This window comes from Monomorium pharaonis, chromosome 4 (genome assembly GCF_013373865.1).
Source record: "Monomorium pharaonis isolate MP-MQ-018 chromosome 4, ASM1337386v2, whole genome shotgun sequence".
NCBI lineage: Eukaryota > Metazoa > Arthropoda > Insecta > Hymenoptera > Formicidae > Monomorium > Monomorium pharaonis.
The window spans coordinates 2,598,058-2,742,236 of record NC_050470.1 but is presented as its reverse complement, the minus strand read 5'-3'; the positions used below and the strand labels follow the sequence as shown (position 1 = coordinate 2,742,236).

Sequence of the window (144,179 nt, the reverse complement as noted above, 5' to 3'; positions counted from 1 at the left end):
GTGCGTTTACCTCGTCTATCCAATGCGTTGCAGCAGCACACCAAACAACTGCTCGGTCAGTTCCGCGCGCGAGCTCCCGACTTCCTTCTTCCTGATATCGAAGCCGAATTATCCCCGCGAGTGGAAGCAAAGGCGATCCTCTGAACGATCCTCGGAACGATTTCAGGGCGATTCCCGAACGTTTTGTTTACCCTCCGCGCGAAAGAGAGAGAGAGAGAGAGAGAGAGAGGAGAGAAAGAGAGAAAGAAAGACTGCCGCGGCTCGCGTCGCTCCCGAGGAAGGACGAGTCAACGACATCCGCGAACGGCAACGTGGTTGCTGCTGCTGCCGTTGTTGTTGCTGCTGCAGCCTGGCTCGTAAAAGAATTTAGTGCCGGTTGTGGGACGAGGTCGTTCCGCGGTAGATGACGTACTAAAATTTACGGTGGGCGTGCGCAGCAGCCTTCTTCTGACCGGCATACCTCGATCGTACGGACGGGCGATCCACGAGCGATTTTTACCTCGGCTCGAAGTGGAAATGTCCTGAACGCGGCGCGCGTCTCTCTCTCGCTAGGAAACCGCTTTCGAGGAAGCAACAACAACGAACTCCCGTACCTGTACAAGCCAGTCCGTGCTAACTGCATGCGCTCGCGAATCGTTAAATCCAACAGCGGTACGAGAGTCAGACGAGAAAGAAATCCATGGAAATACACATCTTTGTAGACGCACACATTTTCAGTTAACAATTATTTCGACGCGGAGCGTTACGTTTCGCGCCTCGTAAAATAATGAAAAGGCCTCGCCGTAAGATAAAACTGGATTTATATTTCAGCAGACGATCGAGTCGAGCGATGTTTGGATGTTACAATTTGTCCGGCACAATCGAAAGAGCGAGTCGGAGGCGGGAGGCGCCATGTATCGAATTAAATTAATGCAATTCACGTGATTAGCAATGTCGCAATTTGTCGCCGAGGCCGATAACGGGTCTACCCCCTTCTCCCTCCCCCTGTTCCGTAGGAGAATGTCGCCGAACATTGTAATCTGTTGAAAGTGGCGCACAAGTCCGCGCGCGATCGGCGTCGATGGTGGCGCCGACCGGCAGTGCGACATTATGAACCGGCACAGACGCGGATTCCAATTAAACGGAACGCTCGTTAACTGCTTATTTCATCGGGCTATCGTAAAGTCCCTCTGTTCCCCTTCCCCATCCCGCCCCTTTCCCCCTTCGCGCGAGCGGTTAAACGGTAAAAGATACAGCGTGATATCAAAATTGGTTTTCATTACGTGTACGGTACGCATATGCGAACCATTAAAAATAAATGACTTTGCAACTGCAAGGCGGTGCGTATTCGCGCGGATTTCACGAAGAGGACAAAAATAATTAACGCAAAATCACTGCGAAAGACACAGGTCTTTTAATTCTAGTTAAAAATTTATTTATGAATGTGTTCTTTGATGAATAAAAGTTACATTTAATTAGTTAATATTGCCCGACGTTATAAATTGCAGGAAATAGCGAAGAAATGTTATGAAGTCTACGAAACGTAGGGTTTTTTTTTTCACAGCGGGGGAACGAAACAAGCGGATCGAAGCCTTTCAAAGGGACGTTTCCGTGAAAACTCGAGCGTCAGCGCGGAGAAACAACAAATCTTCGTCTAACTGAAGCCCGGTAACGGATCTCGGGGTAGGAGTACCACGATGGAATGGAATAAAGGGGCCTTAAAATAACCGCGGACCCGTACGTTTTCGTCCGATGACCTATCTGAGCTTTTATAAGAATAGGCGCCGTATATTTCATGCAAGCGACTCTGCGGAGACAAATGACACGTGGCACCGAGGAGAGAGTGCTACTCGCACGCGTTAATTTGTCAGTTTTCAAGAAATGCAATTTGGAAATTCCGTATTTAAAAAAAAAACCTCTGCCATATTTTTTCCTTAAACAAAATGCAGCTTTCGTCATCGGTTCATTTCAAGCGTGCATAATATATATTTCAAAGAAAATACGTAAAACAAAATAATATATTCTTTGAGATTAAAACAAAATGTATCAGATGGATGAAAAGAAAGAGTTTCGTTCAATTGTCTCATCGAGCTTATCGCACTCGAACTCTTGTCATTCTCTATTTTTCGTGCATACAAAGCCATTCCAAAAGTGAACGTTTGTTCACTTTTATCACCATTTGCTGGAGGGAACGATTGTCGCGACCTTTCGCCTCGTTCTTTTTTCTGTTTCAAAAGTTCACGCAGTCGCGTGTCTTTCTCTTTTGCGAAATAATGGCACGCCATTTCTCGCGATTACCGATATTTTCTCGCTGTTAGGCAACGACATTGTTATAAATTAGCAGTTTGTTTGTTACAACACGCACATCTGTTTCTTTTACGACTGTTATTTGTTAATGTATTTACGCGAACAACTTCTGCAAACGCGCAATAGATAATAGATATTAATATCAATTATTTAGCTCTGGAATTTGGAAAGAAATATTTTATTAAAGGAACAAGTAACATTTTCTCTTCTTTCGAAGAAAAGAGGGAGAGAGAGAGAGAGAGAGAGAGAGAATAAAAATACTGGTGAAGAAACGCGTTTACGAGGCCGATGCCCCCTCCGGACCCGGTTGCACAATCCTGCCGTAATCCTGTGCCACGTTGAACTGAATGAATCTCTCGATCCCTTCTTTCTCCTATTTGTAAACAGGAAGTACGGGAACGTTCTGCGCCTCCAAGTGCAAAGCCTAGCCGTGCGCGCGCGCGTCCTATCTCACGCACCGTATCGTCGTAATTTGCAATTTATATCACGGATTTACATATTAAGCTAATCGAACGCGATGTTCGGAGACGGGATTACCGTTACCCGTCTCCGATCGCCCGGGCTTTCCGCGCCACGGAATGCACCGTGTGTCGCTTAATCGCCGCCATCGCTCCCCATCCCCCGCTAATAAATTTTCATAGGTCGTTCGAGTGACTCTTTATCGCGGGGAAATTGCCTCCTCGTAAGGGACACGTCTCTCGCCGCGTCGTCAAGCTCGGGGATCGGGATCGACGTCGTTTATATATTGTAAATCGCGCGGGGAAACCATTAGAGGTCGGCTCGCGAGATGCGATCTCGTATACGCTGGAAGCAACACGCGGCGATCGCGTTATCCGCGCGAAAGATCTCGCGGACGAGATCTGCCCTTTCCACGGCTTTCTGCGGACTTGCCTCGATACCCACGAGCGTCCACGCGACGACGGTGTTGACCGCGGTATATGCGTGCGTACGTGTGGATGTGTGTATGTGTATGTGCGCGCATTTCCTTTAGAGATAATTACTTGTGTGCGTCGGATAGAATCAAGATGCTCGAAGACTTCGATCTTGAAAACTGGTTTCAAGATTCTTTCTCTTTTTAAAGTAGCTCGGAAATCAGGAAAGTTTGGAGAGAAAGAGAGATGTTAATCTGTGCCATTATTTCGGGAATAATTGCAGATTTTTTGGAATAAAGAATTTTTTTATTCTCCTTGGCCTTTATATAATAACTCGCGGACTTTTGGAAAGAAACTTTCTCTTCGTTAGGATAAGTCAGAATGAAAGATTGTCGGATGTACAGAAAAAAAATTGGTCTCAAATCTACAATCGTTGCTTATGTGAGCAAAAAGATAAAATCTTGAAAGAATTTGTTAACCGTAAACAAACAGGCATAACTTGTTCACATGAAGAAATTTTGTAAAGTTCCATCGAGAAAAAAGATCGGAGAGAATAACCATATCTTCAAATCAAGAATTAAAATTTTTTTAATACTATTATTAAATCGCATTGTGTTCTTTAGACTATAATATTGGAAATATATTTTGCCGAAATTTTAAGTAATCAGACAAATTTTATATTTTTATTCATTATAACGTATAACTAATTATATATGATTGTTGAATTGATTCGAATTTCTTTCTCCGGTGCAGTTTGCCCACCGGATGTGGTGGCAGGAAAAAACGCACACAGCGGAGATCTCATCATCTAGAGCCAGACGTTCGTCTTTGATACATCGGCCCGGGAATTAAATACCAGCATCTCCGCTATTAGCGCCTTGTCATCCTCGTAAATAGAGATCGACTGTATAGATTTCGCAAGAGACGTAACGAGTCACGTTCTCATCATCCACCCCTGCCGTTCGCGATATCGATGAACAATTGTAAAATGCGCCGAGTGACGAGGAAACAGGAAGAGCCTACTACGCCCCGTGCGAACGAACGAACGAACGAACGAAAGATGCAGCCGCAGCGGCCGCGCGACTGCAACCGGAATAAAAGAAGGCGGGTCCGCTGGAAAGCATCGAAGCCGCCGCCGGTACCCGGCGCTACGTACGTACGTACGTGTTCTCGTGGCAAGGGTAGAAAGTGAACGTAATCGTGGAGTGTATACGAGAGAGGAGTGGCGTTCCTCCATTCGAGAGGAAACGCAAGGACGTGGCACCGGCACGAGCGCGAATTCTTTCGTCCGCGCACGGTAATACACGCGTACCCAAGACACACACACACACACGCACGCACATCTACACACGTAGATCTTTTATCTACTAGCGCTAGGCGGTTACACCGGCTCTCTCCGCTCCGTGACGATTATGCCAAGTTATTTTATATCCCAGCATCCAGCTCGCCTCGAACTCCTCCTCCTCCTCCTCCTACCATATTACCTTTTATGATTTGCACTCTCGCGTGCTCGTACACGCGTATTCTCGTACTCGCGCGTATTTTAATTAATTCCCCTTGCCCGCGGTTTATTTATACGTTTTACACGGCGCTCTTATCGTAAGAGCGGCGGAGTTACGCGACATCGAGCTATCGCTGGTGGCTTGCCGCGCGCCGTCGATGAACCGCGCTTCGAGAGATCTTTATCATACACGCGGGACGCATCTTTCATCCTGTTGCTTCCGTCTTTGAAGTGAAACGAACCTCGGGAATCCAGAAGCTCGCAGAAAGAAGAGTTGATATATGAGAAAAGGAACAGTGTCGAGACACGACAAACGCTTGAGGCATTTCTTCCACTTGTCATCTTCAAAATGTCTGCATCTCTAGAAATTTAATTGTAGCTTCGAGATCATTCCGCGTACGATCGTGGCGACTTTTCCGCTCTCGCGATACCAGTCTTTTCACCCTCGGAATATCACGAAGGAAAGTAGCAATCAGCGCGTTTCGACATTTCAGAAATCGAGGCGGAAATTCAAGACGGATGGCCAAGGCATTCCTCCTGCTCCTCCCCTTTCTCGCGAAGTTGCCTATGTTTTACAGCCTTCCTTTCGCCGTTAAGATCAGAGGGACTCGCGATTTCCATCGGGCGGTTACACAACGACCTTGTGCCGGTAGCATATAGCCACGTTGTTACCCGGGGAACACAAGCGCCAACGTTCGTCGCGTTTTACTCGCGGCACATTACCGCAATGCTTCGCCGAGGAAATCGTTTTCCGCGAGATCGAATCGTGCTTAGCGCCGCCGTTTAAAGACTTAAGACGCACCATCCTACCTAGCAACGTGGGCGTGCGCCGATGGTGCCGTATTATTAGTATTTAATGGCAACATTGAAGACTGGAATTGCGGGGCGGCACGATCAATTTCACCGATAAGCGAGAACACACCATTAATTAATCCAATTCTAATTTTATGATCGTATAAAAAGACACCGTGCAATTAATATGTCGTATCGTTTGTAATCAAATGTAAATGGCATTGTTCGATTGATCAACTCACGATAAATCTATTGGCTAGTTTATAAATAAAAAATTCTCTTGACTAGCTCATTAATAAATTAATAAGTATCATTAATAAGTAAACAATTAAGTAATACGTTGAACAGGGTGTGTACTAAAGTTTTCTAAAGAAATTCTTCGAGAATTTGCGAGTCACGAGAATGCAAGTGATATATGAATGTATAATATATGAATATGTATTTGCCATATTTATTGCTAATCGATTGTCAACGTTTATAATATCAAAAAATGACAAAAAAAAAAACGATAAGTGAAATAATTTTGTCAAAAAGAGAGAGATAGAATTTTAATTTAATAGTAAAATTCTATGGATTTTCAAGGATAGAGAAGAAATTTCTTGAATATTTCAGGTTTTCCCGTAGTTTTTCCCGGTAATACATATCCTGTTTAAATGCATGTATTATTGCATGTACACGTTGATCAAATAATACGTTAACATGGCTATTTTAGTTATCGCACGAGCTTCAGAAGCTGGATATCAGAAACGGCTAAGCGAATGATAATAATCATAATTAAATTTTCAGTGACGCAAAGGGAAGAAGGGAGATCAATTTCACGCAGCTGTTGTACCCAGCAATATCTAGCACTATCCGCAATGTTGGGTATAACACTAATAAAACGAACTTTATTAGTGTTTATACCCAACGTAAACACGTAATACTTGGCTGCACGTGCGAACGCGTCTATCCGCCAAGAAGTCGTTTGCAGCAGCCTTCTCTGCCGTTTTATTTCCACGCTTGTGGTTTACGATTAATTTCATAACGTTGTCTTGCAGCATTGCAACTCTATGAAATATGTATGCACGCATATACAATATATGCCTACATATATACAGGGTGTCCCAAATCTGGTGTGCAATACTTCATGGAAAGATAGACGGGATCGAGATGAACATAAAAATCCAATATAATCTTGGTTAGGTCTATCAATAATCAAGATATAAATTTTTTAATTTATGCGAATGAGAGCGCGCCTTGCGCGCCGAAGGAAGGGCTCGAGCCGCTCGAGCCATAGCACGGCCTACTGTCTCAAGCATTGGCTGCCGGCGGCGGCGGGGGGAAGAAGGAGAAGCGTGGCGTCGTCGCCGTTCCCACGTCTCGCCGCACCGCGCCTAAGCTCGCGTCGATGGCTGCTACGCATACTCGCGATTACATGACAAGATTATAAATTATTAATAAAAATATGACAAATTTAAATCGTAATAAACTTCTGTAAATAAGAAAGTCAAAAGAGAGAAAGCGATGGAAACGTATGAATCCTGCAAATAATATAATATTTGCTGCATCAAATTCTCTTATCGTTTTTTATGGAATATTCAATTAACGAAGATTTATCACGATTGATTCTTTATACATTCTCCTTTCATAACCATCTTATTAGAAAATTACAAAATGCACGAAATACTATCCTTAATATACACTCTTTGTAAAATAACACGATAGAAAAATATTCACGTTTGATCTAAGGACTTCAGGATAAATTATTCGATGCGACTTCTACGGTAATTATAGGTAATCAGAGATCAATGTTATGTCAAGTATCGTTAGTATGGTTAACAACAAAGGATTTTCTCTTGTATATGATAGAGAACTTCGAGTTTCTTCTATCGTTAATACATTATAAGTCACTGAAAATCTGTCGTAATTAATAATGCAATTAAAGGTAGAAGAAACTGTAAGTTTTCTATGGTTATAAAAGAAAATCGTTCGTTGTATTAACAATACATGATATTAAACATTAATTTTTAAGCATAATTATCGTAGCATCGCGCCTAAGCTATCGTGAAATCGTTACATCAAGAGGGAATATTTTTCAGTGTTATTACAAAGAGTGTAACATACTATGGATAAGTATTTCGCGCATTTTAGTATGACACCTCTCTCTCTCTCTCTCTCTCTCTCTCTCTCTCTCTCTCTCTCTCTCTCCTCTCTCTCTGTCTCTCTCTTTCTCTCTCTTTCCCTCACAAGCACTACGTAGTACACAAATACAATAAATATTACCACGTTTAACAACATTAGTTTGTACTATTCTACTTTCATTATGTGTGTAAATTGAATAAAATTTTAACAATTATCATTTCTTTATATTTTTAGTATTACACACGATCGAAAAAAAAATTATCAAAAATTATCACTAAAACTGCGATAAATAATCAGCACGATACTTTCTTTCTGAGTGTCGTATCGTGTTTAATGTTAAAAATGTTAAAAAATAGTAATCTTGTTAAAAAAATTTTATATGACATTTAATGAAACTCTAATAATATTGATTGGAACTGTTGTTGAAAATGACATTTATCGTGTTTCTGTAAATACTTTAGAGGGAAAGATATTCTGCTAACTTCGCGAAATACATCTTTTTATCTTTGTCTTTTTAATATAAAAATTGTAGCAACGTTCTGCTTTATTTAATTACACATAATGAAAGTAGAATAGTACAAACTAATGTTGTTAAACGTGGTAATATTTATTGTATTTGTGTACTACGTAGTGCTTGAGAGGGAAAGAGGAAAAAAGAGGGAGAAAGAGAGAGAGAGAGAGAGAGAGAGAGAGAGAGAGAGAGAGAGAGAGAGAGAGGTGTCATACTAAAATGCGCGAAATACTTATCCATAGTATGTTACACTCTTTGTAATAACACTGAAAAATATTCCCTCTTGATGTAACGATTTCACGATAGCTTAGGCGCGATGCTACGATAATTATGCTTAAAAATTAATGTTTAATATCATGTATTGTTAATACAACGAACGATTTTCTTTTATAACCATAGAAAACTTACAGTTTCTTCTACCTTTAATTGCATTATTAATTACGACAGATTTTCAGTGACTTATAATGTATTAACGATAGAAGAAACTCGAAGTTCTCTATCATATACAAGAGAAAATCCTTTGTTGTTAACCATACTAACGATACTTGACATAACATTGATCTCTGATTACCTATAATTACCGTAGAAGTCGCATCGAATAATTTATCCTGAAGTCCTTAGATCAAACGTGAATATTTTTCTATCGTGTTATTTTACAAAGAGTGTATATTAAGGATAGTATTTCGTGCATTTTGTAATTTTCTAATAAGATGGTTATGAAAGGAGAATGTATAAAGAATCAATCGTGATAAATCTTCGTTAATTGAATATTCCATAAAAAACGATAAGAGAATTTGATGCAGCAAATATTATATTATTTGCAGGATTCATACGTTTCCATCGCTTTCTCTCTTTTGACTTTCTTATTTACAGAAGTTTATTACGATTTAAATTTGTCATATTTTTATTAATAATTTATAATCTTGTCATGTAATCGCGAGTATGCGTAGCAGCCATCGACGCGAGCTTAGGCGCGGTGCGGCGAGACGTGGGAACGGCGACGACGCCACGCTTCTCCTTCTTCCCCCCGCCGCCGCCGGCAGCCAATGCTTGAGACAGTAGGCCGTGCTATGGCTCGAGCGGCTCGAGCCCTTCCTTCGGCGCGCAAGGCGCGCTCTCATTCGCATAAATTAAAAAATTTATATCTTGATTATTGATAGACCTAACCAAGATTATATTGGATTTTTATGTTCATCTCGATCCCGTCTATCTTTCCATGAAATATTGCACACCAGATTTGGGACACCCTGTATATATATATATATATATATATATATATATATATATATATATATATATATATAATGTATGTATAATGCGCGCAAAAGTATTTTCTCAGTGATTATCGAGTAATTAATCCTGCTTTAGTACCGCACCTACTTCACAGTCACATAGATCACTATAGATTTCTCTGAACCACATTCATTTCTTTTTTTTTTAATGCTGCTGCTATAGTTGTAATCATTACCTGTCAATCAATAAATAGGTAGATTAAGTAACGCGTGCCTAATAAACGATATGCCTGTCAATAGGAAGTGAAGGTTTTAGTTGTAGTTTCCATATAATGGCGTTTTAGAAACTCGAGTTTTATACAAATCTAATTTTTATGGCAAAGTTACAAAAGTGGAAAATAAATTCACTTATTTTTATATAAAACAACTGCTTAAGAGATGCTTTCTTTGCTTTGCAAGACGTAGACAGAGATGTCTACTGGGTGTTGTTCCAAATGACAAATAAAAGTATCAAATGAAAACCTAGCAAAAGTATTCCAAACTGAAGATTAAAGTATTATAACAATATAATTGTGGGATAAGATCTTTGTATTACTACGTGGAAATAAAATACGCTGTTGCCCACCACGTCGCCATTTAAATCGCCACGTAAGAACCCGGAGCCAAAAATACCAATAATCTTAAGAATGTCTGGGTCGACGCCAATTGAATCCGCAAAGAATACCAGGCTATAATAATATGAAATTTTTTCCTTCACACCATGATGCATTCGATTTTATTTAAAGAGGAAAAAAAAAACAAAAAAAAAATGCACCGCCCGAGAAGAAACGTTGCAATTGTTGTGCAACAGTTTATGTAAGCTTCACACATCAATTGATTTTCCCTCATTTCCGATTAGAACCTGATCGAAGAACCTGATCAGTTATCGTGAGACGCATAATTACGTACCGCGGACCGTTTCCGATAATGCAACAAAAATAGCGTTTGACTCACCAGGCCCCGTCAGTTGGCCGACAGCTCGGACAAGAAAGAAGAAACAGAGCCCAGATAGATGAAAAGAAACGTTTTATTATGGATCCTCTTCCCTTTAATCCTCCCTTCTAAATATACACGGTATTCGGTAACGGGCGAATGCAAAGATAGCGGGGAAACCTCTAATGGATCTCTAAACTGTTTGGATGAACTTCGCAGGCGGTTACGCTTACGAAGCGACGGTGGTCTTTTCCCGGCAACTTAGCAAGAAGGCCGACTTGCGGCCGCCATCCTCTCCTTTCCCAGGTCGCCGGGAATTATTTCAGTAACATTCTGTATAAACGATGCGCGATGATAAATCTCTCCTGCTAGATTCCCGAGAAATAACGATGCGCGATTAGAGAGCATGCGAACCGAGCGAGACAGGGTTTCCCTTCTCGCTCGGCCGTCGGCAAACGGCGCTTGGATAACCGGCTACCGGTGGATTTTTGCCCGACATCGTCGGCATCGGATGCATCGCCGTCCTTCGGGGAATCATATGGAATCCATAGTTTACCGTATGCCCGCGCGCGTGTTCCATGACGACATGACGACGCGACGCGATGCGCGACACAGCCTACGGCGGAATGTTACCCTGGCCGGTGTCCAGTATCCAAGGTCCAGTTCTTCCTTGAGAGCGTCGGATAGCCTTTCCTTAAACCGCGCGCTTCTCGGAAGATCTACCTGGAAACCGTTACGATAATACGGGCAGCGCGGCCGATGCTGCTGCTCCTCCAGACGGACGCGAATCGTTTTGTGTCGAGTGGATCGTTTCGCGACCGTTTCACGGCCATTCCGTGACGATCGAGAGAAATTCTTCGGCGGGTCTCGTGACATCGAGAGAAACGTCTCGGGAATTTTTCCTAAAGAAACTCCATATCACCGAAAGATAAAACCGCCACTTCGAGTCAAGCGCGATCGTGTATCGATATAACAATTGGCGACGGACGATAAATAAGGCACAAGCTTATGTCTCGGCGAAGAATGTGGCGATAAAATAATAAAGATTTACGATACATTTGATTGATGTCGATATATGAAGAGAAATTCGTCTCTCAATTAATTTCTTCTGTTTTATGATTATAATCGTAATTGAGAAGTTTATTTCAAAAATCAAACAAGATTGAAAAGTCATAGCTCAGATTAAAAAGTAAATTTTTGTTTAACTTTTTTACATGTTTGCAGGAAAGAACCTTTACAACATCCCTAATAACTTCCGAGATGTCCGTTCGTTATATTTTTTCACGTCGGCATCAAAGTGCACAAGTCACTCCCGTCAGTCGAGTCTAAAAATTGACAAAATAGAGGACGGGGGACTTGAGTGTTAGCGGTGCAAGCGTCACGCGCGTTGCGTGCTGCACGATGCAGCTGTTGTCTAAATCCGCGACTAATCGTTCTCTTCCGTACAGGCTGCTCGACACAAAGCAAAATGCTCAGGTATCGCTATACTCGAAAACTTCAGGTGTCACCCAAACAAAACGAATCTTGTTAATGATACGCTTCTACGTACCTTTTTCTTATATATGTTCTGTTTGTGAGTTTAGTTTTCTACATTTAAGATCTACATGTGAAACGTCATTTATCTAAAACAAATTGTGTTGCATAAATCTGGTAGTAGAATAATCATTAAACTGTAGAAAAGGCATATTTGGATAGTATTTAAGTTTCTTATTTGTTTCTTTTAAATTAATATTAGAAAACCATGTCTTAAAATTATTTTGATATAATTATACGTGCAAAATAATGATAATGCATGTTTTGTTCTCTTCTGTAAGTATTAAAATAAATAAATAAATATTTACACGCAGAAATAATCTCCGGTACTATCAATATCAATAATGGTATCTTTTTTTAAAATTATGTCAGTGATCAAGTATATTTATACAGCTAACATAAATATATAAACAGATTTCTAAAAAAGGAAGAGAAGAGTGTAAGAAAAACGAGAGCGGAAAAAGACGAGGGATATAACAGTTACGAGCAAGTTTTGTTTGAGAACTGTGCAGATTTAATTACTACGAAAGACGGAAATCTATGTTAAAACTCGTCTTGTAGAGGATGTCCGGGATCTCGTTTCACGATTCTCGGGTGACGAAAAAGTCGGGTAATATCATATTTGTACGAGAATATCCATGAACAGAAATATTATACAGATTATTTGCACGTAGACACGTTTTATTCAAGAGCAAATGCAAATAAAAGTCCGTTTCTTAATGCTTTTTATTTTAAAATTAACTTCATTTTTAGTCTTTTTCTCAGTTTTCCGCGTGTACCTTTGCATTAAAGATCATTAGAGCGCAACTCGTGACATATTCTTCAAACGACGATGAAAGTTATAATATAAAAACAATTCAACAGCTTATTTAATAGCTAGACAAATAACAATTATAATTCTGTAATTAAAATGTATTGCGATGAAACATTTAACAGTTTTAATTAAATTGTTTTGTTAGTATTAACTTTTCATATAACGCAGCGTACATTAAAAGGTAGAAGACGTAAAAAGATATCTAAGACGCGTTGTAGCTCTCTAAAACAATTACTCTAACGAACGGAAGTGAGAATAAGCCGCCTACCGTAAGAGAGCAAGCGCGCGTGATTCTCGTTAATTAGGTCTTGTTAATTTACTCCTCACTCGTGCAAAAGATTAGGTCGTACAGTGGAAGGATTTGTTGATAGCAAACTTCCTTATCCAAGGAAAGTGGAGGAAACTTGGCTGTCTCTGGAACGTGTTCGTGTCGTCACCTTAATTAAAACTTAACAGCCACCACGACGAATCGTCCGCGGAGTTAAAGATTGTCATCCGGCGCGCCCTGAAACTCGCGGGGTTAATTAGGTAAATTGCCGTGGCGTGGTGACGACTAAGGAGCAGTCACACCGATTAGATCGCTGATCTTATTTTATAATAAGCGAAAGTTAACGCCATTCTCCCTCTCTCTTTTCGAGATCGAATTATTCTCGCCTTTGTGAGAACCTAATTTACCCGTGTGATTCTGTTTGATATTATACCGTATTGTTTTCTTAATACGAGGCGACGATGAGGAATTCCATTAATTCATAAATTGATATATTCATATTATCATTTGCGATGATGGTACTTGCGAGTTATCATTTTATAGTAACATTGCAGCACAAATATTTCCATTGTACGTGTAATTTTTTAAAAGATATCTTTTGCAAATAATGCGTTTGGCTTGGTGAAAAGAGCTCTGGACTCATGCTTTCGATTAAGCTTCTTAGGGGCAACATATTAGGCAATGACGAAATAGACTATTAAGTGTACTTATTTACATTCTCGTTCTCAATACTCAATACAACTTCTTGCAGATATACGCTCGTATATGATGGGCTGTAACTTCATCCGAGAATTTATTCCGAGGAAGAGAAATCTCGCAAAACGTAGGCGGTAAGGTGCATAGAAATAGAAATATCATAGGATATGGCCACTTTACGCATTGATACAATAACGGTTCTGAAATCAAATGCGGGATTACATTGTAATCTCGGCGTATACGTGTCGTAATCGATCTCGCGAAAACGGCACACGTACTCGTTGCGCGCATACGTGTATACGTCGTGCGAATCCGGGCGCGGGTAATCCCCCTTCCGTGGAACGAGGAAACGTTTCTCGAGGCGTGGCATCGTGGCCGTAACGTAATGTAGGCGCGCTTTCTGGCTGGCAGGTAAAGCGCGCGTTTACCTCACGTTATATTATACAACCAAACCGACGCGATACGTCCAACACACGCGCGGAATCAGAGGCCTCTTACCGCCGGCCTGTTACCTCGGATTGTACTTGAGGGGGTTACTTGGCCTATCGCTGATGTAACAGCTGTCGACGCCCGCAACACATTCCACTCCGCGGAAAAGACACGGCGCTCGTGGATCGTGCTCGCGAAATCCCGAGTCGCCATTCCCGTCGATACGCCGAGATTCCTTCTGACGTTAAGATTTTCTCCTCCATACCACGCGAGGTAAGATGATATGACACCGGGTGGTGGTGGAGGAAACGGATCTTGCCGTGTCGTCGGCTTGGTCGGAAGTCTAATACGAACGACAGGATCGGAGACTCGATGTTAAACGACGCGTGGACAATAGACGATTTTTATGCGCATTATCTCGTATATTCTCGTGCTCTAATGTCGAGCAGAACCGGAGCGGCGGCGGAACACAGGAGGGGAAGGCGCGCGCGAGCGCGATATCGATCGGTATGTATGTTAATTCGTTATTTAGGAGAGGTGATTTAACGCGCGACCAGGTCCTCGATGCGCCCCGATAGATAACCGCGTTATGTAAAATAGGGGAGATAAAATTCCTTAATATCTCTCCGCGCCGGGCAGCGAGGGATACCGGTATTACTCGATATATTATCCAAGTGCCGCAGCAGGAAGTAAATCCGATGTAAATCGAAACGGTCTATCGCGTTCGCGAACCGCTGCCTTCAGTTTTGTCAAATGGTCGCGGTGCAAAATGAGAAGAAAACAATAAAACGTAAATAAAATATGAGACAACTGTATACTGAATAAAACTAATGGAAAAGATGCAGTTCTACGTGAGTATGGACATCATCTTCGTACGCAACACGAACGATTCGATATACGTGGATGTTAATTGGAACAATCGCGAAAGAAGACAAAATACATGACGACAGATCCAAAAGTAGTAGACAATGAGAAATGATTACCAGGCGGACGCGTCGGGTTTCGAGTAACAAAGGCGAATTACAATCCAAATGCCAGTCGTCCTTGCTGCTGCTCGCGCGGCTCGAGCAGCAACAATTGCGGGGACGCGCGGCTTGCAATAATGCGAGGTGCACGCGCGTGGCACTCCCGGTCGGCGTTCTGCGTACTTCCCGCACGGTACGCACGACGTGTGTACGTACGTATACGTGTGCGCATAATGCAACGCACAAAGAAGAGAGAAAACAGACGTAAGAGAATATCCGCGGTATATCCCATTAACTCGAGCGAGATTAATTCCCGACGCTCGGGATCCCTTCTATCTGGCGTCGCGGGGCCGCGTGTCTCAAGAAGGAGAGAAAGGAAGCCCGGGTCTTTTTCGCCAGCCTTCACCTTAGACGACAACGACGACGGCGACGGCGACGGCGACCGTCGCGACCGAGGCGAGAACCTCGTTATACCGCGGCATTAAATCCCGAATGATTTATGCGTGCGCAAAATGATAGCGCGATCGTTCCACCTGTATGCACGTACGGAGATACATAATGCCCGCGCCGAGAATGAAAAGTATCGTCCTTGGTGAGGGAAAGGCAAGGGAGGCAATGTTCGATCGCGTTTCTGAAAACACGTCGGGTTACGACGCGTTTCTAGTGTCGGACACTTGTATCGGCCTATTTGGAGAGGGGGAGGGGGGGAAACGCAGTGATTTTTAATAAGAGAAAAATAATCGTGAGATCAACTGACATTTTTGTGCAAAGTTTTTTTTTTATCACTTAGAGCCGTTTTTTCATACTGCATGGCAATCAAAAGGGATTATAGGATAATTACAACTTAAAAATTAACTCTATTAGTACAAATTCTTTCATAAGCTTTCATGGTTAAATAAATTAAAGATTATGTAAAGTAGCCTTTAATTTATTTAATTATAAGCTTGCAAAAGTAAATGTAACAAGTAATTTTTAAGTTATATAATTAGAATATGTAATTAGCTTAACTCTTTTATTAACCATATATTATAAACATGGTCGTATAATAAAGTAGCAATTTTTAGTGTTGCAATATAATTATAATATCAACGCTAATGTTGGAAATATTACTAGTAATTGCTTCCGTGTGGAATAAATTTTTATTGACTTTATAAATTTATTGTCAACAAGTTTACAATTTTACTTTCTCCCTCTCTTTCTAGACTTTTTTTCTAATAATAGCGGAATTAATAGTAACACTTGAAAGAGTTAGTTTCGCGCTGGCACTCAGTCGGGGTCATTTAAAGCAGGAAGAATCGAAGACACGGACAGCACTTGGCAGCGGATACGATTGATTGCATATCCCATCGGTCGTTCTCTCCATTACAAATATAGATCAGGGGATACCAGGTAGATCACGTCACGCGGTCCCTTTTGGCGATATTCCACGTGGTTACACGTACCACTCGAAACTACTAATGAGGCGATTGGCCTCTCTTTCAAAATCGTACCATGATGACTTTATCTACGTTTCACATCGTTGTATTCTGAAATTCCTCGCTGCCAAATTAAATCTAGGGAAATTTGCCAGAGTAACGTAAATAACAATTCAATGATTGATGTAAAAAAAAAAAAATGGACGCGAAAGAGTGTATTGTGTAAATGTACAAGTAATTCGTGTACCTAACGATCAGTTCCTTTAACTCCGTAACAGAAATAATTGTTTTGGAAAAGAAAGAATAAGAACAATTAAATCGTCGATTCGAAAGAAAGTTCAAGTGACATCGGTGAAAACGGCTGATGGTGATATCGAAATTTCGTTTTCTCAGGAGTCTCGCGGGGACTTTGGATTTCCATTTCTGAGACGCTGTACGACAACACGCGGTTCAGCATGCAGCTCGTGGCTTCGACTCTCACGACCTCTCACTCTCGTCACGACCGACGACGCATCGGGCCGTACGTCACCGCGAAGCGGCGACCGGGTTCGACCCGGGCTCGCTTTTTCCCGTCGCTTTCCAAAGGAGCGAGCGTGTGCCATACGTGCGCGCACCTTGCGCGCATTGTGCATAGGATGCACGTAGGTAGCTGCAGCAGCGACGGCGGTGGCGGTGGCGGCCGATCTATACGCGCGGCCGCGCCGAAGGCGGTAAGCTAGGCGTAAAAGGTGCCGACGCGGATCGTGGGAATTGGGCCTTCGGGAAAGTTTTTCGCCGCGCCGCGCGTACAGCCGACACAAACGAGCCGCTGCGGCTGCCACCGCGAGAGGATTGCGGCGGGGGATCGTCCCGATCGTTCGGTTCCCTCGATCAACGGCCGTCGCGAATCGAACACAATACGCAGGACGCGGTCGCGGAACGATGCGCACTCTCGCCGCGGTGAAGAAGGTGCTGTCCGTGGGCATATTCGTCCTTGTCGCGCCGCACTCGTCACGTCCAAGAGGCCGGCCCGCGTTTCCCTTCGTTTAATCAAAGAGTAGTGGAGGCTGGGCGGCGCGACGGATGAGCGCGCGCGAGACGGTCGGGTGGTAGGTAATAAAGCTCGTTCAAACGCGGGAAATTGCGTACCGCCGAGCCGCGACGACGCGGTATCATTATCCGCCTTCGGACAGCGATCTCGCCCGATTAAGATACACACCGTATTATACGCGCTGCAATACGCCGGGACATTGCATTGCGCGCGCGGCCTTAACGATCGCGAGAGAGAAATTTTGAGCCTCTAATGCGCGACTGTCGAAACTCCTTCCTCTCGCCGATTCGTATCTACGAGTCTTCTTTTCGTTTCGTATCGCGGTAAGGAATATTTTTATCGTCGTCGTATCGATATTTCTTTTTTTTTACGTGCCGCAATGCCGCAAATTTCCAGATATTCGTATAAACGAGTTGTTTTCTGTAATCATGATTCATTATGTATAATTATAACTTTTGTCGCACTTATATTTTTGCCAATGGAAAAATTGTTCAATATATGTTGGTTTCTTTTCAAATATATTCTTGTATTGTTGTATTACAAAAAAAAAAAAAATTAATAAAATGTATATGGAAATTAATTTGTATGTATTTATTTCACACACATTTCAATATTACGAAATTATTGGAAGAATTAGAGAGTCAAAAGAGATTTGAAGAAAATCGAAAGGTCGCGCTGCATCCGTGTGCACAATCACAAATGCAGCGCAGAATTACATTTTATACTTAATGCCAAGTTGCATAAGTAACCTAAGATAAGAGAAATCTGATTTAATCATGCAGATCAGATGATTATAATCATTTTTTTCCAGATAATTTTATCTACCATCAAATATATACGGAGGATTTGCTTAACCAGAGCTAGCCTCGAGGAACGCTGGCAGGTCAGGCGACCCTAAGGTCGAGACGAGACCAATTCCTCGGCCCTTTCTGGACTGTCTTCCATTGTTAAGGGCCCTTTCCGGCCGGCTCTGTTGAATGATAATAATGCCGAGGAGGCACGGCGGGCGATCCTGCGCGTCCTTGAAGGGGCGAAGGTGCCGAGAAACTGCTTTCTACTCTTCACAACGATGACGATGATGCGCGATCGCCGGCCGAATCGAGAGCCATTTTTTTTTTCCATATGTATAATATATATACGTATGTAGGTACGCATCGGCGTTGCAACCGCGCGATATTTCGCCACGGCATCGACCACGCCGAGATGGAGAAGTATCGAATATCTGGAGCGAGATACTCAAGGGGGAGGGAGGGAGGAAACGACGGGGGCAGACGGGCAAAGGAAGGTTCCCCTCGTGAGTACGAGGAGAATGGCCGACTGCGCTAAACCGTCTCACAATGAGGCAGGTGCCTTGCTTTACGTAAGACACGCTCGCGTTCACCTCGTCATCGTCGTTTTTGCACCGATGAATTGTTTGCCTCGCTCTTTCTCTCTCTCTCTCTCTTTCTCTCTTTCTACGCCTCGAAAATACGGCACCTGGGTTATTCTGTTATTCCCGACGGGATTGCGATTTCTCGCGTCGTTCGGAGTTTACGCGTCCTCGTAAAACATGGACGTTCAAATTAAGCCGGGCTGCGTCTTAAGTGCGTCGAGTTGAAGCGTTGAAGAGGCGGGTGTGGCGTGGGAGAGGAAGCGCGAAGCGTTTCATCGGCATTCTCTCACTACACTAAGTTGCATTGAGTTTATGTACGACGATTAATTTTGTTGCCGACGTATTAAATTGCCGTGAGAATTTCGACATGTCGGATTGAGATAATATTTGTAACTTATATACTTGTAAAAATTTGTTACTATTAATTAATAAACGTATTACAGTTATTTAAGTAATATATTTATTGTCGGTTGAATTTTTTAATATTGCAATTTTAAGACAGCCGATAATCTGCTCACTGATCGCATCAGATGTAAAAATCTCGTGAAAATCCCTTTGATATTATTATTAATAATATATATGTTGTTATAATGAAAATTACCTAATAATTATATCTATATTGTATTAAAAAGTTAGCAATAATTAAAAAAGATTATTGACACTGGCCTATCACTTTGTTTTTGTGTAGATATTTCTTAAACAAGAGCTGAAATGAAACTTTGAAAACTTAAATGTAAACTAGAAAGTGTCTTCAATCAGACGGCAGCAACTACATATAAAGATTAGATAAGATTAGACTTAAGATTTATTTTTAATGGATTTTATACAGAAAAACATAAATGTATGAACTACAGGTTACTTTATTTCTTCAATTATCTAACAGATCATGTTTTTATCGGTATTAATACAGTGGAATAGTTTTGACATCTAAGAAATAAAGGACAGTCGCTTTAGAAGGCCTAAAATATTAGCGATCTTCCTCTAATAACTGTGATAATTACTGTATAATAATAACGCGTACAAAATATTTTTAACCGATTCGACGCCAAGTTTTCATTAATACGGCTTCATACAAGTTCGCGCGTGGTGTTACCGTACTCGTTACAACCGAATGAATTACAGAACGAAATTACGCGCGTGCATTTTCAAACGCATCAGTATCCAACGGAACAATGATGCACCTAGGGGCACTAGACTCGAGAATCCGAACTCGATCGAGGCTGATACTAAGAAGAATCGTCGAGTCGTGCGCGTTTTAAACTGCGGAAATGCCCCGTTATTCCTTTATTACTACTGACTGTTACAAACTTTCCGTTACGGCGCGTCGACTCGGCGAGAAAAAGCGGAGCTCCACGGTTCCACTGTGCCACGTCCTTTCCACGGTAAGAAAACGTATTTTCGCGTATTTTCATTCCACGCGAGTGCACGAGAAACGAGAGGAGAATTTAACTAGATTAAAGAAACACAACGCGAATTGACGGTTTCTCCGATGAATTGCGAAAATTTCGACTCCTCCACGCCACGATGGGAATCTAGAAGGCGAGTTGCCGCAAAAATCATGTCGTTACAATCGAACTAGAAATCTTATGTAACGTGCTTATCATCTCTGAAGGATCTAACTCGCTATTGCGTAACCGTGACTAACAGTAACGTTGCGCCAGTATGAACTTCAATCGTTCGGCTGACCCGTGCCATTTGATGAATTTTAAGTGTGCCGTATCGAGAAATTAGATCGAATTAACATGCCATGTTTTCAAGCTCTGAAAAATTAAGACTCGACTCCATATTCTTGCTCAATAATTTTAATAATAAAAAATAAATACATAACAATAACAGTCTACGTTAATTTAAAAAAAAAAAAACTTTTCATGCGTGTATAAGCGTACTCGTTATTTCACGTAACCTCGTTTTAAAATTAAAAAATTAGCAACTCGTAAATTGTTGCGCATTCAATGGGCATTAATAATTTTAATTAGTTTATTTTTATTGTAGCACAAATTCATTCACAGTTCGACACGTCAACAACTAACGGCAATGTAAACCCAACGTAGCACAGTCTAATAAGAAAACATGCAATTTCGACATACACCATGTAATGTGTTACATATGTATAATTAAAATAATAAAGAATATCGTATTTTATTCCTTAACTGTATCCAACTGTATCTAAAGTGTATAATTTGTAAGAAAAAAAAAGTACATCAGGTAGAGGATTAAAGACGACAAGTTTTAATTAATTTCTCCCGTTTTTCTCGTTGTACTAAGACTGTGACGTAATACAAAAATTCGCGTGAGAGTCTCAGCAGCATTTGTCGAGACAATGGACGCTTCTACAAAAGAAATTCGCGAGGGGGAAAAAAGAGAGGGGAGGGGGGGAATCTGTCAATCGCAAATGCGAAAACGCGATCCGTCAGTCGTCGCGCGAATATCGACGTTCCCGTTATATTAGCGTTCTTAACGGGTCGTCGTATTTATCGGCCGCGCGCTGCCGTCAGCTGCCGATGAAAGCGCGCGGACGACGAGCGATTAATCCGTTAATCGACCGGCCACATCCATTCCTCGCGGGAAGTGCCGCGTCTTCCGAACACAGCGCACAATTCCCGCGACAGCTGTTTACGCGCGCGAGCGTCCGGGCGTTTTCTTGCTTTATACGCTCGAGCGGAAATGCACCTCTCGGTAACGAGCCGCGCATATTACGCGCATGGGAAACCTCCGTTCGCCGGATCGACCGGGGGAGTGCGGCGGAATAATTGCTCTGTCGTTTGCCGTCGTTCGCTCGCTCGCAAGAAACGAGCCGTAATCGCGACAAGTTTGTCCGTAAACACTTCCGTGTTTTGAGGCACCGCTTTCGGACGTTAGGGACGACGGTAAAACGTGTTAATTAATGCCGATGACGTTGGACTCGCGGACCCTCTTATTTCCCGTAGTACGCGTTAACGTTATTGTGTAACTACGTTAAGTTATTAAAATATATTACGCGACTATCGCGTTATATTATCTCGAGCCGATAAATTTTCCGGGAGCAAAAGTATGCGCCACGCGCGCGTGCGAGTTCGAGCGGGTTAATTTCGGAGCGCAAAGTGTGCCGGAGCGGCACAAGCAAGTGGTTTAACGAACCGCTCGCCGCCTCGCGCGCCGCGCGAACCCCGACATATGTTCCGCCCTATATTACACCATAAGATCCCCGCGGATTAAGATTAAGTCCGAGACTATCTCGTCCTAAGGTGCTACCTGGCTTTGCGAAATAATTTTATGAGGTACCGTTATTCGCGCGCGCGTCAGCGCGGCGTTGACGTACGCCGAAAGCTGTATAATCGCAAATGAATAAGCGTGCGCGCGGCCGATGCTAAACGTTCCAAGCCTATCTGAAACGACGGTACGTATTTCAGCGAATTACCGGCTACTGTGTGTTGCGCGCCTTTGACGCAACTCTACGCATTTTTATGCGGCGCAACGGGAGTAGCGTGCGTGTATGCGTGCGAGACGAAAAGTCGGCGATCCTGCACGCAGCCGTGTCACTCCCTCTTTCTCCCTCCCTCTCTCTTTCTCTCTCTCTTTCGTGCGTACGTGCATGTGGGACGTACTCCGCGTGTATGTGCGTGACCGTTATGCAATTGCACGAGCGCCAACCGAAAGCATGAAAATAAAACGCGAGTACTCCTCTCCCTCCGAGGTGAAGGACGCGCTGGAATGCCGGACCGCGTTGCGTTGCGCTGCGCGCTGCCGATGGGACGGGACACGATGCAACGCCACGCAACGCAACGTGACAACAATAGAGCGGGGATCTGGTCTCTTCGTCACCTGGGCTTGCGAGGTTCAATAACAGTTTTATTTTATGACGCTGATTTTCAGTTGTTTTTTTTTCCCTAACAAATTGATTCGCATTTGATATTAACAAAACTCAAGCTTCTCGACCTACTTATATGGTAAAAATTTCAAACCCCGAGAGAGTTCAAAACAAATCTTAGATATTCCCAAAGTTTATTTAAACTTTTTAGTACGTAAAAAATATAATAAAATAGCTAGTCCTACATTCGTCAAAAGATATATATTCTTATTAATAAATTACACATTTAACAAAACATTTGTTGCAGAAGAGAAGGTGATATTATAGCTCTCGTAGATGTTATGTTCATATAACATCTCTGTTATTAGGTGAGGAATTCAAGTGACGGAATATATTTAGTCAGCTTGCAGTTATGCAGTGACGCCAATGAAAACTCGCGTGGGAGTTAACTCTTTTTATTAATTGCGATTCTCTGTTTCTCTCTCCTTCGTGGCAACGTTGCGGCATCGCCGGCCACGTAATTCACCCTGAGCCGAAGAGTGATGGACTAAAACGGCATCGTCACGATATCGGCGGTTTCCACGGTGTCCTCTCGCGCGGAACGCGGAGGCGAGGAAGAAGAAGAAGAAGAGCGCGCTCGCCGCCGCTTGCGTTGCATCGTCACTAGCGGCGGTGCGGAACAGGTGCATCTATGTCGGTGACTCGTGCCAACGGTATCTCGCGTGTGCGTTTTTGCGTCTTAAGGATCCTAAGGATGGGGTCAACGACATCCTCGCCGGTATACGCGCCAATGACAGACTGTCACTAGCGGCGCGCGGTGGACGGATACGCGGCAAAGAATGACAGCCGACGTCGCGAGGTGCACTTGAATTGGCATCACGTTGGCAAAGTGAACAATGTGTAGTCGGCATCAGCGCAATTCTGCCGCGGGATGAAGGCGCGAGAAACGGAAGCGGAATACGAATTCGAGACGCGCGCAGCTTTCAGGAAGAAATACGAATTTCCATGGAATATAAATAAATATATCTAATACATTCCATGCGTATATTTCTCAAGAAGGTGCAACAATAATGTTGAAATCCCGTCTTCTCGGCGCGAGAGCCCGTTGCGTCGAAAGGCCGATACATCGCGAAACGATAAAAATCGTGGACACCACCCATAAAGTCACGGATCTAATTCTGCGGTTTAGAAGTGTAATGGGTATTCCTGCCGTGTACGCCCATTAAGTTAATGAGAACATCGAAACGGAAGAAAGCGGAGTCGAGCGGAGTAAGTCGAGAGAGCACGCCTTCCTTGCCGTCTTTGGCCGCGAGCGAGCGTAACCGAGTCTCTCTCTCTCTCTCTCTCTCTCTCTCTCTTTCTTTCTCTGCGAGTTTACGAACGGCTATCGCCGATAATTGTTACGCGCGAGGAGAGGACCACGCTTACGCGCGCGCGATAGGCGCGCATCGTGTGCTGTTCCGCATCGCTCGTTTCAGCTGTCCTCGTTTGCGTCGGTTACTGGCTCATTTTCAACGTTTTCCGCGCGTTTCCGCGAAGCATCGGGAGGATTTATCGGTCTAGTATTAATTTTAAACAGGCGCGCGCATTTTTGCATGCTGCTTCCACCGCGCCTGCTCGCGCGTCTTCTCTCCCCTTGTAATATCGGCGGGGCTCGGCGATCCGGGTCGAGTGTATACGAGAGTATACGTTATTCAGATTTGGCACACACTTATCGCAACTTGTAAAAAGATCAGTTCTCTGTTTACCGCACCTCGCTTACGGCACTCCGTTGCTGTACTTGCAACGAAAGAAGTATACGCAATTACGCTTCGTGGAGAAAGAGAGAGACGGAAGAAAGAAAACTGGAGCCTAGAAAGTATAGCTTAAAAAAAAGAAATAGCGCAAGAGTTTTCCTCTTAACGTCAACAGTCCAATTATTACAATAGTAGGTCTTCCGAATATTTACTTCTTTCTACGAAAAAAGAGAAACGGTATTTGAATTAATTGACAGTATATGTAACTTTGACGTAACTGATGTCATTAAAGTTGAGGCAAACTTGATGCTCGAAAATCCATCACGGCTGGTATCTGTTTTTTGTTTGCAACGCGTCATTTTAAAGTAAATCAAATGTAAACATATGTTTGCGCGCTATACTTACGAGGAAGGAAAACGTACGCGATTAAGTAATGTTGACAGCATAATGATCACACAGTCCTGCGGTTTTCTCTCTACGCTGCTCGCATACTTTACAAACGCTGTGCTATTCTCGCGAAAACATATATTTTGAATGGGCAAAAAGGGGCCCTCTGTCTCTCTCTCTTTCTTTCTTTCTTTCCATAGACCTCGCGCATCTCGGGGCCTCGAACGAGCGAAAATACGCCTCGAGAGACCGCGCTCGTAGAACGAGAGAGACGCGTTCGACGAGCTAAAGCAGGTCGGTCGGAAATAAGCACAAAGCCGACCGACTGTCAGCTGCCAAAAGATTTAATCTTCCGTGGATTGTATTGTGCGACCCTGCCTAACTTCTAAAGATTCAAGAGTAGCACCGTGAAAACTCCCCGTTTGCCCCCGAGCGACACAATGTTTGACGACTTACGTTCTATTGTTAACCGCGCGATCTAATGAACGCCCCCGTGAAGAGGACTGTCTCGGTAAACATAATAATAATTCGGCTAAAATAATAACAAGAATCATTTCTACATGTGCATTGTTGACTCGATTATATTCGAATTTTATTTAAAGTGTTATTCTTCCAGCATCGATCCATAAATAAAAACTCTTGTAATGAAAAAAGTTTTTACGACGACCATGCAAACCACATATTTTACTTTTAGCCAGTCAATAAATGTAACGTTATATTAAGAGAACCTTCTCTGCGGGGACACGCGTCGGGCGATCTAACGAAGTGGATTCTGCAAAAGGATCCGCCGGTATCTCGGTATTTTAATAAGAATCGACTGACCGCCTCCCCTTCTCCTCCGGCGCGGTAGAAACGCGATCCGTAGATCGCACGGTGGCGAAGCATTACGCGTTTAAATCGAGCGAGCAGTTGGCGAGTACCCAATCGTTGATCCGATCGCCTAATGAGACTTTAATCGCCGGTAGATTAAATTTAAATTACGGCCTAGCCGTCCAAGTGTATTCCACCGTCGCGCTCTCCCGCGTCGCCTTTCGCGCCGGTCTCTCGCGCGCGGAATTTATTTTTTTCCCCGAGACAAAGGTTACGCCGGGCTATCCAACGTTGAATGCATCCGACGCACGCGGGAATGTGGTTCAATCTACCCGTGTTCCACCGGGTATACCAGGGCGATACGCGCGCGCGCGCGGTTTGATTTATGCACGGAGATACTTAGAGCAGCGGAGAGGAGCCTCGCGAACGTATGTCGCATGATTGCGAACGTATTATCGCGGCGGCATTCCGCTGAAAAGTTATCTCTGAGGTGCCCCGGCTTTCCTCCCTGCGATTAATTTTTCAAGCGGCCGCACGTAAAGCGTTATTAAAAGCGTACACGAGAAACCGGCGATGGAGATCCTGGCCACGATATTCCGCGGATGCTTCTTCGCCGTGCTTTCCGCCGCTCTTCCATAGCTCTCGAAGCACAGCGATCCTTAGATCTCCGCGCGTTAATCGCGCGGCTCTTTTCGCGCGGCCACACGCGCGTAAATTGCACGCATCACGCACGCGTGTGTTTTTCTCTGACAGCTGTGTACGCGGTTTCGCGAGAGAGTAAAGCCATCATTTTTGCCGTGATTTATTCCGGTCAGTAACGCGGAGTTCTTTTTGTTCCGAGTACGCTAAAGTAAAGTCTCTTTATCTCTTTCTCTGTCTCTCTCTCTCTCTCTCTCTCTCTCTCTCTCTCGTGACTGTACGGACCAGTTTGAGAACCGCTATTCTAAACTGACAAGGCACAATTCACACGCAGCGCGTACGCTGCGTATAAATAGCTAGGAGACGATGCTGTTATATTAATAGTGTACCATTTTTGCGAATTTACGGATAATATTAGCGATGAAAACCGCGGGAGAACGGCTAATTATATCCGGCATTGTGAGGCAATCCGACCGTCGGCTCATTTTTCAAAGCCGTTTTACGAAGTCAGATCTTTCCGACACGTCATACACAGAGAGAAAGATTTCTTTCGATTTAATAAACAGTTTTTCCGTCTCTTTTCTTTCTAATAAATTTTTATTGAATCTAAAGAAATGTGTATTAAAAATGGATTAAAAACAAAGAAAATAGAGCTTTGGAATACTCGAACAAAACTGTTTGTTAAATCGAAAGAAATCTTTCTCTCTGTGTACAAATTATCTACCGGTCTCTCTTTTTACAGGCAAGAAACGGAGGCAATTAAATCATAATTAATATTTAAATCGAGAAACTTTTCTTTCTCAACCGTTTTAGGATTAATTGCTGCGATACCGGGACGAAAGTTGTGTGGACGTTACCTTAGGAGATTCTCGCGCGCGGTTAATAAAACGGACGAGACCGACACGGTCGCGCAGCTGTCGTTCGGCGGCTACATTCCCGAAGTAGTACCCGGATTCCTACGTGCGTAATAACAGACGACAGGCCCGATGACTATAATTATCGTATCTACGCGTAACAGGTGTCGCACCTACTCGGCCATGCTTTTATCAACACGCTACGTGACCGGGACGCAGACACGAAACGAACTAGTAACGTGTTGCACTCGCGTGGCGCACATACATACGTGCGAAGTAATCGACGGTACCGTGGATAATCGCTTGTTTAATAACCCTGTGACAAATACGTCACGGCAAGTACGTAACGTAACTTTTGATACGGTAATTCACACGTCTACTTTGAACGAAAGTGAGTTATTTTCGTTACCACGTTAAAACTCCAATTTGTATATGTGTTTTATTAAATTTTTGTTACATATAGACGAGCCTGAAAAATAAGTAGGATTCTTCAGGATGTTTACGCGAATTTTGTAAAAGAATTTCCGAAGATTTCCCGGATTTTCCAGGGGTTTTAGTCAAAGCTTTAGATAGGATTAAAGAACTTTTTAACGTAGCTTGGAAATAAATTTATTTCATTGTATTTTTAATCACAAGCACAAAAAAGCCAATTAAGAAAATTTTAAATAATAAATTTAGAAAGGTACTAAGAGAAATAATAAAAACTAAATATAACATGAGTTTCTGAAAAGTTTCCCTGAGTAATTTTCCAATAAATAAAACTCTATCTGTAAAAATCCATGACATTCAAAGATAAAAAATTAATCCCTGAAAATTCCAAATTCTGGACAGCAAACATTCTCTGTTTTTATATTTTAATAATATATTTTAAATACCTTTGTTGTATCATAAAGTATCTAAATCAAAATAATTCTCACGTTAAAATAAAAAGCTAAAATAAAAGCATATAATATTCAGATAAGTTTTAGGAAAAAAATTCCAAGTTACATTACATTCTTCTATACCAGTTTCCTCTTGTTTTGCAATCAAATGAATTCCTACCAAGCTTTGCGTGACGACAGATCGAGAAGCCATACGTGAATAGGATATATTCATCGAATGAATGTAATTTCTGAATGTCTGTCCGTCTGTTTTTTGTCTGCGTGCATGTAACGCGCGTTAAACTGGTATACAGCCGATGCGAACAACGGATTTAACTATGTCTACACCCACGCCCGTATCATCTTTCCTGTTGAACGAAGTGCCGAAGGCGAAGGTTTCTCTACGTTCGATGCGGAAAAAATTATACGTCATGGACACGAGTGAAAAGTGAAAATAGACTTTTTATTTCTTCCCCGCAATCCATGCAAGTAATATAATTATATAAATACAAAGAATTTAAAAGTTATCAGAATTTTTTTTTTTAATATTGAATACTAAAGAGCTGTTCCTTTCTAAAATAATCATCGTACGTATACGCTTGTGGAATCAAAATCCCATGTTATAGAGGTCAGAAAGGGAGAGAAAATGTTAAACGCGCAAGAGGGAGACACGCGGACTGCGTCGTGTGAATATTTCTTTTATCTCATTGAGAATTTTTCCTCGCAGAGTGAACACAGTCACCTGTGAGAAGGGGGTCATTTTCACAAAAACGAGGGGAAAGCTCTTGAGCAATCGCGCATCGCGTACAAAGTTGGCTCCGCGCGGCAAGGATTCCCAAGTTTATCTCGGCTCCATTGTTCGCACGCGTGTTACCTCAAAAATAAACTTTCATGCGCGATTTCGTGTGAAGTCGTCCTAATCGCGACATTTGTCCCGCTGACAATTAACCTTCAAAAAAGAAGGGGGGAAAAAAAAAGAGAACCGTCTTACCGCGGAGAGACACAAGCAAACGATCGTACGGTTTCTCGACGCGAAAAGGTTTCTGGACGCGGCGCGATGTGGATCTCGAGATTTCACTCTTTCGTTCTGCCAAGATCCACGATTTATCATTGTGATGATTAGACTTGCGTGACCCGCGGAGAAGAAAACTCGCGGGGTAATGATACGTTGACGGTATAAGAAAGAGTGAAATTCCGTAAATCACGCGTTGCCAGAACGGACGTAATTTTCATTCAAGTTTCCGTTACACAGGCATAAGGACATTAGAATAATTTATACCTGCGGATTAGTCGTATATTACTCGCTCTAACGGACATACCAGTACTCGACAACTGGAAAAAAAAAGGGGAGAGGAGACAAAGACGACCTTAGCGTTTAATTTATTATCTAAATTATGCCTCGTGAAATTAAGATTAATCTCATTACTGGCTGATTCTTTCGCTCGTTGCATCGCTCTATTAAGTCTGCCGAAAACCCCTCGAGAACAAACGAACTGAACTTGAGATAGCAGAGGTCAATTGGATGAGTTACAACAATGATATTATCTCATTACCAATGAAGAAAATTAATGTGTGCACACGAAAATAACGATTTTACCGAAGTATCTCTAAAAATTTAGCTAGAAACAGAAAATATAATTTGTCGGATTATTAAAGTAATTATGTAAAACATTCAAGGTATTAGGAGTAAACAATTGTTTAGCAACCAACTTGAGCATCCTACGTAATCATTTTGATGATTCAACAGAAACTAATTTCAGGCTAAATTTTTAGATACTTTGGCAAAACTTCTTTTCATATTTATCTACAATCTCACTTATTTTGTTTCGTAATTTTCCGAAAGAATAAAGTTGTACCGTGCGTAATCGGGCCCTCGTTGACGTATTTCGCGCGTGACACTAAACGAGTCGTCGAGCAAAGAGCTACGCCGATTACGAAATAATTTCGCCGTAATCGCGTGGGCCTTGGATTCGCGTCGTTATTCAAGAATTAAAACAGCAGGCACAGGTGTGCTGGATGGAAGTACCACCTGGTATGGCGAACCACCGACGCAGAGAAAGTCAGTCGCGATCATCCTCCCTCATCATCCTACCTACGCGGAGTCCGCTCTCGTCGTCGTCGTCGTCGAAATCGGCGATAACAAGAAAGTAGACAAGCGCGCTGCTCGCCTGCGTATATATACTTACTTCGGCGAGACGATGAACCGGTTTTCTAAACCGGGAGAAAATGTCGAATGCAAATGCGCGAACGAGCGTAATTACGATGACGTTGTCGTCTGACACATGCCGATGTCAATCGATTAATTCGCGCTCCGGTCTCGATCTATATTTAGATATTTCGATCTCCTCGATTGTGCCTTGCGCGCTCTCTTTCTAATCGGTCTCCGATTATCGACCAACACACATCGGGTTTTAACCATCCATAATTCCGAATCCGCGCGCAAACAGGATGCGAAAAAGCGAATCGTTATTTATATAATGTTGAAGCGCGAGGACGTTTGCTCGTGATCGGCAATGCGACCGTATCGCGCGCGCGGATGTACGGGCCGCTGCGGGACCGTAAGCGGCATGAAGAAATAATTGCCAAGTGCGTTAGGGCTATTAGCGCTTTTGCCGTCCTCCATGCCAGGAACCGACGAGTCAGTCTACGTGGCGCCGCGCTTAATTAATCGTCCTTTTCAATACATTTTGCGAACGCGTGCCCCACCGGTCATTCTCGTGCATCGACCTCCCTGCTCTGCGACTTGTGTACTCAAAAAAAAAAAATCGGTCCGTAGAAATCGGTTCTCTAAATCTTAGAGGATTTTACTGTTACTTATACTTCGAAGGATTTCCCTTCCGAAATCAAGACAAGGTATTATAAACATAATATTCTTACAAATAGAGAAATCCACTGCTCGTTTTGCTTCTTTTTTTGTGCTGCACGTAAAAGGCCACTCTGCTTTAAATAAACATTCTTTTTTATGTAAGACTCTTTTTAATACAAGAGAAAAACAGAATAATGTAACCTAAATTTGCGACGAATGCTTTTTACCTTATTGATAGAGGAATGTTTGTTGTAAGACATGAAAAATATGAGATTATGGGAAAAATCACTTTGAAGGCAAGATACTTTTTCTTGGGTTTGATTAAATATTAGACGGATGCGTCTCGTTTCGTCCACAAGGCATCGACGAAAGTACAATGGTCGTGAAAGCGCGACAACCGGCAGCTTCCTCCGTGACTATCATCAAAAGCGGCTAAAGCGAATCATCGATTTCTACCGGCGGCGATCATCCTCTCCTCTCTTGTTTCTCTCTCTCTCTTTCTCTCTTTTTCCCCTACTTGCTGCTGCTGCTGCTGCTCGTACATTACGATTGTCGGGATTTCCGGCGGTCGGAACGTATAAAGAACGGGAAACGACGCGTTTCCTCCACCTGTGTTCCGCATGTGGAGCAAATCGCGGCGCGTCGTCCGATTACCGCGGTGCCGCGGGATAAAAAGGACGATTCGTTCTTAACGACGCGGAATTATTATGGTCGAGAGTGCAGCAGGAGCCGAGCAGGGTAGTTTTGCAAGAGAATAAGAAATTATATATTATACATATAATGCACGGAGTCGGCACTAATACGTTATATTGCGTACGCCGGTATTTAATTAAGGTACTAAAACACTTTATGCCGCTCGAGGAAAGCGAATGAGCTTTGACCGTAAACTTTAGAGGTGTGTCACACTTTAACGTTCTTCGTTACGTACATGCGAAAGACTTTCACATACGGTGTACCCATGGGATCCCTAAAATTTTGAAACAAAACAGCGAGGAAGAGCCATTTTATTTGCATTAAGACGCGAATGGCACAGGTGACTTTCTAAATTTGTATCAAACGCCGAGGAAGCGTCACTTTCACCGGTTGCCGATAAACTCCGCGCCACGACAACAACAGCTTGCAGGTAGACGCAAGAGGAGGAGGGATCTGCGGTCAAAATCATCATCCGCAGAGACCTCGAGAAAGAATCTCGAGGAAGACAAATCGGGAGGACAATCGCCCGATGTGGAAACCGAACCCCCCCCCCCCCCGACTCTCATCGGTGATCCTCGGCGTCACGCAAATGGGGATGTCGCAATAGCAGGAAATTTTTTCGGAGTGAGACTATACCCGGGGAAAGACTAATATTGATCGTCGTCACGTAAATATTAACCTGACCGATAGACACGCTGAGATATCTATCTCACGACAAGGTAGACAGGTTGTTAAATAATTCCGTGTGTCCTCAGGCTATTTCTTTCTATCATTGCAGCGGGAGAATGACGAATAATATTCAGTTGAAAACCACTCCTGTGCCAAATGAAGACATATGTAAACACAAAATTAATTATTAGAATTATTATTATCAGAAGATAGCCTTATCTTATCTGATTATCTGATTTTCAGGGTGTTTACTCAAATTTGATAAAATAATTCTCTAAAAAATTTCCCGGACTTTTATTCAAAATTCCTGGTGAGATTAGAAACTTTTTAGCGCTTTAAAACATATTTATTTATTTTTTTATAATGGAAACGATGATATTATCTATCTACTAGCTATGTAATTACTTGATTTATCATATCATTCAGATCGAACAAAAAATTCGAAAGATGTCTAGAATCTTAAAAGAAAATTAAAAATTTAATCCGCATTTCTCGGTATAAATTAATTCGATTTATCCTTATCGCTTTCTAATTCTTAGCTAGAAAGATAGTTTGAAAAACGAGATTGAAATTAATATTTTTACATCGACAGAAACGGAGCTCCTAAAACAAAACAAAAACGCTAAGCTGTCATCCCGAGCATCTGATTTAATAGCGCCGCGGGTTTTTCCGCGTGCACGGCGCGACGCTTTTCGCGACGAGAGAGAAAGAGAGAGAGAGAGAGAGAGAGAGAGAGAGAGAGAGAGAAAACATACACACATACACATCGCAGTGGAATATCGGCTCTCGCGTGTGTCGCGGTTTGCGGGATTATTTCGCAAACTGCGCGCCGTTATAAATCAACTCCGCTTTAATGGAGTCTATTATGTAACATGCCAAAATAACACGCGAAACACTCGAGCGGTGCGGCTGCCGGTTGGTGCTAATGGAAACACGTTCGCACACGCAAACCGAAGCCGCGCGGCGAGCGACGTCCAATCCGACCATCCGTCCAATCTGCATCGTTAATTATCAAGCCGCGTATAACAACATCTGCGCCGGTATATTTCATCGCTGCGCCGCGAACGCGTCGTCGTCGTCGTCGTCGTCGGCGTCCGAGTTAAAGAAAACACGCTCTCTCGTGCACAGCCGGATTAAATGTCCCCGCGCGTGTGCGTGCGTGTCAACTTGTTATACTTTGTCGGAGCCCGAGTTTTCACTCTTTTTTTTCCTCTCGCGGCCGATTTCGGCATCGATTACGCCGGCAACGGAAAGAAGAGGGATTGCGCGAATCGTGTGCCACCACGGGCTTGCCCAACTCGGTGGACGCAATCGGGGTTTATCGCCAACGGGAGTGAGGGAGAAAGAGAGAGAGAGAGACGATTTCGTCGTTGCGATTCCTAGGCCGAGAGAAAATCGAGCGCATGTATTCCCGAGTGTTAAAAAAAGAGAAAAAAGAAGAAATGTAATCGGTAAGACGGTCCCTTCCGTCGCGACCATTATTTCTCGACCGTCAGACACACTTGCCTGCATTCCTGTCCGTGACTCGACGGCGGCGTCGGGGAAAAAGCCCGACGAAGGAAGAGGAGACGAGCAGACAGGACGAGAACGCCGGCGGCGCCAGACACCCTCGGGCGCCACGGCGACAATCGGATTATTATACGTCACGTCACTAGACACTTCCTCATGGAGCAGTCGTGGAATTCGCGACGCGACGTCGGATTGAGAGTCGGATTTGGGTCAGACGCGGCTACTACGCGACGGTACGGTAGCCGCCGCCGACGCGAAGATCTCTCTCTCTCTCGCGTCTTACGATCTCTTCCCGGAACGGGGGGCGCAGGACGCACGCACACGGCGCCGTAGACGCCTTTCTAAACTCTCGCGTGCGATCAATCCGGCCGCGAATGTCACGAGCATGTATACATATATCTTGCACTTACCTTTCGCGAGAGAGGTTCCCTGCGTCGTCGAGTAATATCCACAGATGGAGACGACGATTCGACGATCCTCCTCTCCTGCGGAGAGACGGAGAGAGAGACAGAGGAAGACGCGGAGGGCGACGGGGAGCTGACTGGCTATGGCGGGCGGCTGGCTGGTTCGTTCACCGGGTCCGTGCGCTTGTCAAAACCAACTTTATCGATCGCACTTGAATCCGCGCTTGAATGTGCAGGGAAACGCGGCCGACGACGACGAGGCGCACGATCTCTCTCTTTCTCTCGCCGCACCGGGATGGAACCGTGGTGTATCACTGCCGCTGGCGGTTGTGTGTTGCGGAGTCCGGAATCCGAGGCGCGCGGGAGATCAAGAACGAACGCTGCTCCGCGAGCGTGAGCGCGCGGAAGAGAGAGAGCGAGGACGCGGTGAAAGATAGAAAGAGAGAGAGAGAAGAGGAGAGACGGCGGAGACGAATCGAGAGAACCGACCGAGCCGGTTTACCGTGAGGAACTGAGCGGACAGGGAGGGTTGTTTGGTCGTGGCCGCGACTTCGGCCGTTTACGCTGCCGCTCGGCGGGACTCGTGACTACTCAGCCCGACGCGACGGGCGAGCGTGGCCGGCGTTCGGACTACGTCGGCCGTCTTCGGGCCGCCTCGTACGCGGCAACCTCGACGAACTTTTGTGCGGGTCGAGGCCGAACGAGAGAAGGCGATGTCGGTGGCGCGGATGGCGGGGGAGGGAGGGAGGGAGAGTGGGAAGGTGAGGCTTCCCGCGGTGGCTTCCCGTTCTTACGGCGGCCGTTACATATCTCATTTTCGACCTATCTCGTTAACTCCGTGGCAATTCGTCACTTTCCGCTGCTCGCTTAATGAAGCTGAACGCGGCCGCGTCATCATTGTTCCTGTGACCGGGAAAGGCGACGGCGACGGCGGCGGCGGCGGCGGCGCGTCAATCTCGCGGAATTTCGAAGGCGCGCAGAATTTCTTTGTTAAGAATCCCGGGCACACACGGTAGCCCACGCGAAAATATATGCCACGATACCCTCGTTCACGCATGTACAATGTACGTTGGTACGCGAGAGCGGAACAAGAGTGATGGAACGAGGACGAGAGGATAATCTCGTGTTACGCTTGAGAGTCCCATGTAAGATCTGAATCGGCTGATAAACGCCGTATCCGTCATCTGTCGCCGCGACAGAATTGTATTAAAAAAAAAAAGAAGAAGAAACCGGCAGCCATACCCATATCCTTATGCTCCGCGATACCGATACGGCTTTGCTCCGCTGAAATTTTCATCGAAGTGGACGCGATAAATGCGTAGCAACAGTTACATCGTTCCTCTTTTCGATCGATGTTATCGTTAAAGATAGTAAAGCTCTTATGCAAATTAGGATGGTGTAAATTTCAAGATTGCGTCTACACAAATTTACGTTACGTTTATATAATTTTTTGTTATGTAGACACGAGCAATGTAAATTATTATAAATTGACTAATAGAGAAAAGTAATAAAATTGTTAATACGACTTTTCAGTATTGACAAAACAAAAATATGTAATTTTAAAAATAAAAAAATATACAATATAACTTTCACTTTTTGAACACCAATGAAATTTGCATCTTCTATGATTCACTGATTATTTACATACGTTAACGCATAAAACGAAGTTTACATATAATAGTTTACTTTACATACGCGCAGGATGTGTAGATTATTTATATTTCACGCGATAAACATCCATACCTGATATAAATAACATTAGTTAAATTGAATTGCAAATTTGAGATCGCGCATGCAAGATATTGCAATGTTAAATCAAGTGCAATCCCACTGCTTTTCCCCGTGATTCCCGGGGCACATTCCTGCAGTCGGAAATAAATAATTCCGAGGGCAATACGTCGTGTGTGTTTGCGAAACCGTACGATCGCCGAAATCTTACTCATGTCCCGGGCTCGCGCTTTAAATTACGACCAGGAAGATAGTCGCCGCGTTCATCTCCTCCTCGCACCGTTCTTTCTCTCTTCTCCTGCAGCTGGATCCTTTGTTTCAGATCCATCCCGGCTCTCGTCCTTCCCTAGACGCGCGACACGTGCGTCTCTCCCTCCCTTCGCCGGACTGGAAATGAGAAACGCCGAGGGCGAGGCTCGTTTCGCCGCCTTTGGACGAACAGAAAACGCGAGGATCGAAGGAATTCGGCCAGTTGAGATAGATTCTCTCGCAGGCTTTTCGAAAATACAAGGATACTCGAGAGCGAGAGACTCCAAACGTCGGCAATTTAATTCTTCCACTGTTCAAAAAGAAACTGCTCAATAACGAATCTCAAGCAAGCAGTTTTTATCGTCGTCTTGTACACACATACGTTTTGTCATATATTATATTTGTTATTTCCTAAGTGTGATAATTTTTTAAAATTCATAAAGTTCTTTAATCATTATTACGATGCAAGAAATTTTCTTGATGATCCAAAACATAAATAATGTGTTAATAAAATTACGTAGATGATAACAATTACATATCAAATCTGAAAATATTGTTAAAACGATTAAGCTATACGTGTTAAAAATAATAATCAATTTACCATACCTTAAATATGAGTAATTATTCGTTAAAATGACGACAGTGGATTAAGGAATAATATATAATGTAACAATACAGCTATTTAAAGTCACGATGAAAAAATGAAATCTATTTTAGTCCTCCGAATCATATTCGCGTTTTTGTTTATCGTTGAATTGGCAGTCGGTCTCAATACTTGTCAAATGTACTTGGCATTCCAAGCGCCTGTACTCGTCGCACCTTGCATTTTGATTTGAGGGGAAAATAGGGTCTGTAACGAGTACCGGTCGTCAATGGGCGGACTACGCCGTTCGCATAGCAATTCACGTTTTCGAAACGGAACTTTCTACCGCGTTTCGCGACGAAAGTCGCGTTCGCGTTCTCCGGACAGAGCCGCGAAAAGTTTCGCTAGATTCGCGGGCGAAAAGAGGAAGAGGTCAACGAAAGTGATCTCTTTCTCTCTCTCTTTCTCTCTTTCAACTTCCGTGGCGATCGCTTATTCCTATTCCCGTCGCGTTTGTGTCCGACGAAAGCGATACCGTAAACACATTCCCCGCTTCACGGCGAGCGGTCGGAATCTGCTTATTCACGAAGTTAACAGTCACGACGACGGAGCGGATGACCTTACCGCTTTTCACTAAAAAAACCCGTGATGTAACCCACCCGCGGCGCATAGAAAGTGCCGAAAAGTGTCTCGGGCGACAACGCGACGTATGCGACGCGACGCAGTTTTACGCCGTCTCCCCTTTGTAGTCTTTATGGCTTTGGTCTCCCGCGGAACATTTACTGCGTCGCGCCGCATCGCATCGATCACACGCAGGGAGAGAAAGAGAAGGATCGTCCAGCTTCGAGGGAGGACTCGAATCGCGCAAAAAACGCGAGTACCGTGCGTGCGGAGTGTAAAAGGATCGCGCGCGCGCCCGCTCGCGCACACATACGCATTTGCCGGCGTTTACGAGCACCGCAATGCCGTAATAATAACAACGAGCCGCGTCCGTGCGCTCCATCGCCTACTAATCCAAATCTCGAGACCCGCGTCACCCGCGGATGAGCGGTTCCACCTGCGTTGATGTACGCGCGCGGTGGATTAGTCACGCGCGGCCTCCGAGAGTGCGCGAGTCGAAATAGAACGCTTAGTCAGACGTCACCAGGAAACTGCACTCCTGGGGAGGGGGAGTCACGCCGCGGTCGCAGCCGCAGCCTTACTTTGTTACGCTTTACACGCCTGTGTTCGGCATCTCTGCTATCCGCGCGGATCTGCGCCGTGAGATCGCCCGAGATTGTATCGGGCAGGTTTGAAATGCTTCAAGCCTGAGGGAACGCCTCTCTAAATGTCGTGGAATGGAAAACCGTTCGAAAATCGCACGAGTTGAATTTTTCACTCGGAAGAGTTTCACTCTACGGGACGCAAAGGGAGAATGTAAATGTCTTTCGATAATAACAATGATCTGCGCAGGCGTGTTTATGAGATAGAATTGTGAGGAAAAAAAATTTAATTTTATAGAATATTTCCTGTTAATTTATTATCGTGATAAGGGAAATGACGTAATTCTTTTGCAAAATTATTGTATTCTAGTTTTTATATCAAATTCTTTGGATACACAGGGGTAAAAGGAAGTTAAAGAAATTACACTTATAAATTTTAAATTGGGGATGTTGCAGAAAACCATTCTTATATAAACTAAACACTTGATACGTTTTTTAAAAATTTACACGGTATATTTATTAAGTCTTTCATTAAACCTAAAATTTTGTTTTGTAGGAATAATTGTTATTTGTTTTTGTATATTTCTGTGTGCATATTTATTTGTCGAGTCACTGTTATTTAAAAAAAAAATTTTACAACAGTTCTTTTAATAGAAAATGATTGCCTTTCCGCGCGTGAGGTACGATTAAAAATTTGCAAAGATATAGTACAGACCTCATGTTAACGACGTGGTAGCGGCTGCCGCATGCCACGACGGCTGGCGTGTGTAGGAGCTAGTTTCAGATCCCAGATCTTAAAAGGGAAGCGCACCTGGATCGCTCGAGATGTTTATTTGTACCAGCTTCGATCGCCCAGCGCCGATCTCGGCGCTCGATGCACGCTTTAAGCTTCGACCGACTTTGCCTATAGAGACCTCCAATGCAAATCGCATCTTGGAATCCAGCGCCCGAAGACTTAAAGTATCAATTAGACGGCGTACAAAGCTATGCCCGATGCCTAGAGGTACTTAATCATACCAAACAATAAATCGATGATGTGACTGTATGAATAAATCAAAGGGAATTAAGTAAGAATACCTGTATAAACCAAATGAAGATTAATGACACGCAAGTCAATGTATTACATCATTTTTTTCAGCAAACGCGCTGAAATATAATTGCTTAAGCATAATTTACACGGAGCGGCTTTTATTCATTTCTTAACAAGCGTCTTAATTTGTTAGCAAATTTACTGATAAAACGCTGATTTTTTATTCGCTACAGCGTCTACAATTTTAAGGTCGCGGCGTCTATTAATCGCTGAACATCTTCAATTTTATCGCTCTTGTCAAACGAATGGTACCATTGTAAAAAATCGCTCCGCCACAACCAAACGATTTTTGACTTTATTGTTAATGTCTTTTATCGCCAGTTTTTGATTGACAAAATTCGCTCTGTGCTAAACTATTTACACGTTGTTGATAAGCAAATGAAGTCGCTAACATTTGTCATGGCGTCACAGAATAATATAACTCGAGCCGCTATTGTCGAGCGAAAAAATTTTAATTTTATACTAACTAGTCGTGAATTAGTCATTTTTTTATTTTGTAATTCTAATCTTAATGTTTCGTTCATTGAAAAAATGTGCTCATCAAAGGATTAATATAAAAAGACAAGAGCCTTAAAAAATGTTTTCTTTCACAAAAAATATTTCCAGGAATATGCGTATTATTGCATAGAAAAATAAAAATTATTATTACATTAAAGATTAAACTTATCTAAAAAAGCGACGAGCTGGCGATAAAAGACACCAGCGACAAGCGTTAAAAGTTGCTCTGTGTAAATAACGCTTTAAGATGCAATATAAATATATATATAATAATACACCTTGACAAACTATATTTTGCTTAGAGATATTAAAGTAAAACATTAAAGTAAGAAAGAGGTAAAAGTGCGGAAACTAATGTAAACCAAGTTTCTTCTTGGCAATGTAAAAAATGCTGAAATAATAAATTTCTATTTTACAATAACATCTTGGTTTTTCTTCCACAATATTCCACCCGTACAAATCAATTCGTTCCAATGATCTGTTTGCAACTAGAAAAAGACAGTTAAGTTAAATAGTTTATAAATAAGTTAAGCTACATCGGCGCAACCGAAGAGAGAGAGATATTAATTCCCTCAACCGCTATTATTGTTAAATAATAATGGTAATAGAAACAGACTGTGTTCAGCCAGCTTCAGCCAGTTGTTATTCACCGAGCGTTTCTGTCCACAACGCTTGAATACCATCTCTTGATTCAATATTCGAATCAGACGTAATCGACGAGTCCTTGAACAGCGCGTGGGTCGATAGATTATATTGACGAAGGGGAAGCGCGAGACGGCGCGTATAATACCTTCTCGTCGCGAACACACGTACCGTACATACATTCGCCTCGCTCGCACGTGCAAAAGCGCGCCTTTACGAGCCACTGTCGTCGCTCGCCCAGCACGCGGTGCAATCGCGCTGATACACCGCCTTCGAGAACTAGATGCGAGACGAGCGAGCGCCGTGAATTCACGCGTCCCGTAAGCCAGGCGCATTGTTGCGACGACGATTGCACGTGGCGTCCGTTCGCGTGTGACGCCGCCGGGGCCCTTGTTCGCTTTCTCTCTATTCTTGCCTCTTTTCATTTCTATCTACGTATGATTTATGCGACATCGCGTCGTGTCGTTTCGCGTACTTAAAAAAAGGCATATCCCCCTCCATGTGCGCGCGTGTAAGGGCAACGGACGATCCCGCGAGACGCGCGAGTAAAGTGCAGGAAAATGTCCAACTCAAAGTCGGTATCAAGCCAAATTGATTTAATCATTGCTTAACCAGATTGCAACCGGTTAATCGATAATTAACGGGAGAAAGTGCAGCCAAGAAATTCGTTTGCGTGGGCAATCGAAGTGAGCAGAAAATGCCAGTTACGTGAGCGCCCGTCGGCCGGCCGGCGGTTTCATCAACGTCGGTTTAACTTTAATTGTAAGTGTCCGCTCCTCGCCTACCGCTAATTCTAGTTCCGCGAAGAAGCGGAGGAGGATTCAGGCCTGAAATGAAGTTTACAGTTACGGCCAACACACCGGTGCAGGTATTAAGGAATGAGAGAAGGACGCCGGGCGGCCCTCGATCGGGACTCCACGACACCCACCGAATTTATGTCTGTGAACTCCGATGAACTCCTGAACCCTCGTCGTTTCGACTCCTCGGAGCGACAATGACGAAAGAATGGCATCCCCGGCCGTTCGCGCTCCGACGTGTCGCGCACACGTGTGTGTACGTATGTAATACACGTGTGGAACGATCGCTAACGATTACGGGGTTACGGGACTTTAGGACATCGGATATCGGTGTCGCTTAATTCTTTTCAGTTTCGAATTTCGGAGCCTGCGGACACGAGCGTTGGGTATTGCGCGATATGAAATATCTACGTGTCAAGCGAACACACACGAATTCTGAAATATCTAATAATAGCTCACGTCGAAAAATCCTACAAGATGTGAGATACACAAATGTGTATTCTTCTTTATACTTCCTATTAAGCTCAGTCTTGTATTAGTCACTTTGGGTTTATAGCGTTATTCGAATCCTCGGATGTCGAAATCTTTCGGTGTTACAAGCATCTTGAGGTAGAAGAAAAAAAAAAAAAGGCTAGCAGAGCGTGGTTTCGATCCACGGACCTCTGGGTTATGGGCCCAGCACGCTTCCACTGCGCCACTCTGCTTGTCGGTCACAGCCCTCTAAAGGGCGAACAAGTAGAAGGGTAGTTCCAGGGGGAGAGAGTTCCGGTTTCAAGCCTTGGCTGTAAAAACTTTTGCAATAAGTTCTTTACAGGTTTTCTCAGGTGCTTGTAGCATCAGTATTAATTTGACAATTCAATTTGTGACAATTATTTCTAACTTTAGTTTTACGATTGTGTTTCAAAGCCGACGGTATTCGGAGTGAAGTTTATAAAACTGATGTTATATTTGAGATAACACGTAAACAATAATATTAATGAAGCACCACGATTCAGCCTTAATTATAGTAATTTTTTATTTATTTATACGTTTACATTTAAGTGACCTAGTTCAAAATACGATTGAGTGTAGAGGGTAGTTTTAATCCGCTACTAACCAAACATTTTATTGGAATAAGTTAAATTTTATTTTATTAATTGCAACATTTGATACAATAATAATATTCATAATTACGATATCAAAAGCAATTAATTTTTTTAAATTTTTTAAAATATATTCTTTATGAGCGTTTTGTTATTACCTACTTTTTAGGAAGCTCTATACGATTAGCAGAGTGGCGCAGTGGAAGCGTGCTGGGCCCATAACCCAGAGGTCCGTGGATCGAAACCACGCTCTGCTAAATTTTTTTTTCTCTATGTTAAAATAGATATTTGCAAGGAAATTTAATGCACTGTTAAAAGAACAGCTCACCATTTAAAAAATAATAATTTCTACCGTTAGAAAACATTTTCTTTAATTCTGTGTTTTATAACCATAATTCCAAAGAGAGATTATCTGTAATCTCAAATATTCTTTATATTACAATATCTTTTATCATTATATTTACCACATATTGAAACTTTATAATCTTACATGTTTAATTTAATCACAATTACAATAATAATTCCAAAATCTTAATCATAAATTTGGTTTATACAAACACTTACATGTCAATAGTGAAATTATATATAAATTTTAGGATTAAAGATTAGTGAAATTATTTTTGTGATATATACGGGGACATTTTCTAATATTAGAGAAACATGAGTATACAAATCGGCGACGATGTTGAGACTAACCTCCTGCTGCAGAATTATGCGTGCGGATTTATACTCTCAATTCTGCGACTTTGAAGTCATTCGCCTGGCAAGGCGACTAAAAACATCGTTCTTTACCGGACATTTGAAACGAAACAAGGACGGTTTAGCGGGTGGTTGAAATTCATCTCGTAATGTTAAGTAGGACTCTTACTTATTAATATTCCATCGCCATCATCTTAAATGCCAAAAGAAATCGATAAACTATGCGCCGCTTTGATATTTAACGCTTTGGTGAAATGTTAAATAATATTTTGACATCTGAATTACCTGCTATTTACAAGAGTTATCAGAAAACACTCGTAACCCAAGCATAACAAAAAGATGACGTTTAAAGGCACGTTCTGAAGAACGTTTGAAAAGAATGGCATTCTTACCAGACGTTTACTTTGCGGGGTACGCTGTTCCTATCATAGCTTATTTGCACTTGTTTTTATTCCATCCAGTGAGATGAGTATTTTAAAACGCAGATTCTACAGCTTTTAGCTTCGCCTTTTTTTTGTTTCGTTTGTTTTCCTTTTTATATTAAAAATCAAACTCACGAGATTTATACTTAGCAGTATATTATACACATACAATATAATTTTATACAATATAAAATTGTTTTAATTCTTATGTTGATTGAAAAACTCGGGGAAAATTGATATAATTCATAAATACATAAAGAAAAAACACGCAGAACTTTTATGGAGACTGAATGTCTTTTCTTCTACCGAGCTGCTGTCTCGCTAGGAATTTGCCGTTATATTAAGTGCATTATAAAAATTATGTGCTTTTAACTACAGACACGCAAATCAAATTGATATAAGAATATTTTCATTCCGATATTAGGGGCATTATTTTATTTTAATACGTTACATGTAATGTGTCTTTCAAAAATTAAGATTCAAGGATAAAAAAGCAACAAGATTTTATTTCTTATTTAATTTAGAATAGATCGTGTTCGGATTTTATTTTGAAAAGCATTAACATATTATTTTATATTGAGGAAATATTAAAAGATGTTGAAAAGATGGCATTTGTGTGGTCGAATTTTCTCTTCACGGGTGATGATAAATTTCTTAAGGAATTTGCAACAATGTATACAGGTAACAAAGAAGAAGGTAGACGGCTTTTGATGTACACCGTGTATATTCTGTACCGACAATCACCCGCTATTTACTCGGGTCGTTTGCTGAAAGCTACACCCGCACGTGTTTCGTGGTTAGTAACGGCGACTTACGATACATCCGGAATGTGTGGTCGAGGACATTGTATTGCCGAGAAGGCTACTCACGGGCTTATTAACATTCCACGGCGCCGACATATCGGCAATTTTGTCGTTGCACGATCTTTCTACCGCGCTTATCGAGCGATCAAGTTATGTCAATTGACGTCTTCTCGCGTGATTTTCAGCAATTTTGCGGAAGGAGAAAAGATTACATATAAAAGTAAACTCAATAAATTGAAAATAGTAAATGTTTTACAACGTTTCGCTGTGTTCTTACATTTAGCGTTAAATCACATTACATCTGATTCTCTTAATGGAAAGGTAATAGATAAGTGATTTTTATGTGAAATAAATGATACTGATAATCTCGTGATGATCGTGTTTAAATATGTGACGTGTAAACTGGAATCTTTACAAGATCCTTATCTGATCTGTTGTTCCGTGTATGCTTATCAATGCGTAAAGTGCAAAATGCGGTCTCTGTATCGGTAAGATAACACCAGATGTTGACGTAAGAGTTGAAAATCGAGTGTCGGAGCCGCGCGGAGATTATCTCACGAGGAGGCAGTACGAACTAAAACTAATTTCCTGTCGCGGTATCGTGACGTGTCGCCGACTTGTGGCGGCCGTTATGTAAACTTTTCATAGTTACATAAGAACGTAACGCTGCATAATTTTTTTCTTTCAAGCCCGCCGTATAACTTTGATCGATTCGGCTAAACATACGGCATTTCGATTTAACCGAGCAGTTAGACGCGTGCCATAATCGTCTGCACGATGATGATTACATAAAGGTGGCAAGTAAAACGTTTTTCGCACGTGATATTTACCTTACGACCGCTCGATATTACGTGCAAGAGAGCAGAATCAAGTTTTAGTCGCGTGATACGATTATCGAACGTTTGGCTTGATTTGCTCATTAAGTTATCGTTACAACGATATATTATTACAGCATTCCTTAGAGGTCGGAAGCAAAATAAATAATGTAATTAATTATCGTTTAACTTTTTACTTAGCCGCTTAGTCATTACTTTAAACCATAATTTAAATGTTAAATTTATTAAATTATATTAAAGTAGGGCGTCAATTAATCTACCTCTTGTACGTGAAGACATAATATGCGATAAAAGAGATGAATAAACCAACATTCGAGGTTGACCATGGTAACTGAAGACGCACCGCAACGTCCGGGTTCCTACACTAAGGTTGTCTATAGTATCCAACGTCGTTCGTTCGCGATGATCTATTTTCTACAGCCCATCGATCGGAATTCATTTCATACCCGGAAGAACGGATTCTTGATTCTCCCGATATCGAACCGTTATAGATACATTTTAATAGCGGTTAACATATGTGGTAGCACAGTGAAAAATATTACTCATTGGATTTCTACGGGTTTACGTTACGGACTGACTATTTATTGGCTACTTATGCATTCCCATCAACCGTAAGATGAAAGACATTACGTGCAAAATATATACGCACAATTATAAAAATATATAATAGATCGAGAATATGTGAAATAAGTTTAGTGCAGCCCGAGTGAAATTTTTTCTCAGAATTCTTATACAAATTGGAACACTTTCAGAAACTGCAAAATCTTTTTTTTAATGTTTCATATAAATTGTGAAATATTCTAAAATTTTACGTTTCATAATTTTTAGAAAATATTTTAAACTTTTTCAGATTTTGCAAAATTTATCAAAAATTAATGAGAAATCTTTGAAATCTTAGAATATTTTAAAGTTTTTAGTAGTATTACTAAAAGTGTGTTTACAGATTTCAAAGAAAGATAAAACGCAACTATTTTTCTCTCTTAACATAATACCTTGGTATTACAAAATTAATATTTAAAGCTTAAACGCATGGATAAATTTCAACGAGACAAAAAAAATTCACTGCAACCGTGCATGCCTGTCGCAATTCTGAAAATTCGCGAGTCGAAGTAGTCACAATTGAAGGCGTAACTGTAATATCACGCGGTACGTAATTACACAATAATAAAAGAAAAAAACGATTGAAAATGATGATGATGATGATGATGATGACAGCACCGGCAGCAGCCACAACAACGTCGCGCTGATTGCTAAGGTCCTTCGCGTTGCCCGCGGGGCGGTGCACGCAAGCCCGACGAATTAGCCGATAGAGCGGGCAGCGGGCGTAATGATCGCCGGCACATAAATTTAGCAAGGAGACGAGGCGAGAGACGAAATGCCGGGCGAATAATCCAAACGTGATGAATGCTGGTCAGCTTTACTTTGGAACGGATCCACGCGAGCGCGAGCTCGGCGCTCCTCCGGCTCTCGCATCTCTCCGAGAGGAGGATCACGGCGAGCTTTTCGGATCTCTCTCTCGTAGGCAGCCCGACACGCACCGTCAAGCTCGCCGACGAAATTCTCTAACGCTTTTCGACGTTTGACATATTCGCCCACACGCACCTGCTGACTCTCCCTCAAATCTCTGAACCGCGCGCCTCGTTTCCGCTTCGTTGCGCGGCATCCGTCCCCGCCCGGTTTTTTTTAATTCCTCCCCGTTGACAAATGTTCACCCGCCTTACTTGAGATCGCCGGATAGAGCACACGGACTTTTTCAAATGACGCTTAATCGCTTGGTAATCGATGTTTTCATCGGCGTTTAATTTTCGATAAACGTCGTTCCGTCATTTTATCTCGATATTAAGGTATTTTAAAGATTTGTATGCACTGTAACCTTTTTTTTTTTGGGGTACGTTTATCGCTCGACGTCCCTTTGTCCGTTATCTTTACCGCCGATGCGAGATAATTGTGCTCGACGATGGACGACAGACAGAAGAGATCACGAGCGCAATCGAACGGCACAGGTAGGTATATTTTACCTTCCACGCGACGTGCCAGAGAGGCGTTTGGCTAATAAAATCATAACTTCGCAGCGTAGGACCCGCGTACAAAGGGGCTTTGAGCGCCATCAACTGATCGTCTGTGTGCAAATGCACCTTTAAGTATTTATAGCGCACGTGACGTGTGTATCTGACCGCGACGGAAGGATTTATCGCGCTGCCGAAAGCAGCGTCAACTATTCCGCGAGATAAACAGGCTCGTTGTTTCCCGCCGATCTTTTACAGTGAAAATACAAGCCGGAGGCTGGAACGGCGAACGCCAGCGGCATACGGGCCCGCTGGGAATTATTAGCTTGTCAAGAAATTAATGTTACTCCGCGAAATCGCCACGCACCGCTTTCACTTACGCGCCATACAGCACACGCCGGCTCTGGAATGCCGGGGATGAATAATTCCCTGTGATTTTCTGCGGGTAGCATTGTAATGCTAAAAGTAGGTGTTGCACCTGACAGCGGATCGGATCCATTTTTCCCTCCTCCTCTCTCCCCTCTCCCTCCCCAACCGGGTTTCATGATACAAGACGAATTACGCGTTTCTCCTTGACTTGAGTCAGCGGCCTCTATCAATTGCTAAATTGATACCGTAGGATTCGCTTCACCGCGAGTATAATTGGATCCTTCGTCTCTCTCTACCTCAACCAGAGATAATTTTCGCAGTTTAAAAGTACTAGTAGTATCTACTTATCCTACTTACTTTGAATTTTCAGGTAAAACAAAAGTTGATTCGGGGCTGCTTGGGTCACAATTGAACCGACCTACGTTTGGACTCGTGGATCTTCCTCGGATAATTTTATAATCTCAAGTATATAATTTTCACCGCCACGTGAATCGCCACGTCTTACGAGGGACAACGAGAAAGGTTTATTTGAAATTGCAAAGCGATGGAGAGGGACAGTTACACTTTACTAGAAACTTTGATAGAAGCTCAAGGAAGGTTAGCGTTGAGATTATTGGATTCTTTTACTACGGATGAATTTTTATGTGCACGCGTTTCATCAAGCGGACTCTTTGTTAATGTTCCACACAATTTTATGCGATTGCAAGGGGCGCATTCCCGACCGACTTGTTAGCCGCCGGTTTTACGCGCTACTTTCTGCAAGTCGCCCGTAATACGCCACATGGTAAAGAAATCAAATACCTTCGTACGCGTCGTTTCGTAAATATTAATAAAGGTTACTAGCAGGACTTTAACCGAGACTCGCCGAGTCTTTTTAGAACTGGAAAGAGGCGGGAGGTTGGTTAAGTCCCAGTTAGCTTTAACGAATCTTTATGGGAATGGCCCTACGGGATGATTGCGGGAGGGATGATAGCTGGCACTGGAGGCTAGCCCTGCGGAGATCGCGCGATAAATTCTTGCTCGCGGGCATCGTACGGAGAGGAGATGGGAGCAAGAGGGAGAGAAAAAAAAGAGAGAGGGAGGAGAAACCGGCACGCTAACTTACTCACTTCGCAGCCCGCATTTTCCGCGACATCGGATGGCGAGCCGGACAGAAACGGCCGTAAAATCTCTACCACTCTAGCGAACGAGGCTCTTTCTCTGTCACTCCCTGGGCATCCCGGAGATATTAGCGCTGTACCAGCGGCGATCATACCCGGCGAGGTACAAACCGCACCGTCGCTGCATCGCGACCATATTTCTTTCTCTCAACGAGCGGCGGCCGCGCGCGCGGGTGCCCGCTATTTGGAGTCGCTATTCGGAGGCGCCCAATATGTCGTACCGGCACGAGAATTGGTCGCCATTCGGCCGGTTATTTGGGGACAGAGAGAGGCACTATCACGAATATAAACATCCAACGACCGCGATCCTTATGGTGGTACGGAGTTAGCAGGCAACTCCGCCCGGTTGCCAAGAATCTCACGTCCCTACAGCATCCGCCTTGCCGCAGTGCCAAGAGAACGTATTCTGTTTCTTCGTCTTGCTCGCGCTTACCGTCTCTCTCTCACTCTCTCTCTCTCCCTCCCTCCCTCTCTCTCTTTCTCCGCCTCTTGCTCGATCCTCTTGCAGTCTTGAGTTTTGCTCGCCATCTCGCTCTCTTTCTCTTGGTAGAAGAGGTTCCATCTTGACCTGGACTAGGGCACGCTGGTAAGCATTTTTTCTCGGACACCCGTTGCTGCGCTCGATCGGTGATCCCTAGGCCAGAAAACATGGAACGAGGGATTAGTACAGCACGCAGCTGATACACCTTCTCTGTCTATCTACCTCTCTGCCGCGCCGCTCGCTCTCGCGTGGAAAATACGCGCGGTAGGATAGGGAGAGAGGTGCAACGACCAGCGACAACGTCGTCGACGCCGTGTCCATTCTCAATGATGGAATGGCGTGATGCATCAACATGATATTCGAAATTGTCGCAATTCGTATCGCCTAATGGCGCTCACCCGGTTATTTTCGTCAGCGTTTGAGTGATGAATTGATGTCGCCCGACATTGTGCTCCTAGCAGTGTTTCTCTTGTTAGTCATAATCATAATGAATTCTCCGTGTAGCCAAGAAAAGATATATATCTAATAAAAATACATAGCCTTCTACTTACGACTGAGTTATGTTTCGAGCCTTCGGTTGTAAATCGAATTGATCGTAAGTCGAATAGCATTTATATATTTTACATATAATAAGTTAAACATTTATGTAAAATAATTATTTTATTAGAAAGATCTTTATTTAGGAAATGATAAAATTAATTTTTTTAAATTCTAATATTTTTTAATGTAATATTTGACATTATAAAACTAATATTTAATATGAATCATTATGATATTGTTTCGTTATAATCTACTAGTTCATTTTTAGTCGATAGGATCCTGATCGTAAGTAAATGGATACCTATATATAAAGTAATTCTCAATAGGATCACTTAGTTTCGTTCCGTCAAAGACAAATACGAAAAGGATTAACGAAGAAAGGAAATTTATTATTATACAAGCTTCTAAGTTTAACAGCGCAAAGTTTTTTGGGCTCAAAATGATTCCAATTGACAGCATGAATTATCTTAATGATTTGATCATTTTGATGCGACACGATCGAACAGATCGATAAATGTCGAGCGTCGTATTGTTCGAAAGCATTCCGTTCACGCAATTTTGCCGCAAGGTCCGCGGTATCTCCTTGTAAATCTAGTTTAAGTGTCTACTTTACATAATTAGAGTTGTTTGTGAATGCCGCGCGATTTTCCTCTTACAATACACGCGCGATTCCATCGCGGATATTACAAACGTCGATTGGAGCCACTTTGAATGGTTTGATTTACGTGAGGAAAAGACCGGCCATTAAATTTATTATTGGCCGTCACGAATACACGTTGCGAAAACGGTGTAATAAAATCTACGTACGCTCGCAAAATATCTAAGCGAAGACAATGAAATTAAAAATTCATAAGCTACAGTACAGCTGTAACTATAAGCTTGCAAATCCATTTTCACGCTTGTAATTTACACTACACTTGTAACGAAATATACAACGGTGTCATTAAACAGAATGTTTATTTTATTTAATTAATTGCCAGTTTTTTGTTTAGGTCTCTTTTCCTCCAGCAAATTATATACTTTCAGGAGTTTCCCAAATTTATAGCATAATAAATACTATAGTAATTATATTATAGAATTTAATTATTATTGTTATCATGGAACATGACTCGTTTACACATTAAAGACAGTTAAATAATGCATTAAGTAAATGTTTCGACAGCACAGTGCTTTCGCTGATTTCATTCAGCACGTTTGCTACGAAGAGAACAAATGCAAATCACGCTTAAGTTTGTTCGATAGAGCTATTATATGATTTTTGCTTTTCCTGCAATAATTCGTATTTGATTAATAGCTAATAATTTACTGCATAGATGTGGTGATTCGCGCTGATTACGCATTCCTCGTAAGGGCATACGAGGCCACAAATGTGCGCTGTACTAGCTGACGCAATCGCATCGTAATTGAACCATTACGAGCGTCAGGGAAAATGTAAAACTTGAGTCGTGCCGCCTCTGCGAATCGGCGATCTATGCTTCGCGACCCGAATGATTTACGATTCGAATGTTCGACCCTATTTTGGCTGAAAAATTGCGCAATAATCCATGATTGACGCGCGATGGTGCATCTTTATATTATAAGATAGAGTGTTATTTTTATTCTTTTACAGAACAATAGATGGAATTAATTGGCGATTCCATGATGTACTTTCTGCATGATGTACTAACAAAAATACGTAGGCATACGTTGCGAAAGATGCTAAAAAGTCTGACATTAATTTACAATTCTGGAAGGTCAGAGCTATTTCGTGCGCAGATTTAACTGTCGCATTGATTTAAATCGTTTTAAATGCAGATTATTTTTATATCGAAATAAATTCGGAATTAAAATAAATTTCGGCAAGGACGGGAATCGTTAAAAACGACGTAATACCACGGATGTTTTATGGAGTGGCCACGGAAAGTTTTATTCGAGATGAAATTTTATCGTTCTTTTATCGTTCCGTCCCTCGCGGAAATTATCATTTTGATTGAAGAAGAGTATCACGGGTGGTTGTTTTTTTTCTTGCACGCGATTTAACAGAACGAGACCGCGATACGGCGCGCGAAGTAAAAGTATTTATAGGCTGAAGCTTCTTGAACGGAATCTGGAGCAGACTCGTTCGTCCGAGACGAACGATCGAATCGCCTGGTATTTATCATATTGTTTTATTCATTCATCGATTATCATCCTTGTTGTTTTGCAAGTATCACGCAGCAAGCGCTGCGTAAAACCACAGAGAGAAAAAAAGATTGAGGCGCGGATGTTTCCGAATGAGGCAAATCGACCTGTATAAATTGGTGAAACTACCAAGCGGAATTTATTCATCGAATATGCAGGATGAGTTACGTAAAAATACTGAAGAATATTATTGTGCGCTGTAGAAAAAACATTTCTTAAAATCGCCCTTTTAAATTTTTTCGTCGGCTTTTAATTGTATATAATTGTAAACTTTTGTACTTTTTACGTTATACTTTTAAAACAGTTTACAATGAGCTCTGAATGGTTCAAGATGAATTTGAAATCAAATCACAAAATGAATTGAGAATAAAAAAGCTTCTTGTATACACATCATCTATTTGAAGTAAAAAATCTTTAAAAACTTATACTTTTAAGTTTCTAGAACCAAGTCTTTTTACTTCTTTAATTCTTTACAAATTTACTTTGGAATTTTGAGAAACTTCCAAAAGTAGAAATTGATCGGACACTTCTCGAAATATTATAAATTTATTTATCGTTCTTATCATGTAATTAGTTTTGCACCGCATGATTAATATTGCACCCGATTGACAAACGAGGTCTATTACCAGTGTGCCAACTAGATCTGATCTCATCTATAATGATGACTACTGTGCTCATTCGTTGTTTCGCAATCGTTCTTCAATCGTCGACCGGTTCAGATGTTTGGGTAGAATGGATTATTGCCGATATAGACACAGACAATTTTGTAACCGAGTGGTGAAGTCGCGGACACACGTACGGGCGTTACAGCCCGTTACAAAGGCGTCTGTGCCTGAGAGCCCGAAATGCCACCAGACACAATCGCCGTCCTACGCGCCGTTCGTCGAGATCCTCCGCACGGATAGAGGCAGGAACTAGTTTTGCAGATTAGTCAAGGCCTAGATCACCGCCGTCGATGTCATGGCAATTCGTGTTTGTAGATTATCAATGACATCGACGTGAATGACCTCGGCCGTTAGCTCCAAGATCAATCTTGCGCAATCTTAGCATTACATTTTACATTAGGAATAAGAATAACATCCTGCATGGATAGGCACTTAACGAAGTAAGTATACAAAGTGTTTTTTATAACTCTATCATTTTGCAATCATCGGGATTTATTTTTTTTTTATGAGATATGGTATATTTTTATTAACGTAACACAGTTCATAAAAAGAATAAATTTAGTCATATAGGGTATGTTGATCTTTTTAATACATAAAGAGTAACGCAAAATATAAAATATATCATTTCCATTTAAAACAAATATTGAAATGCCATAAAATATGTTAAAAATTTGTAAAATAACATATATAAAAAAAATGTTGCTTGTCAAAATACTTGCTCCTTTGAAACGTACAACTTTCTTCTTTGATAGTTTTTCGTATATCATTAGATATACAGAGAAACAAGAGATATATTTTAAATTGAGTTACAGGAGACACTCTATTATAATAATGGACATGAAAAAGAATAGTTATTCATTTTTTAACTTTATTAATTGCAAAATTTTTATTATTTGCTAAAATTAGTAGTATTTTCTACTACAAGAAAAACATAATATTTCTGATTTACCATTATCTTCCATCGGAAAATTTATTCTTCACGAAACTTTGTTTTTCGAAATTTTTACAATAAAATGTCAAAGTTGAAATCTTCGCTTTGGGTTTGGTCGGAATTTCATAAAATACCTATGCTTTGCGCGTAGATTAATAGAATTCGATTAGGAGTTTTATTTCTTTTTGTATTCTTGCCTCTTTTCCAAGAGAATTTGATTAATATAACACTCATACAGTCGAGTAGTAGCCATTGATCCACGCGCGTATCTCATACGTTTTTCGTGACATTTAAGACACAACTTGAATCAAGTACTGGCTTGTTTTAGCGTATATATATTTCTTCAGCCGTAACAAAATCCCTATCAGATGGATTAAATTCTCGACAGGCAATGATGGATGTAAAACTGGAGCATCATCGCAGAGATCGTAGTTGTTCTTGTAATTAATTTATATATTAATGTGTCTTATAAATATTTTACGTCCACGTTATACTGGTATGTAATCTGTTACATGTGATAAATGAAATACTTTGTTAATTGGCACACATATTGTGATAAATAATATTAGTAATAAATTAATTAGAGTTTCATTAATAAGCGATCATTAACATCTGTGAATCAAAGGAAAATAGAATAGAATAAATAGGATCTTTAAAGTAATTAAAATAAAAATGTCATTCACAGCGGCATGTTACCCGAATCATATGAATCTTTGTGAAGTCAGTAATTAGATATAGTGTCAAGATTCCTGATTGATCATTAGGAAGGCAGCGGGCGGATGTGATAATTTCACGATAAATCGCATGGAACGCGACAGCATAATGCAACGTCGTCGTCTCGTGCGACCAACAAAAAAAAAAAAAAAAAAAAAAAAAAAAAAAAAAAAAAAAAAAAAAACTCAGGACGAGGTGGCTTTTGCGGGCTCGCCTTCACGGTAGATATTTTCGCATTAGATTGTCTGTATCGCGAGACGAGAAAAACTTGATCCGCACGTGGATAACCGTAGAGTACACCTACGTTCGGTAAGCTAACGGCTATATCGAGCGTATCGACGGTCTTGGCTGGTTTGGTTGGCCGGTCACCTACTTTCGGTATCTTAATCTCCGCGCGTGACGCGATTAGCTTTGATCGCGAGGAGCGAAGGTGCAGAGCGTTTTTGCTCGTCGCGGCGAGACGTCAATTTGACGGCCTCGTCACTCGTCGTTTTCTTACCGGGACAGCGCCAACAATATATCGGTTTCGTTTCTTTTACCGTCTTTGATTAAAGCCGGGACTGTACGCGCCGGTCCGTTCGATAACTGAAACGTAAGAGTCCGAGTAGAATGTGGAAACGCGACTCGTCGCGGATCGCGATTACGCGCGCGGCAGGATCGATCCGCGACGATTTAGCGACACTTATCGTCTAGGAATGCACGTATATATTTCAACGCGCGTTAGTTCCATATGAAATACCGTTGCGAATAAGCTGCAGCACCTATTTCGCGATGTTTGATATTTTTATCTACGTACGAGAAAAGATAATATTGCACACTTGATGCGCGTTTTCGCGCGATTCTAATTGGCTTCGAGATACACGTTGCGTTGCAGATCGAACATTTTATGGCGCATTCCGGTAATATGTGTGTACAAGTTTTCTAGAAAAAACAAAACAAAAAACACAAAAAAGGAAACGTCACGTCGTAGCGACTGAAAATTCAATCGTATCTCATATTTCTACCTTCTCCTGCGAGCCCCGGCGTCAATTTGATAAATAACGAGAATATTGGAGACTTTCCACCAGGTGCCAGGGGTTAAAGGAACAAAGATAGCACCGGGATGGAAGACGACGTCGTGTAGCACCATATAACGCGTACTCATTTAGATAGATCATGGGGCTATCATGAGATATCCAAACGGCGGGCCGCGAAAAAGCGATGCGCGCGCCGTGCAACATCGCTCGTAAATTCACGCGGACGAGCGGGACGGCGTTAACGCAAGGTTTACCGTCAACGGCATGAAATATTCCTGGTAACTCGCGGCATAATTTACGCCGGTAATTGCCGGGATAAGGCGAGTTCTGTGTGTGTGTGTATGTGTGTGTGTGTATGCATGTGCGTGCATGTGCGCCGCGAGGGATAACGTTTTACCGGGGCACCAGGTTTTTCCGTCCGGCGCGAAAACTTTAGCACGTTGTCGTTGTATACATATATCGCGGAAGTTTCCCCCGCGAGGAAAACGCAATTACGACGACATGCGGAGACCTCGAATTCAAAAGTGCGTTTAAAGATGTATGTGTCATAGTTTACAAAGTATTACACAAAATTTTACAGATCGTTTTATTGTTACGTTCGAATATCTCTGTAAAATTTGAAGGTAATTCTTTTATTGGTTTAAAAGATGTTAAATTTCTTGTTTGACTCTAAATTCTTATGTAAAATAGCGTTTTATTTGCTAAATTTGATGAGGTAGTAGCATTACAATTCAAATAAAATTTCTTGCATATACTAAAAAATCTCTAATTAATATTTGTCTAAAAATTCGTTTAAAAGTTATTCACCTAAAGCAAAATATTCATTCAGGGTCATTTTTGCTGCAACTATTACAAATTAAATTATTTGTTCCGTTCTTCTTTGCAGCTGGTTTCAGAGCCAAAATTTGTTTATTTAATACGAGCAAATTTGTTTGTCATAAATAATTGATTAGGAAAAAAAGAATAAATCTAAGAAAGCTGCAGATTTATAATTTCGATAACTTTTATCCAGTATTATTCAAAACGTTCTTAAGCGCGTTGGCGTAATATACTACGGGAAATTTCTCTCAGGATCACCGTAAAATTCCTGAATCTTGTTAAGTAATAACTTACCTAATCATGAATCGTAGAATCTTGTGTAAGAGAAATTATCATTTATAATCTGAGTTGCGAAAAAATCTAACGTATATGAATTATAAAATGCACCATTTTATCTTGCAGTTAATGTAGTCCGTATTGAATAATCGTCGTAATGGCAAAACAAACGAAGAGTTAATTATCCTTTTGGAATTTACTCACGTTTAATGATTAACGTTACGAGCGTGCCTGTATATTTTAATTTCCGCTTGTCTTTCATTCAATGGTAGAATACACTGTTACGTCAATTGGCGGAACAATGATTACATTAACTTTCACTTCTTCCGAAGTAGTTAAATGAGCAAATAGACCAGTAGCTTTTTTAGTGCTCCAAAGTTTACGCTTGCGATGACTTTTAGACGAAATTATATTCGCACCTTTTAAAATTTAACATTTTTTAATATCAAACGTATACAGATAAGAAATTTGAAACAAAAAAATTTTTGCAAAACTTAATTTTATAAGTTTTTTTTTCTTGTCATTATATTCTTATCATTATTATGCACTTTAAATTTAATTATTAAATTAAATACATATAATTATAAAACTGTTTTCAAAATTGCAAAAGTTACATACTCACTTTTCTAAATATCATAAATATTTTTCCTACAACAAGAGGTATTGTTTGAAACGAAAGCGAACATTACGCAGTCTATCTCGTTACCGTATCGCAATGACAATAATCGATCGAGCCGACAATGGGGAAAGTTACACGGATGAAGGAACCGAGTGTTGAGGCCAGCCATTGCTTACAATGAGAGAAATAACCAATTTGTGTTGGCTATTTTTTTTTTTAAGCATTCTCAAAATTATGGCGAACTATTACAGTAATAGCCGGTTTCACTAACATCCACTTTCGTCGGTTCACTTTAACCTTAGCTCGGTAAGGAGTTCAACTGACTCCTTATTTCCTTTTACAACTAGAAATTCGACAATAAACTTACGGATTGCGACACGTTGTAATTGACCTATTTCTTAGCTGAATTTACACACAAACTGCCATTTCTAGTGACGTTTCGTCCGTCGCTTTTGCCCTCGTTTCGCGCGCGCGTCAAAGAAACCACCAGGTAACGCAACTATGTACTCTTTAGCGGCGTGCATGTTAATTGGAGAAAAGTTTAGCCGCGTTACGACGACACTTACACTGCGTGATTCGAGGATATCAAGCGGATTACGACGTCCAATTCGGACGAATAAAAACGAAACAGCGGTGAAATCCGATGGGGAATTAGGCTTGCCTAGCTGGCAATCGGCGGGAGGTCGTCGACCGTTCGCAATATCGCATGATCACATTCTAACTAGAAACGCAATATATAGATATATCGCGTGCCGCACAATTGACAGAGTGGCATGGAAATCATAAAATAGCCAGCATCACTATATAATTACGCGTGTATGCGAAAATTGTTCGCGCAATTCCGACGCGATTCTAACGCAATTCTAACGCAAGTGCATTTTATTGCGACAATTTGAAAAATTAAAATGTATGACTCGCGGAATGTTATGAGGTACGCGAGATACAGATCTATAAATTCAGACTTATACAATGTAACGTGCGAGTTTTGTTATAATTACGCACAGGTACGTCAAACTGCTTTTCCTACTTTTTCTTTTTTTTTTTTTTTAAAGAAGTCTCTATTTTACATCCGCGTATTTTGTATGTTGTGCATTCGTGTATCATATAATAATGACAGAGTAAATACAGAATAAAGTTCTATATCTCAATAAAGATGTAGAGAAAACCGCACGACAATGATACTATTATGTGCCCTCTATATGCAGACGTGACTGCACATTGAGTCTCAAATTAGAAGAAAGTTAAGAAAGCTGATTGACTATTCGGTCGATATGAGGCTGTCGCTTCACTCTCGTTAGACAAACGCAACGTCTCATCGTCGCTTCCTGATTGTCCCAACTCGCGGATCGTCAACCATGACTATATTCGGCTGCGACGTTACAACCGGAAAGAACGGGTCGTTTCTCGATAATGACGTAATAATTGTTGCGTCATTCGTCGATTCGATTCATCACTGGCTGCGGCCGGTGGTTTGCACTCTGACACGATGAGGACGTACGGCCTAAGATACTCGCGCCTTGTAAATCATAAAAGGTACATGTATTTATAGAATGATTTATGGGGGGACGTGCGTGTCTTAGTTCTCTTCCTGGACTGATAATTTAACGTTAAAGAAGTTAAAGAACTTGCCGAGCGCTTTGCATTTGCATTCGGTTGCTGGTGCTGGGGGGACGCGTCGCGCGGCCTGGCGATAAATCGTGAATCCGCGCGCATTGCAAATTTGTCACTCGCGTATTACATTAAAACGTCAGCCGGAGCAGAGAGCTCGGGAGCTGGTTAGCCGCGAGATCGATTTTGGATAACGTCCTAACGTCCTGTGCGCCCAAGCTACGCGCGACGTAGCAATCGGCGCCGCGCGGCGCGGCGCGGCCACGGACGCGCCTGACATCCGGACGTTAATGGATTAACTTGGCAAAAGCGCGATTGCGCCCGCGAGATATAGAATCACCGCGGGACACTACCAGCTGCATTCAATGTTACATCCATCGCCATTCTGTTAGCCGCGGCCGCGGGAGAGACGGCCGCGTCGCGGATAGCCCATGTAGATTGATAAATGCGTAACGCGCGCGCATAAGATCACAAAGCGTCGATTTATGGTTCCGCGCCGTCGCCGTCCGCCGTCGCGACGATTCTATTTATAATTGCGCGGAAACCAAAAGTAATACCCTCCCCGCGAGACGCTGGACGATCTCCGGCTTTTGCTAGATGGACGATATCGTCTTTCGATTCGCGCGCGGAGGAAATCCGCGAACTCCTTGGCAATCGGGCGCACCTACAAATCCCCGGAATCTCTATTTATGTTGTAGAAAAACGGGAGCGACTGCGATATGTTTACGGATACAATTCAGAGGCTAGACGAGTCGTGAGATTTATTAGAACTTATATGATTTTGATTTCTATTACTCAAAAGTTACAACTATCAGTTGTGCCAGTAGAAAATAGAGTTGTATCGCTTTAAATCAGTTATAGTATGTTACCTATTATATAAAATTATCTAGATGATTCTGTCTACCGATGAAAAAATAATCTTATCTTACTGCTATGGAATTAATAGAATGTATATCATCTTCTTACTTTAGGTAAAAGAGATGTTTTATTTTTGCAATTATTTAAGTTAATGTGAACAACAAATATAAAACATTGAAGCAATTACATGTTCTTTTGCTTCACAAATTTTTAATTACTATTTATTCTAAAAGGACAATTTTTTGAGGTGAAAACAACATATTAAAAAAAAAAAATAGAAATTTATAAAAAAAATATGAACATATTTCTACATCGTAAATTATTTTGTTCAACAGTAAAATTATTATGACAAAATTATTTAAATAACTAAGTTGTTTAAGAGCAAAATTGTTTTTATTAGAGAGATTATCAGTAAAATGCCTAGATTTTTTCTTTTTATTAATTATGAAATATATAAACTGTTTATCACTACATGTTTACATAGTTGGAGGAAAAGAGATAGCAATAAGACAATTCTAACTTTATTACTTTGTAGACTATGTATTTTTAACATCAGAAATGACACTTTATATTTCGATTCCTAAATTAAAAAAAAAAAAGAGATTGACTCAAGAGCACTTATGTCTGCAACGATAAGTGCTTTGTTTTTGCAATTTCTCCCGCGAAAGCTAAGTATATCTATGATATTGACAAATAGATGTAAAAAATCAAACGTGCTACCGGGAAGGGTGGGAGGGGAAGAATAAACTGATGCTTTCTCTCAACGCGTACGAGTGCTTTACGATTTATCGCCGCGGTTTCTGTACTGGTAAATAGAGATAATAGCAAAATCGTTAAATTCAATGCACTTTTGATGGCCCGGTGCGGCATCGGGTTTCGCAGTAAAATTTAGAAGCTGTACGTATAACGGTGAATCGTAAATTTATAGAGGCATACCTTTTCGCTCTCGAAAACCATTCGCGGCGACCGACTGCGTCTCGGCTACTGGCACTCGTCAAGAGGAAAAGTCACGTTTTGCCAACCTTTTCATTCTTTCGCACGGACCATCTGGTTCTCGCGATTTCCTAATGCGGTTGATACAATTGATACAATGCGGCTGTACGGGATACAGCGGGACGTACTGGGAAACGACGGCGGGCGAGACAATGGGCCGTAAAGTACCCGGGATTTTATTCTTTAAGAGGTTACGCTCGTTTCTTTTACGCGCGGAATATCGCGTCGTTAAAAGTTACTTTGTGGGAGACGCGTTCGGGAAAACTGCAGAATTAAAATTTCCAGAAGACCCGGCCGTTTAGTCTCGCGCGACTCCCCATCTCCGATGCTTTATACTCGACGGAGATTATTATTATGCAAGAGTGCCCGATTAAAAGAACGCGCGGTTAAAATTAAAAGCACGTGTACGCGGACGCGTTTTATCAAACGCGGGGCATCGCGCGCGGCACATAAATCCTGCGAGGCGCGATCGTTATACTTCAGCAGGGCGCGGTCGGGACAAACTCGTTTTGCTCGTACGCGTCGCTTTTGACTCCTCCACGTCGTGCCGCTTCTCGTATTTCTGTCTCATATGGTCACGTCTAAGTGCCCCGGAGTCCGCTGGCACTTTGTATCAATGATCGCGTTCAGGAAACATAATGGTACATTCGCGAGATCGCCTGGCGGAGTCCGTGGCGATTGAGTATGATTGGTTGGCTCCATCAGTATGCATCAATCATCAAACTCAATTTGCTATCGTAGCTCTGTGCAACAGTTTAATTTCCCCGAACGGAAAACGCCAATTATGGAGATTGCCGAACCCAATTTGCTTTGAGATTGCCCTTAGATGGCTGTCTAATAAGGTTGATCCTCGTGTCAGCAATTCCGCTCTTCTCCCGTCGAGAAAAATGTACGACAGTAAAAAGCGGACAAGGCCGAGAAATAAGAAATTGCAAATGTATTTTAAGAGTAAACTTCGACTTGGTGCCAATGGCATCTCTCCCTCGCGTTAATGAAACGGAACGGCGACGGTCATCCGCTAAAACGTTCTTTTTCCTCGGTGCTTTATTATTTATGCCGAAATTTAATTACGGTGCGGTCCATTCTGAAATTCTACAGCGTAGAAGTGCGAAATTCTAGAGAAAGTAGGTGCTGTTTACCCGTAGAATCTAAAAACTAACTTCTTATTGCGGTCTTTTCGGAGCGACAGATAAGATTCCGCTCCGACGTTATATCTGGAGTTAGCCACTGGATATCGCATTTCATTTCGAATATGCCCACGGAATAATATATTAGGCTCTCTTTTCTTCCAATCAATCAGGGCAAAATTTTGCAACGCGCAGGCCCAGAAATTCCGAAAGGCAATAATTGCACGCGCAATCTTTCAATGTCCGCGTATTACTTTGCGAAATATGATCGCGTTTCTCGAAGCGGCAACGTCACTTCCGGGACTATCGCGTGCAAAGAGAGAGGGAGAGAGGGAGAGCGCCGACGATCAATCCTCCAATTCATCTCGGCGCAATTTTTTTCGTCGCGGGATCGTTAGAGCCCTATGAAATTCAATTCGCGCTCCGTCATTCCAGTGTATCATTTCTGGATCCGCGTTACGCAAGTGCCTTTCACTGGCACGCTATAGCTGTCACCGTCCCTCCGCGGCGAGCCACATTGTCCTACGCGGCTATGCGACTCGGCGCGATGCCGGCGCGGCGCGTCGCGACGCGACGCGACGCGACGCGCCGTACCATACGGCCGCGCGGCCGCGCGGCATGCGGACCGATGGTATTCTCGATGCGATGCGCGGCCCCTCTATTTTCGTCCGGCACTGGAATCCGCGTCGAATTCTATCATCCGCGTCCCCAAACGTCCCCCGTGAGCTCGCGCGAATATGAATATGTACGCGCGACGCGGTTATAAGAGAGAATCTACGGAGTCGAGCTCGAGGACACTACACGGTATTTTTCGTCTTCTCGATCGGGTAATCGCACTCACGGCGACTTTCGCGCCGGGTTACACAAGAAGGAAGCTCGAGAATTTTTTTCTCTATACGCAAATGTAGTAGGTAAGCAGAGGAAACAGAGAAAGGGACAACATATAATCGTGCACGTGAAATGTAATAACACAAATATTATTATGTTATAAGAAATTCAGCGGCCGATAAGAATAAATATTGACGAATGACGGAAAATGTTTTTCAACGCATTATTTCTGACGCTATTTAACACATCGAAAAATACACAAGTGTTTAATGCGACGTTACGCGCAAGAAGGAAATTGTAAAAGAAAAGAAATGATTATATACTATACGCTTAATGTAATATATACTTTAAAGCTTTTAGCGATTTGTATCTGGGTAAAAGTAAAAGCGGCGATAAGTGCTAGATGTATTCCACGAGATAACGAGATACGCGGTTGGTATACGAATATTACTGGAGTAACTTATGCCTTGAGGAAAGTAGAAGCGGGCCTCTGTCACCTCTATCTCTCCCCCTTTAATCCCACCCGCCCGACGATTCATATCCTTTCTCATCTTTATGCGCATATTGTGCTCCGTTGTGCATCTTCACGAGAGTGCTCAACTACTTCGACGTTACGCATCTCGCGCGATTGCATAATGCACCGGCGTACCGTTACTTCCCATAAACGCAGCTGGTAGCCGGCCAATCTCTTATAATAAATCACTTTTCCTTAACAACGCGATTAGCTTCGGCCGGATGAAGAAAAATGGATATCTCAAAGGCGACAGAAGGAAAGTAAGGGCCAACGCGCTTATGTTATCCAAAGAAATATCTCATTCCACGATTACAAGTTTCGTTGTTTAACGATAGTTTTTCGACGGTTTACCTCGTTAGGAGTCGTTAATCATTAGGTACAACAAGCTGCTAACGATTCGTAGGTGCGTTCGGAGGAGTGTACGAATTAATTTCGAATTAGTGAGAATTAATCTTGCATGGGAACCGAGACGGTAATAAATTAAAAGCTAGAATGGATTATCTCACTTCGGGCGAGACAAGTTATTATTAAGCGGTCCACGGGGATACGGATCGTTTGTAGTTCTACGCACTTATTTCGTTCCCGAAGACTCTCTTCCGCAAATCTATACCTACACGAGAAATAAAGCAGTGACGCGTTAAACTGTTGCCGATAATACGTTTATATCGCCAAGATGACAGGGATTAATACCGGCATTCGAGAAATATAATTTGACTTGGGAAAACTCGATCAATGTATCACAATTTTATTATGCAGGAAGCGGGGAAATAACTTACGACCGTTGTGCCGTATCTTCTGTGAACACCGACAGGTGACAGGTTTGCCAGAGAAGAAAGCCACGTTAGTATTCTTCGCGCGAAATTAACATCTCCGTTAATATTATACGAGCCGCGAAATTATGCGCGAACTTATACCGCAACTCCGCGAGACTGCGGCGCGCGATAGGGCAGTGATTTAATAATTGGACCGAATGAATTTTACCCGGCTCGCGCTATTTGATTGCGGCCGTAAAAAGTCGAATTTAAAGGCGGGATCATGTGTAACTGTCGCCGGCGACTAACAAATCGCCGTAACCGAATCGCACGGTGGATTAGGCGTGTGGCTATTATCGAGTAATTTAAACGCAGCGGTCGCAGAAACGCGCGACATACTACACTAAACGTCTCGCAACGCGTTGACACGTGCGCAACTCTATCATTTATTGTTCTATTTTAATATGTTTTATCCTCCCTTATTTCATCCGAAGCAAGGGAGTTCTCCAAAGATCCACGGACTGAACTTTGAAATTATTTTGTGGACTCGGACCGAATATCATTTAAGTTGATAAAGTTTTGAGCTAAAAAAATATTTTATAAAAATAATAATTATTTTTTAATAAAAGAAATCATATTGAGAGATTAAAAAATCAAATTATATTTAAAATAATACTTGTATAAAAATTAAAGAAGTGGTAATTATAAAAAATGCATGAAAAATACCTAATGAATAATGATGCAATGGATTTCTTCGGAGTTCAAATGAAGATAATTAAATAAATAAAGCGATTCATAATTCAACTGTGAGAGGCAAGAGATATCGGCGTGGCGCACTCTAATGGTAATCTAGCATTCCAAACTTACTCGCGCCAGATGGTGAAAGTACTACGGCAACCTTTAGCCACTTTGCCCGTCAGCGTTTCTTCCGTTTACGTACTTGAGAGGAGACCTGGGAACTCCGGTCACGAAGAAATGTGATTGACCCTTCTAGCCCTCTGAACCTCCAAGGGTCGTAATGGAATTACTCCGGGGCAATCTTTTTCTACCTCGCTGTAATTCTCTGCAAGAGTTTTTCCTTCGTGCATTATTCGATTTAAGACCGCATATTTTATGCGCATTTACATTTTAATTCGATTGATGATAATCAGACGACTTTTTTTTTTCGAGATTAAAATATCGCCCCGGGACGACGACGATCGCGAATCCATTTATACATCTCCTACGTTGCCTTCGTACCTTTCGTATATATTATTTTTCATTCTTATGTCTGGCATGCCGTAATAATATGAAAATTATTTTCGCGAGATTAAACGGTGGCGAAACTGCTTTGGAAGAATTTTCATCATCTCAGTACTCACTCGCTCTTGATGGTGTAAGGATACTGCGACTAGCGAGAGATTTACTCGAAACGAGTTTGACTGCGAAAGCACTGCCGCTGGAACAATGCCATGATCTGTTCTTTAGGAGGTACCGTTAAGTCACTAAGAGAGCCTCGTTCGCGTCTCGTTCGAGCTCGGTGTGAGACGAAAAGTGAGAAACTACACGAGCACACCGCGAATCCAGATGTGCGAAGATAGATCGCGATAGCTCAGAATTTAGCTGATAAGCGCATCTCAATGAAGGCTTTTGTGGCTAATTTGACGATACTGAATGAAGAAGAACAAAGCCAACATAAATCATCCGCGCGTGATTTAAGGTTCTGCAATTATCTAAATTTTCGAAACTTAAGGTAAACTATGAGAACGTAATTAAGGAAGGCTCTAATTAATTAGCTTCCTCTTTCTAATTACGAGTCTAAAGTTCATAATCAGATATGAAACAATCTTGAATGAATGATTCTATGTTTTACATTTATCCTTTTTTATGATATCACATCATGATATTAATAACTACAAAAGATGTAAAGAAGGAAATATTATTCAAAATATAAATAAATAATTTTCTCATTTTTTAATTACAAAATTTTACGAATTGTTCCCAACATGAATATCCTCTTAAGTTTCTTTCTGGTGTACATATAATAATTTTTGCAATTAAAGAGGAATTAATATATTGAGGAAGCAAAAAAAAAAATAAAAAACCTTGTTAATTCCTATCGGAATAAAATTGTTCATGATGCAACAATATTAAATAATTTAATTAAAAAAAAGTCTTGTCTGATTTCTCTTGATAGAAAAACCTTCATATATAACAATTTGTGCAAAACCTGTCAATCAAGAATTGTATAATTCTACAAAAAAAAATCTTTCTTTCTCCCATATTACGTCACGGTGAAAGAAAACCATGAATTTTAATCGTCTGCATTTTCATAGTTTTTCCCCGGAGAGTTTTCTCGATGACGCCAAGAGGGCCGTCGGTATATTTATAACGCCAGTCGCCCCGCGCCGGTCGTCGGGAGATTAATTCAGTGCGGGGCTTTTTTTTTTTTTTTACAAGGATGCAATTTACGTGGGCTTAAGTAAGTGGGTAAGTGAGAGCACAGAGAGAACGGAGCCGGCCGGCCGGTCGGCCGGCTGGGGATGATTAGGGCGGCGGGCGCCACGCAAAGTATACGCACTCACGCGCGCCCGTTGCATCGCCGCGACTGCATTCTGCGACGGCCACTGGCGAGTCCGAGTGTACGCATGCCATCGGGACTTACGTCGTCGGATGCAAATAATACATAAGTGTGCGCGCGTAGGGGGAGAGAGGGGGGGGGGAGGCCTCGTACGGTGGTACGAGCTAATGACCGAAAGAGTATGAGGCCGCGTCCTCGAGTTTCCACGACGTGAGAAAAGAGATCGTGCGCGACTCTTGCTCGCTCGCTTATGCCGCGGTTGCGTTCCTTCGTCCGCGTATCGGCTGGAACTTTACGGTTCACCTGCGGTTATTATTTCAGCATTATTTCGCCGCTGCCATTTGTGGCGCGCGCGCGCGGAATAAACGGCGGGGTTTATCCGAGTCTCCTTTATCCACGGATTATGAGACTCGGAGTCGATTTTTCCCCCGTTAAACGAAAGTTTATCCTTTGTCGCGGTTGTAATATTCCAGGCTAGCCGTTCCAACGATTATATCTTAAATTCCTGCGAGAGAAAATTAAACAAGATTCAGTTATCTGTTTATATCGTCGAGGATTTATCATCGCGAGAGCTCTTCAGTTTGAATGTTGAATGGCTTCATAATCCTCCAATACTTTTTGACTGAAGGCTCGAAAGCGAGAAGAATTCTAGAAGAACAAGATTTCTCCCGTCGTTCTACTCTAAGAAAAAAAAAGTTATTAATTCGATTAAATTTTTCAACTTGACTAAATCTCTTCAGTTCAAGTATTCATGCATTTAACTCGAATACATAAAATACTTGAATTTCAACTCAAGCATTTAACCGAAACAAAAAAGTAACTCAGACACAAATAAATTAACAAATTGTCTTTCTTAGTGTATATTTGGTTTCCTGGATGTAACGCGGGAAATTCGTAATGAACCAAACTCTCTCTCGACGCCGTTACTGCTCTCGAGTTGAATGCGGCGTTGAATCGATCGTTTATCTGAAACGCTTCCGCTGGAAAATCGAGATCTCCGCATTCGGCCGTTGCTTTTTTTCTTTCTCCCCCCCCCCCCCGTTTCAACCCCGCGCGCCAGCATCGGCGCCCGACTAATTATCCGCAATGGCAGATAGTTTCGCTGCATTTCGCACCGGCGCGGCGCATTAATTTCCGTCCGCTTGGTTGTTTATGCGAGTCTCCGCCTTCTGCATTCGTGTCGGTGACCGCGCGAATGCCGAAGCGCGAGTCGAGCGTTGCCGCGCTTTTAATTAATAGTCATAAGCCGCGTTGATAGGAGAACGTCGGTATCAAGGATACACCGACCCGCTCGTGCATTCCGCTCTGGAATGATGTGACACTGATTTCCTCCACTCGAGCTTATCGAGTTTACGCCACGTTGTTTTACAGTTATGCCTCGCGATCGAGATAAAAGTTTAGTGCGGAATAATTCATTTGGATAATTCAAAGCGAAATTGTATACCGCGCGGAGAATAAAATCGCGCGCTCGCTCGCGATTATTTTAAAATGCGATTGCGACGAAAAATTAATTTGCCGATTAAAAGCGCCTCGTTTCAACTGTTTTAACCCACTTATCTGCACCTTACTCACTTTACTATTTTACACTTTTGACGTATGACAAATATTTAGGTAAAGTACGCGAGCGCACGCGTTTTCGCATACCGCTGTTTGACCACGGGTGTGCGTGCACACCAGGTTTTTTGTAGCACGCGAGTCGATGACCGTGTCGCGACATGTTGCTCATCGCCGGGCAGCCGACCGCAGAAACGGTTTTGTAATTGACAGGTATGGCAATGTGACACCGTGACGCGATGCCACACGATACACTCGACTCGGACGCATCCCTCACGCATGACATTCCGGTGGCTCACGTCATCGCTCTTCGATCTCTTCTGGACCATCTTGGGTTCGGGCACGGCTCCGTGGTTTAATATTATTCTGCATTTTGTCACGGCGTACGAAGCGCGATGAGCCTCTCACGCGGTGATTGTTATGACAAGGCTCTGCCAGAAAATTTTGATCGAAATTCAAGCTCGAGTTTTCCCATTTGTTTATCGTCGTTCAACGAACATTATTAATTTTATTTTTATTAAGGCAATTCGATATGCCTGGCATTAAATAAGGCTTTTAAATTTACCACTTAAAAAGGGCGCTTAGAATATAGTTTAATATGTTTGAAAGATATTATAGAAAGTAGGAAGACAGAGAGAAATTAGAACTGGCAGCAACGCCATGGATAAACATTTTTATAAAAATCGCATTATATATACATTATATACACATTATTTTATCGTTTATTATCGTTTATATTATAATTTAACTTTCTCATAGAAAATAATAAATTTATTAGAATTAGAATATAATACGGCTTAATGTCAGAATTAAAAAAAATTTTTTGTTAACTCATAAATATATTCGATTTTTGTAAATGTTTAAAATACAGATTTTATTCCCAGTTTTATTTTAATATCCTCATAAAACTAGAGGTTTTAAGAAATCAAATAAAAATTAAATAAGCCTTATTTTGCTCAGGTATGGAACATTTCCATTGACATGTTCAGTACTGCAATTACGTTATATTGCAGAATTTAAAGAAGGGAAATTAAGATTTCGAAAAATACTGAACTTTCTTCGAAGAAAAGGAAAAAAAAAACACGTAGCGATTCGCTGGCTCTCGAGGAGGCTGCGTAAGGTTAATAATTTGCGAGCAACGATATGAAAGAAGTGCGAGGAGAGGAGAGCGAGGTATCGGTGCCGCGTATTCCGCAGCTGTCGTGTTATTTAATACGTCGGCGAGCGTGTCAAGCAATGCTTTTTCATCCTCTCCTCCCTTCTCTTTCTCTTTCTCTCTCTCCATCTTTTCTTTTGTCTTCCTACTTCAAACACCTTACGTTGTTCACTCACATGCATGCATTTGCACGCGACGCCAGAGTAAATCTTGGTTCCGATGGATTTCATTTCGCAAACACGCTGTCGAGTGTCTGGAATTTCCAGCTTTCTTTCGTATACATTTTGCAATATTGTATTTGTTTTCGCTGCGCTAATTGCTTTTTCACCTTTTATGTATACGAAAGCTCAACGAAAGTTAAAGCAGCTAATTTTTCGATATAAGAAAATTGATGCGTACACACATTTAAAAACAATTTGCTAATTTGACTAAATTTTTTTCAATTGAATTAAATTTATTTAATTCAAGTACTTATATATTTCAATCAATTATATAAATATTTGAATTAAAGTTTAAGTATTTCAGCTGATTGCGTAAATAGTTGAACTGAAGAAATTTAATTTAGTTGACAAAATTTTGTCAAGTTAACATTTTTTTCTCAGGGTAGGTAAAATGCAATAAATAACAATGCCGATGTAAAATCATTACGCTGCAGTTGCGCAAATGATTTACGACCGTGCCCTCCCAGGAGCATTATCGCGATCTAATTATTTGCGACTTATTATTATACGTTTACTGTACGTATGATTATTAGATATACATATTGGCGATCGATAATAGTATTATCATCTATTTCCCGTCAATCTCGCCTACCGTTCTTCGACTATCCCCGAGCGTAATGAACATAATTCATGTAATAGAATGTAATAGGCGAACACGCGCGTTGGTCTCATCACTGTTGCTGTGATCTCGAACGATTCTTTGTACGGTACCAAAGGTATATGTATATGATCGACAGGAGTATCGCGTCGATCGACGATCACCAGGGTTCATTAGAGCGCGCTTCCGGCACGTATTTATAAATCGACAGAATATTCTCCGAGAAATCGATGGATATTACGTACGAATGTATCTGAGGAATAGATGGATGACGCGTAATCTGTTATCGTAACGTTAGTTTCCTTTTTACGCGCTGTACGACCGCATTATCTCGCCGATAATGGAATTTCCAAGTCTTCGAAATTTGTCCGTATAATTGGAATCGCCACTTCAAGGAGAGAGGGAGGGAGGGGTTGAAAGCTTAATGGTAATATGCACGGCAATTGAATTACGTCGGTCGAGTTCGTACAGACTTAGAAAATCTTTCCTACAACGTACACGTATTGTAATGTACGTAAAGTATTTATGATATCGCGCGCGATGTTGGGCGTGCACATAACGTATTGCGCAATAATATAATCACGGTCTACGACGAAAAGAAAGACTCCTACATTCGGCTTTCACTATTGCCCAGCGTCACCCGACAATCGCGCTGGAACGTAAATACCACAGTTAACCGGGTATGCTCTCTGACATCTTAGTCGGAGCGCTATCTTTTGCATTCCCTTATCGCGGGAAACTGTATCCGAGGGGATCCTCCACGCTGTAAAAATCCGAACCGGCGCCAATTACCGTCTCGCACGTAAATCTTCCTTCCCGCGGACCGAGTGCAGCCTGCGCTCGCGTGACTGAAATCCGAAAGAATTTTTATACCCTATAATTGTGGAAAGGAAGATCCGTAGCGCGGGCGGCTCTTTCGCATCGATTTCGCGCCGGAGATTGTCTGATGGCCGTCTTTAACTCTTTGCGAATCGCGCCGGCCAATTTCGTAGATTGGCGAGCGATCTGTTCGAGACTTTATTAACGTTTTCAAGACCTCTCCATTGTTGGGGCCTATATACGAACAGGCATATGCGTTCGATCAAATTTAATCGTATTTCTTTCTCTCTCTCTCTCGGTTCCACTTGGAAATTAATGGGATTAAATAATTATTTGAAAAATATATTTACTGAATGTTTTCATAAGTCTTGATGCTTCCAGGTCTTAGAAGATCTCGTATAGAAATGTAACACTGGGCAGTAATTAATATTTATTTTAAGTATTAAAATCACTGTTGTTGGTATTTTTAATACTTAACAAGTAATAATTACTGGCTAATTTAATATTGTCCAGTATTACATTTATATAAAAAAAAATAGAATAAAAAATAGATTATATTTTATTGCATTCAAATTTCTTTTCGTCAAAATATCATTGGACTGATATTTATATGTTAAATATGTTGACTTTAAAAAGCTCCATGATATTTCAGTCTTTTTCATCTGCATTCTATGCTACTGACAGGTACTCACCCGGAGCGATTCTCGAGAAGGCCTTCGGAAGGTTACGATCTTGTTCGCTTTCGCTTTGTGTAGTATGCGTGCGTATGTGCGTGCGTGCAAAATATCCTTCTCTATCTTGCCAAGAGCTATAACAATTCTTGCTATGCGACACTATGTGTATACATTGTACGTTCTCTTTCTCATTGGAAATTCTCTTCTTTATGTTCCCTGCCTTCCGGTCGGTGCTTCGGCACTATTGTCGTATCTTAGAAAATTCTTTGTGTCATGTACATCAATTGGAATCGCGCTCGTTATAATTAATATACACAAGAGCTAATTTACGTTAAAAACATTAAAAGTATTAATATTGGAAATTTGTTAATTATTTCCATTATGGGAAATTAATGATGATTTCTCAACAATATTTATGTATCAATAAAAATCACATGGTTAATTAAATAAAATAAATAACGAATTATTATATATATTTAATATAAATACCTTTTGGGACGTTTTGCAAAAAGAGATGCATTTACAGTTATAGTACTAAATTGTCCGGATACAAAGGAACATTTTACTTTTCGCCTTTTTTTCGGACAAAAAAAGGCCCTCGCAAATATCGCAGTTTTTGTTTAGACCATGACTCGATAATTCAACGATATATTTGCACCAATACGTCATATTGGCTTGCCTACCTCACTTGCCTACATCACTGTGGCGAGATGTTTGACTTCTTTTTATTCCGAGACGATTTCGTGGACGATCGTATAACGCATATCCGCCCACGTCGTGGTGTAATTGTATTGTAGCCGAAGAAATCTTAGCAGCTTAAGGCGGAAGAAAAGTCAGTCCTAAAAGGCGGTCTGTCTCTCGGGCGAAGTATCGAGGCCCCTTAACGGGACCTTACCATTGGCCATCCGCCATAAATTACACATTATATCGCGTAAGAGCCAACCCACGTGCCGGTAGATCGTAGAGTGCTCGCGAGATGCATTTTTCTTGGTCGTTCGCATGATTTACGGCCGACTGTAACCCTCCGAAAGTTGGAAGTCGGATATCGTTGCATCTCTCGCTGTTTATATCTCCGCGCGTTTTAATGGATTACTGAGGAGTTCATTCGCAAGCGGATGTATGAATAAGCATGTTAGTCCATTTTATTTCTACTTTTCACCTTTCAACTTTTCTTTTTGCGAAAAGACTTCTTCAAGTTATATACATCGGGATGTCATTCTTTGTTTAATGCGAACTTTTAAACTTTTAAAGTATTTTCCTTCTGTATCATCGTTATAGACTTTCTTTCTTTTTTATAAAGAAAAAGGATGCTATGATTATGTCGTAAATGAATTTTATTATTTATTTGTGCAGAAATTCTCTACAAAACACTATCTCCATTCTTATATATTATTATTTCAGAAGAGTACTAACTCTCTTAATCATTTGACATTCTGCTTCTTCTTATAATTATGACAATTTAATAACTCAGTGTGCCGCACTTAAATTTAATGTGACAACAAAGGCGAAGAGAAACAACATCGCGTGTCCTCACGAAGGTGGCAATTAATTATCAGTAATTCCTTGCTTTCTTTATCATTTATCATCGCTTCGTAAGTCGTCTCAGGGGATGGCCGCGCCGACCGATGGTTTTACACCGACTAATCGAGTATATTTGAGTGATGTAGTGCCCGTTTTAGATCGTACAACGGTGGAGCCGTTAAAAAGTCACGCCCGTGTGCTCGAAGATAAATTTCTCATCTCGCAATAATAATACGGAACAAGTGGCGCTGACCCGGCATAACGGTGCCACATCGGCGGAGCATGATTTGCCGGTACATCAGAATCGATGTCGTAAATTTTTCGGGGCGCGTTTCGCGCGTTTCCGACTTCGTCGGAAAATAATTTATGTACGTTTTCGAGCACGATTTCTCTGCTCCGTGGGTGGATACTCCGTCGGGGGCCATCAGAGTTCGTACAATTGAAATATCCGCATGCCGGGATCACCCATGCGCGAAACAATACATTCAGAAACGCGGCGTATTCTGGGTACCTTTCTTACGGCTAATCTCTCGGGAAGCAAGAATAAGAGCTCGATATCTAAGCTAAAGCTTCTTGCCGAGTTGTTTCTAGCGAAATGGCATTAGCAGAGCCGAAGAGATACGAGAGCAGCGCATATTCATAAACAATAGCGCTATCTTATAAGAGAGAATAAAAAGAAACAGAAATATACCTTTTGCATCAGTGTGTTAAGGAGCAAATAATAATTTCTCGTAGCACGTTATGAGAAATTATTTTCATGACGTAATCTAAATTGAGTTTAGTTCAAATTATAATTTGTCAATTCATAAAAATTTTCTTTTTCAATATATGAATATCACACAGTGTCAGTAATTTATATATCGTATGATAAAAACCGCGATATAATTAATAAACAAAAATTTCAGTCTTACCTCTCAGATCGAGCATTTTCGTCATCACAATCAAGCAAGGGTGGTGTGCTCTTTCTATCTTCGTTATATTCTTTCCAGATTGGCTGTATTATGTTCCTATCGGTAATCGTGGTTTTATTGATAGTAGATGATGTCTGTGAATCTGTAATAAAAGTAACAAAAGATTTGTGAGTAGAGAGTTCAAGCAATTACAAAAAATTACTCACATCAGAACACAAACCTTGTCTGGAGTGTTTTCTCGACATGTAGTTGCGCACTTTTCCAACAAGCCAACCCTCGTTGAATCTTTCGCGAAATTTCGGCGTGGTAAATGTGTACAACAGCGGATTGACCGCGCTGTTGACCGGCAGAATAAAAATCACTATCCAAGCGTGAAGGTCAGCTATATATAAATTTTGCCAATTTATTAACATTAAATTATTTAAATTTAACTAAAAAATAAAGAAGTTAATATTTTATTCATTTTTTGGTGCACATTATGATAAAACCAGAGTATATTAAACGAATAAAGTATAAGATTTGTATCATATTTGCGTGCAAAGACTGTAACAGATACGATGCTGCAATGGAAACGAGTCGGTGGGAAGGCGAAAACTCGCATTAAGCGTTTCTGCTTACGTGGCACGGGGTATTTCATCATGGCGAGAATTTTCAACGCTATAATCGGTGCCCAGCATGCTGCGTCTGTCAACACGATTAGGAAGAATCTGAGGGCGAACTCGGAATCGCCGACCGACAACGGCGTGGCACGACGTGTTCTCCAGATGCTGGTGAACATGGCAACGTAAACGTAGCCGATAATCATCAATCTGCAAATGAACGCAATGATAGCCTTTCAAGGCTCTCTTCTTTCGATGTAACATTATGTGGCAATCACAAAATGAGAATCGATCGAGTCCGCGATATACCTACGTTGATTAAATTTTTTATAACAAATGTTTACACAATTTACTCGAAAATTCTGATATTTATGACTAGATGTAATTACGCAACGTGGGACTAACTCTAAAAATTATTTGGATTCAATCTTTCTAAATAAAGTTTACAAATTTTGTTGCATAATCGAAAAGTCAAAGAATATATAGTCGATAAATTAAAAGATGGTTTTAAAGGTAACACCTAATTTCATATCGCAAAATTCAATCTATGGTACAAGAAATTATTACAATTCTTGTAATAATGTGCCGTTTACCCGATAAGATTAAGTCCCAGAAAGATAAAAGCTGAATATTCCCAGCCTAAGAGATATGGATCGTCTATATGTAGAGGAAAGCACATTCCATTGACACCGTAGAATCTTGTGCTGCTTCTCCAATGGATGACTTTCAAATCCAGAGAAAATTATCGTAATAATTAAACAATTATGAAAAATTTTGTATTTTCTTACAAAAAGATCTTCAGGTTTATTAAATTAAATTAAAAAAGAATTAACAAAAAATTAAAAAAAAGTTAAGTTTTTTTCTTTCACGTAAACAAACCTGGCACGAGAGCGATGATGAGTCCAACTATCCAGATGACGATCATCGATGAGGACGCAGCTTGAGATGTCATAGCGCGATGACACTTCAAAGGTGCTGAGATCAGAATAAATCGTTCCACGGACATAAACGACAGGATGAGCACGGATACCTTGTTGAACAATTTACGATCATCTATTTTAATTTTCGACTTTTTTAAGTGTCCTCCAATTTTAATTTACGTTTAACTGTAATATTGCTATTCAAAGAAATTAAAATCGCATAAAGAGAGGAAGTTAAATCTACTGAACTCGTTTCAAGAAAACTGCGATATTTATTTGAGCAATAAAATCGCAAATGTCTTAATAATTAAATCGCGTAAGCTAAATGTACTATCGCTGATTGACACAATATCGGTGACATGTGTCGACTTTGTCACGGATTTCGCTGAATAGTAGCGTAAGCGGTCATTATAAATAGTACCGTTAAATAGCAATTGTACGTTGCGAATTGAAAATTGTGGGATTCAGCAAGGTGTTAATGTGCATACCTCGGATGATGTCATTGCTAACGCTCCGAGAAGTGTGCAGGGCCATGAGGACATCCACGTACTTGCTTCCTCTTTGTAGTTATCGCGGAACCGCGCGTCTGCTATGGCGATTACGAGGAGGTATATTCCCATCAACATGTCGGACACTATAAAAGGATTACGTGACTTTACCGCCCAGTGATTTATAGTGAGCTCAGCATTAATATGCTCGATCGATCATCGCGTTGCGCTTTGTTATGAACCGCAAACTATGATAACTCGCGTGCACTTCGTGATTCGGTACATCCCACGAATCATTTGAATAGGGATTATTTACGGTGTCGTTATATTGTGTCTATGTCTAACTATGTGATACTAAAACAGCAGTAAGCGGCTATTAAAATGTTAAAAAATTTAAAATGATAAAAAAAAATTGGTGTATTGTCAAAAGGACAAATAGCATTTAGACTATAAAATCAGAAAATTATTATCTTATTTCATCTCTCTCTATTTTGATATAATTATTTGTCCTATAATGTTTAAAAACTATTTCGTTACTTTAAATTTTCGAGATACTTAATTTCTTTTTTAATTCCAAATATCTCATTAAGATCATGTTTGCGTAATATTACCTGCAAGATTTTTGATAATAATACTTAGAACTTGATTTTCATCTCTGGCGGTGTATCTCCCCCACAGAACAAGGCTATTACTCAGACAAGTGACACAAGATACGCTCCAGACGGCAGCCCTTAACAGAGGCTTGTCCAACAAATGTGACATCGATGACACACCTTAAAAAAAAAAAAGAGAAAGAGAGAGAACATTGAGTCATCTTTCTTAGCATGCATCTTGTCGCGTTTATTTCAATATTGAATCAATCAGTCGTTCCTGCAATTTGAGCAGCAATTTTATCTAATCGCGACGTACGTCTTACCATCGCTAGTGGGTCTACATTTCTTCACCTTCGGCGCGTAAGTCATGCAGTAGTGAAATTTCTTGAAATATCTGAAACATTTGTTATCTCCTGTTATTATAATTTCAATTAAATTATTAAAACTTGAAATAAAAAAATTAATAAATTTAAAAATTATAAAGTGTATTTTTAATATTATTTTCTATTTCTCAAGTCTAAAGCTAATTGGTTCACGAGAAATATATATAATATGTTGAGATATTAAAATCTAAGATTTAGTAAAAAAAATTTGAATACATCTAAATTATTTGCTTTTTAACGATTTTAAATATTATAAGTTCTTATCTTTATTCAAAGAAAGTTACGATATACATTATAAATAATCAGAACAGAAACATACACAAAATCGAGTCTTGGAAACACATTGAATGCGTTTTTATCCATATTATCCATGTTCAGATCCTCAACATTTCTGAAATTTCATATGTTTATAATAAAAATTGGTTACTTATTCTATTACATTAATTTTATTCATTGGTGTAAATTGATAGAAGAAAGAATTGTGTTTATAAAATTAATAAAATTTCATGCAATAGTCTCCATTTTTATTAACATTATAATATCAATTTCCATATTAATATTATTATAAGTGGAAAACTTGTTGGATAGTTTTTAAAGGGAAAAATAATTCAGCTTACAGAGAGCGAAGATTACTCAATGGATTAAAAAGCGTCATTGATAACTCGACGACAGGATTGTAACCGATTAATCTGAAAGAAGGAGATTATATCACGAGCGCTGCCGGGAGTAATGGATCTTATTTTCAAACAGATTCCAGTTTACACGAACGCGAGCTTAAATTATAATTAAAACCGGTTGCGCGCTCGCGGGTACGTGACGTTTCCGTAGTTCACTTTCGCAAGCAGATCTTTAAGCGTTAAGTATCAACGAGAGAGAGAGACCTCAAGCACGTACGTAACTCAAACATATAGGAGTAAGGCTGATTATCGCGCGGATATTTGTACTTACAGCTTCGACAGATTATTCACGGGCTGGAACACATTTGACGGTATCGTGACTATCCTGTTGTATGCCAAGTTACTGAAACAGGACTGTATTTTAATTGTGTTCGATTGTTGATATCTGATTTATAGTCAAGCCATTAGATGCAGTAGATTTTATCATTAATAACGTTCAAGATAAAATGCAGTTTCCAACTTGTAACTGTATCTGCGTCATCGTCTGTTGCACGGTAATAAATCTTCAATACTTCAACGTTGAACAGATGCGAGTTATAATTGTGTAAAGAAATGGACACGGCGGTAAAAAGTTAAATACTGCGTTTAATTATATCTGTATCGCCCGATTAGAATGAAAACACAGGAAGTTACCTTAAAAGGAAACCGATCTCGCGCGACTTGACATAATAATATTGAATCGATAATCGGAACGACGCGAGGTATTTTATCCCGTGGTTACAATAACCGAACGCCGGTACCGTTAACTTGAAACCGAGTCACATTAACATTTATGCACTTACAGCTCAACAAGTTGTTGCAAATTCCGAAACGCATTCTCGTCGATGCTGCTTACGCTATTGTCCTCCATACTCCTGAATCATCGTTGAGCCGTTAGCTCGCATGAATCTTATTAACAATGACAGTAATCGCTTCCGTAATCTACTTACGTACGTACAGTGATTTCAATGCGGGGCATCCGGCGAATAGATCTTCCGTTATCGACTCGAAGTAGTTTCCGTCTAGTATTCTGAAATGCGACTTTGGAAAATCGGACGCACATTTTCTATTTTCATTAAATACGTATATGTACGTATATAGTACTTACATTTCTGTCAACGCCGGCAATCGTGGTAGCTTCAAAGCGGACGTCGTCAACATGTTCTTACTTAGATTTCTATTTGTAAATAAAAAAAGATCCAAGATTAACATCTATTATTAATCAATTTCAGTGATTATGGGCGACGCATCCTACTAATAGCTACCTTGCTAATTGTTAACAGCGATTCTTATAAATAAGAAAAAGTGTAACGACACATGGAAAATTAATTTTTTTACGAAAAGAGACGACACTGATAAATTTCTATAATTAACTGTACTTTGTTTCAATCTGATTCCATGGGATTTGCATGTCGTCTCCTATTCAAGTTATCGCGAAATTGCCATACGCAAGCAAGGAAGCAATCTGCAGACGGATCTACATTTTCGATGCGCTCTAGACTGACGCAATGATTATATATACAGTAAATAATAAGCATACTTATCACACGTGGATTAGACTACTCGGAAATCAGTGGCTTGATTTTAAGTTTTATGATTCATAATATATAACGTGAATTATATATCTCTGAAATTTATGAACAATACTAGCGATATAAGTAGAACGATATTTCAAATAGAGAAAAATTCAAATAATAATGTTATCTATGTTGAATAAGTTATCTCTATTAAATAAGTATATAGCATATTAAGTAAAAAGAATACTAAATATGTGACGCGATGATTAGCGAGCAAGTATTTATTTCACAATAAATGATGAAAAGTAAAGAGATTGATATCGTTCATAATTTTTAGTGGTTTATCATAATAGTAGTAAAATAAATTAACTCTATACTGAGACATTTTACATGAAGTAAGCAGCAGTGCTGTCTTCCAGGTCAGAAAAATCTGCCGTCGCAATTTTATTTTGATCCAGTAGTAGAGTTTCTAATTTATTCAGTCCCGTTAAGTGTCCCGATAGTATTTCGCTGATGCTATTATTTGTAAGGATTCTGTACATAACATAAACAAGTTTCATTATATGGAAACCTTTCCAAGTGTTACCTAATTTAAGAGGTACTCACAACCAAAACAATTCAGGCTGATGAAGGAAGACTCCTTTTTCTAACTTGATTATATTGTTATTATCAAGATATCTAAAATCACAGATGTAACTTAAGGCTTTATAAAGTTTTGTATGTATCCTGCATATCTTGAAGCAAAGGCGTCGTGTAGCAAAGACAACTTACAACAAGCGTATCTCCGGATATCTCGATAACGCATCGCGTGATAAGTGCGTAAGCAAGTTGTCGGTTAAGAAACTGCAAAATACATCGGTATTAGTAATTAATAATTATTCAGAAAACATTTAACCGATTTAAATCTATCCGTAACTTTACTGAGCAAATTATTTGTTCCAAATTAACAGCTAATGTTAATTATGCTGTATATAAAAATGATAACATAAAACATTTTTTGTAAAGCGTACATTGCTGTGATGTTCGATGACAAATTTTTGGGTACATCGGTGTAATTTATACAAGTCGCGCGACACTCATCGTAAGTGCATTTAGCTGAAGCATCGAATATATCTGCGAATGAAAGATATAAAAATGTTTAACCCTTGCAAATATTACGTAGACAAAGGTCACCAATACTGACATCTCACTTCATTTTTGAGTTCAGTTCTTAAACAATAGATAAAAATGAAATTTTGACTTCAACTTAACTATAAAGCATCTTCTATCAGATAGTACAGCAGTTTTTATAATATTTCATATTTTGTATTAATGTCCTCACAATATAATAAAAAATGAATGTCTAAGAAACTGATATAGTAGATTACATTTCCCTTATCTTTTTCTTTAATGTAAGTAATTTGTACCAAATATTTACAATTTAATGTATATGAGGATTGTAAAGCATTTTTTGGTAAAAACGCAACATGCAACGTGAGACTTAGGATGTATTGGCAACCTCTCCCTATTTATTACTTTATGAATTTACCACAATTCTTCGAGTTTCCCCAGTCTCTTTCTTTTATAAACCAATCCCAGTTTCCATGCATGTCAACTATGCAGCAAATTTGTCGATTAAAGAAGTTTTGAAAATATACAAATCAGGATAATCTTTCTCCTTCTCAAGTGTGATAAGAGTTATAATAAATATAAGCTAATAAATGTTGCTAAGATAATAAACATGTGTCATTATTAACCCTTAACCAAGCAAAGAGAGAGAAATCTTTAAAAGCAAGAGATTATTTTTTAAGATAATTTTTTAAAATGTTTTATGCGTGTGGCATTAAGTTCTTTGACCAATTCAAGGAATTTGTCAAATTTGTTAAATATAAGTGGTTTTATTATCGTTTTTTAGTACCGAAAAATTTAATTTAAAAAAAATTTTTGCCTGTATAATAATATAGACCTTCGAGGTTTAAATTCCATTATGTAACGTTTCGCTCGGTTAAGGATTAAAATGTTTATAAAATAACAAATAATTAATTTTTCATGAAATAATCGAATTTGTTTATACGGATTATGCAACTAACTATAGAGAATCATAAGCAAAGTTTTGAGTATAAATAAAAAGACTTCAAAGCTGTAATAAACATAAATGTAAATGATATTTGGAACACACAACAATTTTCTGTGGATTCATCGTCGCTGTACGGACAATCCGATACGCCATTGCACCAGCTACGTTGCGGCATGCACATGGTGCTATTAAGACACTGGAATGTCCCGATAGGACACTTGTCTGTAATATCAAACACACAAAAATTTTTCAAAGCTGTAGATGTATCTATTACATTTTCTTAGTAAACTTTATCATGCAGCTGATAAAAATCTTTTTTCCACAAAGTTGTTTATCACGTGCAATTTATCACGTATTCAGACAATGGTTATTTAACGTACTATCGTTTTTATTTATGGAAACATTCTAATAATGCTATTTTGTGCCATAGCTCGAAGGACATATTTTTATCTTTAAAAACATTAGCACGTACGTGCTAAGGAATAGAAAAATAGTTAAGTAGTCTAAGTATATTCGACGATGTTCAAATACTTCATATCACTTACGATCTGCTACGCTACAAAGAAAGATATTGTGTATAATTATTAATAATAAATATTTTATGCAATAGACGGTACACAATTGAATAACTGTTAAAATGTCTTATAAAAATAAGGAATCTGGGAAAATTCTATGCAGAAAACAAAAAAGAGATCCACGCGCTTAAAATAAATCTTTGTGTGTATTTTAAGTAATCGTACCTTGATTAAAATAGTACATAAGTCCAGAAAGCACGCAGAGTGTTGTAATTAGTGATGCACCAACAAAAACGATGTACCTGTATCTCATAATTTTTTAATATATTGGATATCCCCTGTTTACTAAGCTTAGCTATGTTTAATTATTATAATATTTATATTATTTTTTATCTGAAATATATATTTTCACATTCCTCAATCGTAATTAACATTTAAATATTGAATAAACAATTTTCGTACTCTAGTCATTACACTAGAGATTTTACATGTGCTGTGTAGCTAGTTAACACGCAGGATACTAACTGTTGTATTCGTTTGCTCATGATGTAAGCTTCAATGCATTGCACACGCGCTCTTCGTCGATCCTTGAGAAGCTTTTCTTCGTATTACACACACACACACCCCACACATACACACACACACACACACACATATATATATATATTTCAATCCTCTGACTAACCATTTCCTTTGCCTATAAGTATAGTAACGTAGGTAAATAAAACTTACCATAAAGGCTACAGAATTCTTAATTTTTTGCAGTATTATATTATGAATGCCGCATCCCATCGTTTTAACGACTTATAAGATAACATATAAGGTTTCGTAAAGAATTATTTCTTAATCAATATAGTAATAAATAAATATACATTCAAATTGCTGTTGTAAAAAATAGGACAATATTTTAAATCAAATAAATCTGTCATACAAATAACCAAGTTCTAAAAATAAGCTAATAATTAAAAAATTCCTAATACATTTTTGAAAAATAAATGTAAACGAAATGAAATGTTAAATTACATTAGCCTAAACATCAAAGCTCTTTGGGTTCATAGTGTTTCAAATACCAATTTTTTTAATTGCACATTCTGACCGAGTATATTATAAAAATGTAGGATTTTTAACCATAATTTAAACCCTCTCGCTTTCAAGTAATTTTATTAAAAATCTAACATTTAATAGAATTTAGTATTTAAATTGGCTAAAAGAATCAGATAAGATTACTGTTTAAACAAATGAAATAATTCCTCGTTTACACAATTTGCTTGTTAATCTATATTAATATCTTAATTCCATGTATAAAAAAAATATTAATTTACTCAACTCTGAATATTATAAACTTTAAATTTTTGTAACGTAATTTTGACACATTAAAGAAATGTTTAAAAAATAACCTTAATTTGTTTCAATATAATTTCAAATTTATTTAGTTTTGAAATAATTAATAAAAGAGAAAAAAATTTAATAAACATATAATTTAAGGAAAAGTGTTGATTTAGTATGTCATACTTTAGAACGTGATTTTCGATCAGGTGTTATTTTACAGTACGGATGTAAAATGCCATAGGTACAAGCACGTCTTCTAATGATATGCATTGCTCGATCGTGAAAGCCGTTATACTTAACGGCCGGAAAGTTTTACATCTTTTCCCTGGAAATGTTCAGTACAGTAATTCTGATGATCTTCGCGAATGTTTCCAATAGGACAATTATGGATATCTGAAGCGCGACTGCTTTGTGTTTCTGGTTCATTTAATTTACCTATAAATAAACTGCAAAGGGTAGAATTAAGAGGCATGATGCAGCTGCACTCAGTTGCAGATCGTAAAGATGTCCACGACGTACTTCTTGGCTCTCTCGAGAATCCTCACGTAGTTCAATTTCAAATTGGGAAGAATCATTAGCGATTCGAGAAAATGCATGAAATTTTTGATTCTTGCAAATAATAAAGATGTTTATTTTTAAAATTATCAATAATTAAATATAGTCATATTATACAACATTTTATAATAAAGTCATTTTTACACAAAAAGAATAATTTTTCTGAAAAACATCTAAAAAATTAGCTAGATCTAATAAAATAATTCTGTTAAATCATTAAAATAATTATAACGAATGTTTAAGCATGATGAGCAATGCTGAAAAAAAATTCTGACAGTCTAACAACCAATTTGAACGTTTTACATAATTATTTTGACTTTGATGATTAATTATACCATAATTTGCTATAAATCACAATGTTAAATATAAAATTGGGATGATGAACAGGATATATATTATCAATAAAATCTATTGATCGCAACAAGACAGAACGATCAAGTATAATTTAAAACAATCGACATCGCTCAAATCTGTGAATCGTTCCACCTTAACACGATCGATGTTCCATCCTTTTTTGGCTGAAGGAGTTAAAAGAAAAATTTATTTCCGTTTATTTAGGAGAGATACAGAGTGTACAATACGTTTACAGGATACCAATTATGCTTGTTCATCCTATTTTTTTTTTCGTTTGTGCTATTGCTAATTGTACGCAATGAATCGGTGATCGTTATTGCATGCGTGCACACAGCGTTCACGATCCACGAGCGGATGATGAACACGCGGCCAGCGCATTCTGCTTCGAATTTTCATGAGAAAGCTTGAAAAACAAAATAGCATTCAAAGAAAGAGAGAAGAGAGAAGAGAGAGAGAGAGAGAGATATATATATGAAGAAAGCATTTCCCTCACGGACGTATCGTGGAATCTGTATGCAATTATTTGCAGAAGTGCATCACGTACGGGCGCGTACGATCGATGCACGTGCAAATACAATTTAATTTTACAATAACTTATCGCGCAAGTTGCTTGGAAACTGCGACTGTTCGTGGTATAAACGATTCGGTATTTACGTACAATGATTTTGCATGATTTCGGTTATCAAATGCATCATATTCTGTACCGTGTGAGATCCTAAGCACGATTCGTACAGCATCCACGTACGTCGATTCCGCATGTCCCGCAACATATAAGTCTTCGCATCTATCTCGTTCTTTTTTCCTCCTTCAACGCATTTCCCGTTTCTGACTCGCGTTTTCTTTCCATGTTTTTCTATATATAATAAAAGATAAGATTTCGGATGAGAGACGTAGTGTTTCCCTTCCTGTCACGCCGAAATTGTGCTACTGAAATTGCAAGACATCCACGTCAGCTAACGATGATTTCTAGGAGATGGGGGAGGCTAATGCAAGGATTTAGAATGTGCTATAGACATGTCTAGCTATCTCTGAGATAGAGAGAGGAGAGAGAGAGAAAGGAGAGAAAGAGGTACGAATCGGGCGCGTGATATCCTCGAATCAATAAAGAAGATAAGATTTGGCATACAAGGATAATATTGATGTTCACCGTTCGCGATCCTCGGCCTCCATTCGCCGACAAGTACCTCATTTTTCTGCTTGCGATCATAATTATAACAGCCCAATGGTACTTATCACACGTCTAAATTTTCGTTTAGATGAATCCTAAACTGAATTATCGAACATTATATGATTCAAAATTCTCCAAATTAAATTTTTTTTACATGTTTAGAATACAAGAATAAATCATAAAAAGAATGAAAAAGAATTAAATTACATATCACATATATTTTAATTTTTTTTTAAACTCACTTGAGTGAGTATCCCACGATTTAATCTTGTGTGTACCTTAAACATGTAAAAAAGTTTTAAATTCTGTAAAGTCAATTCGGAGAATTTTGTAATATTTTGGTAATTTTGTCATTTCAATATCCTTAAGTTGTGCAAAGTATAATGCAATCCCTGAACTTTGGAACTTAGAAGATAGTGGTGATTAACGTCAGGAATATATGGACGATTAGTCAGCAAGTTTAATGCATTGAGACAATGAGTGCTGTATAATGGATGATCGGGAAATTAGTGCAATAAGAGCTGATAGCACGGTACGTACTGTTAAATGTGACGAAAGCAATTTCGGGCTTCCGAATGCCATGGCATTTATGATCGAGAATCGTCTAATGATCCACAAGCGCGTGCATTTCATCGATTTCAATAAAGTTGAAATATTATTCTGTGATGAAAAACCCAAAATGATTGTAAAATGTGTGATAGAGTGACAGAAGCTTTAACGTTACCGCGAATGATATTGGTAATAGTAGCAATGACGATCACAGTAATTCGAGTGCGACACGTGGTGAGATGAAAAAAATATGAATAAATAAAGAAACTTGTTCCGAAAGATTGAAGAAATTATATTATTCCAACTTATCTGAACAGAGAATTTGCATTAAATTTTGTACGTTTATAAATCACCATGAGATTCTTGATTTTTTTATGTTCGACATGAATAATGTAAGTGAAAAGACAGAAAAAGTTTTGAGAATTACTCGGTGAAGTAGATATGCAATCTGTGTATTATTGATGAAAGTGTTAACATCTTTTTCATATTTTATTTTGCATGATGCCATTCGATATGTGAATTTGCACAATTCATGAAATATCATTTGCTAACTAGAAAAAAGAAATGGCTCTGCATTAGAAAAAAAAGTATTGCACCGTAATTAATACGCTTTACGGAATTGCTAAAAATACACATCATATGTCCCCGCAAATTAAACTTTTGTAATAATATGCGCGCGCGTGTATATGTGCGTGCACGTAAATACATTCACATACATCCATCGTTAAACAGCAATGAAACATAGCAAAAATAAACAAATGTTCAATTTATCGGAGACAATGCGATATGCTTTTCTTTGTCACTAAATAGAGATCTTAAGTGTATTAGCTGCACAAACTTAATGAACTTAATATCTGTACAAAAAGAAAGACGTTAATAACAAAAAAGACACGTATGCATGAACACAACGTTTTTTTCAATAATACGTAAAAATCCTGTTTATTAAAATATTTGAGTTTCGCATAAAGCACATTTTAGAATTAGCAAAAAAGATTATACAATAGGCTAGTAATTTAAAAAAAATACAAGAGTTACAAATATTTTTGTTTGCAAAACAAAATGATGATAAGTCGATAAATAAACAAGTTTCATAATAAAATTTTCTTATATAAGATCACGATCAAGAATTTTCATTAGACAGATATTTTATAGATAGACACAATAGATGAAGTTTAATTACGTTTATTACTATATATGAGTATCAGCAATGTTATGCATACGTTTACGTATTCCATAAAAAAATATTGAGTAAACCTATATAATTACAAGAAGAGACTTTGTGATTTAAAAAAGTTTGCAAATTTAGGCGATGTTTTAAAGATAAATAAAAATAAACGAAGTAATCTCTTCATTTTAACATAAATCTGCTCGATCTCATCTGTGCGCTGCGAATCAGTTTCTAAATCATGAGTGATTACTAAATAAAATAAAATATCTACAGGGAAATCTCCCTTCTCCTTTCGCGTGGAATCTATGTAAGACAATTACAAACGATATCGATTATTATAAAATAAACCCATGACTATTCCAACGGTATCGTTTGATAATAATAACGAATTCGATTGGATATATTTATGCATACATGTATCTAAGCGAATTCGCCGTAGATTTCGTGTTTACTTTTTTAAAAAGATAATTGCATTTTTAATCATGTCACGTCAATATACGCGGAAAGCAAATGAGTTTATGATCGATCAAATCAACTGGCCTAGTATTCCTTGTACGGTACCGTAATGTACCTCGATCTCAGATTCAAGCATGAAAGCGAAGAGAGAAATAAGGTAGCACTACCGTTTTTTTAGTATACAAAAAAGTGCATATCCCAATCAATAAATAAAATGACTCGATAAGACAAGCTTTGAAAGAGTGAAACCTATCATCTCAGGCGTATCTACGAATATGTACAAGTAGTAACGGAATGATTCCTAATCACTTAACATTAAATCATGACACTTGCAAAGCATTGTAATTAAGTTTTTTTCATGTTATACTTAAAAAGTTTAATTAGTCAGTATCGTTAAATTGTGTATATTGCATTAAGAGAATTTCTAACGTAACAATTAAGTTGTTAGTAATGTCGATTATACGGGAAAGAGAAGAGATACTTCTCATATTTCTCAATATTAATACGAATTGCATCTGAAACATTTAACTTGCCAAATATTACTCTGCAAGTACCTGATTTCTGCGTATACTGCGGTATTTGCGAGTTCGTTTTTTACAAGTACCAAAGAATGAACATCAAATACCTTGTAGCATACGATTAGTGGACATGCCTTTAACACATGAACATGAGGATTGTAATAGAGGCGAGAAAGTAATCTGGAATCAAGATCAAGGATCAGAGCCGTAGATTGGGAGTGAAAGCAGTTGAACACCTGAAAAAACTCACCGATTGGTGACAGACGGTTTCAATCATCCAAGTGTCAACTCGTCTCTAATTCATTAAAGCTATAACTTTGTTTTTGAGCAAAAAAAAAAGACGGCTCTATATGAAACTATTTCACGCAACATAATTGTCAATAAGATAGTCAATGCTCCGTTTAGGATGTTTCATTTGTAAATCTCTATTTCTTATCTTCATAATGTGACTATTATCTATGGTACTTTGCAAATAAAACATCCTTGGCTTTATGCCAGTGTCGGTGATTCTTATAATGCAGTTACATTATCGATTGCATTATAATTGTACATAGTGAAAGATGATGAAGCGAATCATTAGCGTCTTTCTTTATGTGCAACGGTAAGCTTTGAGAGTAATATTCTATTCTGTAACTTGCATGTAACACCTAATCCTTATAAATTATAACAACATTAAGTATCGCGTAAATTATAGTTCATACTTAGTACAAACAGTAAAGCGTATGAAAACGCTAACGATATTTGCAAGTCCCTAAACAGATAGATCACGGCACGTGACTTGCGCTACCATGAGTAATAAAGTATATCAGACCTACTTACAACTAAATTGTATGCATTTTTTAAAGCATATTCCGCAGTGCATTACAAAAATGCACTTTATATAAGAATATATTTTATATTTTGTATTTTTTTTCTAACATGCGCGGAAACACTCGCAAATACGGAAATTTCCATACATGCAATTTTCTCAAACTATTTCTGCTCGTCATGTAAATTATGTAAAATTATGTTATATCAAGTATTATCAAATCTTAAGTTCCTTGTTCAAGTTTGTTTATCGATAAAAAAAAGAGTAATGTAAATGATTTATATATACAAAAAAGAAATATAAAAAGTATGTGATTGCCATTCTGTTTCCAAACAAAATAGATTCTATCTTTATGAGTGATAAATTTCTTTCAACTATGTATCTCAAAACTATTATACCCCAGTGATATATAAATGACATCACAGACACTGGCACAATCGCATTAGTTTTCAGCATAATTGTTCCCATTGACTGTCGATGTTTTTTTTCATAATACTATTAATTATAGTGTCTCACACATAAACACATAAATCCCGTCATCAATTGATTGATTCCACCTGGACAGAGCTTCCTCCATTGCGTGACGCTGTTTTGTTTTTACGAAACGAAGGACTTACAGTGGGCAGTGGATGGTTGCATGAGAAATGTTTACAGTCTAGATGACCCAGAGGAGCATCTGTGGATTGATGTGAGATAATAATCCCATGATGATCATCAAGTGCATACGAATCCCTCCTGCGCTACTGTAGTTGCACCAGTAGGTCCTTCCTAGACAACAGATATACACCAAGGAAGAACGTATCATATTAATAATTGTCAATTAAATGTCAAGTTTATCTTAATACATTCGTTGAAATATATCACAATTGGAATTAAATACCTTCATAAATTAAAAAAAAAATTATTTAATAATCATTTGCTGTGGCGCAAATTCTTACATCTAAGAATTAAGATTTTTTAGATTCACAAAATAAGTAAATTGCTATTGATATTGTTACTATCTAGATTTCTGTATCAAGCATATGTATCAATAAATAATAATTTGAAAAAGCAAATAATTAAAACTATTATGTATTATCATGTGTCTACCTCGATCTGGTGAGATGAAGGAGTGAGAAAAATTTTATGATAAACATTTTTCACTTACTGTTTAATTTTTATGTTTAATTTTATCCTATTATAAAGGTTATTATTCATTATATGTACAATGTCTTACGTCCTTATTAGTTGATAGATTCGGTTTGTATTCATCCATACTGAAGCCAGAATTGCTATCTTCTCCGCAAGATTGAACGACTAACGTTGTATTTTCCGTCTATAAAAAGATTAAACCGATCGAACTGATGTATAAATATAATGAATCACATTTAATTCTATATCTAGATAAAATTAAAACATCTTTTCTTGAGTGTTATTTTATAGTATGTAGACTACTCACTTGCTCTTCTGCTTCATTGATTCGTCGCTTCTTTCCACAGGCATCAAGCGTCTGATCCGATAACCTCTTCCTGCCACTTGCATCGCCTTGGTTTCGTGGAGATACACTACCACTGTTTCCATTTCCAGCAATATTGCCGTTTCGATGCACACCACTAGAAACCTGCAAAAATTATTGTATGGAAATATTAAATTGCAATTATTCGAGATATAATTTATTGTAAATGTTTTGCAGAATTTGACAATTTTCTCTGTTTATTTTGCATTAATACTTTAAAAAGTACAATAAAATATGTAAAATACAATTAAAATAAAATTAGCATGTTTGAATATTATTATATTATTATATATTAGAGTACGTTACCTTCCTCTCCTTTTTTAACAAACTTGGTGATACATAAGTATGCAAGTCCTTTCTTTTTACATGTTTAGCCTCAATCCACATTCCTTCCTTAAACATATTTATTTGCTCTGCTTGTCTCTCAACTGTAACAAATACATATATTATTGTTATATTCTCTTAAATATTATTGTTATATTCTCATCTTAAACTTTAAAATAGGCAAACCTACCTGTATCCACAAAGGATTTGATGTCATATGTGAGGTCAACATTGATATTCTCACCCTTTTCACTTTTTTCATTCTTTTCGCACTTAGCAAATGCCAGGCCGATGAACCACATAGAACAGTGTTTACCCGATTCGGGGTTCAATGGTGGAAATGCTTCTGGATTAACGTGTGCCAAAGTAATATGAGGATTCCTTTCCAACATACCTGTGAAAGTGGTTATAATTTTGCCAATTTGGCATCCATGGATTATTAGTATTATAATACACATACACAATAATAAATGAATATAAAAGTAATAAATAGATATAAACAATTCCACCATTACGAGACACAGATTAAAATGGTATTTAGTAACTGCTTATTTTCCTGAAAAATTATCACAGTTTATATTAATTGTTAATACTTATTTTTGCTGTATTCATAGCGTTTTTTGGAACGCGTTTTAATTAATAATTATTATATATGTTAAATTAAAAAAACAATAAGTATAAACCGTTAAGTGTCTATAATCTAACTATTTTTGAAGAAATTATTTTAAAGAAAATCGAACATTGTCATGTTAATCTGTTGTCTCGTGTAACGAACTAAATTAAATACATTTAAACTTTGTTCTTAATATGTTTATTAATATCTATAATTTAATAGATGTTGTAAAAATCCTTATACGATAAGAAATAATGTATTTTCGGAAAAAAAATATATATATGTGCGTTCCTTGTAAATATATCATCATATTCGATTTGTTACCTATTAAGTGACGTATTTTTGACTCAACAAGACCACACCACTCAAGTTGATCTTCTGCGGTCAAACTTTTGGCTAATAATACAATGTAGTGCTTGTATTTGCCAAAAAAGTTTGGTGGCTCAAACAATTTGTCCCACGTTGCTTTACCCATGATAATTTCTTCAGTTATAGCTAGCCCATTTTCAAACGCTTCTTGCATGATAGTCCTAGTCGATATAGACACGTTGAAAGTAGAATTTTGTTGAGGATATGCTGGTGTAATTATTGGCATTAGATGATATCTGTCTGATACATTTACCTTTAAAAGTGTTAAGTAGACAAAATTAATTATATAGTTTACAAATATTTTGCAATTTACACATATAATATTATTTGTTTAATATCACGAATTTGAAACATTTATAAAATAGAAAAGCCGATTTACTCTTGGATCCCAAACTGGATAACCCAAATTGACGTTGTCAGGTTGTTTTAAAAGCACTGGCTGTGGCCACTTCCACTGGGAGAATACAAGGAAAAATTTTTCTATCAGAGTTGCAGCCACGGCATTAGGATACAGTTGACATGTCCGGGCAACTAACATTGCCCAAGATACACCACCAAGATAACCTAAGACATTACTATATATGCCATGTCCTAAAAATAAAGAAAACACATCTCAAAATAAGCAAGTTATACGCTTCTTGTATTAATTATTGTAAAACAGTAAAGTAATAAATAACTAAAGTATGATATTACATAAAAAACTTACGTTTTGCCCATAATTTTATAGCTCTAAGAGCCAATCTAAAATTTTCTATATTAGGTACTAAACGCAATATTTCGTCTGTCACTCTGCAACCGTTAAGACTTCTGACACACTTCTGATCAAGATTTTTTAGTAGCATGTCATCCCTGAGATCCTATAAGTATTTATAAAATTTTTTCATAAAAATCAAGATTCAGAGAATATTCCACATAATATAAAAAATAAATATTAACCATTGAATCTGGAATTTCCTTAAGAGTTAACTTCGCAAAGAGCATGTCGATTTCTATTCCATCAAAGTTCATTTTTATAACTGGTACAAATGCTTCTTCTACTGCCTATAATATGATAAATATTGCAAACTATCAAATATTCGAATAATGTATTAGAGATATTATATATAAGTACTTTATTTTTGGCCTTTTTGCAACGCTTATCTTTAATAGATAATTACGAAGAATTCACTGTACCAATTCGGTGAACCAGTTAATAAACAAATAAAAAACAATTTAATATAATAACATTTTAAAATAACAAATCTATAAATAAATAAAAAATTAGATCTATAAAATGTCAATTTGCAATTTTTTAAGTTTTATTTTAATATTTCTCTTAAACAGTCATTTGCTAATAATTGTTTAATGGTTAACAGTGTAGTGACTATATTTTTCTAACATATCTAAATGCATTTTGGATAAATATATTATATAAATTAAATAATATTACATAAATACATGTACAGAAACTTTAAAAAAATAAATATATTTAAGATGTGTGCATAACATTAAATCTGAATTTACATACCCTTAAATCTGTAACTTCCTCTTGTGTTCTTAATAAATCAAAAAAGGACGTAAAATAATCCGCTCTATATATATGACGTGGTACAACACATAGTGCATCAATATCGGCACCCTTGTGATGTACACCTAACCTATATGAACCAAATGTGTATATTTTACCACCCACTTGCTCGGCCACGTTAGGTGGCATGTTTCTAGCTATACTCGTATCCCTTATCCATTGTTTAACCAATGCGTTCAGTTTGCTGTGAGAGCAAAGAGAAGTTTTAGTTAATAGCAGCATTTTTATTATCGACAAACCATTAATAATAGCTATAAACAATCATAAATAATTTCTTAGATATACCTTAAAATCTCCATTCTATGATTTAACTCCTCTTCAGATTCGAAAACATTGTAGGGTTTCAGGGCCTCCTTTAATTCGTTGGTTCTGGTAATATCTATGGGTTTAGGCTCAGCTACGCTGATAGCCGATGTCATCCCCAGAGTGCGTAAATTGTTCTTTTCGCTGGACGCGGAGTTTGCATTGGAATTATTATTACTTTGTGTCGGCCACATTTTGATAGCTTTCAATTAAGTATGTACCTGCAAGCAGACGTTATGTTATCGATAACTATAGTAATGGTAATACAAATTTGTCGTCACTCTCATGTACTTCTGGAACAATGGGATGCATATAACGAATAAGAAAATGAGCAGGCGAGAATCGTCTACAGAAAGCACCAGTAATGAAATACGATCTCAAGACGAGAGCAATCTTTGTTTTCGCGTAAAGCCACGTGCTTTATCCCGAGGCACTTGGCACCAGTAGCAGCCTACTGGCAGCAGGTTCCTCGTGGATGAAGATCCCAAACAATGGTCGGCGCGTTGCAGCGCCGTACCGAGAGAAGCGTGGAGGAATCGGAGGGGAAACAAGAACCCAGGCGGGGATTACTCACCGCTTGATAACCGTTTCGTCAGAGATGCAACGGCATGATAAATGAGAAGTGTACGAGACGAAGTATGCTCGCGTGTTGTTGTTGTTGTCAGATTATAAAACACACAAGCACGAGTGCACGGCGCTTAGAGCGGCATAGCGCGGTTGCTGCTGACGGAGAAAAACGACGTCGCGGCGATTCCCGGAGACACGCGCGCGCGTCACGCGGATCTACGAGGGCCGCGGGCCCGTCCGTAAACAACCCCTGTGAGAACGGGAGGATCGCATCTAGCCCTGCAAGAGTCGCGAGCGCGTCTGTAACGGACCCCTCGCGGTTTTTCCCGGGTGGCGTGTGTGCGGCTGTTCACATTCGGCAAGATCTCGCGCGGTGGTTACGGCGCTTCGCTTCGCTACGCTGTGCTACGCTACGCTGCTCCTCACGTCGCGCGTCGTCGTACGACGAATCGGCGACACGCGCGTTCGGTCCCTGCCACTGCGTCGCGACGCTACGTAAATAAACGGCCGAGCATTACCGAGTACGCGAGAGAAAAATAAGCGGAGAAGACAACACGTACAACCCGCGCACTCCGCGCCACGCTACACCACCTACAACGCTGACTACAATACAAACATGGCGCACCCTGACCGCTCGTTGGCTCGTAACAGTCGAGAGTTTGGCGAATTGTAAAGAGCGCGTACACTGCGTCACTGCATGTCGAACGCGCCGACAGCGACGTCTTATGTCTGGACGCGTCTAACTGCGCGACCACGAGCGAGTGATAGTAGGTAATGCAGGGATTCAGAATCTCGGAGTTAATTGTTCACAACAAAGTTTATTTTTAATTATTTATTGTTGTAAATTTTGTTTTTAAATTTGTGTATCTCATAGTCCTGTTGTTCAATTCTTTATACATTTGTAGAAAGTTTAAAACATTAAATAAATTATTAGATATATGAAACTTGAGAGAGAGAGAGAGTTTGAGAGAGGGGGGAAGGGCAAGGAGAGACAGGGAGAGGCAGGGAGAGGCAAGGAGAGACAGGGAGAGACAGGGAGAGACAGGGAGAGACAGGGAGAGACAGGGAGAGACAGAGAGAGACAGGAAGGGACCGGGAGAGACCGGGAGAGACAGGGAGAGACAGGGAGAGACAGGGAGGGACCGGGAGAGACAGGGAGGGACAGGGAGGGACAGAGAGAGGCCGGGAGAGACAGAGAGAGACAGGGAGAGACCGGAAGTGACCGGGAGAGACAGGGAGAGACAGGGAGAGACAGAGAGAGACAGGGAGAGACAGGGAGAGACCGGAAGTGACCGGGAGAGACAGGGAGAGACAGGGAGAGACAGAGAGAGACAAGGAGAGACAGGGAGAGACAGGGAGAGACAGGAAGAGATAGGGAGAGACAGGGAAAGACAAACGTTTGACTTAGAAATGCATGAAAAAATGAAGAATATCATCGTATTTTTATCGTATAACAGTATCCTCTAATCTGCAATGAAGGATTTAAGCTTTAATGTCCGATTTCTTCGCGTCCAGTTATCTTGCGGTTAAAATTATCCAGGAGATAAACTACCAGATCTATGCACGTGATTGATTAAATTTGATATTTATCTTCCGGATAGCTTTATCGGGAAGTAAAGAAATTGAGCATAAGTCATAAGAAACCAATCACAGTCGATTTTTATAAGAATGCTCAGGCCGGCTTTACAATAGGTATAGTAAGCCTTAAGCCATAAGGAATTAACCAATTATATTCGATTATTCTTCTCACATTCAATTATAATTGATCAGATTCTTAAGGCATAAGGCTTACTACACCTATTGTAGATCCGGCCTTAATTGTGATTGTCAATTTCTTACAGCTTTAAGCTTAAATCTTCATTGTAAACAAGGCCTATGAAAAACGATATTTTATTCCTTAATTAATAAATGTTTATATTCATGCTTGGGTATCTTGAATTTTATCATTTTTTAAAGATTAAAGAAAGTACCATATAAGAATAACCTATTTCAGTTTGGTAAAAATTTTATTCGTCATATTGAATCCGCCATCTTTTTAAAAACTCAAATAAACTATATTAAAGTAGATGCAATATGTAGAGCAACAATATATAAAGATTTAATTTGATACTAACTTCATATATTGCTAATTTAGTAGGATGTATATACTTATACAATTAAAATAATAACATTTGTGATATATTTTTTACTAATCATAAAAGCTACTTTGCAAAACATTATTCACTTCTCTTTGAGAGACTATTAAAAAAAAAAAAAATTATGTGAAAATAAAAATTTTGTATTTATTATTTCCATCTTTTTCTGAGCTATTGCATGTAATCAAAGTATACTTGGAAGCACACGAACACCGCAAATTGTTGCGGAAGTGGCATAATTTTGCCGAAAATTTTGTTACGTCGCGTCGGCTCGGCCAACATTTTTTTACGCCTTCGAGGCGAGAAGGATGCTGACAGAAGGAGAGGAAGAGAACGAGGTAACTCGAGCGCGAGTTTCATTTACGGCTCTAGGCGCAGCTTACCCGGGAGGACACTTCAGCTGGAGCATTTGCTACTGCTAAATTAACGTTGAAATTAATCTCCATCCACTCTCGCGTTTTGCGTGGTTTCCAACGGATCATACGAATTCGGTGAATATCATTTCGTTACATGCAATATTATGCCTTTGGCATATTGACCATGAGGGTGGTTAACATAATATGATAATAAATATAGAAAAATTTGGGATAATTACCCGGGAAAAAATGTTTCATACAAAAACATATATAAATATATATAAAATATGTTTATATATGTTTATATTAGTTTTCTTTCTTTTGTAAAATTTCTGTTTGATATAAAAAAAAAAAAATAATAGTCATACTGAAAAGATAGAAACTAATTAAAACAAATAATTTTTGCATTGCTTCTTTTAAAAAAACTAAATATGAAAAATTGTCCATATATAATATATTCCGGAATATATTTATCTTTTTAGTATAACTATTATTTTATATTAAATAGAAATTTTACAAAAGAAAGGAAACTAATATAAACATCATATATGTACATATTTTGAACATATATATTTGTTTTTTGTAAAAAAAATGTGAAAAATGTATATGAAACATTTTTCCCAGATAAGTAACAGTTAATTGCAATCATTTTCTGACATATACAAATATTTTTTATTCACATTATATACACACAAATAAGAAATTATTAATTTAAAAAATTATAATTATCGTTCTTTTTTAATAATAAAATTGTTAAAAATACTATTAAGTTCCTGCTAATCTTATATACGTTAGTAATAACTGTTTCCCGTATCCCAATTGATATTGCTAATTCGTGAAATAGTTTGAAAATTTTCCAAATAATCTTGAGTACTTTGCGTGATTCCTCGCGTGACTTAGCGGTCGTCACATAACTATCGGATTTATACAAGCGTTTCTCGGATGACGTCATCGGCATTTTGTTATTCTGTCAAAGAATCAACAAGGAATTTAAGCCTTTGACATCGCAAGACATAGCCCACGGCATTATTTGCTCTTCGAATATAAATTTTATGACATAACGTTATTTATGTTTCCTCATATCTGGTCGACTGCCACTGGTTTTCTGTGCGATTTTTCTTATGTCTGCATCACACGGGAAATCACGGGTATAACGAGAACCAACAAAATTAAATGTCTTTGAGCCGTACGCTTCCGAACCAAGATTAAAAAGTTTAAAAAAATGAAAAAATAGAAAAGAGATCTCATGTAACAGACAAGATCACAAAATATGCGAAAAAAACGTTTAAATGTTAATAAGAAAATAAAATACATTTATGGAAAAATAAAATACAAATAGATCTAAATAAAACAGCAGAATTAAAAATGTTTTAATGTTTTTGTAATTTATTTAGATTATTGTTTTTATAGCGATAACGATCGTTGAATAAATTCTTCGATAGCAGCTCGAGATCACTGTATGCAGATTTGATGGAAAAAATTTTGAAGATTTAAAATCGTAGTTAAAAGTTTAAGAGAGACACACAACTAATTATAAAATTAAATAACTATTACTGTGTGTAAATATATCGCAAATTATAAAATATTGTATACATATCCTTCTTTTAAGTTTAACTTTGTCAGTACTTGTTTTTGAAACATTATATGACGTGCTTTATAAGATTTGCTTGATCTCGGCGTGCGTAAAAAAAAATCATGAATTTAATATACACGACATGATGCAGATGATTGCTTCTTGTATCAACAAGGAATTATTGGTAAAGGCTCTACACTGGACTTTTTTTGATCTCTTTCACTGCCTGTGTGTATACGGTGCGTTTTGCGTGCTTCGTAAATAACCGGAATTTGATTGTGCGCTACTGCGTGATTCAATAGTGTATCGAGCTGTGAATAAATATGCTTTTCGCGATTGCAAAAAGCGCCAATAAAGTGCGACAAGATTCAATAATTTCAAAATGAGATATAGATGCATCTTGTACTTCGTTTTTATTGCATTCGAAAAAAAAATATCGTATATTCCTCCTGGATGAAAGATTCAATTTTGAAATCGAGATTAACTTCGTTGTTAAGCATCTTTTATGCAAGAAATATATATTACTATCGCACTTTTTCTTAATCGTCCATTTATTTAATTTATGCTAAAGATAATGCCCTTAATTCATCACATTATCTTTAGATATTAATCTCAATTAGCCTCAGCGGTTTAAATATAAACAGCCAAGCATCTAAAAAGTAAAACGAGGGAAGCGGAATAAGTAGAAATAAGTAGGAATAAAAGTGGAGGTTTCAGTATCTTCTAAATTTTTTTTTAAACAGTGTTTTTTCTCAACTTACTTATTATATAAATAATTCACCCAAGAGTGCAATGAAATTGCGTAACATTTCTCGAGTGATATATACTAAAACTTTCAAGTTCGTGCAAAACTGTGAAAAACAGTTCTAAACGCCATCGTTGTACGGGTTACCATACTGGTAGCAACCGGCGCGAGAGAAGATTGAACGGAGGCGAAATCGAATCGGAGTTTCCAACCATTCTTGTCTTCGACCTTCTCTCTCACCGTTACCCTCGCAGATGTAGTAGTCAACTTTTTTTCTTAAAACGGTGTACTGGGATGGGTAACAGATAGTTGGATTCACAGTTAAGACTCTATTTTTCAATTTCCTTCTTCAGCGTTTTCTGCAGTTACTACTCACCATTGGGATGAAACCTTCGATTACCGTAGAATTGTTGAACGATAGCGTAAACTGCCGTCTTTTAGAAATGTTTTCGCGCGTATATCACACGACAGAATGCTACGTGTGATTTTTCAAACTCGAAGAAGATTTTTCATTGTGCCAATCGCCATAAGCTTCTTATAGCGGCAACGAGGATTATTCTTTCCGGTCTCAACTTTGCGGTAAAATATTTCTTAAATAAAATCTTTTGTGTGCAACTTTAATTGTAAATTCCTGTTTTATTATTTTAATTCAATACCACAAAAACAATTATTTCAATTTACGATACTTCCCTTCTTTTCTGTCTACAGAATTAAAATGTCATAAAAATGAATATATTTATGTTGCAGTTATTTAGAATGCATTTACGTTAAAGCTATGATGATTTGTAAAAATGTTAGCAAATCACGTAATAAAAGCGTAGAAATAAAACAAAAGTCATCGAAACTCGTCACTAATAAAACAAACTGAAATGTAAAAGTGATACTAACAAACTACACGTTTCTGCCGCAGGATTAAAATCAAATTTGCTTACAGTTATGTTGTACGAAATATTTCCATGATTATGTTACAAAACATTTCAACAAATTGATACCACTCATATACGTTTCGGGCAAAATATTCGAAACAAATAATTGCGCCCGACGATCTGGACGCGACGCGAGCCATTTGCACCCATACAAATCTCGGCGATATTTCTCGGGCTTTTATTGTAGAAAACACGTAGCAGGCCGCGCACTGCCGTGCACACTCAAATCACGTTACATCCTGTCATTTACCTCCACCGGGCTGGTAGATAAGTACGCGCACAAGCGGACGTGAGTTGGAAGCACGCGCTCGCTCATCCGTTAATCATATTTCGCACTTGAAACTTTTCCGCAAATCCCCTCCCCCTCGCAATTTACCCAGCGGCGAAATGAGTTTTCCTATTTTTCACCCACCACACGACTCGCACACGACGGTCAACGTACGTATCGTTTTCTGTATGCCGGTCATCATTCGTCTTCATTCGTTAGCGATTGTGTGTGTGTGTGTGTGTGTGTGTGTGTGTGTGTGTGTGTGTGTACATGTGTGTGTACATGTGTGTTTGTTACTTCTCTCGTTGAGATACTCGGAGTGCCAAGAGACAATTTGTGAAAAACATTTTTCGTCGGCCGGATCATCCGGCAGTTCTTCGAACGGATAAAAAAACGTAACAGTGACGGCGGAAAGAAATGTTAATACGATCTGATTCGTTAAGTTTCCTGCAAGATGTTCCGCGTGGTAAGAATCGCGTTTCATATCTGCAAAACTAAGTTAAAACCGTATCCGAGAAAATAAATAATTACAAATGCAGATGAACCCTCGATATTGCAACTCGGTGCTGCTCAAGAGCTTTTAAGCGTGACCTGCAAAGCGGATTTTAGTTAAATTTGTTCAAGTTAAATTTGTCCGGGGTTAAATTCATGCTGAAAGGATTGGAAGAGACTTCAATCTGTAATTAAAAGATATACCCGATTGCGATATTTTTGCGTATGATTTTACTATAAAGAAAATTAATAACACATTATTTTGTTTAATCTGTGACTTTTTGCATTTTAGTAAGGAAGATCAGTAGCGCGATTGAGAATTTCAGATAAAATGTATTTTATACTCGATAAAAGGGAATACCTATGAATGCAAGTATCTATTATAGTCGATAAGAGACTGTAAAAAAAAAAAAAAAAACCATATTTCTGCACCAACTAAATTTGCGACGCGAATCAAGAGCGACGCGTTTAATCCTAGTTGGTTAAAATACATGTGACTATACATAGTGAATCACGATAATAACAAAACGTTACTGTTTCGTGTGTCCCTTCTGTAGAACGTGTGTGCGAACATTTTGCTCTCCATTCTTCGTGCAACGTATGCTCCGCACTGGCTTATCCATAAGTGTATGGGAGTGAATACGTTTCGCAGTGAATGCGAAAGCTCAAGACTCGGATTTGCACTTAGGTCTCTGGCGCGTGTCGCCCGCCGACGTTATTTGCAAGTGCGATATTACGGATCTGCAAAATCTAACTTAATACCGAGCGCAACAGATGTCGTGGTGTTATTGTGCAATATCTGCGAGGCGTTAATCACAAGATGCCTAGCATGCTCCGAGCGGATGTCCGTTTCTCCTAGTTTCTCAACTCGGACCGGCAGCTGGCTTACAAACGTATCAGACGAGTCTCGCGGAATTACCGAAATTTCTCCCGTCAGCCGTACGCATCTCGCCGTTGACTTTCATCGAATAAATAATTTAATTCCCGATCGTCAATATGCGATTACGTTATCGAACGTTTTTCGCGTGACGTTACGCCGGCGAATAAAAGGGAATAAAGAGCTCGAGAGGCGAATATTATTTATGGGTATGGTGTGGAGTCGTGTGCGCGCACACCTTTGTGATCTTTGTGAGATGACCAGAACACATTAAAATTCCCTCGACAATATCCTCGTCGCGAATACTATATTCACAATCATCCGCCGACAACTCTGCAAAATTCATGCCACGCCGTTTAATTATCTCTCATGGGCGGAGCGTCAATGAATATCGCAATCTGAATTTCCTCGACGCTCCATCGAGTGTCACTATCGATATTCAGAAAGGCCGAGTTTACCCTCAAAGGATCATTATTGCGGGGCTCGCGAGCTTTTGGGGATAAAAGGCGCTGGAATACGAGCGGCGGATGGCCACGATGAAGGTGCCATTCGGAAAAATTGAATATCGCCGAGCGCCATAACTTAGGAAATGACGACGAGCCGGGCAGTTCCGCGGCGTAGGATTTAAAAGTAAAATGCAATCTCAGCTATGCAAATCCCGCATAAATCGGTCGGAATATGCGAGTGGGCTGCCCACTCGTGTGCCAAGGATCAAGAATTTTTCTCGAGTTAGGAGCTCAAAAATAAAATCGATAAATTGCACTAAGGCTCCGCACTTCTTCGCAAATAGTAATAATACAGGCTGATTAATTTGAAGCGCCATGGAATGTCCGCAAGATTTGGCCGAGATGCTTTGAAATCTTGTAAGTGGAAAAATAAAAGTTTCAGCATTTTTGGTCTTGAATTAAAAAGAAATTTCTATAAGGTTGACAGGTTTTTCGTACAGCTTAATTATCAATTTTTCCAAGAAGAATATAAAACCCTAAAGCTTGTAACATAATATTATTCGAAAGATAACGTTTCACTTTCTATCTTCTCAGATGTAAATTTTCTCGGTAATAATAATGGGCTAATAAGGTCTTAAGTGCAGTTAGTGGTGCGTAATTAATTACATTTAGAAATCAATCGTGAAGTTCAGTCCCCTGCGCTCCGATTTTTCTCGTTTAATTGCCAATCAAAAATTTCCTCTTAGTAGGTTTGCTTAAGAGATAATTACATAGAATCTCAAAAATTTTCTCTGGGATATTTGCTTAAGGAATAATTAGATAGAGAATCTCTCATTTTACATAGAGATTATTCTTTAATGTTCAGAGAGAAGGAAGATCAAAGATCGATGATAAATTAATAGCGTCAGATTTCTAAAAAGAAATAATTATAGAGACCGTTATTTTTACTTTAATTATTATCAGAAATAAATTGATATATGAATTAAGTATAAAAAAAACTTTTATATTTTTCTCTTAAATTTGATTATTTATGGAAAGAAATTTTGTATAAAAAATACATTAATACAATATTGCAATTTATTTCTAATTACAAAAATACATAATATATTTCATATCTTTTAGATTCATTTTTCTCATCTTTTTCTCTTTTTGTTCGGAATATCTGAACACAGAATGATACACACACATACACACGTATCTTCCTCAAAGAATGTCACTGTAAATTCGATTGATTACACAGGGTCAACTGCGCTCGATGAAACGCCTATTCTGCTCTAATTATACGGACAGTTAATAAAAACATTTTGGACCGCCGCCAGACTGTCGTGGCTGCGAGTGGCATTCGAGTGGCGGTGTGAAGGGACGGGACATGTGGAGAAAAAGCGCTGACACAAAGCATCCTATCCCCTGGGATACCTGATGTATACCGGATACTCATTCGATGCGCGGCGCAGCGAAACGCGCGGCGTGTGCATGTTACTTCCCCTCATATACGATTAAATCCATTGTCGCGGCAATCGGAGTGAAATGTTTCCGATGCATTAATAACGCATAAATGTCAATCGGCGTGGTTTCTGGAGCCCGGCCAGCGCGCGCGTTTGCTCGCTCGTTCACTCGTGCTTCCAAGCTCTTCCCTCTATTTAGGAAATCCATCATTCTCTCGGGTCAGCCGTCGTTCGAGGCTTCGGTTGCTGGCCGGTAAAGTACGCGCGCCGCAGAGATGCGCGTTAACTTCGACCACGGCTGTTCCGGTGAACGCGAGAAATCCGATTACCGGGCTCGTGGACACGAAACGAGATTGCTTTCGTCGCAGCTCGGCTGACGCGCGCGCGCGCCTCCCGACTCGTTTTCTCGGTACAATGAATCGAATTTCTTCGGTCTTCCGACGTAGTAGCAACCCCCGGCGTTATGACTCCGACGTTAATGGGTTATGTGATATCCCGTTATCGCGGATAAATTTTTCCAACAAAAATTTTCGCTGCTTTATCGTATATTGTTTTTGAAAAGAATGTTATCGTGTTGTATGATATCAGTAACTGAAAAACAAAATAAAAAACCGTTAAAACGAGGATATTTAAACAAAAAAAATAATGTCCTATAATATATCAAGTTTGATAAAAAACCATATTAAGATCCATGGCTATATTTTAAAACTATTTATTTACATATTTACATATTATATTTATGATCGTGAGTATCGTTATATACATGGTTTATTATCATTTTTATGTGGCAAGGGTGAAGCTTTGTTTAACGCATTATTAAATAGGTGAAATTACGATTACGTTCCGAGGTTTTCCGAGATTACGTTTTCCTAGCTTTTCTTGAGCGGATTTTGCTGTAAGCTTGTCGCTATATATAGAGTAGTGATTCGGATAAGGTACTGCACAAGTCGTTCTCTCAGAAACTATTAGGACTAATGACAACATTTTTAAGAATTTGAAGATTTATTGAAGTACTCCATTAAAAGTATTCTCAGTAAGAAAGATATTTTCTATCACATTTTTCTAATCATTTCTGTGCCTCTTTTACGGATGCGATAAAATATTTTAGATAAGACTTACGCATTTTTAAAAAAGTCATAAAAAATGGAAAAGTTTATACATCATTCCACACAAAAAAAAAAATGAAAGAGCTTACTGTCTTACCTTCCTGAGGAGCCTGGCAATGGGGTAACTTATTTGCCTTACAAAGAGCCTTAACAGAGTTTAACATTTCAAAAAAGGAAGTTGTCGTTAATAGTTCCAGAGAAAGTAGCATTTTATACGGATGTATTTTATATCTCTCGGTAGCAAGTGTACGTTGCAAATTGTTTAATTCTTGCAAATTAATTGCGCTTCGTAACGAGTTCCGATGCCAGACCGTCGATATCATTGATGTCGCCTAAAGTACAAACTCCTGCTCCCTCGCTTTTCCCCCTTCCCGCTTTCCCTCCTTCGACTCCTTTGATGAATTAACGATTCCGATACGCGGCAGTGCGCTTGACGTCGTACTAATCGTCAATCGATCAGCGGCCGATTATTATTCTCTCCGCTCTCAGGGAAAATTGCACAAGTTACAATTAATGCCTCAATATTTTCCATTTCGATTTGACATTACTCGATATTTTTATTTTCAGATTTGACACGGTGAATTACGTCATCAAGGGTGAAAAATCGTAGAAAATTCTTTTTAGAGATATATACGTTAAAATGAATAAATTTTTCTGCACGCTGCTGCTACCCCATGTTTGAAATGTGTGCTTTGACGTTCTGAAATGCAATTTCTTTTACGGTTACCCCTTCATTAATAAATAACTACGTGTTGTTTTAGGCAGACGTATTTCACGTTCTTGGAGAAAAATGTACCATGTTAATGTTACACATATAATGTTAAAATGCAGATATTTATTAAAATCATAGAGTTATCACTATATTGGACAGGTCAATTTTATCAGACACGAATAATTGTACGCGGAGAAGAAACTATCTCTTGCGATGCATCTTGCAACGCTTTCGGAGATTTCGGAATTTTCGCTCTTAGCTATCTAGATGCCAAGTACTACAGACACGTTTGTGCGGTTTGATGCAAGCTAAGACCTCTATCCGCCCCCGAATCTAATCGCATGCTTTGTGTTTGGTATTATACCGTAATAAGCGCGCTATTCGACGCTGCCGGGCGTCTGATTGCAACATCAACAGCCATTGCGCAATTAACTATGCTCTAGCGGTTGCGCGCAAAAAATTTTAATTAGACTCACCCGGGTGCACGACGTTGACGCGTTTACTCATGTTACGGGCGACTTCGCATCGCTTTAATGTACGTAACATGGATTAACACGTAAATATGCCGCGGTAAAAGTTTTCATTATTGAATTATTAAATACAGTAACAGAGAAGAAGGTATTACATGACACTGGTTTCAATGAATTTACCTTAGCAGAATCTGATAACAAAATAAAGTCAACCTGATGATTAGAACCATTGGAAAAATTTCTAATCAAGATAGATTTTTAATATTGCAATTTACATAGAGAATCAAGAGGATGAAATCATCAATTCATATACCCGAGTAGAAATTTGATCCGGCATGCGAGATTTAGTTTGCGCCGGATCAGGCCCAAATCAGATCTTGCTAGAGTATACCAGATTTGGCATACCAAATCCGGTAATTATATGGGCCAAAGAGGCATAAAGTTTTGGTGAGGTACATCGGATTCGGTGTACCAAATCCGACAACTATTTGGACCAAATTAGATCTTGAGGTATACCGGATATTTGCATATATTTCATAATAGTCTTTCTTTTGATGAAATGTATAATTTCATGACAAAACATTGTTTTTTTTTTAACAAAAGCAATTTTTTAAATCTATTTTAGTGAAAAAACCACGTTACCATGTCCTTCCCCTGTTTCTTTTTAATCTATTATGTAGTGTTGTCACATTTTTATAAATAACATCCTAAATATTATATATTTTATAATTTTGAGTCTAGAATTAATTGAACAACATATTGGCATTAAAAACGTTAAGTTATATCGCTTTTCAATATAAATTATTGATTACTAATAAAGTTATTGTATGAAACACCACCTTCTCCTTTACTGTTTAATTATTTCTGACAGCATAATAGAATATTTCATTTGCATATATTGTAAAATTGATTTAACTTTCATAGCAAAAAGAGATTTAATAACAGTTATATTAACAAAGTTTTTAATTGCATAATTGTATGTAAAATTGTATGCGAGATAAAATAATGAAAAAGTATAATAATAAAATAATAAAGGTATATGTTATAAAATATTATAATAATGATAATTTGTATTACGCGGAAAATTTTGAAAATTGTGATATTGCTGTCAAGGGTATTCACGAACTGTATCGGACATCGTCTGCACGTATTTGGATTATACGTATGTGATCATTTACTGTGTTTCTCCCTCGAGTGTAGCGATAAATAAATCTGTTTCATTTCTGGAAACTGTTCTGGATAATGAAATGTCAATGCGGGGAAGCATATGCCTCCGCAACTAATTACCGGCAATGTGCACAAGTGCATAATTACGAGAATTCGCATCCCTCATTGCATGACCTATTTTGATGTAACTACTAATTTACGATCAAAAAATCAGTGAATTCCTCGAAACGGAAGTATTCGGAAATCATGAGAAAGGAAGAAAGTAGAGGACAAACTTTTCGAACAGAGTAGAGTCTTTCGAAGTTGATTAATATAATAAAAAATAAGAGTAATTAATTATTCGTAGTTAAACAATTCCTGCTAATTTTTTCATGTGTAAAAAGGAAAATGTGCATCAAAAAATGTTAATGAATAAATATTTATCTCAAAAACTTCAAGAATCGTATAATACGAATTTAACGACAATTTAGTGTCTCCATAAAAAAGTTCAGTATTTGCGTGCATTTCTTTAACGGAGAGTGAACGTATATAGCAATCGGTTACCATGAATTCTCACGCAAATCCATTCCGCTCACGTCCATCCCCTTAGCTTTACTCTGCGTGTGGTTTTATCAGAATGTCTTCAACGCGCTGTTTTTTTTTTACGTCTTGTTACCGTTTAAAGAGCTACGAGGGATCTCGACGTAAAGAGTCGATCGTAAAGTTTCTTAGAAGCGAAGCACATCAGCCGCAAATGTAGAAGAACGAAATATAGGGTGAGTACTTAGTTCAGTAATCCCGGCTGATAGGAGGCTTTCAAGCCAAAACGGCAACAAACGCCACGCCGGATAGGAAGATAAAGGCAGATGTGTTGATGAGCAAAGAGCGGTAGGAGAAGCTGGAACTATTAAGAGAAGGCCTTCGTGCCGAGAGCTAAAGCCGTCATTGCAATTTACTAGATCGCGTAAAACACTATCATGAAGTTGAACATGCTCTTTTAATGGGATAAATTTGATATGTGTCGCGCTAGGATAGAAATATTAGCTTATTTTTCCCGTATGAAACTGTATAGAAGAAAAATGATGATTTCGCTTATATATCAATTTCAGTATTTTTATTTTTAATTATTTTCGATAGAAAAAAATGGAGAATTTTAGATCTTTCTTCCTAATTATAAAATTATATAAAAGATTTCGTGTTATAAAAATATTTATGTTAAAAAATAGATTAAATTATTGTTATTAATTTACACATTACAATATATTTAATTATTAAAACAATAAACATCTTTTTGTGCGTTTATATTAATGTATATATTAATGTACTGTTATGTAATGTATATTATTAATAAAAATTTAGAGACTGCTGTACACTCGCACAAAATAATATAATGGAGCAATAAACCAGATGAACGATGATTCGGATTAAAAAGATATTTACAGATAGTTATTTCCCCTCGATCGATTGCAGCCACCCACTAGGGCGGTTTCACACACACGTTGTAAATTCATTGAAGTATAACTTTCCAGTTATTCCCCGGCTGGTAACTTTCGGAACATCTGCATTACGAGCGTATCAACTATAATAAAGCCGGCGAAACGTATAGCTTATGCAAAATTATTGGCCGATTCTAACTTTCCCCAAATACATTTATCCTCGCGCTACCGTTAATACCTATCCACTCGCGGTTGCAACCATGTTAATGGCTTTGTCGTTCCGTAATGACGACGAGCCGAACTTCTGATTAATGTTGCATTGTTAAACCGCGCAGCAGTGCAATTATAGGATAATCACTGAAACAAATGTAGACATTGAGTTGTCTGTGACTGATTGTTTCCGATGATAAATTTTTTAAATCATTTTTTATCATATTTTATCACTAATATATTTAGCATATTTATATAATTTATCGTTCAACATTTTATCGTCAACTACATTAATTATACAGTTTAACAAAAAAAAACATTTTTAAATATAATAATTAAACAGAAAAATCTAGTTATTTTTCTTCGTTTTATGGATGCTGAAATTAAAAGAAATTTTTTGTTATGGTTAATAAGATTTTCATATAAGATATATATGTAAAAATTTTTATATATGATTAGCATTAGATTTAAATTTAGTAGTTGAAAAATCTTTAAGTTTAAAGAAATATAGTTGAAAGTTATGTATAAATTGTTAATAATTTAATTCACAGCTTTTCAGCAATAAATCCTGTATTTAATTAATATAAATATGTATATGTTAAAATATTAGTAAATATCTTATTGATTATAACCAACATAAAAAATTTTTTTCAAGGGTTAAAAGTCCTAACAAAACTACTTTTTAATTGTAGTAAAACTTCTCCAGCACGTTACATATCGTAATTATAATATAATAAAGTGCGGAAAAACAGTTTGTTTTGCAAGTTACTGTTTATAACTGCACATTTCTCAAAATTAATGATGTAAAAGCAATTTAGTGACCGGATTCATATTCAGCATCCGAAAAACTATAGAAAAGGACTAGCCTCGTATTGTTTTTTTTAAATTTTGTTGTTGTAAGACAAATGGTGGATTATTTTAATTTGCCCGAAGCCATGTATACAGTTTAAGCCTATGTGAACACGTTTAACACGATATATGGCGTTTGTACTGTGCAGTACGAAGTTATTGGTTGAATAATGCATATTAGTCGATTCGCCAGGAACTAGCTCCAATTTCCCTCGAGATTCAATTCTCCATAGTACCGTTCCCCGCCTTTTTTAGTGCGTAGCACTATTCATAAGCGACCGCTGGATGCTGTTCGTCATCGTCAAGCGTAAGTCTAAATATTTTTATACTAATAAAAATTTATTCTAATAAATAAATTAATTTTAAATAATCTTGTAATATCTTGAATAAGTATTATTTTTTTGAATAAATGCAATAAAAAGTAATGATAACTATACGTATACGTATAACGTATCATTGACTACATAAACTCTATTTTGCTGCGACACTATAGGATATGGTCGTTTCGGAAGATGTTCAGCTTAAATTTTTTTTCTAATCCAGAATCAACTTCCAATTTGTTTAATAGAGTGTCATCCCCATCGGATAAAGTCTCAGTCCCAGTTTGGCATACATTTGCTCAAACTGTAATAATTTTGACTGAAAACTCCTGTCACGTAGAAAACACCTGTTCCACGTAGTTGGATGTTGTTTCGAAATGTTGCGATTACGAGATAACAGCATAACATTTAAAGCTAAATTGTACACGTCCACATATGTTTCGTGGCACGTTACACAAGGAACCTTGCTTACAAGTATCTATCAGAATAAAAGGAAGTTTAAGACAGAGTTTTGCAAAATTTTACAAAAGCACTAAAGTTTCTTATATTGTATATATTTAATTATATATACAATGTAAGATACAATATAAACTGCCCCTATAAATAGTAATTAAGGTCATTAGCATCTTTATTATTAAAGCATCTCTATCATTATTTTAGTTTTAGTTTAGGAATTTTAAGACACAAAAAAATTTGCAAAGAGTCAAAAGTAAAAACATGATAAAATTATATATATATATATATATATATATATATTCGATGAGACCGAAAATTTTAATATAAAATTATATAAATATTTAATGGTGTCGAAATTTTTAATGAACACATAAAAAACTTTGCAGACAGTCAAAAGTGAAAACGTGATATAATACACACACACACACACACACACACACACACACACACACACACACACACACACACACACACACACACACACACACACACACACACACACACACACACACACACACACACACACACACACACACACAATAAATGTTACGTATTGTATTATATGTTGTATATTATGACATGTATTATGTTATAATAATATGAAATACCATATTGTTTATTACATATTTTACTTTTATTTTACTAATCAATATGTACTAACAGTCTTGTTTTCAAAATGGTATTCTTTTACTTAAACAAAACGACACTTGCACGCTCGCGCGGAAGTTGTAAAAATAATTTATTTAAAGTCACGAAGAGAGAATGAAGTTTCAACGCTAACAACAGCGCCTAGCTTAACCGCGGAAATATATGCGACGAATAAAATTTCGCCTCGCAATTACCATCTTCACTGCGATCACTTGGCGCTACGAAACATCTTCTTGTTTCAGTTGCGATAAATTATGCATCAGCCTTGCGGTTCCTTTTTCTCTTTCTCTCTTGTCTTTTCCACTCTCTTTGTCTTCTTCATTCTTTGCGTGAGCGCGTTTTATTCTTTCTAAGCCGGATAAAAGTTTTTCGCTGTGAACAAGTACCGAACAAGTATTACAAATTGTGTTACGAGACTTTTATAAATATTTAAGTTATACACTTAATTGTGTATGTGTGGATGAATAACAAATTAAGCTGCCTGTTGATTAAAAAAGTCTGGTGTCCACACAGAATAATTCATTACTCTTTTGTATAAAAATATAAAAATGTATAAATATAATCGTGAAATGTGATTTATATGTGCAAATTATTACAAATTATAAATATAAGACAGGTAAAAATTAAAAAAAAAATTATATTATGCTATTTGTAACAGTGTACTATTTAACATATTCGTTATTTGTCTTATATTAATATTTATGAAATGCACATTGACAAGAGTTTCTAAATATTATTTTCCCATATTAATTTATACAACATTTAATCCTGCAAACGATATCAAACTGCAAACTTTAAATTGTACAGTTGAGCTATAATTTAATAGTATATGAGACAACTTATTAGAGAGAATGGACAAAATGAAATTAAAGAAAGGGGATGAGAGACAGGACAAAGCATATTTAAAAAGTTTTAAAAATTAAACATGATTAAACACCGAATTCTTTGATATTAGCGGAACATCAATATTACACAAAATTTTGTAGTAGCTGGACGATGAATAAAATTTCCATCTATAACATGCACTTCGCGTGCATGAGTATTACGAGCTCATACTTTACTATCATTCAAGACAAACGCGACTGAAGCACAATCGACGGAGATGCAATACGACAGAGACGTGAGACTCTGGATAACCGATAGATAATACGATACCAGAATGTGAAAACATGATAAACGAAATAAACGAAACGAGAATACGATAAACGAAACAAGAATACAATGTGACTACGCTGTGGCATCGATGACTGCGAATTGAAAGAGAGAGAGAGAGAACCGCATTCTAAACTTCCTGAACAGGATGGAACTACCCGGTCGCCGGTCTCATTAAAATCTACGATTTTGGTACTATGCGTTGTACTACGTTAATTAGCGATGTCGTAAGCGGAATCGACTTTACGTTCGTTTTACCAACTTGGCAAAGCGGATCTGTAACGACAATTCTGGATGTCCGTTTCTATGTCCCCGTCAGCGAATTCAGCAATTGTCGAGTTCGACAACCGCGCAGCACACAAGTGCCATTCAAGGATCCTACGGAAGATACGTGGATCGCTTATCTCAATCAGGACCCTACAGGAGATATGTAGATCGCTTATCTCTAACTAAGCATTGCGTCTGTATTAGCTAATACTTTTCTTTCAAACGATACAAATGGCATGAATTAAATAGTAGCTAAACTTTTATTTTAACATAGAATAGTTTTCAAGAGCGTTCTGTAGAACAGTTTTCTTCTCCACGATTTTTTTTCATACCTGTTTGTCGATTTTCTTGACTTTTTCTCGAGAGTGGGCGGCTTCCATGCATGGGTCCAATGTCAAGTCCCAATTGAGTTTTCCTCGGGATCTCCTATATTATTTCTTCATCCAATACTTTCTAATCTTCTCTTTCTCTCAGAATCATTTGTTGCACTTATATAACACACACATAATCAAAAAAATAATAATAATAAAAATAAATAAAAATACGAAAATTTAAAAAAGGCAAAAACATAATTGCCTTCTAAACGCCAGACTAAGATAATCGGACGGCACTTTTCACAGCACTCTTGATGTTAATCGCACGAGACGCGCAGGTTATTATCGTACATTACGACGATCTCATCGAAACGCGATCGCAAAAATAAGGGAAAAAAAACGAAGTTTTACGATATGAATCTCGTAAGTTAGCATTATATTAAATTTAAATTAAATATTAAACAGCAAAGGGTTTTTCTTCCTCTATTAATATAGTTAAAGATTAAGATGTGGATAAAGATATGAAATAAATATTTTTATGTAATAAATGCAATTACAATTGTAAATATAACTAATTTTTAAACACATTTTTTCATTTTTTTTACTATTTATTATTTACATAATAAGAATAATAATTAATAACTAAAATTTGTATGGTTGAAATAACTTTAAAATTATTTCCAAAAATAAATTATAATTAATTTGATAATTGCAACAATATTTTTAAATATATCTATCAAATATGCAATACTTTTGAAATAAAATGTTCAAAAATTCTGGTCAAGTCACATGAAAGTAATGCTATAATCAAAATATGCGTTGCGTCAGCTCGTAAAGTCCGAAAATATCATGTTGCATTGAAATGCGATCGTTTTGAGTGAAGTGTCGTTAGAAAATAAACTGAAAATAGTTTGAAATTTTCTGTACGTAAATATGAAACACAGCGTAAAACTTTTTTGCACTCTAGCAAATTTTATATTTTAATAAAAATAGAAAAAAATAGAAATGTTAAATTTCCTGATGTATCAGGATTCCGTAATTATTTTCTACAAATTTAAAAGACGATCTAATTTTGTATAAATTTAACAGAACAAAATTTAGATATTATGATCTCATATTTAGATATTTATTTAGAATCGTATTTAGATCACATTTAGAATTGACATGTACATAAAAATAAATTAAATAATATTATGTCTTAATTTTTAAAATTTTTAATGAGATATTTGTACGATTTTCGATAAAATTTAGTTCTTCAGATAACCTCCTAAGACAAGATCAACTATCTACACCTTTATTTCATTTTATTTCAATGATATTTCTGAAATAAGGAAAGACACGCAGAACTTCACGTTTCTGCATTTGACGTTCTTTTTCTGCTAACATTTTCCCCAAGCCGGCATATCTGCTTTGAGAAACTCTCCCATTTCCGTCCTAGTTAGAAATGTAAAATCGTAATACAACGATTACAAAAGGAAGTAAGAGCAGAATGCCGGACATTCGTGAATAATTTCAGAACCTCTACTTAGGTACTTCCCTTTAAAAGCAAGAGACATATCCCAGATACGTAAAAACTATCCAGCACGACATTTAAATTTAAGTTTCGTGCTGATTTCAGCAATATAAAATTATGTACACAAGTTTAAACGTTAGAACTCTGTTTAAAAATTATAGAAAAACACAGCAGAATACGAGAACTGTCCAGAATTGTCGCCTGATATGTAAAAACTATCCAGCACGACAATTAAATTTAAGTTTCGTGCTGATTTCAGCAATATAAAATTATGTACACAAGTTTATACAATAGAACTCTGTTTAAAAATTATAAAAAAACACAGCAGTATACGAGAACTGTCGAAAATTGTCACCAGATATGAAAAAACTATCCAGCACGACAATTAAATTTTAGTTTCGTGCTGATTCCAGCCTTTAAAAATGTGTACACAAGTTTAAACGATAGAACTCTGTTTAAAAATTATAGAAAAACACAGTAGAATACGAGAACTGTCAAGAATTGTCGCCAGATACGTAAAAACTATCCAGCACGACATTTAAATTTAAGTTTCGTGCTGATTTCAACAATATAAAATTATGTACACAAGTTTAAACGTTAGAACTCTGTTTAAAAATTATAGAAAAACACAGCAGAATACGAGAACTGTCCAGAATTGTCGCCAGATATGAAAAAACTATCCAGCACGACAATTAAATTTTAGTTTCGTACTGATTTCAGCAATATAAAATTATGTACACAAGTTTAAACGTTAGAACTCTGTTTAAATATTATAGAAAAACACAGCAGAATACGAGAACTGTCCAGAATTGTCGCCAGATATGAAAAAACTATCCAGCACGACAATTAAATTTTAGTTTCGTGCTGATTTCAGCAATATAAAATTGTGTACACAAGTTTAAACGATAGAACTCTGTTTAAAAATTATAGAAAAACACAGCAGAATAAGAGAACTGTCGAGAATTGTCGCCAGATATGAAAAAACTATCCAGCACGACAATTAAAATTAATTTTCGTGCTGATTTCAGCAATATAAAATTATGTACACAAGTTTAAACGTTAGAACCTTGTTTAAATATTATTGAAAAACACAGCAGAATACGAGAACTGTCCAGAATTGTCGCCAGATATGAAAAAACTATCCAGCACGACAATTAAATTTTAGTTTCGTGCTGATTTCAGCCTTTTAAAATTGTGTACACAAGTTTAAACGATAGAACTCTGTTTAAAAATTATAGAAAAACACAGCAGAATACGAGAACTGTCCAGAATTGTCGCCAGATATGAAAAAACTATCCAGCACGACAATTAAATTTTAGTTTCGTACTGATTTCAGCAATATAAAATTATGTACACAAGTTTAAACGTTAGAACTCTGTTTAAAAATTATAGAAAAACACAGCAGAATACGAGAACTGTCCAGAATTGTCGCCTGATATGTAAAAACTATCCAGCACGACAATTAAATTTAAGTTTCGTGCTGATTTCAGCAATATAAAATTATGTACACAAGTTTATACAATAGAACTCTGTTTAAAAATTATAAAAAACACAGCAGTATACGAGAACTGTCGAAAATTGTCACCAGATATGAAAAAACTATCCAGCACGACAATTAAATTTTAGTTTCGTGCTGATTCCAGCCTTTAAAAATGTGTACACAAGTTTAAACGATAGAACTCTGTTTAAAAATTATAGAAAAACACAGTAGAATACGAGAACTGTCAAGAATTGTCGCCAGATACGTAAAAACTATCCAGCACGACATTTAAATTTAAGTTTCGTGCTGATTTCAACAATATAAAATTATGTACACAAGTTTAAACGTTAGAACTCTGTTTAAAAATTATAGAAAAACACAGCAGAATACGAGAACTGTCCAGAATTGTCGCCAGATATGAAAAAACTATCCAGCACGACAATTAAATTTTAGTTTCGTACTGATTTCAGCAATATAAAATTATGTACACAAGTTTAAACGTTAGAACTCTGTTTAAATATTATAGAAAAACACAGCAGAATACGAGAACTGTCCAGAATTGTCGCCAGATATGAAAAAACTATCCAGCACGACAATTAAATTTTAGTTTCGTGCTGATTTCAGCAATATAAAATTGTGTACACAAGTTTAAACGATAGAACTCTGTTTAAAAATTATAGAAAAACACAGCAGAATAAGAGAACTGTCGAGAATTGTCGCCAGATATGAAAAAACTATCCAGCACGACAATTAAAATTAATTTTCGTGCTGATTTCAGCAATATAAAATTATGTACACAAGTTTAAACGTTAGAACCTTGTTTAAATATTATTGAAAAACACAGCAGAATACGAGAACTGTCCAGAATTGTCGCCAGATATGAAAAAACTATCCAGCACGACAATTAAATTTTAGTTTCGTGCTGATTTCAGCCTTTTAAAATTGTGTACACAAGTTTAAACGATAGAACTCTGTTTAAAAATTATAGAAAAAACACAGCAGAATACGAGAACTGTCCAGAATTGTCGCCAGATATGAAAAAACTATCCAGCACGACAATTAAATTTTAGTTTCGTACTGATTTCAGCAATATAAAATTATGTACACAAGTTTATACAATAGAACTCTGTTTAAAAATTATAAAAAAACACAGCAGTATACGAGAACTGTCGAAAATTGTCACCAGATATGAAAAAACTATCCAGCACGACAATTAAATTTTAGTTTCGTGCTGATTCCAGCCTTTAAAAATGTGTACACAAGTTTAAACGATAGAACTCTGTTTAAAAATTATAGAAAAACACAGTAGAATACGAGAACTGTCAAGAATTGTCGCCAGATACGTAAAAACTATCCAGCACGACATTTAAATTTAAGTTTCGTGCTGATTTCAACAATATAAAATTATGTACACAAGTTTAAACGTTAGAACTCTGTTTAAAAATTATAGAAAAACACAGCAGAATACGAGAACTGTCCAGAATTGTCGCCAGATATGAAAAAACTATCCAGCACGACAATTAAATTTTAGTTTCGTACTGATTTCAGCAATATAAAATTATGTACACAAGTTTAAACGTTAGAACTCTGTTTAAATATTATAGAAAAACACAGCAGAATACGAGAACTGTCCAGAATTGTCGCCAGATATGAAAAAACTATCCAGCACGACAATTAAATTTTAGTTTCGTGCTGATTTCAGCAATATAAAATTGTGTACACAAGTTTAAACGATAGAACTCTGTTTAAAAATTATAGAAAAACACAGCAGAATAAGAGAACTGTCGAGAATTGTCGCCAGATATGAAAAAACTATCCAGCACGACAATTAAAATTAATTTTCGTGCTGATTTCAGCAATATAAAATTATGTACACAAGTTTAAACGTTAGAACCTTGTTTAAATATTATTGAAAAACACAGCAGAATACGAGAACTGTCCAGAATTGTCGCCAGATATGAAAAAACTATCCAGCACGACAATTAAATTTTAGTTTCGTGCTGATTTCAGCCTTTTAAAATTGTGTACACAAGTTTAAACGATAGAACTCTGTTTAAAAATTATAGAAAAACACAGCAGAATACGAGAACTGTCCAGAATTGTCGCCAGATATGAAAAAACTATCCAGCACGACAATTAAATTTTAGTTTCGTACTGATTTCAGCAATATAAAATTATGTACACAAGTTTAAACGTTAGAACTCTGTTTAAAAATTATAGAAAAACACAGCAGAATACGAGAACTGTCCAGAATTGTCGCCTGATATGTAAAAACTATCCAGCACGACAATTAAATTTAAGTTTCGTGCTGATTTCAGCAATATAAAATTATGTACACAAGTTTATACAATAGAACTCTGTTTAAAAATTATAAAAAAACACAGCAGTATACGAGAACTGTCGAAAATTGTCACCAGATATGAAAAAACTATCCAGCACGACAATTAAATTTTAGTTTCGTGCTGATTCCAGCCTTTAAAAATGTGTACACAAGTTTAAACGATAGAACTCTGTTTAAAAATTATAGAAAAACACAGTAGAATACGAGAACTGTCAAGAATTGTCGCCAGATACGTAAAAACTATCCAGCACGACATTTAAATTTAAGTTTCGTGCTGATTTCAACAATATAAAATTATGTACACAAGTTTAAACGTTAGAACTCTGTTTAAAAATTATAGAAAAACACAGCAGAATACGAGAACTGTCCAGAATTGTCGCCAGATATGAAAAAACTATCCAGCACGACAATTAAATTTTAGTTTCGTACTGATTTCAGCAATATAAAATTATGTACACAAGTTTAAACGTTAGAACTCTGTTTAAATATTATAGAAAAACACAGCAGAATACGAGAACTGTCCAGAATTGTCGCCAGATATGAAAAAACTATCCAGCACGACAATTAAATTTTAGTTTCGTGCTGATTTCAGCAATATAAAATTGTGTACACAAGTTTAAACGATAGAACTCTGTTTAAAAATTATAGAAAAACACAGCAGAATAAGAGAACTGTCGAGAATTGTCGCCAGATATGAAAAAACTATCCAGCACGACAATTAAAATTAATTTTCGTGCTGATTTCAGCAATATAAAATTATGTACACAAGTTTAAACGTTAGAACCTTGTTTAAATATTATTGAAAAACACAGCAGAATACGAGAACTGTCCAGAATTGTCGCCAGATATGAAAAAACTATCCAGCACGACAATTAAATTTTAGTTTCGTGCTGATTTCAGCCTTTTAAAATTGTGTACACAAGTTTAAACGATAGAACTCTGTTTAAAAATTATAGAAAAAACACAGCAGAATACGAGAACTGTCCAGAATTGTCGCCAGATATGAAAAAACTATCCAGCACGACAATTAAATTTTAGTTTCGTACTGATTTCAGCAATATAAAATTATGTACACAAGTTTAAACGTTAGAACTCTGTTTAAAAATTATAGAAAAACACAGCAGAATACGAGAACTGTCCAGAATTGTCGCCTGATATGTAAAAACTATCCAGCACGACAATTAAATTTAAGTTTCGTGCTGATTTCAGCAATATAAAATTATGTACACAAGTTTATACAATAGAACTCTGTTTAAAAATTATAAAAAAACACAGCAGTATACGAGAACTGTCGAAAATTGTCACCAGATATGAAAAAACTATCCAGCACGACAATTAAATTTTAGTTTCGTGCTGATTCCAGCCTTTAAAAATGTGTACACAAGTTTAAACGATAGAACTCTGTTTAAAAATTATAGAAAAACACAGTAGAATACGAGAACTGTCAAGAATTGTCGCCAGATACGTAAAAACTATCCAGCACGACATTTAAATTTAAGTTTCGTGCTGATTTCAACAATATAAAATTATGTACACAAGTTTAAACGTTAGAACTCTGTTTAAAAATTATAGAAAAACACAGCAGAATACGAGAACTGTCCAGAATTGTCGCCAGATATGAAAAAACTATCCAGCACGACAATTAAATTTTAGTTTCGTACTGATTTCAGCAATATAAAATTATGTACACAAGTTTAAACGTTAGAACTCTGTTTAAATATTATAGAAAAACACAGCAGAATACGAGAACTGTCCAGAATTGTCGCCAGATATGAAAAAACTATCCAGCACGACAATTAAATTTTAGTTTCGTGCTGATTTCAGCAATATAAAATTGTGTACACAAGTTTAAACGATAGAACTCTGTTTAAAAATTATAGAAAAACACAGCAGAATAAGAGAACTGTCGAGAATTGTCGCCAGATATGAAAAAACTATCCAGCACGACAATTAAAATTAATTTTCGTGCTGATTTCAGCAATATAAAATTATGTACACAAGTTTAAACGTTAGAACCTTGTTTAAATATTATTGAAAAACACAGCAGAATACGAGAACTGTCCAGAATTGTCGCCAGATATGAAAAAACTATCCAGCACGACAATTAAATTTTAGTTTCGTGCTGATTTCAGCCTTTTAAAATTGTGTACACAAGTTTAAACGATAGAACTCTGTTTAAAAATTATAGAAAAACACAGCAGAATACGAGAACTGTCCAGAATTGTCGCCAGATATGAAAAAACTATCCAGCACGACAATTAAATTTTAGTTTCGTACTGATTTCAGCAATATAAAATTATGTACACAAGTTTAAACGTTAGAACTCTGTTTAAATATTATAGAAAAACACAGCAGAATACGAGAACTGTCCAGAATTGTCGCCAGATATGAAAAAACTATCCAGCACGACAATTAAATTTTAGTTTCGTGCTGATTTCAGCAATATAAAATTGTGTACACAAGTTTAAACGATAGAACTCTGTTTAAAAATTATAGAAAAACACAGCAGAATAAGAGAACTGTCGAGAATTGTCGCCAGATATGAAAAAACTATCCAGCACGACAATTAAAATTAATTTTCGTGCTGATTTCAGCAATATAAAATTATGTACACAAGTTTAAACGTTAGAACTCTGTTTAAATATTATAGAAAAACACAGCAGAATACGAGAACTGTCCAGAATTGTCGCCAGATATGAAAAAACTATCCAGCACGACAATTAAAATTAATTTTCGTGCTGATTTCAGCGTCTTAAAATTATGTACACAAGTTTAAACGTTAGAACCTTGTTTAAATATTATTGAAAAACACAGCAGAATACGAGAACTGTCCAGAATTGTCGCCAGATATGAAAAAACTATCCAGCACGACAATTAAATTTTAGTTTCGTGCTGATTTCAGCCTTTTAAAATTGTGTACACAAGTTTAAACGATAGAACTCTGTTTAAAAATTATAGAAAAACACAGCAGAATACGAGAACTGTCGAGAATTGTCGCCAGATATGAAAAAACTATCCAGCACGACAATTAAAATTAATTTTCGTGCTGATTTCAGCCTCTTAAAATTATGTACACATGTTTAAACGTTAGAACTCTGTTTAAATATTATAGAAAAACACAGCAGAATACGAGAACTGTCCAGAATTGTCGCCAGATATGAAAAAACTATCCAGCACGACAATTAAATTTTAGTTTCGTGCTGATTTCAGCAATATAAAATTATGTACACAAGTTTAAACGTTAGAACTCTGTTTAAAAATTATAGAAAAACACAGCAGAATACGAGAACTGTCCAGAATTGTCGCCAGATATGAAAAAACTATCCAGCACGACAATTAAATTTTAGTTTCGTGCTGATTTCAGCAATATAAAATTATGTACACAAGTTTAAACGTTAGAACTCTGTTTAAAAATTATAGAAAAACACAGCAGAATACGAGAACTGTCCAGAATTGTCGCCAGATATGAAAAAACTATCCAGCACGACAATTAAATTTTAGTTTCGTGCTGATTTCAGCAATATAAAATTATGTACACAAGTTTAAACGTTAGAACCTTGTTTAAATATTATTGAAAAACACAGCAGAATAAGAGAACTGTCGAGAATTGTCGCCAGATATGAAAAAACTATCCAGCACGACAATTAAATTTTAGTTTCGTGCTGATTTCAGCCTTTTAAAATTGTGTACACAAGTTTAAACGATAGAACTCTGTTTAAAAATTATAGAAAAACACAGCAGAATACGAGAACTGTCGAGAATTGTCGCCAGATATGAAAAAACTATCCAGCACGACAATTAAAATTAATTTTCGTGCTGATTTCAGCCTCTTAAAATTATGTACACAAGTTTAAACGTTAGAACTCTGTTTAAAAATTATAGAAAAACACAGCAGAATACGAGAACTGTCGAGAATTGTCGCCAGATATGAAAAAACTATCCAGCACGACAATTAAAATTAATTTTCGTGCTGATTTCAGCCTCTTAAAATTATGTACACAAGTTTAAACGATAGAACTCTGTTTAAAAATTATAGAAAAACACAGCAGAATACGAGAACTGTCGAGAATTGTCGCCAGATATGAAAAAACTATCCAGCACGACAATTAAAATTAATTTTCGTGCTGATTTCAGCCTCTTAAAATTATGTACACAAGTTTAAACGTTAGAACTCTGTTTAAAAATTATAGAAAAACACAGCAAAATACGAGAACTGTCGAGAATTGTCGCCAGATATGAAAAAACTATCCAGCACGACAATTAAAATTAATTTTCGTGCTGATTTCAGCCTCTTAAAATTATGTACACAAGTTTAAACGATAGAACTCTGTTTAAAAATTATAGAAAAACACAGCAGAATACGAGAACTGTCGAGAATTGTCGCCAGATATGAAAAAACTATCCAGCACGACAATTAAAATTAATTTTCGTGCTGATTTCAGCCTCTTAAAATTATGTACACAAGTTTAAACGTTAGAACTCTGTTTAAATATTATAGAAAAACACAGCAGAATACGAGAACTGTCCAGAATTGTCGCCAGATATGAAAAAACTATCCAGCACGACAATTAAATTTTAGTTTCGTGCTGATTTCAGCCTTTTAAAATTGTGTACACAAGTTTAAACGATAGAACTCTGTTTAAAATTTATAGAAAAACACAGCAGAATACGAGAACTGTCGAGAATTGTGGCCAGATATGAAAAAACTATCCAGCACGATAATTAAATTTTAGTTTCGTGCTGATTTCAGCAATATAAAATTATGTACACAAGTTTAAACGTTAGAACTCTGTTTAAATATTATAGAAAAACACAGCAGAATACGAGAACTGTCCAGAATTGTCGCCAGATATGAAAAAACTATCCAGCACGACAATTAAATTTTAGTTTCGTGCTGATTTCAGCCTTTTAAAATTGTGTACACAAGTTTAAACGATAGAACTCTGTTTAAAAATTATAGAAAAACACAGCAGAATACGAGAACTGTCGAGAATTGTCGCCAGATATAAAAAAACTATCCAGCACGACAATTAAAATTAATTTTCGTGCTGATTTCAGCCTCTTAAAATTATGTACACAAGTTTAAACGTTAGAACTCTGTTTAAATATTATAGAAAAACACAGCAGAATACGAGAAATGTCCAGAATTGTCGCCAGATATGAAATAACTATCCAGCACGACAATTAAATTTTAGTTTCGTGCTGATTTCAGCCTTTTAAAATTGTGTACACAAATTTAAACGATAGAACTCTGTTAAAAAATTATAGAAAAACACAGCAGAATACGAGAACTGTCGAGAATTGTCGCCAGATATGAAAAAACTATCCAGCACGACAATTAAAATTAATTTTCGTGCTGATTTCAGCCTCTTAAAATTATGTACACAAGTTTAAACGTTAGAACTCTGTTTAAAAATTATAGAAAAACACAGCAGAATACGAGAACTGTCGAGAATTGTCGCCAGATATGAAAAAACTATCCAGCACGACAATTAAAATTAATTTTCGTGCTGATTTCAGCCTCTTAAAATTATGTACACAAGTTTAAACGTTAGAACTCTGTTTAAATATTATAGAAAAACACAGCAGAATACGAGAAATGTCCAGAATTGTCGCCAGATATGAAAAAACTATCCAGCACGACAATTAAATTTTAGTTTCGTGCTGATTTCAGCCTTTTAAAATTGTGTACACAAGTTTAAACGATAGAACTCTGTTTAAAAATTATAGAAAAACACAGCAGAATACGAGAACTGTCGAGAATTGTCGCCAGATATGAAAAAACTATCCAGCACGACAATTAAAATTAATTTTCGTGCTGATTTCAGCCTCTTAAAATTATGTACACAAGTTTAAACGTTAGAACTCTGTTTAAATATTATAGAAAAACACAGCAGAATACGAGAAATGTCCAGAATTGTCGCCAGATATGAAAAAACTATCCAGCACGACAATTAAATTTTAGTTTCGTGCTGATTTCAGCCTTTTAAAATTGTGTACACAAGTTTAAACGATAGAACTCTGTTTAAAAATTATAGAAAAACACAGCAGAATACGAGAACTGTCGAGAATTGTCGCCAGATATGAAAAAACTATCCAGCACGACAATTAAAATTAATTTTCGTGCTGATTTCAGCCTCTTAAAATTATGTACACAAGTTTAAACGTTAGAACTCTGTTTAAAAATTATAGAAAAACACAGCAGAATACGAGAACTGTCGAGAATTGTCGCCAGATATGAAAAAACTATCCAGCACGACAATTAAAATTAATTTTCGTGCTGATTTCAGCGTCTTAAAATTATGTACACAAGTTTAAACGTTAGAACTCTGTTTAAATATTATAGAAAAACACAGCAGAATACGAGAACTGTCCAGAATTGTCGCCAGATATGAAAAAACTATCCAGCACGACAATTAAATTTTAGTTTCGTGCTGATTTCAGCCTTTTAAAATTGTGTACACAAGTTTAAACGTTAGAACTCTGTTTAAATAATATAGAAAAACACAGCAGAATACGAGAACTGTCCAGAATTGTCGCCAGATATGAAAAAACTATCCAGCACGACAATTAAAATTAATTTCCGTGCTGATTTCAGCCTCTTAAAATTATGTACACAAGTTTAAACGTTAGAACTCTGTTTAAATATTATAGAAAAACACAGCAGAATACGAGAACTGTCCAGAATTGTCGCCAGATATGAAAAAACTATCCAGCACGACAATTAAATTTTAGTTTCGTGCTGATTTCAGCAATATAAAATTATGTACACAAGTTTAAACGTTAGAACTCTGTTTAAATATTATAGAAAAACACAGCAGAATACGAGAACTGTCCAGAATTGTCGCCAGATATGAAAAAACTATCCAGCACGACAATTAAATTTTAGTTTCGTGCTGATTTCAGCCTCTTAAAATTATGTACACAAGTTTAAACGTTAGAACTCTGTTTAAAAATTATAGAAAAACACAGCAGAATACCAGAACTGTCGAGAATTGTCGCCAGATATGAAAAAACTATCCAGCACGACAATTAAAATTAATTTTCGTGCTGATTTCAGCCTCTTAAAATTATGTACACAAGTTTAAACGATAGAACTCTGTTTAAAAATTATAGAAAAACACAGCAGAATACGAGAACTGTCGAGAATTGTCGCCAGATATGAAAAAACTATCCAGCACGACAATTAAATTTTAGTTTCGTGCTGATTTCAGCATATAAAATTATGTACACAAGTTTAAACGTTAGAACTCTGTTTAAATATTATAGAAAAACACAGCAGAATACGAGAACTGTCCAGAATTGTCGCCAGATATGAAAAAACTATCCAGCACGACAATTAAATTTTAGTTTCGTGCTGATTTCAGCCTCTTAAAATTATGTACACAAGTTTAAACGTTAGAACTCTGTTTAAAAATTATAGAAAAACACAGCAGAATACCAGAACTGTCGAGAATTGTCGCCAGATATGAAAAAACTATCCAGCACGACAATTAAAATTAATTTTCGTGCTGATTTCAGCCTCTTAAAATTATGTACACAAGTTTAAACGATAGAACTCTGTTTAAAAATTATAGAAAAACACAGCAGAATACGAGAACTGTCGAGAATTGTCGCCAGATATGAAAAAACTATCCAGCACGACAATTAAAATTAATTTTCGTGCTGATTTCAGCCTCTTAAAATTATGTACACAAGTTTAAACGTTAGAACTCTGTTTAAATATTATAGAAAAACACAGCAGAATACGAGAACTGTCCAGAATTGTCGCCAGATATGAAAAAACTATCCAGCACGACAATTAAATTTTAGTTTCGTGCTGATTTCAGCAATATAAAATTATGTACACAAGTTTAAACGTTAGAACTCTGTTTAAATATTATAGAAAAACACAGCAGAATACGAGAACTGTCCAGAATTGTCACCAGATATGAAAAAACTATCCAGCACGACAATTAAAATTAATTTTCGTGCTGATTTCAGCCTCTTAAAATTATGTACACAAGTTTAAACGTTAGAACTCTGTTTAAATATTATAGAAAAACACAGCAGAATACGAGAACTGTCCAGAATTGTCGCCAGATATGAAAAAACTATCCAGCACGACAATTAAAATTAATTTTCGTGCTGATTTCAGCCTCTTAAAATTATGTACACAAGTTTAAACGTTAGAACTCTGTTTAAATATTATAGAAAAACACAGCAGAATACGAGAACTGTCCAGAATTGTCGCCAGATATGAAAAAACTATCCAGCACGACAATTAAATTTTAGTTTCGTGCTGATTTCAGCCATATAAAATTATGTACACAAGTTTAAACGTTAGAACTCTGTTTAAATATTATAGAAAAACACAGCAGAATACGAGAACTGTCCAGAATTGTCGCCAGATATGAAAAAACTATCCAGCACGACAATTAAATTTTAGTTTCGTGCTGATTTCAGCAATATTAAAATTATGTACACAAGTTTAAACGTTAGAACTCTGTTTAAATATTATAGAAAAACACAGCAGAATACGAGAACTGTCCAGAATTGTCGCCAGATATGAAAAAACTATCCAGCACGACAATTAAATTTTAGTTTCGTGCTGATTTCAGCCTCTTAAAATTATGTACACAAGTTTAAACGTTAGAACTCTGTTTAAAATATTATAGAAAAACACAGCAGAATACGAGAACTGTCCAGAATTGTCGCCAGATATGAAAAAACTATCCAGCACGACAATTAAAATTAATTTTCGTGCTGATTTCAGCCTCTTAAAATTATGTACACAAGTTTAAACGTTAGAACTCTGTTTAAATATTATAGAAAAACACAGCAGAATACGAGAACTGTCCAGAATTGTCGCCAGATATGAAAAAACTATCCAGCACGACAATTAAATTTTAGTTTCGTGCTGATTTCAGCATCTTAAAATTATGTACACAAGTTTAAACGTTAGAACTCTGTTTAAATATTATAGAAAAACACAGCAGAATACGAGAACTGTCCAGAATTGTCGCCAGATATGAAAAAACTATCCAGCACGACAATTAAATTTAGTTTCGTGCTGATTTCAGCCTCTTAAAATTATGTACACAAGTTTAAACGTTAGAACTCTGTTTAAAAATTATAGAAAACACAGCAGAATACGAGAACTGTCGAGAATTGTCGCCAGATATGAAAAAACTATCCAGCACGACAATTAAAATTAATTTTCGTGCTGATTTCAGCCTCTTAAAATTATGTACACAAGTTTAAACGTTAGAACTCTGTTTAAATATTATAGAAAAACACAGCAGAATACGAGAACTGTCCGAGAATTGTCGCCAGATATGAAAAAACTATCCAGCACGACAATTAAATTAATTTTCGTGCTGATTTCAGCCTCTTAAAATTATGTACACAAGTTTAAACGTTAGAACTCTGTTTAAATATTATAGAAAAACACAGCAGAATACGAGAAACTGTCCAGAATTGTCGCCAGATATGAAAAAACTATCCAGCACGACAATTAAATTTAAGTTTCGTGCTGATTTCAGCCTCTTAAAATTATGTACACAAGTTTAAACGTTAGAACTCTGTTTAAATATTATAGAAAAACACAGCAGAATACGAGAACTGTCCAGAATTGTCGCCAGATATGAAAAAACTATCCAGCACGACAATTAAATTTAGTTTCGTGCTGATTTCAGCCTTTAAAATTGTGTACACAAGTTTAAACGATAGAACTCTGTTTAAAAATTATAGAAAAACACAGCAGAATACGAGAACTGTCGAGAATTGTCGCCAGATATGAAAAAACTATCCAGCACGACAATTAAAATTAATTTTCGTGCTGATTTCAGCCTCTTAAAATTATGTACACAAGTTTAAACGTTAGAACTCTGTTTAAATATTATAGAAAAACACAGCAGAATACGAGAACTGTCCAGAATTGTCGCCAGATATGAAAAAACTATCCAGCACGACAATTAAATTTTAGTTTCGTGCTGATTTCAGCCTTTAAAATTATGTACACAAGTTTAAACGTTAGAACTCTGTTTAAATATTATAGAAAAACACAGCAGAATACGAGAACTGTCCAGAATTGTCGCCAGATATGAAAAAACTATCCAGCACGACAATTAAATTTAGTTTCGTGCTGATTTCAGCCTTTTAAAATTGTGTACACAAGTTTAAACGATTAGAACTCTGTTTAAAAATTATAGAAAAACACAGCAGAATACGAGAACTGTCGAGAATTGTCGCCAGATATGAAAAAACTATCCAGCACGACAATTAAAATTAATTTTCGTGCTGATTTCAGCCTCTTAAAATTATGTACACAAGTTTAAACGTTAGAACTCTGTTTAAATATTATAGAAAAACACAGCAGAATACGAGAACTGTCCAGAATTGTCGCCAGATATGAAAAAACTATCCAGCACGACAATTAAATTTTAGTTTCGTGCTGATTTCAGCATATTAAAATTATGTACACAAGTTTAAACGTTAGAACTCTGTTTAAATATTATAGAAAAACACAGCAGAATACGAGAACTGTCCAGAATTGTCGCCAGATATGAAAAAACTATCCAGCACGACAATTAAATTTAGTTTCGTGCTGATTTCAGCCTCTTAAAATTATGTACACAAGTTTAAACGTTAGAACTCTGTTTAAATATTATAGAAAAACACAGCAGAATACGAGAACTGTCCAGAATTGTCGCCAGATATGAAAAAACTATCCAGCACGACAATTAAATTTAGTTTCGTGCTGATTTCAGCCTTTAAAATTATGTACACAAGTTTAAACGTTAGAACTCTGTTTAAATATTATAGAAAAACACAGCAGAATACGAGAACTGTCGAGAATTGTCGCCAGATATGAAAAAACTATCCAGCACGACAATTAAATTTTAGTTTCGTGCTGATTTCAGCATATTAAAATTATGTACACAAGTTTAAACGTTAGAACTCTGTTTAAATATTATAGAAAAACACAGCAGAATACGAGAACTGTCGAGAATTGTCGCCAGATATGAAAAAACTATCCAGCACGACAATTAAATTTAGTTTCGTGCTGATTTCAGCCTCTTAAAATTATGTACACAAGTTTAAACGTTAGAACTCTGTTTAAATATTATAGAAAAACACAGCAGAATACGAGAACTGTCCAGAATTGTCGCCAGATATGAAAAAACTATCCAGCACGACAATTAAATTTTAGTTTCGTGCTGATTTCAGCCTCTTAAAATTATGTACACAAGTTTAAACGTTAGAACTCTGTTTAAATATTATAGAAAAACACAGCAGAATACGAGAACTGTCGAGAATTGTCGCCAGATATGAAAAAACTATCCAGCACGACAATTAAATTAATTTTCGTGCTGATTTCAGCCTCTTAAAATTATGTACACAAGTTTAAACGTTAGAACTCTGTTTAAATATTATAGAAAAACACAGCAGAATACGAGAACTGTCCAGAATTGTCGCCAGATATGAAAAAACTATCCAGCACGACAATTAAATTTAGTTTCGTGCTGATTTCAGCAATATAAAATTATGTACACAAGTTTAAACGTTAGAACTCTGTTTAAATATTATAGAAAAACACAGCAGAATACGAGAACTGTCCAGAATTGTCGCCAGATATGAAAAAACTATCCAGCACGACAATTAAATTTTAGTTTCGTGCTGATTTCAGCCTTTTAAAATTGTGTACACAAGTTTAAACGATAGAACTCTGTTTAAAAATTATAGAAAAACACAGCAGAATACGAGAACTGTCGAGAATTGTCGCCAGATATGAAAAAACTATCCAGCACGACAATTAAAATTTAATTTTCGTGCTGATTTCAGCCTCTTAAAATTATGTACACAAGTTTAAACGTTAGAACTCTGTTTAAATATTATAGAAAAACACAGCAGAATACGAGAACTGTCGAGAATTGTCGCCAGATATGAAAAAACTATCCAGCACGACAATTAAAATTAATTTTCGTGCTGATTTCAGCCTCTTAAAATTATGTACACAAGTTTAAACGTTAGAACTCTGTTTAAATATTATAGAAAAACACAGCAGAATACGAGAACTGTCCAGAATTGTCGCCAGATATGAAAAAACTATCCAGCACGACAATTAAATTTTAGTTTCGTGCTGATTTCAGCCTTTTAAAATTATGTACACAAGTTTAAACGATTAGAACTCTGTTTAAAAATTATAGAAAAACACAGCAGAATACGAGAACTGTCGAGAATTGTCGCCAGATATGAAAAAACTATCCAGCACGACAATTAAAATTAATTTTCGTGCTGATTTCAGCCTCTTAAAATTATGTACACAAGTTTAAACGTTAGAACTCTGTTTAAATATTATAGAAAAACACAGCAGAATACGAGAACTGTCGAGAATTGTCGCCAGATATGAAAAAACTATCCAGCACGACAATTAAATTAATTTTCGTGCTGATTTCAGCCTCTTAAAATTATGTACACAAGTTTAAACGTTAGAACTCTGTTTAAATATTATAGAAAAACACAGCAGAATACGAGAACTGTCCAGAATTGTCGCCAGATATGAAAAAACTATCCAGCACGACAATTAAATTTAGTTTCGTGCTGATTTCAGCCTCTTAAAATTATGTACACAAGTTTAAACGTTAGAACTCTGTTTAAATATTATAGAAAAACACAGCAGAATACGAGAACTGTCCAGAATTGTCGCCAGATATGAAAAAACTATCCAGCACGACAATTAAATTTAGTTTCGTGCTGATTTCAGCCTCTTAAAATTGTGTACACAAGTTTAAACGATTAGAACTCTGTTTAAATATTATAGAAAAACACAGCAGAATACGAGAACTGTCGAGAATTGTCGCCAGATATGAAAAAACTATCCAGCACGACAATTAAAATTTAGTTTCGTGCTGATTTCAGCATATTAAAATTATGTACACAAGTTTAAACGTTAGAACTCTGTTTAAATATTATAGAAAAACACAGCAGAATACGAGAACTGTCCAGAATTGTCGCCAGATATGAAAAAACTATCCAGCACGACAATTAAATTTTAGTTTCGTGCTGATTTCAGCCTTTAAAATTATGTACACAAGTTTAAACGTTAGAACTCTGTTTAAATATTATAGAAAAACACAGCAGAATACGAGAACTGTCCAGAATTGTCGCCAGATATGAAAAAACTATCCAGCACGACAATTAAATTTAAGTTTCGTGCTGATTTCAGCCTCTTAAAATTATGTACACAAGTTTAAACGTTAGAACTCTGTTTAAAATATTATAGAAAAACACAGCAGAATACGAGAACTGTCCGAGAATTGTCGCCAGATATGAAAAAACTATCCAGCACGACAATTAAAATTAATTTTCGTGCTGATTTCAGCCTCTTAAAATTATGTACACAAGTTTAAACGTTAGAACTCTGTTTAAATATTATAGAAAAACACAGCAGAATACGAGAACTGTCCAGAATTGTCGCCAGATATGAAAAAACTATCCAGCACGACAATTAAATTTTAGTTTCGTGCTGATTTCAGCCTATTAAAATTATGTACACAAGTTTAAACGTAGAACTCTGTTTAAAATATTATAGAAAAACACAGCAGAATACGAGAACTGTCGAGAATTGTCGCCAGATATGAAAAAACTATCCAGCACGACAATTAAATTTAGTTTCGTGCTGATTTCAGCCTCTTAAAATTATGTACACAAGTTTAAACGTTAGAACTCTGTTTAAATATTATAGAAAAACACAGCAGAATACGAGAACTGTCCAGAATTGTCGCCAGATATGAAAAAACTATCCAGCACGACAATTAAATTTAGTTTCGTGCTGATTTCAGCCTTTAAAATTATGTACACAAGTTTAAACGTTAGAACTCTGTTTAAAATATTATAGAAAAACACAGCAGAATACGAGAACTGTCCGAGAATTGTCGCCAGATATGAAAAAACTATCCAGCACGACAATTAAAATTAATTTTCGTGCTGATTTCAGCCTCTTAAAATTATGTACACAAGTTTAAACGTTAGAACTCTGTTTAAATATTATAGAAAAACACAGCAGAATACGAGAACTGTCCAGAATTGTCGCCAGATATGAAAAAACTATCCAGCACGACAATTAAATTTAGTTTCGTGCTGATTTCAGCCTCTTAAAATTATGTACACAAGTTTAAACGTTAGAACTCTGTTTAAATATTATAGAAAAACACAGCAGAATACGAGAACTGTCCAGAATTGTCGCCAGATATGAAAAAACTATCCAGCACGACAATTAAATTTTAGTTTCGTGCTGATTTCAGCAATATAAAATTATGTACACAAGTTTAAACGTTAGAACTCTGTTTAAATATTATAGAAAAACACAGCAGAATACGAGAACTGTCCAGAATTGTCGCCAGATATGAAAAAACTATCCAGCACGACAATTAAATTTAGTTTCGTGCTGATTTCAGCCTCTTAAAATTATGTACACAAGTTTAAACGTTAGAACTCTGTTTAAATATTATAGAAAAACACAGCAGAATACGAGAACTGTCCAGAATTGTCGCCAGATATGAAAAAACTATCCAGCACGACAATTAAATTTAGTTTCGTGCTGATTTCAGCCTTTAAAATTATGTACACAAGTTTAAACGTTAGAACTCTGTTTAAATATTATAGAAAAACACAGCAGAATACGAGAACTGTCGAGAATTGTCGCCAGATATGAAAAAACTATCCAGCACGACAATTAAATTTAGTTTTCGTGCTGATTTCAGCCTCTTAAAATTATGTACACAAGTTTAAACGTTAGAACTCTGTTTAAATATTATAGAAAAACACAGCAGAATACGAGAACTGTCCAGAATTGTCGCCAGATATGAAAAAACTATCCAGCACGACAATTAAATTTTAGTTTCGTGCTGATTTCAGCCTATTAAAATTATGTACACAAGTTTAAACGTTAGAACTCTGTTTAAATATTATAGAAAAACACAGCAGAATACGAGAACTGTCCAGAATTGTCGCCAGATATGAAAAAACTATCCAGCACGACAATTAAATTAATTTTCGTGCTGATTTCAGCCTCTTAAAATTATGTACACAAGTTTAAACGTTAGAACTCTGTTTAAAAATTATAGAAAAACACAGCAGAATACGAGAACTGTCGAGAATTGTCGCCAGATATGAAAAAACTATCCAGCACGACAATTAAAATTAATTTTCGTGCTGATTTCAGCCTCTTAAAATTATGTACACAAGTTTAAACGTTAGAACTCTGTTTAAATATTATAGAAAAACACAGCAGAATACGAGAACTGTCCAGAATTGTCGCCAGATATGAAAAAACTATCCAGCACGACAATTAAATTTAGTTTCGTGCTGATTTCAGCCTCTTAAAATTATGTACACAAGTTTAAACGTTAGAACTCTGTTTAAATATTATAGAAAAACACAGCAGAATACGAGAACTGTCCAGAATTGTCGCCAGATATGAAAAAACTATCCAGCACGACAATTAAATTTAGTTTCGTGCTGATTTCAGCCTTTTAAAATTGTGTACACAAGTTTAAACGATTAGAACTCTGTTTAAATATTATAGAAAAACACAGCAGAATACGAGAACTGTCGAGAATTGTCGCCAGATATGAAAAAACTATCCAGCACGACAATTAAATTAATTTTCGTGCTGATTTCAGCCTCTTAAAATTATGTACACAAGTTTAAACGTTAGAACTCTGTTTAAATATTATAGAAAAACACAGCAGAATACGAGAACTGTCCAGAATTGTCGCCAGATATGAAAAAACTATCCAGCACGACAATTAAATTTTAGTTTCGTGCTGATTTCAGCCTCTTAAAATTATGTACACAAGTTTAAACGTTAGAACTCTGTTTAAATATTATAGAAAAACACAGCAGAATACGAGAACTGTCCAGAATTGTCGCCAGATATGAAAAAACTATCCAGCACGACAATTAAAATTAATTTTCGTGCTGATTTCAGCCTCTTAAAATTATGTACACAAGTTTAAACGTTAGAACTCTGTTTAAATATTATAGAAAAACACAGCAGAATACGAGAACTGTCCGAGAATTGTCGCCAGATATGAAAAAACTATCCAGCACGACAATTAAATTTTAGTTTCGTGCTGATTTCAGCCTTTTAAAATTATGTACACAAGTTTAAACGTTAGAACTCTGTTTAAATATTATAGAAAAACACAGCAGAATACGAGAACTGTCCGAGAATTGTCGCCAGATATGAAAAAACTATCCAGCACGACAATTAAAATTAATTTTCGTGCTGATTTCAGCCTCTTAAAATTATGTACACAAGTTTAAACGTTAGAACTCTGTTTAAAATATTATAGAAAAACACAGCAGAATACGAGAACTGTCGAGAATTGTCGCCAGATATGAAAAAACTATCCAGCACGACAATTAAAATTAATTTTCGTGCTGATTTCAGCCTCTTAAAATTATGTACACAAGTTTAAACGTTAGAACTCTGTTTAAATATTATAGAAAAACACAGCAGAATACGAGAACTGTCCAGAATTGTCGCCAGATATGAAAAAACTATCCAGCACGACAATTAAATTTAGTTTCGTGCTGATTTCAGCCTCTTAAAATTATGTACACAAGTTTAAACGTTAGAACTCTGTTTAAATATTATAGAAAAACACAGCAGAATACGAGAACTGTCCAGAATTGTCGCCAGATATGAAAAAACTATCCAGCACGACAATTAAATTTAGTTTCGTGCTGATTTCAGCCATATTAAAATTATGTACACAAGTTTAAACGTTAGAACTCTGTTTAAATATTATAGAAAAACACAGCAGAATACGAGAACTGTCCAGAATTGTCGCCAGATATGAAAAAACTATCCAGCACGACAATTAAATTTTAGTTTCGTGCTGATTTCAGCCTTTTAAAATTAGTGTACACAAGTTTAAACGATAGAACTCTGTTTAAATATTATAGAAAAACACAGCAGAATACGAGAACTGTCGAGAATTGTCGCCAGATATGAAAAAACTATCCAGCACGACAATTAAAATTTAGTTTCGTGCTGATTTCAGCCTCTTAAAATTATGTACACAAGTTTAAACGTTAGAACTCTGTTTAAATATTATAGAAAAACACAGCAGAATACGAGAACTGTCCAGAATTGTCGCCAGATATGAAAAAACTATCCAGCACGACAATTAAATTTTAGTTTCGTGCTGATTTCAGCCTTTTAAAATTATGTACACAAGTTTAAACGTAGAACTCTGTTTAAATATTATAGAAAAACACAGCAGAATACGAGAACTGTCGAGAATTGTCGCCAGATATGAAAAAACTATCCAGCACGACAATTAAATTTAGTTTCGTGCTGATTTCAGCCTCTTAAAATTATGTACACAAGTTTAAACGTTAGAACTCTGTTTAAATATTATAGAAAAACACAGCAGAATACGAGAACTGTCCGAGAATTGTCGCCAGATATGAAAAAACTATCCAGCACGACAATTAAATTTAGTTTCGTGCTGATTTCAGCATATTAAAATTATGTACACAAGTTTAAACGTTAGAACTCTGTTTAAATATTATAGAAAAACACAGCAGAATACGAGAACTGTCCAGAATTGTCGCCAGATATGAAAAAACTATGCAGGACGACAATTAAATTTTAGTTTCGTACTGATTTCAGCAATATAAAATTATGTACACAAGTTTAAACGTTAGAACTCTGTTTAAATATTATAGAAAAACACAGCAGAATACGAGAACTGTCCAGAATTGTCGCCAGATATGAAAAAACTATCCAGCACGACAATTAAATTTTAGTTTCGTGCTGATTTCAGCCTTTTAAAATTGTGTACACAAGTTTAAACGATAGAACTCTGTTTAAAAATTATAGAAAAACACAGCAGAATACGAGAACTGTCGAGAATTGTCGCCAGATATGAAAAAACTATCCAGCACGACAATTAAAATTAATTTTCGTGCTGATTTCAGCCTCTTAAAATTATGTACACAAGTTTAAACGTTAGAACTCTGTTTAAATATTATAGAAAAACACAGCAGAATACGAGAACTGTCCGAGAATTGTCGCCAGATATGAAAAAACTATCCAGCACGACAATTAAAATTTAATTTTCGTGCTGATTTCAGCCTCTTAAAATTATGTACACAAGTTTAAACGTTAGAACTCTGTTTAAATATTATAGAAAAACACAGCAGAATACGAGAACTGTCCAGAATTGTCGCCAGATATGAAAAAACTATCCAGCACGACAATTAAATTTTAGTTTCGTGCTGATTTCAGCCTTTTAAAATTGTGTACACAAGTTTAAACGATAGAACTCTGTTTAAAATATTATAGAAAAACACAGCAGAATACGAGAACTGTCGAGAATTGTCGCCAGATATGAAAAAACTATCCAGCACGACAATTAAAATTTAATTTTCGTGCTGATTTCAGCCTCTTAAAATTATGTACACAAGTTTAAACGTTAGAACTCTGTTTAAATATTATAGAAAAACACAGCAGAATACGAGAACTGTCGAGAATTGTCGCCAGATATGAAAAAACTATCCAGCACGACAATTAAATTAATTTTCGTGCTGATTTCAGCCTCTTAAAATTATGTACACAAGTTTAAACGTTAGAACTCTGTTTAAATATTATAGAAAAACACAGCAGAATACGAGAACTGTCCAGAATTGTCGCCAGATATGAAAAAACTATCCAGCACGACAATTAAATTTTAGTTTCGTGCTGATTTCAGCCTTATAAAATTATGTACACAAGTTTAAACGTTAGAACTCTGTTTAAATATTATAGAAAAACACAGCAGAATACGAGAACTGTCCAGAATTGTCGCCAGATATGAAAAAACTATCCAGCACGACAATTAAATTTTAGTTTCGTGCTGATTTCAGCCTTTTAAAATTGTGTACACAAGTTTAAACGATAGAACTCTGTTTAAAAATTATAGAAAAACACAGCAGAATACGAGAACTGTCGAGAATTGTCGCCAGATATGAAAAAACTATCCAGCACGACAATTAAAATTAATTTTCGTGCTGATTTCAGCCTCTTAAAATTATGTACACAAGTTTAAACGTTAGAACTCTGTTTAAATATTATAGAAAAACACAGCAGAATACGAGAACTGTCCAGAATTGTCGCCAGATATGAAAAAACTATCCAGCACGACAATTAAATTTTAGTTTCGTGCTGATTTCAGCCTTTTAAAATTGTGTACACAAGTTTAAACGTTAGAACTCTGTTTAAATATTATAGAAAAACACAGCAGAATACGAGAACTGTCCAGAATTGTCGCCAGATATGAAAAAACTATCCAGCACGACAATTAAATTTAGTTTCGTGCTGATTTCAGCCTTTTAAAATTGTGTACACAAGTTTAAACGATTAGAACTCTGTTTAAAAATTATAGAAAAACACAGCAGAATACGAGAACTGTCGAGAATTGTCGCCAGATATGAAAAAACTATCCAGCACGACAATTAAAATTAATTTTCGTGCTGATTTCAGCCTCTTAAAATTATGTACACAAGTTTAAACGTTAGAACTCTGTTTAAATATTATAGAAAAACACAGCAGAATACGAGAACTGTCCAGAATTGTCGCCAGATATGAAAAAACTATCCAGCACGACAATTAAATTTTAGTTTCGTGCTGATTTCAGCACTATTAAAATTATGTACACAAGTTTAAACGTTAGAACTCTGTTTAAATATTATAGAAAAACACAGCAGAATACGAGAACTGTCCAGAATTGTCGCCAGATATGAAAAAACTATCCAGCACGACAATTAAAATTAATTTTCGTGCTGATTTCAGCCTCTTAAAATTATGTACACAAGTTTAAACGTTAGAACTCTGTTTAAATATTATAGAAAAACACAGCAGAATACGAGAACTGTCCAGAATTGTCGCCAGATATGAAAAAACTATCCAGCACGACAATTAAATTTTAGTTTCGTGCTGATTTCAGCCTTTTAAAATTGTGTACACAAGTTTAAACGTTAGAACTCTGTTTAAATATTATAGAAAAACACAGCAGAATACGAGAACTGTCCAGAATTGTCGCCAGATATGAAAAAACTATCCAGCACGACAATTAAATTTTAGTTTCGTGCTGATTTCAGCCTTTTAAAATTGTGTACACAAGTTTAAACGATAGAACTCTGTTTAAAAATTATAGAAAAACACAGCAGAATACGAGAACTGTCGAGAATTGTCGCCAGATATGAAAAAACTATCCAGCACGACAATTAAAATTAATTTTCGTGCTGATTTCAGCCTCTTAAAATTATGTACACAAGTTTAAACGTTAGAACTCTGTTTAAATATTATAGAAAAACACAGCAGAATACGAGAACTGTCCAGAATTGTCGCCAGATATGAAAAAACTATCCAGCACGACAATTAAATTTTAGTTTCGTGCTGATTTCAGCAATATAAAATTATGTACACAAGTTTAAACGTTAGAACTCTGTTTAAATATTATAGAAAAACACAGCAGAATACGAGAAGTGTCCAGAATTGTCGCCAGATATGAAAAAACTATCCAGCACGACAATTAAAATTAATTTTCGTGCTGATTTCAGCCTCTTAAAATTATGTACACAAGTTTAAACGTTAGAACTCTGTTTAAATATTATAGAAAAACACAGCAGAATACGAGAACTGTCCAGAATTGTCGCCAGATATGAAAAAACTATGCAGGACGACAATTAAATTTTAGTTTCGTACTGATTTCAGCAATATAAAATTATGTACACAAGTTTAAACGTTAGAACTCTGTTTAAATATTATAGAAAAACACAGCAGAATACGAGAACTGTCCAGAATTGTCGCCAGATATGAAAAAACTATCCAGCACGACAATTAAATTTTAGTTTCGTGCTGATTTCAGCCTTTTAAAATTGTGTACACAAGTTTAAACGATAGAACTCTGTTTAAAAATTATAGAAAAACACAGCAGAATACGAGAACTGTCGAGAATTGTCGCCAGATATGAAAAAACTATTCAGCACGACAATTAAAATTAATTTTCGTGCTGATTTCAGCCTCTTAAAATTATGTACACAAGTTTGAACGTTAGAACTCTGTTTAAAAATTATAGAAAAACACAGCAGAATACGAGAACTGTCGAGAATTGTCGCCAGATATGAAAAAACTATCCAGCACGACAATTAAAATTAATTTTCGTGCTGATTTCAGCCTCTTAAAATTATGTACACAAGTTTAAACGTTAGAACTCTGTTTAAATATTATAGAAAAACACAGCAGAATACGAGAACTGTCCAGAATTGTCGCCAGATATGAAAAAAACTATCCAGCACGACAATTAAATTTTAGTTTCGTGCTAATTTCAGCCTTTTAAAATTGTGTACACAAGTTTAAACGATAGAACTCTGTTTAAAAATTATAGAAAAACACAGCAGAATACGAGAACTGTCGAGAATTGTGGCCAGATATGAAAAAACTATCCAGCACGACAATTAAATTTTAGTTTCGTGCTGATTTCAGCAATATAAAATTATGTACACAAGTTTAAACGTTAGAACTCTGTTTAAATATTATAGAAAAACACAGCAGAATACGAGAACTGTCCAGAATTGTCGCCAGATATGAAAAAACTATGCAGGACGACAATTAAATTTTAGTTTCGTACTGATTTCAGCAATATAAAATTATGTACACAAGTTTAAACGTTAGAACTCTGTTTAAATATTATAGAAAAACACAGCAGAATACGAGAACTGTCCAGAATTGTCGCCAGATATGAAAAAACTATCCAGCACGACAATTAAATTTTAGTTTCGTGCTGATTTCAGCCTTTTAAAATTGTGTACACAAGTTTAAACGATAGAACTCTGTTTAAAAATTATAGAAAAACACAGCAGAATACGAGAACTGTCGAGAATTGTCGCCAGATATGAAAAAACTATTCAGCACGACAATTAAAATTAATTTCGTGCTGATTTCAGCCTCTTAAAATTATGTACACAAGTTTGAACGTTAGAACTCTGTTTAAAAATTATAGAAAAACACAGCAGAATACGAGAACTGTCGAGAATTGTCGCCAGATATGAAAAAACTATCCAGCACGACAATTAAAATTAATTTTCGTGCTGATTTCAGCCTCTTAAAATTATGTACACAAGTTTAAACGTTAGAACTCTGTTTAAATATTATAGAAAAACACAGCAGAATACGAGAACTGTCCAGAATTGTCGCCAGATATGAAAAAAACTATCCAGCGCGACAATTAAATTTTAGTTTCGTGCTGATTTCAGCCTTTTAAAATTGTGTACACAAGTTTAAACGATAGAACTCTGTTTAAAAATTATAGAAAAACACAGCAGAATACGAGAACTGTCGAGAATTGTCGCCAGATATGAAAAAACTATCCAGCACGACAATTAAAATTAATTTTCGTGCTGATTTCAGCCTCTTAAAATTATGTACACAAGTTTAAACGTTAGAACTCTGTTTAAAAATTATAGAAAAACACAGCAGAATACGAGAACTGTCGAGAATTGTCGCCAGATATGAAAAAACTATCCAGCACGACAATTAAAATTAATTTTCGTGCTGATTTCAGCCTCTTAAAATTATGTACACAAGTTTAAACGTTAGAACTCTGTTTAAATATTATAGAAAAACACAGCAGAATACGAGAACTGTCCAGAATTGTCGCCAGATATGAAAAAACTATCCAGCACGACAATTAAATTTTAGTTTCGTGCTGATTTCAGCCTTTTAAAATTGTGTACACAAGTTTAAACGTTAGAACTCTGTTTAAATATTATAGAAAAACACAGCAGAATACGAGAACTGTCCAGAATTGTCGCCAGATATGAAAAAACTATCCAGCACGACAATTAAATTTTAGTTTCGTGCTGATTTCAGCCTTTTAAAATTGTGTACACAAGTTTAAACGATAGAACTCTGTTTAAAAATTATAGAAAAACACAGCAGAATACGAGAACTGTCGAGAATTGTCGCCAGATATGAAAAAACTATCCAGCACGACAATTAAAATTAATTTTCGTGCTGATTTCAGCCTCTTAAAATTATGTACACATGTTTAAACGTTAGAACTCTGTTTAAATATTATAGAAAAACACAGCAGAATACGAGAACTGTCCAGAATTGTCGCCAGATATGAAAAAACTATCCAGCACGACAATTAAATTTTAGTTTCGTGCTGATTTCAGCAATATAAAATTATGTACACAAGTTTAAACGTTAGAACTCTGTTTAAATATTATAGAAAAACACAGCAGAATACGAGAAGTGTCCAGAATTGTCGCCAGATATGAAAAAACTATCCAGCACGACAATTAAAATTAATTTTCGTGCTGATTTCAGCCTCTTAAAATTATGTACACAAGTTTAAACGTTAGAACTCTGTTTAAATATTATAGAAAAACACAGCAGAATACGAGAACTGTCCAGAATTGTCGCCAGATATGAAAAAACTATCCAGCACGACAATTAAATTTTAGTTTCGTGCTGATTTCAGCCTTTTAAAATTGTGTACACAAGTTTAAACGATAGAACTCTGTTTAAAAATTATAGAAAAACACAGCAGAATACGAGAACTGTCGAGAATTGTCGCCAGATATGAAAAAACTATTCAGCACGACAATTAAAATTAATTTTCGTGCTGATTTCAGCCTCTTAAAATTATGTACACAAGTTTGAACGTTAGAACTCTGTTTAAAAATTATAGAAAAACACAGCAGAATACGAGAACTGTCGAGAATTGTCGCCAGATATGAAAAAACTATCCAGCACGACAATTAAAATTAATTTTCGTGCTGATTTCAGCCTCTTAAAATTATGTACACAAGTTTAAACGTTAGAACTCTGTTTAAATATTATAGAAAAACACAGCAGAATACGAGAACTGTCCAGAATTGTCGCCAGATATGAAAAAACTATCCAGCACGACAATTAAATTTTAGTTTCGTGCTAATTTCAGCCTTTTAAAATTGTGTACACAAGTTTAAACGATAGAACTCTGTTTAAAAATTATAGAAAAACACAGCAGAATACGAGAACTGTCGAGAATTGTGGCCAGATATGAAAAAACTATCCAGCACGACAATTAAATTTTAGTTTCGTGCTGATTTCAGCAATATAAAATTATGTACACAAGTTTAAACGTTAGAACTCTGTTTAAATATTATAGAAAAACACAGCAGAATACGAGAACTGTCCAGAATTGTCGCCAGATATGAAAAAACTATCCAGCGCGACAATTAAATTTTAGTTTCGTGCTGATTTCAGCCTTTTAAAATTGTGTACACAAGTTTAAACGATAGAACTCTGTTTAAAAATTATAGAAAAACACAGCAGAATACGAGAACTGTCGAGAATTGTCGCCAGATATGAAAAAACTATCCAGCACGACAATTAAAATTAATTTTCGTGCTGATTTCAGCCTCTTAAAATTATGTACACAAGTTTAAACGTTAGAACTCTGTTTAAATATTATAGAAAAACACAGCAGAATACGAGAAATGTCCAGAATTGTCGCCAGATATGAAAAAACTATCCAGCACGACAATTAAATTTTAGTTTCGTGCTGATTTCAGCAATATAAAATTATGTACACAAGTTTAAACGATAGAACTCTGTTTAAATATTATAGAAAAACACAGCAGAATACGAGAACTGTCGAGAATTGTCGCCAGATATCTAAAAACTATCCAGCACGACATTTAAATTTAAGTTTCGTGCTGATTTCAGCAATATAAAATTATGTACACAAGTTTAAACGATAGAACTCTGTTTAAATATTATAGAAAAACACAGCAGAATACGAGAACTGTCGAGAATTGTCGCCAGATATCTAAAAACTATCCAGCACGACATTTAAATTTAAGTTTCGTGCTGATTTCAGCAATATAAAATTATGTACAGAAGTTTAAACGTTAGAACTCTGTTTAAATATTATAGAAAAACACAGCAGTATACGAGAACTGTCGGGAATTGTCGCCAGATATATAATATATATATATATATATATATATATATATATATATATATATATATATAAAACATGTATGTGTGCGCGCACGCGCACGCGCGCGCGCGCGCGCGCACACACACACACACACACACACACACACACACACGCTGTATTGTTATGACAGACTACAAAATTTTTCATTTTAAGATTAAAGGATGAAAGTTGAGAAAATATATTTTTGTAAATAACAAATTATTTCATTCAAAGAAATACTGGCATTCATATTCAAATATCGCTAAGTAATATATGCTGAATGTATTATATACAATACCTAAATTAAGTTGTCATTTTATAAAATTTCGCGTAACCCTTTCCATTCGATTACAAAAGGTTTTCGTCGCGCTTTCAGAGGATTCGTCGGACACTTTCCAAGTTTTCATTCTCCCAACGAGAACCAGGAGAAAGAAGGATCCCTCGGAGGACATTAAGAATTAGACGCGAAGATTTTCCATTAAATGGAACATTGATTGATTGCTGTGGATAAAGTTCTACGAGGCGGCCGCGTGATAAATGGATATTTCGGAGTACTCCGGTAATTGTTTCCTTGTCGGTGTTCTATCACATTGAACGGTATTTTCTTCCTGCATGAGAAGGACTGCACAAGAGCAATAATTTGTACAATATCATGAAAGAACAAAAATGGCAAGTTAATAATTGTGCCATTTTTAAGTTTTAATTTTTTTGTCATTGAAATCACAATTACTTTTTTGTTTTACAAATTTTTCTGGAGTAAAATAATATATTATCTAAATAATGAAAGTGCATAAATATATTATCCCGAATATATTTTCGTAAAATTGATATTTTGAGTGCAATCCTGCTGGTTGGATCCATGCGATTTTTAAAAATTATTCTTTGAAAAAAATTTCGCTATTCATAATGTGCATGCTGTTTCAATTTTTATAAGTTTGCCTCGTACGGTTACATGGTATCTCTTGGAAGAGGAAACTTTTCTCGTCTCCAACTTACCGGACCGTGATATTATTTCCCTCTAATAATGGCCTATTACTCGGCGAGTTACAAAGAGAAATGAACTACTGGAAAGAAGATAGGAAAGCGGAAACCGGCGAATACGACTCTTGTCGCGCGGAGAAGCAACAGACAATTTAAACTACGATTTTTGAGACAAGTTATAATTTTTTAATTTTTACATTCATAATTTATATGTGTAAATCATGTTTGTATTAATTAACCAAGTAAGGTAACTACAATAATTTATGTATTAAAAACCACTTACATATTAACAAACTATAAATTGTAAGTATTCATAGCTTTAAAAAATAATACAATTTAACATTACAATTTATAAAATAAAATTTAAAAATTACATGATAAATTATTATTAAATAAAATTTAAAAAAGGGAAATATAAAAATTAAATTAAAAAGACATATCATGGATAATTATAATTCGGTCTATATAAAATCGTATTAAATATTTATTCTTAAAATAATATTCTAAATAAATATTAATATTAATATATTTTAAAATTGTATGTGTCAAAACTGTTTTTATCTTGTTTTTATGATATATTTGTCTTAACAGGTAATATTTTAACCGATAATATTTCAGAAATTTTAACTACTACTCTCTAAATAGATCTTTTCCAGTGCGAAAAAGCTGGTGTACGTCCCTTCCCTCCTCCTTCATCATCAAATCGCTTTGGAGGATGGACAGCTCGTAATGAGATCGCAGCGTCGAGAATGTATTTTTTTGCTGCTCTTCATTACATCTCACGTGCTTGAAATACATTTCCTACTTCTATGTATTAAGTAATCCGGTCACGCCAAATTTTGCATTTGTAATAAAGCACTTGGCAGATATTAACGAAGCATTTTCATGCTTTTATATTTTTCTATGACTTTTTGCGCGAAAGTGATGGTTAATGATATTAAAATGTATCCGCACACATAATCAATCGATAAGGTAATTAAAAATGTAAATTCTTTAGAAAAATTTTGCTTCAGATATCAATTTGGTACTGAATATATTTGAACATTCTATAAACACAATTTTAGAATTCTAATAGTTAAATCTATATATATACTTTTCTATATACTTTTTATCTTTTATTAGGATAAAAAAATTGACGAATCAATATTATACAAAACAAACATAAAAACGCAAAAAGAAAACGATTATTTATTTACAGAACGGTATTCGTTTAGAGATTAATAAATATTTTATATTTGACACGTTTTTAATACAATCGAATAATTTTTTAAATGTAATTGAAAGCGTTATAGTTTATGCTAAAAATTACAGTTGTACCGCGAGTGAAGAAATATTACATTGGAAAAGCGGCAGGATCCGGCCGTGCGTTATCTGCGCATGAAACGATGCTTCTTTCGGCATCCCTAATAAATCAGTGAGATAAAATTTATCGGGCTGACATTCCGCAGAAATCGAGAATCGGCACATTATCCCCTTCTCGCGCTGTCGCGCGCAATCTCTAGGCGCAGAGAATATCGCCGGGGCTGCCGCGCGTCGCGTCGCTTATTCAAGCATGAAATTGAGTCTTACAATACCCGACCTGCCG

General features: G+C 37.3%; 2 protein-coding genes, 1 long non-coding RNA gene and 2 other non-coding genes across 5 annotated transcripts; 2 read left to right on the top strand and 3 right to left on the bottom strand.

Annotated features, from left to right (window-relative positions):
• The first annotated feature begins 36,524 nt into the window (after positions 1-36,524).
• On the top strand, positions 36,525-41,381 carry LOC118645300. The gene is made up of 2 exons (XR_004963053.1): positions 36,525-40,717; positions 40,794-41,381. It is a non-coding gene; the product is annotated as an uncharacterized LOC118645300 (long non-coding RNA).
• Positions 41,382-41,384: 3 nt separating this feature from the next.
• Positions 41,385-41,456, bottom strand: Trnam-cau. The gene has a single exon. It is a non-coding gene; the product is annotated as a tRNA-Met (tRNA).
• A 563-nt stretch (positions 41,457-42,019) lies between these two features.
• Positions 42,020-42,091, top strand: Trnam-cau. The gene has a single exon. It is a non-coding gene; the product is annotated as a tRNA-Met (tRNA).
• Positions 42,092-42,191: 100 nt separating this feature from the next.
• LOC105834479 (relaxin receptor 1) lies at positions 42,192-81,676 on the bottom strand. The gene is made up of 22 exons (XM_036285803.1): positions 80,997-81,676; positions 80,359-80,478; positions 79,729-79,794; positions 79,211-79,313; positions 78,972-79,043; positions 78,807-78,878; positions 78,591-78,734; positions 77,792-77,860; positions 77,642-77,713; positions 77,487-77,558; positions 76,976-77,047; positions 76,645-76,716; positions 76,347-76,418; positions 75,968-76,038; positions 75,663-75,824; positions 75,052-75,197; positions 74,523-74,673; positions 74,237-74,366; positions 73,663-73,853; positions 73,265-73,426; positions 73,045-73,186; positions 42,192-48,763 (listed from the first exon to the last, which is right to left on the bottom strand). The coding sequence occupies exons 1-22, from the start codon at positions 81,082-81,084 to the stop codon at positions 48,703-48,705; spliced, it is 2,310 nt and encodes a 769-aa protein (XP_036141696.1). The 5' UTR covers positions 81,085-81,676; the 3' UTR covers positions 42,192-48,702.
• A 1,489-nt stretch (positions 81,677-83,165) lies between these two features.
• LOC105834484 (poly(A) polymerase type 3) lies at positions 83,166-93,564 on the bottom strand. The gene is made up of 12 exons (XM_012677008.3): positions 92,922-93,564; positions 92,330-92,568; positions 91,985-92,228; positions 91,414-91,518; positions 91,184-91,334; positions 90,857-91,068; positions 90,433-90,730; positions 89,686-89,889; positions 89,478-89,599; positions 89,115-89,276; positions 88,893-88,991; positions 83,166-88,444 (listed from the first exon to the last, which is right to left on the bottom strand). The coding sequence occupies exons 2-12, from the start codon at positions 92,539-92,541 to the stop codon at positions 88,391-88,393; spliced, it is 1,863 nt and encodes a 620-aa protein (XP_012532462.1). The 5' UTR covers positions 92,542-92,568; positions 92,922-93,564; the 3' UTR covers positions 83,166-88,390.
• Between the last annotated feature and the right edge of the window lie 50,615 nt (positions 93,565-144,179).

What these genes read in the sequence shown, in the direction of transcription:
- LOC105834479 (XM_036285803.1), bottom strand. Translation starts at nt 81,084, where the DNA reads ATGAGATACAGGTACATCGTTTTTGTTGGTGCATCACTAATTACAACA. An exon ending in TCATCGAACATCACAGCAAT is followed by an intron (nt 79,044 to 79,210) that starts GTACGCTTTACA and finishes TGTATTTTGCAG; the next exon opens with TTTCTTAACCGACAACTTGC. An exon ending in TTTCCAAGACTCGATTTTGT is followed by an intron (nt 76,039 to 76,346) that starts GTATGTTTCTGT and finishes CAAATGTTTCAG; the next exon opens with ATATTTCAAGAAATTTCACT.
- LOC105834484 (XM_012677008.3), bottom strand. Translation starts at nt 92,541, where the DNA reads ATGTGGCCGACACAAAGTAATAATAATTCCAATGCAAACTCCGCGTCC. An exon ending in TGTTAAAAAAGGAGAGGAAG is followed by an intron (nt 89,277 to 89,477) that starts GTAACGTACTCT and finishes TAATTTTTGCAG; the next exon opens with GTTTCTAGTGGTGTGCATCG. An exon ending in TCAATGAAGCAGAAGAGCAA is followed by an intron (nt 88,992 to 89,114) that starts GTGAGTAGTCTA and finishes ATCTTTTTATAG; the next exon opens with ACGGAAAATACAACGTTAGT.